The sequence below is a fragment of the Melanerpes formicivorus genome, unplaced genomic scaffold (genome assembly GCF_026170545.1).
Source record: "Melanerpes formicivorus ecotype bairdi unplaced genomic scaffold, bMelFor1.0.p_v2 SCAF_46, whole genome shotgun sequence".
NCBI classification, from domain to species: domain Eukaryota; kingdom Metazoa; phylum Chordata; class Aves; order Piciformes; family Picidae; genus Melanerpes; species Melanerpes formicivorus.
Window position 1 is genome coordinate 2558066 of NW_027142398.1, and position 107469 is coordinate 2665534.

Below are 107469 nucleotides of genomic sequence, written 5' to 3' on the forward strand. Positions count from 1 at the left end.
AGCTCTGCTATCAAACCACTGCCCTTTGTGTCCTTTCACCACCGACCCTTACAAAAAGTCGCTCTCCAGCCTCCCCGTAGCCCCCTTCAGATACCAGAGGCACCTCCGGCACAGGCTGGAGCTCCGGCAGCTCCGGGGAGCTGCTGCCGGTTGCATTCCCCCAGCAAACCCCCTCCCCACCTTTACCACCCGAAGCCCATTTGCTTTGCCCAGCGGGGTTTATTTGCGGCTTCGCTAAGCGGGGCAGAGCAGTCCGGCAGCGCTGCGTGGAGCCGCGGGCTGGTAGGAGCCGGGACGCTGCCGTCATTCCCGGCGTTCCCATCGCCGCCGCCGCCGCCGCCGGCGGAGCACGGCGTGTTCCCGCCGTTATGTAATAACGGCAGGAGGCTGCCCCCCGGCCCCGCTGCTGCAGTGGTCACCAAACATTCCCCCCCCCCCCCCCCCCCCGCCTCATCCTCCGTGTCCCCACGGGTGGGGGGGTGGGGAGGGAAGCAGAAGTGTGGCTGTAATTAGGATTAATCTATTTTTAGGCGGCTGTCTGCTCTGCCCTGTCCCTGGCTCCAGCTGAGAGGTTTGATTCTCTCTCGCTCTCTTTCTCTTTCTCTCTCTCTCCCAGCTGTTGTGCAGCCAGGGTTTGGATAAATATAAATATTTATATATATAAATATATATATTAAAATATATATAAATACATATATATAAATATTTATAAATATAAATATATTTAGTTAGTTAGTGAGTTTGTTTATTTAGTTATTTATTCCTTTTACGACTTGAGTTGGCTGGGGGTTTCTTGGGGGGGGGTTCGTGCACCCAGGGTTTGGATAAATATAAATATAAATATAAATATAAATATAAATATAAATATAAATATAAATATAAATATAAATATAAATATAAATATAAATGTAAATATAAATATAACCACAAATATAAATATTAATATAAATTTAAATATAAATATAAATATAATAACTATAACTATATAACTATAAATATAATAATAATATAAATATAAATATAAAATATAAAGATATTGATATATTTACTTATTAAAATACTTCATTTTCTATAGCTATAAAATTTATTTATTTACTTACTTATTTGGTTATTTAATTATATTTATTTATTCCTTTTATGTCGAGTTTGCTGTGGGTTTGTTGGGTTGGGTTCTTTTTGTGCACTCAGAGTTTGGATAAATATATATATATATAAAAATATATATATATATAGAGAGAGAGAGATAGATATAGGTATAGATATAGATATATTTATTAAAATGCTTATTTTTTATATATATATATTTATATAATTTATTTATTTACTTATTTGCTAATTTAATTATTTATTCCTTGTAAGTCTTGAGTTTGCTGTGGGTTTGTTGGGTTGGGTTCTTTTTGTGCACTCAGGGTTTGGATAAATATATATATATATATAAATATATATATATATATAAAAAAATACATATATATATATATATAGAGAGAGAGAGAGAGAGAGATTTATTAAAATGCTTATTTTTATATATATATAATTTATTTATTTACTTATTTGCTAATTTAACTATTTATTCCTTTTAAGTCTTGAGTTTGCTGTGGGTTTGTTGGGTTGGGTCTTTTTTGTGCACTCAGGGTTTGGATAAATATATATATATATATAGAGAGAGAGAGATATTTATTAAAATGCTTATTTTATATATATAATTTATTTATTTACTTATTTGCTAATTTAACTATTTTTCCTTTTAAGTCTTGAGTTTGCAGTGGGTTTGTTGGGCTGGGTTTTTTTTGTGCACTCAGGGTTTAGAGATATATATATATATATATATATATATAGAGAGAGAGAGAGAGAGAGAGAGATATAGATATATTTATTAAAATGCTTATTTTTTTTATATATATATAATTTATTTATTTACTTATTTGCTAATTTAACTATTTATTCCTTTCAAGTCTTGAGTTTGCAGTGGGTTTGTTGGGTTGGGTTTTTTTTGTGCACCCAGGGTTTGGATAAATAAATAGATAGATAGGTAGGTAGATAGATAGATAGATAGATAGGTCGGTAGGTAGGTAGGTAGGTAGATAGATAGATAGATAGACAGATTTAAACAAATATATTGATATATTTATTCATTAAAATACTTCATATATATATAACTTATTTATTTATTTACTTATTTGCTTATTTAATTATTTATTTATTCCTTTCAAGTCTTGAGTTTGCTGTGGGTTTGTTGAGTTGGGTTTTTTTTTTGTGCAGCCAGGGTTTGGATAAATATTAAATATATATATATAGAGAGAGAGAGAGAGATAGAGAGAGAGAGAAAATAAAAATATCTTTATATGTTTATTTATTAAAATATTCATTTTTTATAAAAATTATGGATTTATTTACTTATTTGTATTTTCATCATACTTATATGTATTTATTTACTTATTTGCTTATTTAATTCTATGTATTAATTTTATTTATTTATTTATTTTATTCCTTTTACCTTGCACAAGGGTTGCACAAATTAACATCTTTCTTTTTATATATACATATAAAAATTATTTCTTTGCTGCTTTAATTATGTTTATTTATTCCTTTTAAGTCTTGAGTTCGCTGTGGGTTTGTTGTTTGGGGTTGGTTTTTTTTGGTGCTCCCAGGGTTTGGATAAATATAATATAAATGGAGAGAGAGAAAGAGAGAGAGAGAGAGAGAGAGAGGGAGATAGATAGGTAGGTAGGTAGGTAGGTAGATAGATAGATAGATAGATAGATAGATAGATAGATAGATAGATGGATAGATAGGTAGGTAGATACGTAGATAGATAGATAAGTAGATAGGTAGACAGGTAGGTAGGTAGGTAGGTAGGTAGGTAGATAGATAGATAGATAGATAGATAGATAGATAGATAGATAGATAGATAGATAGATAGATAGATAGATAGATAGATGATAGATAGATAGATAGGTAAGTAGATAGGTAGGTAGGTAGATAGATAGATAGATAGATAGATAGATAGATAGATAGATAGATAGATAGATAGGTAAGTAGATAGGTAGGTAGATAGATAGATAGATAGATAGATGGATAGATAGATAGATAGATAGATAGATAGATAGATGAATAGATAGATAGGTAGGTAGGTAGATAGATAGATAGATAGATAGATAGATAGATAGATAGATAGATAGATAGATAGATAGATAGATAGATAGATAGATAGATAGGTAGATAGGTAGATAGATAGATAGATAGATAGATAGATAAGTAGACAGATAGATAGATAGATAGATAGATAGATAGATAGATAGATAGATAGATAGATAGATAGGTAGATAGATAGATAGGTAGGTAGGTAGATAGATTGGTTTGGTTTCCTCTTTTTTTGGGTGCTTTTTGTTGGTTTTCTTGGGTTTTGCTTTGGTTTCTCTTTTTTTGGTGCTTTTTATATGTCGTTGGGGTTTGGTTTCTTTTGGTCCTTTGGGGCTTTTTGTTGGGCTTTTGGGGGTGGGTTGGGGTCTTTTGGTTGTTTATTGTGTGCTTTGTTGGTTGGTTTTGTTGTTTGTGTAGGGTTTTTTGGGGGTGGGTTTTGTGTTGTTTGTTGGTTGGGTTGGGTTGGGTTTGTTGGTGTGGGGGTTTTGGTGGGTTTTTGTTTGGGTTCTTTTTGTTGTTGGGTATTTTGCTTTGGTTTGGGCTTTTGCTTTCTTTATTTATTGATTTATATTGGGGGGTTTTGTTTGGTGTTTGGTTTTGTTGGGGTTCTTTGGGGGTTTTTTGTTTGGGTTTTTTTTTTCATGGTGGTTTGGTTTGGTTGGGTTGGGTTTGATTATTTTTTTGTTGGATTTTTTTGGGGGGTTGTGGTTTTTTTGGGGTTTTGAGGTGGTTTTTTTTTTTGGTTCTCTTCCATTTGAATATGAAGGTTTTTTTACCCCCCTCCAAAACACCCTTTTTTCTGTTGGTTTTTTCCCCCCTGTTTGTAGGGGGCCTACAAGAAGGCTGGGGAGGGACTGCTCAGGATCTCAGGGAGTGATAGGACTAGGGGGAATGGAATGAAGCTGGAGGTGGGGAGATTCAGGCTGGAGGTGAGGAGGAAGTTCTTCCCCATGAGAGTGGTGAAGCCCTGGAATGGGTTGTCCAGGGAGGTGGTTGAGGCCCCAGCCCTGGAGGTGTTTAAGCCCAGGCTGGATGAGGCTGTGGCCAGGCTGATGTAGTGTGGGGTGTCCCTGCCCATGGCAGGGGCGTTGGAACTGGATGATCCTTGTGGTCCCTTCCAATCCTGGCAGATACTGTGATACTATACCATGAAAATCCGCCCCCCTCTCATCTCTAACAGCTGGCAAACTCCAGCACTGAAGCAATACAAAGGCTGCCCTAGTAAATAAAAAGCCCCAGCCCAACAGTTGTCCAGCTTTTCCTATCGTTATTATTCCTTTTTGCTCCCGAGTTTGGGATCCTACTCATGGATCAGGAATGTGTTGTACCCTGAGCGGCACAAACAGCATGGAAGGAAAATCGCCTCTTCCAAGCTGTCCTAAGTGGAAACATGAAGTGATACCAACGTGAGGTTTGTTTTGGGGAGGGGGGGAAGGGGGAGGAGGGAAAAGCGTCAGGAGAAGATGTGAGAGGCACCTCCAAGCAGCCAGCTGAGCGCCTTTACAGACCCTGTCTTTAAAGCTCTGCTCCTCGGATGTTTAACCTTTTAGAATCTATTTGTAGAGGGAACTTCCAGGCAGATTAGCAGTTAGGAAAACATCGGCGAGCACAGTTTGGAGCCAGATCAATAGATTCCTACACACACACACACACACCAAGCATACCCCGGGTAATGATGGGCTGTTGCAAATATTGGTGCCCCACGGCAGAGTGGCCCCAGGACGGTGGGAGGAAGGAGCAGGATCAGACCCTCACACACACGCCCAGGGTCGGGACAGGTACCTTTAAGCAGTGCAGGCACATCAGGTGCGGAGTTTGGAGTTTTCCTTGCCCCAGCTGTGCTCTGCGACGGGTGGGAAGCACCAGGGTGGTCCAGAGCCTTGGGATGGGGATGATCCTTTCCTCAGGGCAAAGCTCCTCAGCAAAACGCCCTTCCCCCGGCTCCGTCCCCACCGTGTCCCGGCCGGCCGTGTGTCGTCGTTCTCCCTCCCCCACCTCGAAAATCCAGCAGCCAGCCCGGGGCCATGCCCTGCTCTCCAGGGAGGGGCAGGGTGGATGTTCCTCTCCACCCCACCTGCCGTGCGTCCTCCCCCCGCCGTGCCTTTGAGTGACTCAGGAAGCTCCCAAGAAGCGCCGAGGCTGGAGAGGGCTATTTCTGTGCCTCCCCTGCAATCCCTGCTGCCAGCGCACCTCAGCCATGCACAGCACCCCCGCCACCTCTATTCTTAGCAGCTAATAGCTGGAATAATTACTTTTGTCTCAGCTCTCTTAGCTCCTCAGCCATGGAAGCGCGGCTCCGGGGGGCCTGCCTGCCCCCACTGCCTCTCCCACAGCAGGCAGAGTGGTCAAGGGGGCAGCCAGAGTGGTTTCCAGCGCCTCCAGCAGCGCGGTGGGCAGGGATGCTGCAGGACAGGGAGCAGAGGGGTGGGTGGGGGACGCTGAATGCCTCACACCCAGCTCCACCACAGGGTGCAAGCTCTGCTTTGAAGCAGCCTGTGTGTTACTGTGGTGCCACCTCTTTGGAAAGGATCTCAGCTCTTCCAGCTGGCATTTGCCTAGAGACTTCACAGGGTAAATTCCAGGCTTCTTTCAAAGGCAGGGCCAGGTTGGCACCTGCAGGCTTCCAGCTCCACGCCTGTGTCATTGTGTGGGCAAAGGTTTGCATGCAGGATGCAAGAGGTTCATGCAAATGTGACTACCTGCTGCCAGCACATCCCTGACAGCTCTTGGGAACAAACCCACAGCTTGGCACTTTCTTGATCTCAACACAGCACTTCCACCCAGCTCTCTTGATCCCCCCTTCCTCCCACAAAGAGGATGACAACCCCTCCACCACCCCTGCTCTCCTTCCAGTACCTGAAGGGGCTCCAGCAGAGCTGGGAAGGGGCTGTTTAGAAGGGCTGGAGGTGACAGGTCGAGGGGCAGTGATTTGAAACCAGAGCAGGGTAGATTTGATTGGACATTAGAAGAAGTACTTTGCTGTGAGAGCAGTGAGACACTGGCACAGGTTGCCCAGGGAGGCTGTGGATGTCCCCTCCCTGAAGGTGTTCAAGGCCAGGCTGGATGAGGCCCTGAGTAACCTGGGCTGGTGGGAGGTGTCCCTGCCCATGGCAGGGGGCTTGGAGCTGGGTGATCTTTATTAGAATAAACCTTTATTAGAGTAAACCAAACCAAGATCATCGTGTCCAACCCATCAACCAATCCAACCCACCCAAACAGCTAACCCATGGCACCAAGCACCCCAGCAAGTCTCCTCCTGAACACCTTCAATAACGGCGACTCCACCACCTCCCCAGGCAGCCCATTCCAATGGGCAATCACTCTCTCTGTGTAGAACTTCTTCCTAACATCCAACCTGAACCTCCCCTGGCGCAGCCTGAGACTGTGTCCTCTTGTTCTGGTGCTGGCTGCCTGGGAGAAGAGACCAACATCCGCCTGTCTACAACCTCCCTTCAGGTAGTTGTAGAGAGTGATAAGGTCACCCCTGAGTCTCCTCTTCTCCAGGCTGAGCAACCCCAGCTCCCTCAGCCTCTCCTCACAGGGCTGTGTTCCAAGCCCCTCACCAACTTTGTTGCTCTTCTCTGGACTCGTTCCAGCAAGTCAACCTCCTTCCTAAACTGAGGGGCCCAGAACTGGACACAGGACTCGAGGTGTGGCCTAACCAGTGCAGTATACAGGGGCAGAATGACCTCCCTGCTCCTGCTGGCCACACTGTTCCTGATGCAGGCCAGGATGCCATTGGCTCTCTTGGCTGCCTGGGCACACTGCAGGCTCATGTTCAGCCTACCATCGACCAGTACCCCAGGTCCCTCTCTGCCTGGCTGCTCTCAGCCACTCTGCCCCCAGCCTGTAGCACTGCCTGGGGTTGTTGTGGCCAATGTGCAGAACCCGGCACTTGGATGTGTTCAATCTCATGCCCATTCTGTGTATCTATGACACTGAGGTCGAGGGCTTGTGGATCCACAGCTGCACAGAGCTGCTGCATCTTGGGCAGGAATTTGCTTGGCACCGTCGAGGCCTTCAGCGGATCATTTGATCCGAGCCTTTGCGGCTAAGCAGGACCGTGCCCCGGGTTTAACAATCGCCGCTTCCTGCCGGCCGAGGAAGGTGTGGCTGCTGGTGGCATTTAAACTGAAACCCGAGCCCAGGCAGCGCCAGCAGGAAGCTGGAAGTGCGGGTGGCACCACCGGGGCTGGTTTTTTTTCAGCGCTCATTAAGAAGCCCAAGGACCTGCCGGGGGTGGGCGGCTGAAGTGATTTGCTGACCCACAACACCCACCGTGACGTGCATTGAGGGCTCGATGTTGTAACGTCAGACTCGGTGTGCTCCTGCTGGGAAGGTCACTGTAGCATGACAGCAGGAAACAGCACAGAGAGATGCCAGAGATGGCAACTCCATGATTCTGAACAGCACACAGGGATGCCAGGGATCAGAATGCTGCGATTCCAAACGGCACAAGAGATGCCAGAGCACTGAGGATGCAGCTTCAGCTGCAGCTTGGCCTATTAGCAGTGGCAGTATCAGCAGAACCTCCTCTGCTCCCTGAATTGCTCTCGGAGCCTTTCACGATGCCGAGGCAACAGAGAGAGCAGTGATGGTTCAGTCCCTCAACCTGCCATGTGAGGACAGGCTGAGAGCTGGGTTTGATCAGCCTTGAGAAGGCTCAGGGGAGACCTTATCACCATGGTCCAGAACATAAAGGGTGGCTTGCAGGAGGATGGAGACTCCCTTTGAACAGAGTCCTACGGAAAAGGCAAGGGGTGATGGGGGAAGTCACTGCTGGGGACATTCCCACTGGACTCCAGGAGAAAATGTTGCCCCATGAGAGGAGTCAGACATTGCAAGGGAAGCAGTGCAGTTCCCTAGGCTGGACAGCTTCAAGACTCAGCCTGACAGGTCCAGCTCATTTCAACTCCACCATCACCCAGAACAGTTGAACTGGATGATCCTTGGGGTCCCTTCCAACCTGGCATTCTGTGAACCCCTCCCACCCTCCTGAAGACTTCTTTCCCCCTGAACCATTCCAGTGGTAGGTCCTGGTCTCATTCCATTGTCTGGCAATATCAAACCTTCTTTTCTATGTATGGAAGCACCAAGGCTCAGCTGTAGTCAGCCATCAGGTCAGCCCTGGCTTTGGAAGGACTCTTCCTCCACCATTTGCATGGTGAGGTCGAGCTCATGATGGTTGAGGTTGATCTGATCCAACCACAGCTGGGGATTATTTCCATCTGCCAGCCTTGTTTTCTAGCCTGGGACTTTGCTTCCTCATAGTCAGTGCTTACCAAAGCCAAGTCCTGCCTGGGACTTTGCTTCCTCATAGTCAGTTCTTACCAAAGCCAAGTCCTGCCTCCTGCTTTTATGATGAAAGAAAAAGAGAGGAAGAGGGAAGGGAAGGGAAGGGAAGGGAAGGGAAGGGAAGGGAAGGGAAGGGAAGGGAAGGGAAGGGAAGGGAAGGGAAGGGAAGGGAAGGGAAGGGAAGGGAAGGGAAGGGAAGGGAAGGGAAGGGAAGGGAAGGGAAGGGAAGGGAAGGGAAGGGAAGGGAAGGGAAGGGAAGGGAAGGGAAGGGAAGGGAAGGGAAGGGAAGGGAAGGGAAGGGAAGGGAAGGGGGGAAAGGGAGGAGGGAAAGGGAGGAGGGAAGGGAGGGAAGGAAGGGAGGGAAGGGAGGGAAGGGAGGGAAGGAAGGGAGGGAAGGAAGGGAAGGAAGGAAGGAAGGGAAGGAAGGAAGGAAGGGAAGGAAGGAAGGGAAGGAAGGAAGGGAAGGAAGGAAGGGAGAAAGAGGCCAAAATTCCCCAGCCAGTAACCAAAGAGGCACAGGAGCTCCACTGAAACCAGAACATCAGCCTAGATTTTCACCACAGCTTCTATTTCCTTCCTTCAGCTCACAGAAAATGCCAAATCCTGACTAGCAGCCTGAGATGACTTTATTTTCTTGGGGCCTCATTATCCAGCTGCAAGTGCTGCAGCTTTCCACACTGTCATGTTTTCTTAGTTACACACTCCAGTGTTTCCCAGAGCAGTGCAGCTCAGCCTCCCCAGGAGCCCAAGTGCCACCACGAAGTGAATACTTAGCCAAAGGTGAAACTGTCTCACGGCTGATGATGATTTTCACATGCAAGTAGCCATAAAGGAAATGCTGCCCTGAAAGCAAATCCCCTCCATCCCCCCCAAAAAGGGTCATTTGAAACCAATCAAAGCTCCACTTTGATTTCTTCATATGCCCCAAGACTGACAAAAGCCACCAGGAGCTGAAGGGACCAAACAGCTGTCTCCTTCCTGAGGCTCTGAGTCTTTCCCCTTGCTCCAGTGCTGGGTGCAGCCATGCTCAGAGCGTTGCAGGGCGGCTCCGGCGAGAGGGCCCCTGGCTCGTCGCACAGTGACGTGGAACGTGGGAAACCCACCCTGCCCCAGCTTGTGGGAGCTTCTGAGCTGACTCAGGGGGTAAGTGAAACCAGCAGAGACAGCAAACGCCAACCTGCTCCAGCGAGCATCCCCGTGGGGTGACTCATTTGAGGAGCCACCGCGCTCCCCCCGCCGCGGCGTCGCCAGCTGAAGCAGTTAACGTTGCAGCTTCGGCCACAAAGGCTCTGTGTGAGCCTTGGAGTCCCATGGGTTTGATTGCATAAGAAACCTTGTCTGGTGGCATTTAGTTGATCAAGCACTACTTCTTCTGGTCACATGGAGGGCTGGCTTCCCCTTGCAGCAGCTACAGCAGGCCTCAGATATTTTTTACTGCTGTCTCACCCTTCGGTTCGGCAGGGTCACCCCCAGCACCACACAGCAAGAGGCTGGGCTGCTCTCCCAGGTCCCCAGCTCTTAAGATCCTCTTCATTTATTTTAGCTGGGCTGCTCTCCCAGGTACCCAGCTCACTGGACCCTCTGGGCTGCTCTCCCAGGTACCCAGCTCATAGGACCCTCTGGGCTGCTCTCCCAGGTACCCAGCTCATAGGATCCTCTGGGCTGCTCTCCCTGGTACCCAGCTCATAGGACCCTCTGGGCTGCTCTCCCAGGTACCCAGCTCATAGGATCCTCTGGGCTGCTCTCCCAGGTACCCAGCTCACTGGACCCTCTGGGCTGCTCTCCCAGGTACCCAGCTCTTAAGATCCTCTTCATTTATTTTAGCTGGGCTGCTCTCCCAGGTCCCAAGCTCATAGGACCCTCTGGGCTGCTCTCCCAGGTACCCAACTCATTGGACCCTCTGGGCTGCTCTCCCAGGTACCCAACTCATTGGACCCTCTGGGCTGCTCTCCCAGGTCCCATGCTCACAGGATCCTCTGGGCTGCTCTCCCAGATCCCAAGCTCACAGGATCCTCTGGGCTGCTCTCCCAGGTCCCAAGCTCACAGGATCCTCTGGGCTGCTCTCCCAGGTCCCAAGCTCACAGGATCCTCTGGGCTGCTCTCCCAGGTCTCAAGCTCACAGGATCCTCTGGGCTGCTCTCCCAGGTCCCAAGCTCACAGGATCCTCTGAGCTGCTCTCCCAGGTCCCAAGCTCACAGGATCCTCTGGGCTGCTCTCCCAGGTCCCAAGCTCACAGGATCCTCTGGGCTGCTCTCCCAGGTCTCAAGCTCACAGGATCCTCTGGGCTGCTCTCCCAGGTCCCATGCTCACAGGATCCTCTGGGCTGCTCTCCCAGGTCCCATGCTCACAGGATCCTCTGGGCTGCTCTCCCAGGTCCCAAGCTCACAGGATCCTCTGGGCTGCTCTCCCAGGTCCCAAGCTCACAGGCTCCTCTGGGCTGCTCTCCCAGGTGCCCAGCTCACAGGATCCTCTGGGCTGCTCTCCCAGGTCTCAAGCTCACAGGATCCTCTGAGCTGCTCTCCCAGGTCCCAAGCTCACAGGATCCTCTGGGCTGCTCTCCCAGGTCCCATGCTCACAGGATCCTCTGGGCTGCTCTCCCAGGTCCCATGCTCACAGGATCCTCTGGGCTGCTCTCCCAGGTCCCAAGCTCACAGGATCCTCTGGGCTGCTCTCCCAGGTGCCCAGCTCACAGGATCCTCTGGGCTGCTCTCCCAGGTCTCAAGCTCACAGGATCCTCTGAGCTGCTCTCCCAGGTCCCATGCTCACAGGATCCTCTGGGCTGCTCTCCCAGGTCCCAAGCTCACAGGATCCTCTGGGCTGCTCTCCCAGGTCCCAAGCTCACAGGCTCCTCTGGGCTGCTCTCCCAGGTGCCCAGCTCACAGGATCCTCTTCCTTGCTTTCCCTGCAGGAGCCTATGTGAGAGCAGGAGCCTGCAGTGGCTCTCATGTGCCTGTGTGCAACAGGTGTCATTTTCAGTGTAGTACAGACAAATCCCAAAATAGCTCAGGCTCTTCAGACGCTGCGAAGAGAAGGGAAAAAAAACCAACAGTGGTTACTTCAGCTTTGGTTGTAGTGAAAAAACCCAAAGCTGAGAGGCAGCTCTGAAGTAGGGAATTAAAATGGCAGACGTAGTAGTGAGCTGTCTCTCGGTTCCGTCTTTCAAACGGGCTGCCTGCTCTCTCGCTTGCTCTCTGGTGCATGCAGCCTGACACACAGCTCCTCACACACTGCTGCTTAGCTTCCCTTTGATTCCCAGATGCTGCAGCGGCCACAGATCCTCCTCCACGTTTTCCAGGTTCACAGAGTAGTTTGGGTTGGAAAGGACCTCAGAGATCAGCCAGTTCCAACCCCCCTGCCACGGGCAGGGACACCTCCCACCAGCCCGGGTTGCTCGAGGCCTCATCCAGCCTGGCCTTGAACACCTCCAGGGAGGAGGCATCCAGACCCCCCCACCCCCAGGCAACCTCTTCCAGTGTCTCCCCACACTCACTGGAAAGAATTTCTTCCTCATCTCCAGTCTCTTCCAGCCCAAAGCCATTGTCCCTCATCCTGTCGCTCCAAACCCTTGTAGAAAGTCCCTCCCCAGCTCTCCCTGCAGGTACTGGAAGGCTGCTCCAAGGCCTCCCTGAAGCCCTCCCCAGGCTGAACAGCCCCAACTCTCACAGCCTGTCCCCACAGAGGAGGTGCTGCAGCCCTCTGACCATCCTGGTTGGAGGCTACAGGAGAGGAGAGCACTAAATCCCCTGCCTGGTGCTGGAGCTGGCCGAGGGAGCAGAGGCAAGGGGAGAGCTCTCGTTCATCTGCACTTGCCTGCTGCTTCCTGCTGTGCTGAGCTGCAGAGCTCGCTGTGGGCTCTCTTCTGACAGGGATTATTGGATTCTGGTGACTCCAGGAGTGCAGTTATTAGTTCCCCTGCCTACACTGAGCATTCTGAATCTGTGTGTGTGATAACACTTATTAATACCGTTCAGGTTAAGAGGAGCCTATAGCTTTCCAGCACTTGATCTCACCCCATGCATCTGCCCAGTGGTTGAACCACGGTCAGAGCAGTGTCTTCTGGCCAGCACAGCAGGGTCTTGTGGCTCCAGCAGTAGCCTTGTGCTTTTTTATGCCCAGCAGCAGCTCCTTTAAGTTGCCTTGTGCCCCAGGGTACCTGCCTGCTGGGGCTTTGCAGGATGTAGGCCTCACATCTTTTATTCCAGAGATTCACAGAATGGTTTGGTGTTGGAAAGGACCCTTCAGGATCACCTAGTTGCAAGCCCCCTGCCATGGGCAGGGACCACTCCCACCAGCCCAGGTTGCTCTCCAGGCTTCATCCTGCCTGGCCTCGAACACCTCCAGGGAGGGGGCATCCACACCCTGCTCCAGTGTCTCCCCACCCTCACGCTGTGAAGCATTTCTTCCTTCTCTCCGCTCAGTACCCCAATTGCTCCCTAACATCCAGCAGCAGAGTTGTGGTTCCTGTCACCAAAATGGTTAATCCAAAAGCAGTGACTCTCAACTGGAGCGTGTGTGTCCGTGTCTGTGTGCCTGTGTGTGTTTGTTTTTTAGAGCCAAGAAGATTTGCTTTGGGCTCTTTTTTTTTTCTTTCCTTATTTTTTTTCCTTTCAGAGGCAGAAACCACCACAAAGTTGGCTGTGGTTTCGGCTGAGCTCGTTGGGAGATCTGTACTGCTGCCTCCCCAGCCTAAAAGAGTTAAACCCCAGCCAGCATGACTCAGAAGCAGAGAAGGAGATGCGAGGGCTCAGAGGAAGAAGAGAAACAGAGGTTGAGGAACATAATAATTAGTTCTACTCCCCCCTACCACACACCCCAAAAAAAACCCCAAGGTGCAGAGTCCAGGAGCCACGTTCCCTTCGGTGTGCCTGGCCCTGGCACGGCTGGCACGGGCTCCCTGGAAAGCTGCAGTTCCGCTCTTATAACACAGGGAGCAGGCTGGAGAATTTAGAGCTGCGTCACAGAGCTCAGCGAGAGAGTGAGAGAGAGCAAGCTCCGTCGATAGGTTCTACCAGCAACAGCCCTGCTGCAGCAGGAAGGGGAGAGAGGCAGCAAGAGAGGCAGAGAGGGCTCCGGCGAGAGAAGTCACCCCAAGAGCAGGGGAGCGGGCTGCTGCCAGCATCCAGCCTCAGCGGGAGGTGGGAGCGGGGCTCGCCCGGCGTAGGAGGTTTCACCCATTTGGCGATGCTGGAGACCCGGCGCGTTTAATCCCACGGGGAGGGAGAGTGGGCAGACGCCGCAAGGGTTAACGGCAAGGAAATTTCTGGAAGCTTCTCTTCTGCGGCGCCAGCCGGCGAGCGGAGGGCTGAGGACTGCGCAGCTGGGGCACGGGCAGAGCTCTCCGGTCCGGTTCGGCTTCCCCACGTACGTACCCTTTGCTCAGGACGGGGCTGCAGCCGCAGCCGCGGCTTTGACGCGACCTGCCAGGCTGTCCCCGTCCTCCCCCGGGCTGCCCCCGAGTCGGGATCCCAGAGTGCCTCTCCGGTCGGGATTTTGGCTGGGGCTGGTTGCTGTGTTCTGCGTCAGAGCTGTTTTCTCAATGGAGCGACGGCACAGGTTGTACCGAGGTGGCTCTGGCCGGCACTGCCGTGCTGCAGAGGAGGGCAGCAGCCGTGGGGGAGAGATGACAACTTTGCAAAGACTGCTGTTTGTGTGTTTTGGTTGGGCTTTTTCATCCTGTCCCCCCCCCCACACCCCCTCCTTTCACCAGCACCACCCCCCCTGTCTGCCTGTCTCTCTCCCGAGGCTGGCACGCTGGTGAGGCTCTGGCTGGCAGGGTTAACGGCGGCTCCGGAGCTTTGTCACTGCGTAGTTGGGCAAGTGGCAAACGGTGACGCAGTGATCATTGCAGGGCACCTCGGCCAGTTTTTAAAAGCACTGGGGACAGGTAGATTGGTGCCTTCCAGAGGCTTCCAGCCTAGCTGAAAGGGGTTAAGGATGAGTCGAGACGGGAAGCTAGCATTTAGGGATTAAATGTCATCATTTTGGCGTTGGAAAGTTGTTTACCTTGCTCTCTCCGTGTCTCCATGTTGGCAGCGGTCCAGCTCACATGTGATAGTCTTCCCTGTACTGCTGCATCATTAACTAAGTGGCAGAGCCGGCTCCCCATTGGCCGGGGAGGGCTCTCAGCCCAGAGCTGCCCTCCCATTGGCCGAGGAGAGGATGGCAGGTGAAAAGCCCTCCCGGATTGGTCGAGGGCTGGGTGTCAAATCTCAACGTTGATTTCACTTGCTTCAAAGTGCCGGCAGCTCCCTGCCCGCTGCCAGGGCTTCCCGCGCTCCTCCGTGGCCCCTGGGCAAGGGGCAGCAGGAGGGCAGGGAGCAGTGAACTCCTCGGTCTGGAGCTGGCACCCGTGGGTGCCCCGTGGGGGTGCTGGGGAGGTTTCGTTTTGCTGCGTGGTGGTGCCGATGACGTGTCAGAGCTGCACGCCGTGGGGAAGGGGAAGGCAGAGGGGTCTGGGGCTCCTCTCCTCGCTTCCTTCCTTCTTCCTTCTGAGGTGGTGAAGTGGTGGCAGGACTGGAAACTGCTCGGGGCAGGGACTGCACCTGGAAATTACATTGCAGGAATAATTAGAGAAGTGAAAAACCACTCCTGGCCAAGCTTAGCTGTTGTTAGCACTGAAGTGCGAGTTTGCCACGGGCCCGGTAACATCCGGGAGCGCTCAGAACAGCTCCAGATGATGGAGCCGTAAAGGTTTGCTAAGGAACTACCAGCCTGAGAAAGCTGGGGCTGAAGGACTGGGGGTAAGGATGAATGGGAGAGTGAGGGCCGAGAGCAGCTCTGGAGAGAGAGAGAGAGAGGCTGAGGAAATGACAGGGAGAATATTTTTCTCTCTTGACCATTTACTGTGCTATTTTTTCCACCTCTCTTCTTCAAGCGACCAGCAATGAAGATGGCAGCTCTGCCTGGAAGTGCCGAGGACACAACCAGCTTTGAGCTTGGTCCTTCTTGGCCGAGGAAGTCTCTTCCCGATTAAGCAGTGGAGTGGTAACTTTGCTTTCTCATATGGCTTAGGGAACATGATTCCATAGCCTTTTCATCCTATCGAGGCTTAACCAAGTTGAAGGGGATGGTAGCAGGAGCATTTCATCTGCATTACTCACTCGTTGACATCTCCAGCGTCAGGTCTGGTTGTTTAGCAACAACCACTGGGGTTCAGAACCGGCTCCAACACACTGCGCCCACCGGCTCCATTCCTCCAGCAGTAGCCTGTCCTCTGAGCAGCAGCCTGAGAGAGAGGGAAGAGAGAAGCAGGGTTGGATTTCGTGCACATACCCCCATCCCGACCGAACCGTGGTGCGTCGGTGCCGAAGGCCGAAGGCGCTGCGGTCTGAACCCCGGCTCCGCCGCTTTGCGCAGTGCCGCGGAGGGCAGGACGCCATTTCCAATGGCACTGCGGCGGTAGGGAGAGGGAGGGAAGGAGAAAACAGGCTCTAGGTGCCACTCCCCACTTTTTTGCCCCCCTCTTTCCCATCTCCACCTTTCTTGCCTCCCCTCCTATTCTGCCAGACTCCGTAGGGAATTTCAGACTCTCACTGCAGTCGTCACAACCCCTCCTGACTCACTGAGCCTCGCTGGCTGGAGCTGGCTCCCTTGGAGCATCCTTGCCTCCTGCAGCGCCAGTTCCGCAGAGCAGGGGAACAACAGGAATAGCAGCAACACCGGTGGGCCCTGCAGCAAGATGGACAGGCATAAACACACACACACACAGAGGAACAGTGCAAGGCAGCCATGGAGGTAATGCTGGGGAGCCCGGGCAAAGGAAACGATGCTCGGTTGCGTGCAAGAGGGGTGGGTTGAGTTTGGCTCCGAGTGCTGCCCGAACGGACAACCCTTTGCGTTTCTCCCCATGGCCGTTGCGGGGTGGAGAACCTTGTTAATGACCAAAGATGGTGCTCCTTGGTGGCATTTCTCAGCCCTTTGGAAGGAGGTGCGGTGGAAGGCAGGCAGGCAGTGTTCTTGCTCGGGCAGTGGGGTGCTTTTGGGCGCAGGGCCGCGTTCGGGTTTGCTCCTTTCCGCTCCCACCGCGTTTGCCGCAGCGATGGTTTCACGGCGCCTAAGAGCAGGGAGGGTAAGGAGAGGGAGCTAAGAGAGGAGTTATTTCCATGCTCAACTTTGCCTGCAAATCTCATTAATTGGGAATTGAGGTTACTGTCAGCAGGTGTATCTGTAGGACTGGCAAGAAAGAAGGCTGAGAAGGGGACGTGGCACAGGACGCGGCCGTTTGGCGCATAGGGCTGGGCTGGCTCCGCTGCGTGAGCTGTGCGTGGCTAACTGGTCCGTACTGGTTTGCTGCCTATTGCTGCAAAATAGAGCTTGGGGAAGCCGTGATTTCTCCCTCCCCCTGCCACTGGTGTGTGTGACATTGCGTGAGCTGGTTCATTTGTGGGGTGTTTGGGTCGCCTTCCTTGGGCAAAGGGGGGTCGGTCGTGTCTCTCAGCCTCAGTGCGGCATTATGACGCAGCGTTCGGGAGCGCCCTGGGTCCGAGGGCAGAGCGAGAGCCATTTTCTTGGGAGTTGTGGCTGTTGGGAGGATGGCAAAAACTGGGGGAAAGGGAAGTTAAGGATTGCAAAGGCTCCCAAGATAAATTGCAAAGCCTTACCATGCTGTTCTTAGCGAGGGCAGGCTCCCTGACTGACGAGACAGCCATGATCTCCTCCTGCACTTGTTTTGCCGATGGTCATGTTACATCTGTGACGCAGTCCGATTTTGCTGTTGGTCCCTGCCTCTGCTTTAAGGAGTTGAGCTGATGAGGGCAGAAGCTCGAATATGGTTAGAAAGATGAATTTAATCCTGATGTTAAAAGTTCATTAGCATCCCCAAAGTGGCAGGGGGATCAGCACCCACAGAGGGTGAAGGAATCCGACTGACGCCGACAGCACCTCGAGCCATTTTGTGGCTCAGAGTAGACTCTAAGCCTGCAGCACTGCTGCTGCTGTTGCTGCTGCTCTTCATTTCCATGTCACACAAACACAGCTTTGGGCTCTCTGTCAGGAGCTCGACTGATGCTGTGAGGAGCTCCCAAGTCAGCCAGCAAACGTTTCACCTTTGCTTATTGGGGGAGATTAATTAACGTGTCCAAGCGTTCTGCCCCTCACTCCTCTCACCAACCACTTCCAGACCTACCCAGAAAATCCACTGCTGCCATCTATGATTTTCTGAAACTTCCCCCTGCTGTTTTCTCACCCTTTCACATGGGTGGGGCTGGAGGGGGCAGGCTGAGATTTCAGTCAGTCAAGTGTCTGTATTGCTGACTCTTAATGGACAGAGAAGTAGGCAAGAGACAGGAGCTGCCCATCTCCTCTGTACAGCTGAAAACAGACGTGGATACTCCCAAGCCTGGGCTGTGGAGATGCCAAGAAGTGAGAACTCTGTTCTGGTCTCGCCCACCCAAAAGTTTTGGTGGAAAGGCAGCAGTAGGGGTGGGGTGGGGGAAGAAAAGTCAAGGCAGGAATCTCACAAAATGGTTTCAGCAGCATTCAGAGATGCCAGTGCTGTTTATACTGGCACGGCTCCGAGCGAGGTACCATGAGCTGCCTGCTGCAAGGTCATTCCCCTGACTCATTGTCGGCAACCAGTTGGTTCAGGAACTCCTAATCCACGTTTCTTGCAACTGTGGCAAGTGCTTGGGTCCTGAACCTCTGGAGGTGAGGCTTGACAATGAATGCTGCTGCAGCGATGGGCCACTGAGCCCACAACTGTAGATCCACAGGGCCCTGCCTCCTCTCTCAGGCGTTCTAAAATCCACATCTGTCAGTTGTTGCTTGAGCTAACGGCAAAAACTTTGCACTAGTTCCCTCATCCACCTTCCCCCCACCAAGACTTCCACTGGACTCTTGGGCATCAGGAGCAGCAGGGATTTAAGGACTAGGACTCAACTCCAGGGAAGTAAAGGGAAAACAGTGTCTGCCTGTCCTCGCATTTCTGTCCCGTAGCTGTGACCAGGTGGGGTCTGCAGGCTACTCTCTGCTCACCAGCATCTGCCAAGCTAGGGCTGTCCCTCACCAGCTTTCAGTTCCAGGTACCTCTCAGCTCAGTAGCTGTCCTGTCCCCTCCCAGGATTCCACATCTTCCCCTGCTGTTCCTGTGTGCCCCTGTCATGAGTATTTTCAGTTGACTCAGGGCAACATGGCTGCGTTAGGGCTGGCTCTAGGCTCGGCTTCCCAGGCAGCAGGGGAGTGATTAATGCCAAGGATCTGGAGCAAACTCACTTCTGTCCCCATGGTTGCAAAGTTCAATGTGGGGGCACCTCATCTGTCTCCTTTAGAACAGAGAGGAACGTGGGGACCAGTGCAGGTCAAGCATGGCTGTGAGTGGACCTTTCCTGCTCAGAGGGTTGCTAGTCCACCCCTCCAAACCCCCAGCACTGGGCAGCCTCCTGCCTTGCCCATGCTTAGAGTCAGCCTTAGCCTCCAGCATGGTTATTCTGTAGCTTTCAAAGGGAAAGAACCTGGCTGCTAATCCCTCTGCCAGTGACGACTCCTCGCCTACAGGGAGGCATATGTGAGAGCTTGTCTGCTAAAAACTGAGCCAACACAGTGTGATTCAGACCTGAAGCTTTCCAAGGAAGAGAGCTATTTCTGAGTGAAGCACATCTCTGCAGCTCCCCACACAAACACTCTCTATCCAGTGCAAGTGGTGCATGCTAGGTAGGTGTCCAGCAGCGGCCACTGCTTTGCTGTTTGGATAGAGAGCTCAGCTGCTCCTCAAACACTGAGGAGGGCTCTCAAAGATACAGTGAAGGTACAGGGATGGAAATCAAAGAACAGCTTAGGTTGGAAAGGACCTTAGAGATCATCTATTCCAACCTGCCATCCTGGGAGCAGCTACAAATCAAACAGCTGGAACGATCAGGAGAGTCAGCCAGGAGTTTGGCCCAGCTCTTTTAGCCAGGGCCTTCTGCTGCAGACAGTGGTAACTAATAACTGCACTCCTAGAGTCACCAGAATCCAATAACCCCTGTCAGAAGAGAGCCCACAGCCAGCTCTGCAGCTCGGCACAGCAGGAAGCAGCAGGCAAGTGCAGGTGAACGAGAGCTCTCCCCTTGCCTCTGCTCCCTCGGCCAGCTCCAGCACCAGGCAGGGGATTTAGTGCTCTCCTCTCTTGGAGCCTCCAGCCAGGATGGTCAGAGGGCTGCAGCACCTCCTCTGTGGGGACAGGCTGTGAGAGTTGGGGTTGTAGGAAAGAAGGCTTCAGGGAGACCTGAAAAGGGCCTATGAAAAAGCTAGGAAGGGACTTTTTGCAAAGGCTTGCAGTGAGGGGAAGAGAGGAAAAGGACTGAGGCTGGAAGAGGGCAGACTGAGACTGGAGATTAGGAAGAAATTCTTTCCAGTGAGGCTGATGAGACACTGGAACAGGCTGCCCAGGGAGGTTGTGGCTGCCTCCTCCCTAGAGGTGTTCAAGGCCAGGCTGGATGAGGCCTTGAGCAGCCTGGGCTGGTGGGAGGTGTCCCTGCCCATGGCAGGGGGGGCTGGAACTGGCTGATCTTTAAGGTCCTCTCCAACCCAACCTCATCTGTGACTCTAGGAAGGTTATGTCTACAAAGGGCAGGTTATTCCACAGTGAGCATCTGGCCCTCTGTGCTCCTGTATGCTCTTCAGTGGCACAGGACAGGCTTTGGTCTCTTGAATGCCACAAAGGAAATAAATGTAACCCCCCCTGACCTGAGCTGAAGGAGCTGCAGTGGGGATGTTGGGGGAACATCACCTTCCTGAAGCCACTACACAAATCACAACAATCATCTCCCCCTGCCTGCTTTCAGGACCTGCAATCAATACTTCCTATTCCAAAGGTGAGGCAGAGGGACAGAAGTTAGGAGCAGAAAATGACTTCCCTGCCTTCAGCTGCTTTGGTGGGCAATTTTTTTTCCTGGTTTCACAAAGTGCTGCTCAGCCAAGCTCTGCATGGCCACCTCTGATGAGCCCTCAGTGCTGCCTGGCCCTGCCTTAGGTCATGGAAGTGCAATGCTTTGCTTCCCCTGGGTGTGTTTGCTCAGTTTCACCTCATTGCTCCCTCTGAAATCTGAAATCCTCCACAGGATTCCGTGGTTGAGTAGCTCCTGTGCCCTCCAGAGGGGCTCTGTCTTTGCCTAGCAACTCACAGGGAAGGACACAGAGCAAGACTTGAGCAGGGCCACAAAGATGCTCCAAGGGCTGGAGCAGCTCTGCTGTGAGGACAGGCTGAGGGAGCTGGGGGTTGATCAGCCTGGAGAAGACTCCAGGAGGGCCTTACTGCTGCCTTCCAGTACCTGAAGGGATCCTACAGGAAGGCTGCAGAGAGACTTTTCCTGAGGGTGTCTGGAGACAGGACAAGGGGGAATGGCTTGAAGCTGAGGGAGAGCAGGGTTAGACTGGAGCTGAGGAAGAAGTTCTTCAGTAGGAGAGTGGTGAGACTCTGGAACAGGCTGCCCAGGGAGGTTGTGGGTGCCTCATCCTGAGGCCTTGAGCAGCTGAGTCTAGTTGAGAGGTGTCCCTGCTCATGGCAGGGAGGTTGGAGCAGATGATCTCTGAGGTTCCTTCCAACCTAAACCATTCTACAATAGCAAAGGCAGAAGGAAACTCTCTGCTTCCAAGCAAGTCAAAGCCATTCCAGGTGAGCAGGTAGCAAAGCACAAGGTTAGAGACTGTAGCCCAAATGTCTGTCCCCATGCTGAAGCTGCCCCTCTCAGTTCACAACAGCTGTGAGACAAGCACCAACAAACAGCAAGGCAGTGTTCATGCTCTGGGATTGAAAGCAAAGATCTGTTAACGCTGTCTTGCAGGAGGTTTTTAGCCTCTTTGTTAGACCCCAGCCCCACAGGAAAGGTGGATCAGGATGACAGAAACACAACCTGAAGGCTGATGTGACCCAGATATGATTCATAGAATGGTTTGGGGTGGAAGGGACCTTTTAGAGCATGGGCAGGGAGGTCTCCTATTAGCCCAGGTTGCTCAAGGCCTCATCCAGCCTGGCCTTAAACACCTCCAGGGAGGGAGCAGCCACAACCTCACAGAGCCACCTGGTGCAGTGTCTCACCACCAGTACTGAACTCTTCTGCCCTCAAAATGAGGTTTGCTGCACCCAAACCACTCATTTGCCAGAGGACTGTCCAGGAGAATCCTGGCTGGCATCAGCCCCATGCTGGGAACGAGCTCTATCAAAACCTCACTCAGGGCAGCAAGAGTCAACCACACAGCAGAGTGCCTTCGGGGAGGCCTCCCCACAGAGCAAGGGCTGAGATGCACCTCTCAGACCTCATCACAAGCCAAAGTTCAGCCACCACAGACACCAGCACCACCTGCCCTGCACTGAATTACCTGGAAAAGCAGCTTCTCCCTACCAAACAAGCAGGGCAACCCCTGGCTCTCCTCTCACCCCCAAAGCCTTGGAACAAATGGACCATTTGAGAAGATGGCTCAGGATGACAGGCAGCTTGCTGATGGTTCAGCACAGTTAGACAAATGCTGCTGAGTGCTCTGACAGATTACCCTTAATAGGAATAGAAATTGGTGACTCAAATGTCAGGCAGGCCTGACAGTCCCACTGCTCACAGCCAGCTAAGTGGGACAGGAGGCTCCTCAGGCTTCAGCCCCCAGGGTGCCCCAGGCTGGGGTTCAGCTGGTTTTTGGGGACCTGGGGGTGGGTGGCAGGTAGCACAAGGGCTGGAGACTCAGGGTCTGGCTTTTGACTTTGCTCTTGATGCTGCAATGTAAGGCTGCAGGAGCAGGACTTAAAGAGTAGGGGATGGGGAGCTCAGGAGTGTGACCTGGAGGTTTTATCCTGGCCCTAATCAAGGGGGGAAAAAACCCCAACAAACCACAATACTTTATTATGGTTTAAACTCCTGAGGGAAGTATGGAGGGCTGGAGAATCCCTGCTGTGAAAACAGGCTGACAGAGCTGGGGTTGTTGAGCCTGGAGAAGAGAAGGCTCCAGGGACACCTTAGAGCAGCCTTACAGTACCTGAAGGGGGCTACAAGAGAGCTACAAAGGGACTTGTGACAAAGGCATGGAGTGAGAGGACAAGAGGTAAAAGGCTTCAAGTGCAAGATGCTCAGCTGAGGCTGGTGAGGTGTTGGAACAGGTTGCCAAGAGGAGTTGTGGAGGCTCCAAGCCTGGAAGTGTTTAAAATCAGGCTGGCTGAGGCCTTGAGCAGCCTGGTCTAGTGGGAAGATGTCCCTGCTCATGGCACGGGGGTTGGAACTAGATGATCTTTAAGGTCCACCCCACCCAGCCTGGGACCCTCTGAGCCCTGCTTTTGCTGCCTACAGCATCAGCAGCACCTCCAGAGCTGTCTTCCAGTTGCATGCATCAGCTCCACTGAAGTGCTGCAGCATCTGCCTGACCTTTCCTCAGCCCAGGGCAGCGCTGCTGCCAGCACAGAAACCATCACAGAGCCAGGCCTGGCTCAGGCTGCAAGTTAGGGCACATTTGTCCATACCTGACCTAAGCAGCACCACACAGTAACAGAGCTGCACAACAAACAGATGCAGTTCCACACTCCCTGGGGCTGAGGAAGCTTCTCTTTTTGGTGAAACCTTAGAAGTTCACTCATTTCAATTCCCCTTGCAGGTCACCACTTGCACTGTCACACCCCTCTGCCCTGCACCTGGCCTCACTCTGACTCATTCCTTGACTGGAGGGATGATGCATCAAGCTCAGATCTTCTGCATGTTCAATGTTTTCTCCAGGGGAGAAGGGAGTTTGATGTTTCCCTGCTGGATTGGATGTGGCACTGAGTGCCATGGTTTAGTAGTCAGGAGGTCTGTGGTGCCAGGTTGGACTTGATGATCTCTGAGGTCTTTTCCAGCCTTGGTGATTGTATGATTCTGTGACAACTGATGGGACTTCCACACTGATCATAGTGTCATAGAATCAGTCAGGGTTGGAAGGGACCACAAGGATCAGCTAGTTCCTGCCATGGGCAGGGACACCCCACACTAGATCAGCCTGGCCACAGCCTCAGCCAGCCTGGCCTTAAACACCTCCAGGGCTGGGGCCTCAACCACCTCCCTGGACAACCCATGCCAGGGCTTCACCACTCTCATGGGGAAGAACTTCCTCCTCACCTCCAGCCTCAATCTCCCCACCTCCAGCTTCATTCCATTCCCCCTAGTCCTATCACTCCCTGAGATCCTGAGCAGTCCCTCCCCAGCCTTCTTGGAGCTCCTTTCAGATACTAGAAGGCCACAATGAGGTCACCTCAGAGCCTTCTCTTCTCCAGACTGAACAGCCCCAACTCCTTCAGTCTGTCCTCACAGGAGAGGTGCTCCAGCCCTCTGCTCATCCTCCTGGCCCTGATGGAGGTATTGACTCCATCACTTGAAAATGGAATAGGGGGGAGGGGAAAACCAACCCCAAAGGATGCTGCAGACAGAGCCCTGCAGGGATTTGTTTGGTTCATTGTGGAAGGCCCAGAGATGCCTCAATTTATAAGCTGCAGGTTGTGGAAAATGAGGTCTGTGGCATCCAGGCTTGCCTTGTTCCTGTAGGCTAGATTAAAGGTCCTGGGCTGGGGAAGGAGTTCCCTTTCATGGAAGAGGCAGGGAGTGCTTCCCTTTCTGCCTTTGTCTCATGCAGAATGGAGAGAGCAGTGTGGAGTCCGGGGAAGGCTTTGAGATGTTGCTCTCAAAGCAGCTCCAGAGCAGCACTGCTACTAAAAGGTGTCTGAAAAAGGTGGGAAACCCCCCAAATGATGCTGGAACTTCTGCCATTTGACAGCTCCAGCTGACTCTGCCAAAGCCAAGCCCAGCTGGCAGGGTCTGCTTGCCTCCACACGTGTGTGTGTGTCCATATGTACACATCCAACACACCCAGCAATGGCTGAGGGGCACTGGCTGCCTATTAATAGCTGAGTGCTGTGTGTATCACAGCATCTTCAACTGCTCTCTTTATCTCCTCCCCCTCCCTGCTCTTCCTGCCCAAGCATGCTGCTAGGTTTGGAAAGCACAGTCCTGGATCTGTCCTTTGGAAGAGGTGGACCTGGAGTTTGGCAGAAAGGGCTGAGTCTGGCTGCTCAGGGGGAGCTTAAGGCAACAGGACAGTGGCCTTGAGCAACCTGGACTAGGGGAAAGTGTCCCTGCCAGTGCCACAGGGGTTGGAAGCAGATGATAGAATAGCTTAGGATGGAAGGGACCTCAGAGGTCACCAACCTCTCCCCATGGGCAGGACACCTCCCAGTCAGACTCAGCTGCTCAAGGCCTCATCCAGCCTGGCCTTGTCATCCCCAGGCAGGAGGTATCCACAACCTCCCTGGGCAACATGCTCCAGTGTCTCACCGTCCTCCTACTGAAGAACTTCTTCCTCAGCTCCAGTCTAACCCTGCTCTCCCTCAGCTTCAAACCATTCCTCCTCATCCTATCTCCAGACACCCCCAAGGAAAGTCCCTCTGCAGCCTTCCTGTAGGATCCCTTCAGGTACTTGAAGGCAGCTCTAAGGTCCCACTGGGGTCTTCTCTTCTCCAGGCTGATCAACCCCAGCTCCCTCAGCCCATCCTCACAGCACAGATGATCTTCAAAGTCCCTTGCAACCCTTCAGGCAGCCTGGAGGAGAGGCAGCAGCATCTCCATTATGAAGTCAAAGCTGGTTTTATCAAAATATAAATAATGCAGGAGTCTTTGGTCCTCAACTGCTGCATGGTATTTCTGGGAAGGTTACAGTCTCCTCCAGAGGGCAGAGGGGAAGGCATGCAGAGGTGTTCAGACCCAATTTAACTCTCAGACCTCTAGAGCAGCTCTCATTTCCAGCAGCACAAACAGATTTCCACCAAGGGTGGGGGGAAAGATAAACAACCAAGAAGAAACCAAAAACCAACCCAAAGCAACCCCCACTGGAAGCCTGGTTCTGAAGGCTGCTGCTGTGCTGCTTCATCTGTGCTGCAGCCTGTCAGCAGTAACTCTGGCCCCTGCTTTTCAGGAGTAAATCTTCCACTGCTAATACCTGGTGCCTCAGAAAGAACTGTGCCAGCAAGCCAGACACTGGGGAGGGAACCTGCTTTCCACTTGTCTTTCACCCTGTTGCCCCAGATAATGGATTTAGAAAGTACAGCAAATATCCAGACCCAGTAATCTAGTGCAGCTCTTTCCCCTTCCTTCCATCCCCCTTGCTTGGAAGGGCAGGCTTGCTTTTTCTTCTCTCCTTGCTGAGCTCTTTCCCCTGCAGCCTGTGGGTGTGCATTAGGACGTAGGCACTGAAGCAGATCCTTGGATTTGGTTACAAAACTCATGCAAAGAGTTGCCAAAAAAACCCAGGGCAGCAATAAGTGAAACTCCCCAGCTCCACCTCTGCCACACTTCAGTGCATTTTCCATCAGCTTGTGCAGCAGCAGCAGCAGAGCTTAGCTGCGGTGGCCAGGGGTCGATAGCTGCTGAATTATGCACGTGTGTGGTCACTCACAGGCTTCCAGACACCCCATCTCCTGCCATCACACTGGGACACTTAGACTGTGGGTGAAGAAGCAGGGCTGTGCTGCACTACAGCACTGCTCAGCCCTATTTCCCTTGCCAATAAGCATCAGCCACTCATTTTCACACTCTCCTACTTCCTCGACAACTTTCCTTGAACCACTTACAGTTCCATTTGCAAATGCTCCCTTTTTAGGCTTCCTTCTGACCCACACTCCAAGCAGCTTCCATGCCAGTTGGTCTTCCTTGTCCCTTGCACACTTTAAAACTTGCCTCACCCCAGAGAAATCCTGCACCTCCTTGCTTATTGAAAGCCTGCAATCTTTCCCAGGGGGTGAGACAGCTGACAGAGCAACTTCCATCACGACAGGCAGATTTCCCTGCCGATGCTGAGTGATGGGAAGCCACAACACCCTCTGCCTTGGGCAGAATGAGGTTTAGAGCTTGGTTCCATCTGCCATGACATGGAAAAAATGTGTTCCTGTACCACACAGCCTTCCCCTCCCCCTCTCTCATCATCCTCTGCACTAAAGAGAAGTCACAACCCTGGGTCACTACTCGCTGGTAAGAGCTTCAGGATGTTCCACCTGGCTCAGGGGAGGGAGGGGGGGAGGGCATGGCAGGCAGAGCCAGAGTGCTGGCTTTCTTCATCACACATTTCCATGCCTCCTCCTTATTCCCAACTATTCCCAAGCTGCCAAACCCCAGCTGTGTGTCCATCAAGCAACTAACCCAAAGGTAACTGCCTTGCTTCCCAGTGACGCTCAACAAATGACTTTTTCTCTAGGTACGGTGGAGGTGAAGGATTTTCTCTCCCAGCCTGCAGCCATGCACACAAGATGTGTCTTCCTCTGGAAGCTGGTTTCACATGGTGGCTTAGATTTTCCCACTTTGTATCTAGCACCATTTGAAATCAGTGTTCTAGGAGCAAGAATTACAGCGTGGGAGGAGATCAAGCAGCTGCCAACCTCAGCGATGGCCTCCGCTCCTCACCCCCAGCCCTCTTCCCCCCCCAGTGGTTATTCCTTTGCCAGCCAGCCACTCTGTAAACATCACCTGATTTCTAGACACTTCTACCAAGCACTGTAATCACCCTCTTTCCCAAGCTAGGGCCAGCCACAGGAACAGCTTCTTTCCAATGTATTGCTGCTCAATAAACAATGGATATTGAGTTCAAGGTGTCCAGAGTTAAAGTGATCCGAAAGCTGCACGAGAACCCAACCCTGTGCCTCCTGCCAGGCAGAGGGCACTCAGCATACAGCCACCAGCTTCCCAACACTTCCAAATGAACCACCTGGGAGCAGATCTATTTCTCTCTGGGGGCTCTGTCATCATCACAGAACCACCACCCCACAGCTCCCAGAGATGAGAAGCTGCCCTCCCAACCGCCTCAAGAGAAGTGCCTTCAGCAGTCACCACGAGGTGCCCCCCTGCTCCACACAGACCCCACTCCTCCCCCTGGGGGGACTTCAGTTTCTTTGCTGGTAACTTCTTTAACGTTTCAGGAAGTTCCTCTTCCCTTCTGTGCAAACCCTTGAAGCTGACCTAGTTTTGCTTGAGCTCCCTGTTGTCCAGCAAGCCCTCACGCACAGAGGAGCCGGTCGCTGTGTGGACGAAGCCCTTGGCCAGAGCACTGCATAGTCATCTGTAAAGAATTCCTAGCTGCCATCTACAAGAGGACTCCTCTCTGAGCCAGGACAATGTCTCTTACACAGGCTGACCGATTTCTCCTGGTGTTCAGAGTCTCAGTTTTTGTCTAGCACCATTTGAAATCGGTTATGATGTAGGGGGAAAAGCAACAGTAATGGAAACCTTCCTCCCCCCCACCCCCAACAACCCCCAACCCCACCCCCCACCCCAAAAGTCCTTAACAACCAAACACCATCAGGAGGAGCAGGACCCTGCTTCCCAAACACCTCTGGGATGCTTTGCTGTTCCTCTCACCTGAAGCCACAGCTAGAGGCCGAACGCCCTGCACGACAGGAGGACAGTCAGCATCACCTTCAGCTAGGAGGGATGCTCCAAGAGACAGAGAAGCCCCCTGGGGGAGGCAACAACCACCCAACCTTCTGACCAGCTCTATTCCATGATGCTATTTGTTTGCCTTAACCTGTTCTTTACTCAGATTTTGCTTCATTTGATGATCATTATTCTCTCCTTTGAAATAAAAGTGTGTGCTACTTGGTTTGGGCTCTGTCTCAGGTAGACAGATATCCTCCAGCAGGGGCAAGGGCTGCAAGCTGCTTCATTTCAGCCCCCCAGCTCCACTCCCATCACCCCCACGCTCAGCAGGGGGCATTTACACCCACTGGAGGTGTAACACTCAGAAGCTAACCAGCCCCTGACACTCCACACTCCTTCACCTAATGCCACACTAGGTCCTGCCGGCCCTGTTTTGGTGCAGAACATCACTTGCTTTACCAGCAGATGGCAACAAGGCACTGGAGCTGCCCAGCCTTTTGCTCGGCACAAGGTTGCTGTTTCCCGAGTCAGACTGGTTTGGGTTGGAAGGGACCTTGAGGATCAGCTAGATCCCACCCCCTGCCATGGGAAAGGACACCTCTCGCTACACCCAGGCTCCATCCAAGCCAGCTTCGAACGCTTCCAGGCTTGGAGCCTCCACGACTTGTCTGGCCAGCCTGGGCCAGTGCCTCACCAGCCTCATGGGGAAGAATTTCTTCCCAGTGTCTGACCTCAGACCAGCTTCTGCCAGCCTGAAGCCATCAGCCTTCATCCCATCCCTCCATGCCTTTGCAACAAGCCCCTCTCCAGCTCTCCTGTAGACACCTCTACAACCCTTTAATTATCATTGCCAGATTGCAACATGAAAGAATTCAGGTGGGACTGAGCTTTGGAAGCAGTGCTGCAGAATTCCTGACAGTTAGGACAAATTCCTTTGTGGCATTTAAGTCAAAGTGCCCAGGAGCTGCCTAGGACCTTCCATGCTTACTGCAGCTCCCAAACCTCACAGGCTGTAAAGCTGTGCTGCCTACAACCTGTCAGCATTCTCAGTCCACCCCAACTCAGCTTCAGTGTCACAACCATCAATTAGTGAGAACCAGAGCATCTTATGGCTCTATTCCACACTCTGAAAGGCTTCACTCTGGGGCAGCTGAGTCCACACATTCCTTTGCAGAGAGCACAAAGCACATTTTGAGTGTGACCCTCAGACAATTACAACCCAATCACATTCTGCTTAACACGTTGCTTCAAACCACCCAAGCTGTATTCCCTGAGCACCACACAGCTGTCACACACTGGGTAAAGGCACCAGAACACCCTGGGCTCTGCTCCTGACTTTGTGCTCCCTCACCACAGGCCAACCTGGCCTCTCCTCCATCAAGTTTTTTTCACCAAGTCCTTCAGGAGTCAGCACTGGTTTAGAATAGAATAGAATGAACCAGGATGGAAAAGACCTTTGAGATCATCAAGTCCAACCTCTCACCCAGCACCATCTGATCAACTAAACCATGGCACCAAATGCCACATCCAGGCTCTTCCTAAACACCTCCAGGGATGGGGACTCCACCACCTCCCTGGGCAGCACATCCCAATGGCCAATCTCTCTATGAGGAACTTCTTCCTAACATCCAGCCTAAACCTCCCCTGGCACAGCTTGAGACTGTGTCCTCTTGTTCTGGTGCTGGCTGCCCAGGAGAAGAGACCACCACCTACCAGGCTCCAACCTCCCTTCAGGGAGTTGGAGAGAGCAAGAAGGTCTCCCCTGAGCCTCCTCTTCTCCAGGCTAAGCAACCCCAGCTCCCTCAGCCTCTCCTCACAGGGCTGTGCTCCAGACCCCTCCCCAGCTTTGTTGCCCTTCTCCGGACACCTTGCAGCAACTCAACATCTCTCCTAACCTGAGGGGAAATTCTCTGCACCACCAGCAAAAAACTTCAGCCCATTTTCTACCTCTGCCATTGCAGAATTCTGGCCATGAACTGCAGGCTTTGATCTCAGCATTTACCACCTAATGGTACAGGAGAAAGCCTCTGAGGAGTGCCGGGAAGAGAGCCGCTCGCCCCGTGAGGAATGAGAGACAAACACTTACTGCTAAATAATTTAACACTTTATTTGCAATATTACAAGTCATCACTAGTCTTTACATCCAGGGGGGGAAAAAAAAGAAGTGTAAAAAATAAGGCCTTCTATTTTAACAGTTCTTTCACTTGAGCCTTAAGTGCACTGCAGCAGATTGGAAAGCATTTGAAGGTGCCACACGTCAAGCCCGCTCGCTAGCCGGCGCCGCGCTCCCCGCTCCCAGCGTCTCCCTCACAGTGATTACAGACAATTAGCAAGCCAGAGAGCAGCACAGCATTTCCATGGAGCCTTTTAACAGCCAGACCATCAGGAATTCTGACAATGCAACTGCTGGGGTTGCCCCCAAAAAAGCCCTGTGTCACTCGGATGATCTGCTGGCGACAGCGGGGAGCAGAGCCAGCCCAGCACGGACAAGCAGGCAGAGCTGAACTGCTGCCTCAGCCCTCTGAAGTGAGGCAATTTTGGTCTTTTGGGGAAAAAATAACAGTAGAAAAAGAAGAAGAGTGGTTCTTAGAAGCTGTCTGTGTGTTGACAGCCAACTCAAGATTCACAGAGCCAAGCCCTCTCCTAATTAAGCTCTTGGTTTTAATAAGGAGTTAGAAGCAGCAAGATGCTGTCGACGCGTGGCTGAGTCTCGACTGGGCTGGAGCCACAGTCTTGACTGCAACACTCCATGATGCAAGCAGCTACCTGAAGTGAGACCACATCTCCTACCACTGCCAGCAGACCCATCCCTTCCCTCCCACAACTAAGCTGGTTTGGTCCTCCTTGAACATGAAAGGAGAAGGGAGTCTGACAGGCAAAGGCTTCTGTTTCTCAACAGAGAGCTGCTGCTAAATCCAGCCCTACGAGACAGCTAATTTAGCCTGGGAGCCTGCAGACTGATTGGAAATGCTCTGTGTGGAATCCATGGCTTCAAGGGGGAAAAAAAAAACAGCCAAAGCAGCCAGATCCACACAGCACCCCTGAAAAAAGCAACAAAATCCATCTCCAAAACTGACATCCAAGCTCAGGATAAAATAAGCACACACACATCCCCCCCACCCCCCCCAGGAACTTGGGCTGAGATGGCTACTGCTGATTCCTCAGCAGTTCCTTCAATTAGGTACCTTCTGGCAGCAAATCCATGGGCTGAGGATACCTTTGCTATGGAAACCTTCATGTTTTTTCCAGCCCAACAGATCCACTGTAGTCTTCCTGGGACTATGGGGAAGAGCTAGAAATAGATATGGCTTGCTTTTTAAGTGATTTTTTCCTCCTTCAAGGCAATGGAAAAAGCTACAAAAGGCTGATTCAAAGGCACATTTTAATTGATTAGATGGAAATCAGCTTTGGCAGACAGAAGAGGTAGTGCAAATAAGATCTGGGCTGTGACAGTTTCCAAAGGGCACGGCCTGCAAGGGCCGTGAATCATCTCAGAACACAAGAGGCAAGATCACCATCGGGATCTCCTCAAGCAGAACACCAAACAAGCAGCATGCTTGGGTTGCAGGGAGCAGAGCTAAATACCAGAGAGCCTTCTGTAAAAGGGCAGAGGTAGCACTGGAGGAGGGAGCAGCAGCTGGGGGTGCTGGGCCAGGGCTCCAAGCAGTGCTCCCAGCAACACATCCCTCCATGCCATGTGCCTGGAGGACCATTTCACACACACACACAGAGAGCAAAGACAAAGACAAGTGGCCCATGAAGAAAAGCAGAGACAGAGATACATAAAGAGACACAAAGAGCCTTTTTTTACCCTATTAACAGCCTCCTACTACAGACAATCAGCAGTATAAGACACACAAGAAGATTCTTCATCTAGAGGAACTCAAGCCAAGTGCAGTTCTTGCCCCACTTCTGACTGCAAGCTCCCTCCCCACACCCCCCCAAGCCTCCCCCACCCCCAGGTCAGTCATGCTTTACAGCTCTTATATTCGGCAGTACAGGGAGTGCTGTCACGTTTCCTACAAACAAGAAAACAAAGCAGATCAGAGATTTTTGCATTTGAAAGAGCTTTGTGTGGTTCTTCCTTCTTTACACAGGCCCTGAAAGCACCACCTCAGTGTGAGCATTAAGGCAGCAAAGTCCTGGAAGCAAATCGTTACCAACTCCTCGCTAAGGTTTGGCCTCCTCTCATCCACTGGACTCCTAACAGTGACCCCTGGAGCAGAACAGGGCTTGATCCAAATGGATCATTTCAAGTGGTGAGCAAGCCATGCCTGAGCATTACCAAACCCTGGAGACAGAGCAGTTAGAGGATGGCTGACTCATCTGGAGACTAGACATCAGGAGCAGGCCTTGCAATTGACTTCAAACACACTGCCCAGGAGGTGTTTCATGAACCTTTGGTTCTGAGAACTGGGATTCTGCAGTCCACCAACAGCAGGTTTCCACCATGTAAACACAGGAGGAGTAAAATTCACAGTTACAACCATTGGTCTGTGCTTTCAACCTGAGTTAACTCCTGATTTGCTTTACAGGTTCAAAAAAAGCCAACCCCATACCAAACCTCTGCACTACACTCTAAGGCTCTACTAAGGAGCTCCAGATGCTACAAGGAAACTCAGTGTGTGTACCCAGACCACAGCATTCATTTCTCCTTGTCATGTGCCAGAGGTAAGAATGGAAGCCACAGGTTCATAGAATCACAGAATGGGTTGGGTTGGAAGGGACCTTAAAGGTCATCCAGTTCCAACCCTCCAGCCACAGGCAGGGACACCTCCCACTAGCTCTGCTTGCTCAAGGCCTCATCCAGCCTGGCCTTGAACAGCTCCAGGGAGAGGACATCCACAACCCCCCTGGGCCACCTTTTCCAATGTGTCAGCACCCTTACTGGAAAGAATTTCTTCCTCGTTACTAGTCAGAGAATCCATTTGATTGGAAGAGACATTTAAGAGCATTAAGTCCAACCAGAGCTCTGTGCTGTCCTCTCTCTTGATTCCGTTTCTTCCCCTCCCCAAAAAGCAGCCCAACTCATCCAGAAAACTAATCCTGTCTCAAAGCTTAAAGGTGATAATCCTTGATCCACACAGCCTGGATAATCCAAGCTCCATTTTCATACATGCCAGCTCCCAAACTCAGCAGAGCTACTGAGAAGTCCCTTGCTTAAAAAGTAAACACAAATCAAGGCTGTGCATTTGAAAGAGACCTTGGTGTCACGTGTTGGAGTCACAAGGTTTCAACCATGACCTTCTCAGGAGGTCTGCAGTGGACTAAAAGTGACACCAAGCTAGCAGTTCACCCAAGTATTTGTTGTGCAAGTTCTAACTGTTAAGGTAAAGGAGAACACACTGATAAGGAACAGTCAAACTGAGCTCTCCTGCCTTCAGTCTCTTCTGCTCTGAACAAGGTTTGAAGCAGCAGGTTTTGAAAGAGCTGATCTGCCCTTCCCCAAGTGCAGGAGCAGAATCATTTGGGCTGGAGAAGACCTCCAAGATCATTGAGGCCAATTCTTCTCTACCTCAGCTGGGTCTGGTGCCAAACCATGGCCCTCAGCATCACATCTCCTGCATCTGACTACTGGGACAAGCTCTGGTTTAAAATATAGGAGGGGGAAAGCAGTTCCAACCAAGACAGTCCATTTGGATCCTTTTTAGGGCTCAAGAGCTTTGGATTTGGAAAAGAAATCACTTCCCATCACTGAATCTGGTACAAACCCTCCACAGAGTGCTGTGTCTCACAGAAAGCAATTGTCCCTCCTCTGAGGACAGCCCCAAGCTAAGCTGTGTGATCCAGACTCACTGCAAGCTCTCAGTCATGACACAGAATGCTAATTCCTTACAGAACCACAGAATGGTTTGGGTTGGAAGGGACCTGCAAAGCTCATCCAGTCCAACCCCCTTCCTCCAGTCACAGGGACATCCTCCACTAGGATCAGGCTGCTTGGAGCCTTGTCCAGCCTGGCTTTGAGTACCTCCAGGGATGGGACCTCAACTACCTCCCCCAGGCAACCTGTTGCAGTGTTCCAGCAGCCTCCTGGTGCAGAACTTGTTCCTAACATCCAATCTAAATCTCCTCTCATTCCAAACCACTGCCCTTCATCCTATCACTGCAGGCCTCTGCAAACAGTCCCACTGCAGCCTTCTTGTAGCCCCCTCCAGGTACTGTAAGGCTGCTCTAAGGTCTCCCTGGGGCTTTCTCCCTCACTCTCTCCAGGCTGAAGAACCTCAGCTCCCTCAGCCTGTTCTTGCAGCAGAGGTGCTCCAGCCCCCTGACCCTTTCCATGCCCCTCCTCTGAACCTCCTCCATCAGGTCCATGTGTAACATTCCCCAACATGGATGAGCCCAGAGGGTGGTGGTGAATGGTGCCACCTCCAGCTGGAGGCCAGGCACCAGTGGTGCCCCCCAGGGATCAGTGCTGGGCCCTGTGCTCTTTAACATCTTCACTGATGATCTGGAAGAGGGCATTGAGTCAGTCACCAGCAAATTTGCAGATGACACCAAGCTGGGGGCAGAAGTTGATATGTTAGAGGGCAGAAGGGCTCTGCAGAGGGACCTCAACCCCCTGGGCAGATGGGCAGAGGCCAACAGGATGGCATTCAACAAGTCCAAGTGCCAGGGGCTGCACTTTGGCCACACCAACCCAAGGCAGTGCTACAGGCTGGGGGCAGAGTGGCAGAGAGCTGCCAAACAGAGAGGGACCTGGGGGTGCTGGTTGATTGTAGGCTGAACATGAGGCAGCAGTGTGCCCAGGCAGACAAGAAGGCCAAGGGCATCCTGGCCTGCATCAGGAACAGTGTGGCCAGCAGGAGCAGGGAGGTCATTCTGCCCTGTGCTCAGCACTGCTGAGGCCACACCTTGAGTCCTGTGTCCAGTTCTGGGCTCCCCAGTTTAAGGACATTGAGAGACTTGAAGGTGTCCAGAGAAGGGCAACAAAGCTGGGGAGGGGTCTGGAGCACAGCCCTGTGAGGAGAGGCTGAGGGAGCTGGGGTTGCTTAGCCTGGAGAAGAGGAGGCTCAGGGGAGACCTTCTTGCTCTCTCCAACTCCCTGAAGGGAGGTAGTAGCTAGGAAGGAGTTGGTCTCTTCTCTCTAGCACCCAGCACCAGAACAAGAGGACACAGTCTCAAGCTGCACCAAGGGAAGTTTAGGCTGGAGGTGAGGAGAAAGTTCTTCCCAGAGAGAGTTGTTAGCCATTGGGATGTGCTGCCCAGGGAGGTGGTGGAGTCCCCATCCCTGGAGGTGTTCAGGAGGGGATTGGATGTGGCACTTAGTGCCATGGTTTAGCCATGGGGTCTGTGGTGCCAGGTTGGACTTGCTGATCTCTGAGGTCTCTTCCAACCCTGGTGATTCTGTGATACTGTGAATGGTTGCCAGCAGCTCTGCTGCAGGAAACCAACTCCCAGCTAACTTTGCTTGCACCACTGCTGCCATTCTAAAACAACCCATCCTAAATTACAACCCAAAACCCAACCCAACCCACAGCAAGCCCCAAATGAAGTGGAAAGGGTTGAATACCTTTTGGGTAAAGCCTGCATTAATTCATTTGTGCAGTGTCTTCCATCTCAGCTGGCACATTACTTTTTAAAACACATGTTTCCTTGCAACTCTCATCAACTGTGTATGAGCTGAACAGCAGAAGGGGAGAAAGGGCTGATTGAATGTGCTATGAAACTGGCAGATTAAACACACAAGAAAAGGGAGGGCAAGGAAAGATCATTTCTTTCTTGCTGGCAGCTGAAGGCTAAGCCAGCAAGGAGGCACTGGAAGCACAACAGCTCACAAAGGCTCAGCTGCATCCAGAGTCCAGACAAACTCAACAGGGAGATCCAGGCCTTGATGAAAGAGGAGGAGATCAGGGGGGTCAGACATCAAAAAGAGAGTCAGATGCTCACAGCAAGGAAGCTCAAGGAAAGCATTAGGCACAGGAGGATTTTTCATGGTGTAGAGTTTTTAGGACTAGGACTTCCTTTAATTCCTGATGATGCTGTCTTACATCCCTCCTCCTCCCCACACTCTGAGCAGTCTCTTCACAGATGAAGGCAGAAACTGCTGCCCTAGTACTATGAACTCCCACAGGCTCTATTTTTGGACCATGCAGAGCTTGCAGAGCATCCAAGACCTGGATGAAGAGCAGTTGCTCAGAAGCAGTGAGCTCCCCTGCAGCAGATAACAGAGGCACTGCTCAGAGGGCCACTCTGGCCCTTGGGGTGAGGCTGAGCTGCCCATGGGGGAGATGGCCAGGCTGAAGTCTCACTGGATGTAAGGCTCCCCCAGGTAGCACTGTCTGTACTTCATTACAAACACAGAACCACAGGCTGGCTTGGGTTGGAAGGGACCTTACAGATCATCTCATTCCAACCCCCTGCCATGGGCAGGGACACCTCCCAGCAGAGCAGGTTGCTCAAGACCCCATCCAGCCTGGCCTTGAACACTTCCAGGCTGGGAGCCTCCACAGCTTCTCTGGCCAACCTGTTCCAGTGCCTCACCAGCCTCAGGGAGAACTTCTTCCTGATGTCTGATCCCAATCCAGCCTCTTCCAGACTGAAGCCATTCCCCCTCATCCTGGCACTCCATGCCTTTGTCACAAGTCCTTGCCCAGCTCTCCTGCAGCCCCTTTCAAATCCTGGAAGGCTGCTCCAAAGTCTCCCTGGAGCCTTCTCCAGGCTGAACAGCCCTAATTCTCTCAGCCTTTCTTCACAGCAGAGGTTCTCCAGCCCTCACATCATCTTTGGGGCCTCCTCTGGACCTACTCTAACAGCTCCACCTCCTCCTTGTGCTGGGGACATGAACCACAGCAACATTTCCCCTGGTTAAGTGGATTTACAGCACCCCTTCCCTTGCTTCCCACATCCAGATGCACTTCAGGAGACTTGTTAGAAGCTGAGTCAGTGTGGATGAGCTGCTTACCAGAACACTGCCTGCACCACCTGACTTGCTCTGAGTTGCCAGCAGTTTGCACACTCCAGACTACTTCCCCACCAAAAAAAGGCTCTTGTGTTTTCTATCTCCTCTCCCAGAGAATCAAGGTAGGACTGCAAGCAGCAATGCACACCCAGGGACTGAAACCTGCCACCCCTCCAGCCAAGAGCACCAAGCAGCTGTTTGGAAGAGTAACATCCAGAGGGCCCTGGGGGGCTCATCACAAAGAGAATTGTCACCACTCACATTGGACAGCTCCTCATTAACAGAGGGACCCCAATCAGTGCTGCTGCAGGAGGTAAGGACTGGAGAGCTCCACACATCAAGCACTGCAGCAGCAGAGCTGACCAGCTGCCCTGATCAGCCAGCCAGGAGCCCCACTTTAGGCCAAATCCTTTTGTTTTCCTCAGAACTAAGCTCCTGTTTAGTCAAGGTGCTTCTGGTCCAGCCCACAACACACAGTGGCTCTCCAGTAGCCCCTCAGGACCCCTCAGTACATCCTGCATGGAGGAGAGGAAGCTCCTCAGCTCTCCTCCCCAGCTTTCAGTTCATGGCTCTTAAAACCCCTGTGAGACCTGCTGCTGGCAGAGGGTAACTCAAGCCAGCAAATACCTCAATCCCACACAAGCTACCACTGCTTTCAGGGGGTAAACTGACATCTTTCAGAGCAGATGCAAAGAGCCCTGCCCTCCCTAAGTGTACCTGTGCCAAACACAAGCCTAAGAACAGGCTTCTCCCATCCTAGCAGTCAGTGCAAGTGTTAATTGAGCAGCTTATGTGAATAGCAGACACAGTCAAGGGTACTGTTAGACACTTCAGCTTCCCATCAGCTGCTGGGAGAAGCTCACACTTCATCACCAGGCATTGAAATAAGACAAAAAGAGAGGGCAGGTGAAGCCACACAGACTTCCACAGGGGTTAGCTCTGCTTTGGCTCAGCTGTGTAGAACTTTGCAGCTAAGAGTGACAATCAGAAGCAGGTTGACTCACCCATTCTGGGAGAAGAACTTCTTGTAGATCCAGAAGGCTGCCAGGATCACCACAACTGCCACAATCACTTCAGGAAGAATGAAAGCAAGCCTCAGAGCGATGGATTCAAATCCCAAGCACCCCAAGGAGCCCCCACACCCCCATGCAAACCCCACCCTCACCCCACACTGGCAGGATGTAAGTCACCAAGCTGGATTTGCTGCTTCCCTCCAGAGAGTTCAGCTCAAGGGCAGAGATCACCACAAGAGCAAAGCTGCAGCAGCTGTGCAGCAGTCAGTGCTCAGATACAGTGGTGGGCTTCCAGAAGTGGGTAATAAAGCATAGAATGCCTTGGGTTGGAAGGGACCTTCAAGATCATCTAGAGCCCAAGCCTCCTGCCATGGACAGCTCCACCAGCCCAGGTTGCTCAGGACTCCACCCAGCCTGTTCTGCAACACCTCCAGGGAGAGGGCATCCACAGCCTCCCTAATCTCCAGTCTCAATCTCCCCTCTTCCAGCTCAAAGCCACTGCCCCTCCTCCTAGCACTACAATGGATGGGCAGAAGAGGGACTGAGCACTTCTGTTCACTGGCAGTTACTTCCTTCTGCTTCCATGCTGCCCCATGCCTGGCACCACTGTAGGGCCTGGCAGAGGAGGAGGAGTGATGGAGCTGCTCCTGGGAAAGCCTAATCACCATGCCCTGCACCACTGTAGGGCCTGGCCGGGGAGGAGGAGTGATGGAGCTGCTCCTGGGAAAGCCTGATCACCATGCCCTGCACCACTGTAGGGCCTGGCAGAGGAGGAGGAGTGATGGAGCTGCTCCTGGGAAAGCCTGAGCACCATGCCTGGCACCACTGTAGGGCCTGGCAGGGAAGGAGTGATGGAGCTGCTCCTGGGAAAGCCTGATCACCATGCCCTGCACCACTGTAGGGCCTGGCAGAGCTGCTCCTGGAAAAGCCTGATCACCATGCCCTGCACCACTGCAGGGCCTGGCATGGGAGGAGGAGTGATGGAGCTGCTCCTGGGAAAGCCTGATCACCATGCTCTGCACCACTGTAGGGCCTGGCATGGGAGGAGGAGTGATGGAGCTGCTCCTGGGAAAGCCTGATCACCATGCCTGGCACCACTGTAGGGCCTGGCAGAGCTGCTCCTGGGAAAGCCTGATCTCACTGGACAGGAAAAATGGTGCTGGAGAAGGTTCAGGTTGGATATCAGGAAAAAGTTCTTCCCAGAAAGGGCTCCCAGGCACTGAAACAGGCTGCCCAGGGGGCTGGTGGAGTCCTCATGCCTGGAGGGGTCTCAAAGAGGTGTGGATGTGGTGCTGAGGGACATGGGTTAGTGGCAGTGGCAGGACTGCGAGCTCTAGGTGAGTGCTTGGACTTGCCAACCTCAAAGGCCTCTTCCAACTTCAACAGTTCTATGGCTCCAGGAAGCCCAATTTCAGAAGAGTTTATTCAAGTGATTGAGTTATGGAAGCCTGCCTTTGGAACCTGGTGCCTCACATGAATGAGTCTTAAAAGACACAGTTCACATCAGTAATGATGGCCTAAACTAATCAATCTTAGCTTTCCTTGACCCCCTGACAGGTTGGACCTGATCTCAAAGGGCTTTTCTAACCTGGTTTATTCTATTCTATTCATTCTCTGCAGCTTCAGCAGTGGGAAAAGCACTTTTAAAACAACCAAATCAGCAGCCAGAGGGGAGGAGCAGCTAAGCAATTCCACATAAACAACCCCCCTCAACCCCCAAACCCCACAGCCAACCTTGTTCAGGTCTGATACTTACCACAGATGATGGCTATGATATATCCACCTGAAAACAGAGGGAACCAGCATCACAAGAGGAACCAAAAGTGCTTCTGATTTCAACACTGCTATTAAACCACTCACTGATGGCAAAGCAATCAGGCACTCAGGTGACTGAGCAGGTGACTGCCTGGTGGCTGTGGGGCAGGCTGTGGATGTGGTCTGCCTGGCCTTCAGCAAGGCCTCTGACACCATCCCCCACAGCAAACTCCTGGCCAAGCTGTCAGCCCCTGGCTGGGACAGCAGCTCTCTGAGCTGGGTGAGGAACTGGCTGGAGGCTGAGCCCAGAGGGTGGTGGTGAATGGTGCCACAGCCAGCTGGCAGCCAGGCACCAGTGGTGTGCCCCAGGGAGCAGTGCTGGGCCCCATGCTCTTTAACATCTTCACTGATGATCTGCAGGAAGGCATTGAGTCAGTCATCAGCAAGTTTGCAGAAGACACCAAGCTGGGGCAGGAGTTAACCTGTTAGAGGGTAGGAGAGCTCTGCAGAGGGACCTCAACCAACTGGACAGATGGGCAGAGTCCAACAGGATGGCATTCAACAAGTCCAAGTGCCAGGGGCTGCACTTTGGCCACAGCAACCCCAGGCAGTGCTACAGGCTGGAGTCAGAGTGGCTGAGAGCTGCCAGACAGAGAGGGACCTGGGGGTGCTGATTGACAGCCACCTAAACATGAGGCAGCAGTGTGCCCAGGTGGCCAAGAAGGCCAAGGGCATCCTGGCCTGCATCAGGAAGAGTGTGGCCAGCAGGAGCAGGGAAGTCTTTGTGCCCCTGGACTCTGCACTGGTTAGGCTACACCTTGAGTCCTGTGTCCAGTTCTGGGCCCCTCAGTTTAAGAAGGACATTGAGAGACTTGAAGGTGTCCAGAGAAGGGCAACAAAGCTGGGGAGGGGTTTGGAGCACAGCCCTGGGAGGAGAGGCTGAGGGAGCTGGGGTTGCTTAGCCTGAAGAAGAGGAGGCTCAGGGGAGACCTCATTGCTCTCCCCAGCTCCCTGAAGGGAGGTTGTAGCCAGCAAGGAGTTGGTTTCTTCTCTCTAGCAACCAGCACCAGAACAAGAGGACACAGTCTCAAGCTGTGCCAGGGGAAGTTTAGGTTGGAGGTGAGGAGAAAGTTCTTCCCAGAGAGAGTTGTTAGCCATTGGGATGTGCTGCCCAGGGAGGTGGTGGAGTCCCCATCCCTGGAGGTGTTCAAGAGGGGATTGGATGTGGCACTTGGAGCCATAGTTTAGTCATGAGGTCTGTGGTGCCAGGTTGGACTCAATGATCTTTGAGGTCTCTCCCAGCCTTGGTGACACTGTGATACACTCCTGCCACCACATCCTTTGCACCCTAAGATCTTCATTCAGCCTCAAGCACTCCTGGGGCTTGAACTCCTTTGCCCAAATGCCTTTTGGCTTCCGCCCTCATAAAGAGGGGAGCTGGCATTCACTGATTTGTCCTGAGTTCTGAAAGGAAGGTCCCCAAGAAATCCAGCCTCAAGTTGCTTCAGTTCTAGTGGGCAATCCTGCAGTTAAGATACTTACTTAAGTGGCAAGTTGGCACTCCAGGAGTCCACTGGTTCTCCCCAGCGTACTGGATGCGAGCGGCGCCGTGCAAGGTGTAGCCGGCGTAACACTCGATGGTGATGAAGTCCCCTGCCATGTAGGAAGGCTTCTGGCCATCAACTACCCTACCATGATGTATGTGAGGAGTAGAACCAGAACCTTCAGACTGACCTAGGAGGAGAAAGGGGGGGAAATGGAAACAACATAACTAAAAGAAATCAAATCTAAGCACACAATCAGAGAGCCACAGAAGGGCTGCGGTCGGAAGGAAGCTTTAGACATCAGAGGGTCATAGAATCAGCCAGGGTTGGAAGGGACCACAAGGATCAGCCAGTTCCAACCCCCCTGCCATGGGCAGGGACACCCCACACTAGATCAGCCTGGCCACAGCCTCAGCCAGCCTGGCCTTAAACACCTCCAGGGACAAGGCCCCAACCACCTCCCTGGACAACCCATTCCAGGGCTTCACCACTCTCATGGGGAAGAACTTCCTCCCCACCTCCAGCTTCATTCCATTCCCCCTAGTCCTATCACTACCTGAGATCCTGAGCAGTCCCTCCCCAGCCTTCCTGGACCCCCCTTCAGATCCTGGAAGGCCACAATGAGGTCACCTCAGAGCCTTCTCTTCTGCAGACTGAACAGCCCCAACTCCTTCAGTCTGTCCTCACAGCAGAGCAGCTCCAGCCCTCTGCTCATCCTCCTGGCCCTGCTCTGGACACCTTCCAGCACCTCCACATCCCTCTTGCCATAGGGGCTCCAGAACTGGAGGCAGTACTGCAGGTGGGGTCTCCCCAGGGCTGAGCAGAGGGGGAGAATCACCTCCCTTGCCCTGCTGGCCACACTTCTCCTGCTGCAGCCCAGGCTCTGGTTGGCTTTCTGGGCTGCAAGTGCACACTGAGAGCTCCTGGTGAGCTTCTCCTCCCCCAGCACCCCCAAGTCTCTCTCCTCAGGGCTGCTTTCCAGCCAGTCCCTGCCCAGCCTGGATTTGTGCCTGGGATCACCTTGGCACATCTACTCCAACCTCTCAACTAGACTTGGCTGCTCAAGGTCTCATCCAGCCTGGCCTTGAACATCAGAAAGTTGTTGGCCATTGGAATGTGCTGCCCAGGGAGTCACCACCCCTGGAGGTGATCAAAAAGGGACTGGATGTGGCACTTGGAGCCATGGTTTAGTTGTCAGGAGGTGCTGGGTGTCAGGTTGGACTTGATGATCTCTGAGCTCTTTTCCAACCTTAGTGATTCTATTATTCCATGATCTCCAGGGAAGAGACACCCACAGCCTCCCTGGGCAACCACTCCCAGAGTCTCACTACCCTTGTACTGAAGGACTTCGTCCTCAGCTCCGGTCTAACCCTGCTCCCCCTCAGCTTCAAACCATTCCCCCTTGTCCTGTCTCTAGACACCCTCAGGAAAAGTCCCTCTGCAGCCTTCCTGCAGAAGGGTTTGGGCTGGAAGGGACCTTATGATCATCCAGCTCCAACCCCCTGCCATGGGCAGGGCCACCACCCACTGGCCCAGGTTGCTCAAGACCTCATCCAGCCTGGCTTTGAACATCTCCAGGGAGGAGGCAGCCACAACCTCCCTGGGCAACCTTTCCCACTAGCTTCTGATGTTTGCCAATTTCCATTAACAAAACTTAGCCTGAAGAAAGGCTCCAAGACTGCCAAGAACTTTCCTCAGCTGCTGGAACTCCCCCACTGCCACACTCACAACCCCTACAGCCACAACCTGTTGGTGCCCTGCTGGCAGCCCTCTGACCTTCATGCTCTGCACATTACTACACCAGACCTTTGGAAGATGTCAGCCTGCCTTTGGTTGTAGTTGTTGGGAGGTGGACTCACATGCACAGTCTTGTAAAGGATTCCATGTGTTCTGTCCTTGACAAGTGGCTGTCATCTCTTCAGCACCACCAGGAAAGGTACAGGGAGCAGTGCACCTGATCTGAACAGACTCTCCTACAGCATACAGAGGTTTCTCTGGAGTCACTACTCCATGGGTGATCTTTGGGGCACCACAGCCACTCTCAGTCACTGAGACAGGGATGTAAGAGGAAGCTTCATGAGTTCATTCATTCACTCCTTGCATTTGTATGACAAGAACAGATCAGCATAGCTGAGGAGCTGAACTTCAAACTGTCTTTCCTGGAGAAGACTTAAAAGCAGCAGCACTGTAGGTGGTCATCAAGGTAACATCTGATATGGTAGCTAAGAAGTTACTATTCAGAGCTTCACAGAATGGGTTGGGAGGTAGCTTAAAGCTCATCCAGTTCCAATCCCCCTGCCACGGGCAGGGACACCTCCCACCAGCCCAGCTTGCTCAAGGCCTCATCCAACCTGGCCTTGAACACCTCCAGGGAGGGAGGCATCCACAACCTCCCTGGGCACCCTGTCCAAGTGTCTCCCCACCCTCACTGGAGAGAGTTTCTTCCTCATTTCCAGTCTAAAACTCCTGTTGGTTGGACATTCCTCCCCACACTGCCCTGCACATCTTTATCACTGTGAACGAGGTCACCCCTCAGGCTCCTCTGCTCCAGGCTGAAGACCCCCAGCTCCCTCAGCCTGGCCTCAGCAGCAGTTAAGATTCTTATTAAAAGGCTTACCTTTCTCACAGCTTGGCACTGGGGGAAGCCAGGTGTTATCTTCTCCACAGGTAATGACATTTGATCCCACCAGGAAATAGCCTGGATTACACTCAAACACCACCGAGTCTCTGTAGGTGTAGGAAGGTCCCAATCCAGTTTTTTTCCACCCATTTTCCACTCTTGGGTTAGCACATTTGACCACTGAAACCAGAGAGCAGATAAAAACAGGAGCTCTCTGAAACATCTGTTGCCAGGGTTTTTGCAAGCCTCTTTGCTAGAGGGAAGCCCATCCCCCATCCCCCCCCACCCCCCATCCCCTCCAAACCAAACCAGGGCAGGAGCGGAGGTTCTGGAGGCATACATTAAAAACCATCCCAACAACCTTTACACACTGGAGGTGGTCCACTCCAAACTCCATCCAAATTGTCATTGGATATGCAGGAAATAGTAGCTGGGCCAATCAGTGAGAAGGGATCTGAGCCTCTGGGCACATCATTGCAGGTGTAGGTCACTGCAGTCTGGTACACGTACTCGGGAGCCTCGGTGTGGTGCCCGTTCTCTATCTTGGGAGGTGGCTCACAAGGGATTTCTACAAAGAAAGCACAAGTTGGCACAGGGTTTTGCTGTTACCTTGCTCAGCTCAGGAACAGAATAGAACCAACCAGGTTGGCAAAGACCTTTGAGATCATCAAGTCCAACCTATCACCCAGCACCATCTGATCAACTCAACCATGGCACCAAGTGCCTCATCCAGGCTCTTCCTAAACACCTCCAGGGATGGGGACTCCACCACCTCCCTGGGCAGCACATCCTAATGGCCAATCTCTCTTGCTGGGAAGAACTTCTTCCTAACATCCAGCCTAAACCTCCCCTGGCACAGCTTGAGACTGTGTCCTCTTGTTCTGGTGCTGCTTGCCTGGGAGAAGAGACCAACCCCCACCTGGCTCCAGCCTCACTTCAGGGAGTTGTAGAGAGCAAGAAGGTCTCCCCTGAGCCTCCTCTTCTCCAGGCTAAGCAACCCCAGCTCCCTCAGCCTCTCCTCCCAGGGCTGTGCTCCAGACCCCTCCCCAGCTTTGTTGCCCTTCTCTGGACACCTTCCAGCATCTCAACCTCTTTCCTGACCTGAGGAGCCCAGAACTGGCCACAGGACTCTAGGTGTGGCCTAACCAGTGCTGCCCACCTTGCTGGGGTCCAGTCCAGGGCAGAGGGGCAGAATCCCCTCCCTTCTCCTGCTGCCCACCTTGCTGGAGATCAGCCCAGATGCTCTCTCATGATGAGCTCCTCATCATCCAGCAACCCCAAGCCCTTCTCCTCAGGACTTTAATTAACATGAGCCAATTACCACAACAACTGATTCCAGTGATCATTCCTCAGGCACTTTGCCAGCAGTTAGCAACTAAAGACAGACAAATCAATCTTATCTTACTATCACTTTTCACACTGGAGCATTTCTGGCCCAGCTGGGTCTAACTGACCTCCCAACCACCTGAACACAGACTTACAACCAGGGGAGCAATTTACTTACTTTCACAGAAAGGAAGACCTCTGTTCCAATCCACACCTTTATCCACAAGCACACAGGAAATTGTAGCAGTTCCAATTAACCTGAATCTAAACAGGTAAAGACATGAAGAACTCTCTCATTTCTCCAACAGGCAGCAACTTTGGTTTGATAATTCAGGTCTGTGATGGTGATGAGGGTGAGGCACAGCAAGTTTTTGTTGTAGAGGGAGGAGCAGCAGGGAGGAGCAGCAGGGAGGAGCAGCAGGGAGGAGCAGCAGGGAGGAGCAGCAGGGAGGAGCAGCAGGGAGGAGCAGCAGGGAGGAGCAGCAGGGAGGAGCAGCAGGGAGGAGCAGCAGGGAGGAGCAGCAGGGAGGAGCAGCAGGGAGGAGCAGCAGGGAGGAGCAGCAGGGAGGAGCAGCAGGGAGGAGCAGCAGGGAGGAGCAGCAGGGAGGAGCAGCAGGGAGGAGCAGCAGGGAGGAGCAGCAGGGAGGAGCAGCAGGGAGGAGCAGCAGGGAGGAGCAGCAGGGAGGAGCAGCAGGGAGGAGCAGCAGGGAGGAGCAGCAGGGAGGAGCAGCAGGGAGGAGCAGCAGGGAGGAGCAGCAGGGAGGAGCAGCAGGGAGGAGCAGCAGGGAGGAGCAGCAGGGAGGAGCAGCAGGGAGGAGCAGGTTGAAAATGTCCTCATTTCTTATTTTCTGAATCAGTTTTGAAACAGCTTCAACTCTGGACACACCAAGAGAAGCAAATGAGACACCACAAAAGGCAGTGATGGATGTCCTGCCACTTGCAGGTGTGCTCTCTCTGAGGTTAGTAACTTCAGAGCATTGATACTGAAGAAATAAGCAGTTAAAAATGAATGAGAGGAGGGGAAAAAACCCCTTGCAAAAGGTCAGGGCTTCTGACTTCATCTCCTAGACACAGACAGGTGGGCCTCTGCTCAATACAGCCATGAAGGGGAATGAACAGATACATTTATTTCTTCTCCCACAGGCACATTAAAAGACATCACTAGCAGAAACAGTTGGTCACTCTCCAGGGCCCTGACTAAAAAGCTTAAGCCTTGCTTGATGAGCTAAACCCAAGGAATCAAATCACACTGGGCTGACACTTCACTTGCTCCAGGTAGAATTCAGGAGACACTGCAAGTCAGAAGGGGAATGGAGCCTGCCTAAGAAAATGTGAGGTTGGTTCAACTCTGGTCTAAGCAATAAACTCCCCCAGGATTAATTAACTCCCCCCCAAAACACTCACCCTTCTTTACAGGAAAAAGTGGCTTCTGAACCAAATGTGAGGTCTGTCACATGAGTAAAACCATTCTCTAATTCTCCTGGATGGCTGCATTTTCTCTCTAGGGGGAAAGAAAAGGGGGGGAAAAAAACAAAACCAAACCAAATCCACACCTCTGCAGTTATACACAAAGACAGTGAGGAGAGAATAGAATTAACCAGGTTGGAAGAGACCTTTGAGATCATCCAGTCCAACCTCTCACCCAACACCATCTGATCAACTCAACCATGGCACCAAGCACCCCAGCCAGGCTCTTCCTAAACATCTCCAGGGATGGGGACTCCCCCACCTCCCTGGGCAGCACATTCCAATGGCCAATCTCTCTTTCTATGAAGAACTTCTTCCTAAACCTCCCCTGGCACAGCTTGAGACTGTGTCCTCTTGTTCTGGTGCTGCTTGCCTGGGAGAAGAGACCAACCCCCACCTGGCTCTAACATCCCTTCAGGGAGTTGCAGAGAGCAAGAAGGTCTCCCCTGAGCCTCCTCTTCTGCAGGCTAAGCAACCCCAGCTCCCTCAGCCTCTCCTCACAGGGCTGTGCTCCAGACCCCTCCCCAGCCTCATTGCCCTTCTCCAGACACCTTGCAGCAACTCAACATCTTTCTTAAACTGAGAAGCCCAGAACTGGACACAGGACTCCAGGTGTGGCCTAAGCAGTGCTGAGCACAGGGCACAATGACCTCCCTGCACAGTTAGGTACATCCTGCACTTCCAGTTTCCAAGGGACATGTGAATCATCCCAGGGTACTAATTCTCACTTGAAAAAATCCACAACTGTTAGATATCAAAGGGGAGAAGGAAGGGGGAAGCAAAGGAGGCATTACCTGTACAGAACTGCTCTATGGGTGTCCACTGCATGTCCTCACCACAGGTACGAGAGGAGGGTTTGCCAAGGATTTTCCTGTAGCCTGGCCTGCAGGTGTAGGACACGCTGCTTCCAACAGGAAAGCTCTTCATGGTGTTGTAAGGCTCCTCAAGCTCTGCATAATGCAGCCTTTCTGGAGGCACACAGCTGTCTGCTGGAGTCAAAGAGGGGCGGGAAAAGCAAATTCATGATCCTGGCAGTGTGAGGAGCTACAAGTTGAGGTGTAACAGCAGAGCAGCCAGGCTCACTCAGGAGGGTTTAAAGAGGAGGGTTTAAGGAGGAGGTTCTTCACCATGAGAGTGGTAAGACCCTGGAATGGGTTGTCCAGGGACGTGGTCAAGGCCCCGTCCCTGGGGTGTTTAAGCCCAGGCTGGATGAGGCTCTGGCCAGGCTGATCTAGTGTAGGGTGTCCCTGCCCATGGCAGGGGGGTTGGAACTAGATGATCCTTGTGGTCCCTTCCAACCCTGAATGAAACTATGAAACTTCTCAGGAAACCAAAGAGCTGACATTCTGAGCTGGATGTTAGCTAGGTGCCAGGTTTTTAATGCTGCTTCACATGGAAAAGACAAGGGGTGACAGAAACAAGTTACTCCTGGGGAGACTCCCAAAGGAATCCAGACAAGGTTTTCCCCACAAGAACAGTCAGAGACTGGAATAATCTCCCAAGGGAAGCAATGGATCCCTCTGCATGGGGCAGCTTTAAGACTCAAGTTTGACAGGGTGCTGGGGCCAGCTCAACCCAAATACACCACCCCCTAGCAAGGATGATCCTCGGGGGTCCCCTCCTGACCTGGCATTCTAGGAGCCTGTAATTCACCTTTTGATTACAGCTGTATCCCAGCACAAGTTACTTAGCCACTTGTTTCCTCAGCTGCTTCTTCAGCAGACAACGCTAAACCCAGGCAATGCATCTTGTCCCTGTGCATACTTTCTGTGCTTGCCTCATTCCTGTGCTCAAACACAATACTTAAGCCACTGGACACAGGAAGATGTTTCTCGAGCTCCTTGCCGAAGGGACAAACAAACCAGCCACACTCCCATAGGCGATTTCCCTTCCCATAACAAAAGGCTGGGTGGATCATGAGAGGAGGTTGGGGTAAGGTGGGTGTTGGTCTTTTCTCCCGTAGAATGAGAGGAAATGGCCTCAAGCTGCAGCGGGGTAGGGCTTAGGTTGGATACCGGGGAAAATTTCTTCCCTTACAGCATGGTCAGGGACTGGAACAGGCTGCCCAGGGGGGTGGGGGAGCCCCCAACCCTGGAGGGGTTCGAGAAACGCGAGCACATGGCACTTGGGGACGGGGTTCAGTGGCCATGGGGGTGTTGGGTTGAGGGTTGAGGACGCGAGAGATCTCCAACCTTAACGACTCCGTGATCGTGAAGGGGCAGGGGGGTGCGTGTGTGTGTGTGTGCGTGTGTGTGTGGTGTGTGTGGTGTGTGTGTGTATGTGTGTATGTGTGTGTGTGTGTGTGTGTTAAAACCAGCCACACAACCCCACACGGACCTACGGACCCGAGGACGCTTTGAGGTCTGCCTAATGCTGAAGCTACTTAACTCCTCCATGCTGAAGGACCGACAGAAACTCACTGAAGCCCTCAGGACAGCGATGCAAGGGGCAGACCCTCCCCAGCCCGAGCAAACCCTCCGCACCGAGAGGCCACCACCACCACCCCTCCCAGGTTACCTACCCGCTTCCTTCCCGATCCGTTTGTTTATAGTTACCAAAGCAGGAGCGGAGCCGCCAGCAGAAGCTGGGGGCCAGTCCCAGCGCCCATCGGCAAAGCCTTTTTCTCACTTTCTCGTCCCAAACCCCCACCGAAAGCTCCCCGAACGCCCTCGCTGCTTCCGCCGGCGCCTGGAGCCATTTCCTTCCCCCCTCCTCATCGCCTCTGGAGGCCCCGGGAGAGCCCCCTCAGCCCAGCAAGCCCCCGGGGGGGCAGGGCAGGGCAGGGCAGGACGAGCCGCCCGCCTTGCTGCCTCGCTGCCCCCGGCCGCTCCCCAGGCCGAGCGCCCGCGGGGGTCGCCGTGCCCGGCCGAGCCGCTCAGCTCGCCAGCCGGCCCGGGCCGCTCCCCCGCCAGGGCGGGCAGCGAGGAGCGAGCCCAAGCCCTTTCCTCACCCTGAGCCCGCGTCCCGCCGAGCCAGGGAAGCAGCAGCAGCAGCGTCAGGAGGGGCGCACGGCGGCGGGGCGGGCGGCTGGGCGGCCGCATGGCCCCAGCGGGAGCGGCGGCTCCGCGCCCCTGGCTCCGGCTCGGGCTCCGGCGCCGGCCGAGACGCAGCGCGGGGCTCAGGCGCCTGCGCGGAGCGCGGCCCTCCCCTTCCCTCGGCGGGGCAGCCGCCGCGGCCAGGCCTTCCTGCCAGGGGAGGGGTAAGGGAGCTGCCCGTTATATGGCCCCCGCCGCCGCCGTGCTGAGGCTGAGCCCGGCCTGAGGAAGCCAGCCCCGTTCCGGGGCAGGGCGCCCAGAGAGCCGCCCGCGGGTCCTGCGCGGAGGAAGCTTCCGAGCGCCTGGAGCTGTGCGGCTGCTGCGCTGCGAGCGCCCGCAGAGGCGCAGCGGAATAGAATAGAAATAGAAATAGAATAGAAATAGAAATAGAAATAGAAATAGAAATAGAATAGAAATAGAATAGAAATAGAATAGAAATAGAATAGAAATAGAATAGAAATAGAATAGAATAGAAATAGAAATAGAATAGAATAGAAATAGAAATAGAATAGAATAGAATAGAAATAGAATAGGAATAGAATAGAATAGGAATAGAATGAAATAGAAATAGAATAGACCAGACCAGGTTGGAAGAGACCTTCAAGATCATCGCGTCCAACCTATCATCCAACACCACCCAATCAACTAACCCATGGCACCAAGCACCCTGTCAAGTCTCCTCCTGAACACCTCCAGTGACGGCGACTCCACCACCTCCCCGGGCAGTCCATTCCAATGGGCAATCACTCTCTCTGTGTAAAACTTCCTCCTGACCTCCAGCCTGAACCTCCCCTGGCGCAGCCTGAGACTGTGTCCTCTTGTTCTGGTGCTGGCTGCCTGGGAGAAGAGACCAAACTCTGCCTGTTTACAACCCTCCTTCAGGTAGTTGTAGAGACCAATAAGGTCACCCTTGAGTCTCCTCCTCTCCAGGCTAAGCAGCCCCTCAGCCCCTCAGTCTCTCCTCATAGGGCTGTGTTCCAAGCAAGGCAGGGAAGGCAGCGAGGGGCTGGAGCGGGTCAGAGAAACAGAGAGTCAGTAAGGTTGGAAAAGACGTCAGGGATCATCAAGTCCAACCTGTCACCCAGCACCTCCTGAGGACTAAACCAAGGCTCCAAGTGCCACATCCAATCCCCTCTTGAACACCTCCAGGGATGGGGACTCCACCACCTCCCTGGGCAGCACATTCCAATAGCAAATTACTCCTTCTGGGAAGAACTTTCTCCTCAGCTCCAGCCTAAACTTCCCCTGGCACAGCTTGAGACTGTGTCCTCTTGTTCTGGTGCTGCTTGCCTGGTAGAAGAGACCACCCCCCACCTGGCTACAACCTCCCTTCAGGGAGTTGTAGGCAGCAATAAGGTCTCCCCTGAGCCTCCTCTTCTCCAGGAGAAGGGAAACGAAGCTGGGGAATGGTCAGGGGAACAGGGCTGGGGAGGAGCAGGTGAAGGAGCTGGGGGTGTTGAGCCTGGAGAAAAGGAGGCTCAGGGTGAGACCTCATTGCTCTCTGCAGCTCCCCAAAAGGAGGTTTTGGCCAGGTGGGGGTTGGTTGCTTCTGCCCAGTGACAAGAGGAAATGGCCTCAAGTTATGCTGGGGGAGGTTTAGTTTGGACATTAGAAGAAACTTCACTGAAAGGGCTCTCACACCCTGGAACAAGCTGCCCTGGGCAGTGGTCGAATCTCCATCCCTGAAGGCATTTAAAAGCCACGAAGATGTGGTGCTGAGGGCTATGGTTTAGCCCCAGCCTTGGTAGAGTGAGAGAATAGTTGGGCTCGCTGGTCTGAAAAGGGCTTTTCCAACCTAAATGATTCTGTAAATCAAGGCTCCTGTGTGCCAGCCTAGGGCTGCAGCTCCTTTGGCCGATAAAATCTGTCTGTTGCTGAGCAGTACTCAAAAAAATGATCATAAACCACTTCCACATCTCGATGTGCAGAGAGACAGAACCAAAAGCATTTGTTGAGCCACATTCAGCTTTTTATTTGGTGAAGCGTTGGTAGAGGAGCACTGCAGGGAAGTGTTCCTGGAAGAAAATGCAGAGCAGCATCCGTTGCAGCTGCACAGATCAATGTAGTCACGAAGAGAGTCTTTTGTTTAATGATTGTGACTTTCACACAGGAATCAGCACAGATTTTTGCAGGAAGAGAAAGGCAATGGTTTGCATCAGACAGCAGCGGCACACCGAAGTCCCTCTGAGCCAGCGTCTGTCCTGTGTGCAGCTGGAGCTTTGTTACATCCTTACAGTAATTAACAGGAGCAGAAGAAGCGTTAATGTGCCTCTTTTCACCCCGGAATGCCAGCCTCAACGGGAGCGATGCTTCCATGCAACCTGCAGCCTCTCTCTGTATGGAGGAGGAATGGAATGAGGGATAGCAGCAGCAGCATGGGTGCCCAGCCTAGGACAGAGATGACATCTGGTGTTAAAAATAGACTTTTCCTGTTTGCACGCTGCGTAGAGCTTCCATCTCATAACTCAGGGAGGGAGGAGGAGAGGATTTCTGGGAAACAATGCATTGTTTCAGGGGGGGAATGATCTTGAACCAGCCTTTGCAGAGAAAAACAAATAAAAGAGTTTGTTTACAGCAGGCCTCTTTCTTTTTGTGGTTAAAGCTGAGGATGTTCAGAGTGCTCCTGACTGGAAAGGAACGATCTGGAATAGATTCAGCACAGAAAGGAGAATAATTCATAAGTTGAATTCCAGTTCTGGTGTCCCCATCATGAGAAGGACACAGAGATGTTGGAGTGGGTCCAGAGAGCACTACCAAAGATGATCCAAGGTCTGGAGCACCTCTGCTTATAAGGACAGGCTGAGGGAGCTGGGAGTGTTCAAGCTAGAGAAGGGAAGACTCCAGAGGGACCTTAGAGCTGCCTTCCAGTACCTGAAGGGATCCTGCAGGAAGGCTGTAGAAGGACTTTACATAATGGTGTCTAGAGACAGGACAAAGAGGAATGGTTTGAAGCTGAGGCAGAGCAGGGTTAGACTGGAGCTGAGGAAGGAGGTCTTCAATAGGAGGGTGATGAGACTCTGGATGGCACAGGGAGGCTGTGGATGCCTCCTCCCTGGGGTGTTGAAGGCCAGGTTGGATGAGGTCTTGAGCAGCTGAGTCTAGTTGAGAGGTGTCCTTGCCCATGGCAGGGAGGTTGCAGCAGATGATCTCTGAGGTCCTTTCCAAGCTAAGCCATTCTGTGATTCTATGACAGGTCTAAAAGCAAGCAAAAAAAACCCCAAACAACCCAAAGGCCAAATTTCTTACAGTAGTGCTGTTAAAGGCACTTTATTACAGAGCAAGCTCTCCCACATCCCTCACCAGAAAAAGCAAGTTCATGTCAGAAGCAAGGCATAGCCTGAAAGTTTGACCTGAAAGTGGCCTTATTCAGGTTGCAGAAACCAATGCCAACACGTGGAGGGCAGTGCCAGAAAGAAAAGCAGTGTTTAAAAGCCACTGTGTTTAAAACAGTGGTTTGTGTAAGGAAAGGAAGCATCTTACCAGAGGCTTGAAGTGAAGTTTGAATGACTGTGTTGGAACAACTCAGGGTTGCAGCTCTAGCTGATTATTTTATGTTGAGGAACACAAATCCATACCTTCTATGGAAGACAGCCAGATTTCTGGTCAGGTATCTGGGTCAGAGGGGTTTGGTGGCTGTGGTTTTCGTATGTGTGGTAAGAGCTGAGTGACAAAGGAGAAAACACTCTGTGGGGTTGCAAAAAGCCACTCAGCTTGGCTTCCATGGAGGAAGAGAGCCTTGAAATAAACCACCACAACCACACCAGCAGTTCCAGGCTGCTGTGCCTTCTACACTGTGAGCTGAAGAGACAAACATTAGCAGCCCCAGGAATGCTCAGGCAAAGGTTTCAGTCCTATGAAGTGTATAAAACTAGGAACATGGCAACAGAGGACATGAATGAACAGCCAGAAAAACCACCTTACCCTTCCTTCTGCTTCAAGAGAATTTTCCAGACAATGCCAGCCCCCAGGAGAAGCAGGACTCCAGCAGCTGCAGCTCCTGAGGAAGAGGAGTCTGTAATCCTCACTGTGTGTTTCAGAGCACATCAGCACATAAGGACACACAGCTCTTGGAGTGAGTCTGGAGGAGGGCCACAAAGCTGAGGGCTGCAGCACTTCTGCTCTGAGGGCAGGCTGAGGGAGCTGGGGGTGTTCAGCCTAGAGGGAAGACTCCAGGGGAACCTTAGAGCTGCCTTCCAGTACCTGAAGGGATCCCACAGGAAGGCTGCAGAGGGATTTTCATGAGGGTGTCTGGAGACAGCACAAGAGGGAATGGTTTGAAGCTGAGGGAGAGCAGGGTTAGAGTGGAGCTGAGGAAGAAGCTCTTTAGTAGGAGGGTGGTGAGACTCTGGAACAGGTTGCCCAGGGAGGCTGTGGATGCCTCATCCAACCTTGAGCAGCTGAGCCTAGCTGGGAGGTGTCCCTGCCCGGGGTGGGGAGGTTGAAGTAGACGATCTCTGAGCTCCCTCCCGACCTGAGCCATGCTGTGATTCTATGAAAGTGAGCAGAGGAAACGGTGCCACCGAGGCCCCTGCACAGAGATCTGGCCACAAGAGTGGCTCTGGGTTGCTCACCTAGGGCTGCTGAACCGGACTTGGGTGACACTGAAGGGGGAAAAGAAAGAAACATCAGCAAACCCTCGCGTGACAATGGGGTGTTTCTGAGCTGTTAATCACCACAGTAATTAGAAAGTGAATCACTTTCTCACCAAAGCTTTTGCAGCTCAGACCTACAATCCAGGGGATCTTAAACCCTCACCATTCTAGGCTTATTTCCCCCTCACACACACACTTGCTTGTTTAAAAGGCATTTTCATGCTTGAGGTATTTTCCAACCTTACTGATTCTATGATTCTTTAAAGGTGTTTCTGGTTTGGCCTTTGCTTCATTCACATTCCACTCACTCAATTTACAGGCTGGTACAGGAGGGTCCCAGCTGAAGTCCTCTTGGCACCGAATCTGACTGTTGCCTTCCAACCTGTAACCATCATCGCATTCCAGGGTGATGTTAGTCCCAAAGAGATAAGTGCTTCCTTTCATGGCTTCCTTAACCCCTTCAGCTTCTGGGAACACACATCTGATCTCTGAAATTGAAAGTAACACCAACAATGAAAACACATTCAATGGGAAGGAGGAGAAAAGAGGAGAATGCAGCTGTGGGTTAGCTGAGACATTGTTCTTGAGCTCCTGGATGGAACCAGGAATCAATTCTTCCTCCACAGGGCAATTCCTTCCTTTGTGGGCAGAGTAGGGGGTGGGTGTCTCACTCCCACGTGTGAATATTTCATGGGTTCATAGAATGGGTTGGGTTGGAAGGGACCTTAAAGTTCATCCAGTTCCAACCCCCCTGCCATGGGCAGGGACACCTCCCACCAGCCCAGGTTGGATGAGGCCTTGAGCACCTCCAGGGAGGAGGCAGCCACAGCCTCCCTGGGCAACCTGTGCCAGTGTCTCCCCACCCTCACTGGAAAGAATTTCTCCCTAATCTCCAGTCTCAGTCTGGCCTCTTCCAGCTCAAAGCCTAAATCTGCCCTCCTCAAACTTCAGTTAGTTGCTTCAGCTTTAAGCATCTAATCACCTTTAACAGTCCAGTCCAAGAATTGTTGAGCAGGTTCTGAGTGGAGAGCAAAGGGGTGATGTCAACAGGTGACTTTTATCCTTTGTGTTACATCTTTCTTTTTGTTTCCTTAATGTTTGTTTTTACTTTCACTCATAGTAGTTCCTAAGGGCACTTAGAATCATACAATCAATAAGGTTGGGAAAGACCTCAAAGATCATCAAGTCCAACCTGTCACCCAAGACCTCATGACTACTAGAGCATGGCCCCAAGTGCCACATCCAATCCCTTCTTGAACACCTCCAGGGATGGGGACTCCACCACCTCCCTGGGCAGCACATCCCAATGGCTAACAGCTCTCTCTGGGAAGAACTTTCTCCTCACCTCCAGCCTAAACCTCCCCTGGCACAGCTTGAGACTGTGTCCTCTTGTTCTGGTGCTGGGTGCCTGGGAGAAGAGACCAACCCCCACCCGGCTACAACCTCCCTTCAGGGAGTTGGAGAGAGCAAGAAGGTCTCCTCTGAGCCTCCTCCTCTCCAGGCTAAGCAACCCCAGCTCCCTCAGCCTCTCCTCACAGGGCTGTGCTCGAGGCCTCTCCCCAGCTTTGTTTCCCTTCTCTGGACACCTTCAAGAGTCTTGATGTCCTTCTTAAATTGAGGAGCCCAGAACTGGACACAGGACTCAAGGTGTGGCCTGAGCAGTGCTGAGTACTACTTGCAGACCATGAGAATGTGGACTGGGCAGGGAGAATTTTTTTCTGTGTGACTCCTTCCTTTAGAGAGCCTCTGACTCATTTACATAGCTGCTGGGTACTCTCTTTCTTCTCATTGTTATCTGAGCCCACATTTCCTCTCCTGAGTCACTGAGGTGGGTACAGCTTCCTGAAGGAAGCACCCCGAGTTTCTTCTGGTGAATGGCCTGACCTCCCTGCAGGAACACCCATGGCAGGAATCTTGTGACGCCGCTGGAATTGCCTTGGGTTTGCCTGGTGGCCTTCAGAGCCAGCTGCACACCAGTGCCAAGTCCCAGCAAATGAGGCATTTGCTGAGAAGGCAGTGGTCAGGCTCACGTTATCTACAAAGCATCCAGCAGGGAGAACTTCCCTGATGCAATCGCTCCCTTTGTTTCCTGGTAACACCCTTGTGAGACCCCCGCCTCCAATCCTGCCTCCAGTTCAGTGTGTCCCCAGCAGAAGAAGGACACAGAGCTGTTGGAATGAGCCCAGAGGAGGGCCACAAAGATGACTCAAGGGCTGGAGCATCTCAGCTCTGAGGGAGTCTGGTTCTGCCCCCAGGAATTTCAAGCCACCTGAGCAAACTAATGACAAACACACCTTTGCACTGAGGAGGAGGCTGGCTCCAAGTTCCTGACCCCATGCAGCTGATGAAGGCATTCCCAACAAGTGAATAACCAGGATTGCAGCTGTAGGATATGGATGCTCCATGGGGAAAAGTGTCAGAGATGTTGCCTTTGAGCTTCCCATTGGTGATGGCTGGAGGATGGGGACACATCACAACTGGGAGAGACAAGCAGCAGTGTGACCATGAGGATCTTGATGGCCTCCCACATCAAAAGTGTCTGAGAAATGATTGTTGTGTGCCCCATGAGCAGTGCTTGGAGGAGAAAGACACTTCACTAATGAGAGGGGAGGGGGACAGAAGGAGAAAGAGGATGAAAGGGACAAGAGGAGAAAGGATGAAAGGGAAAAGAGAAGAAGAAGAGGGGGAAAAGGAGAGGAAGAGGAGGAGAGAGAGGGGAGGAGAGAGAGGGGAGGAGAGAGAGGGGAGGAGAGAGAGGGGAGGAGAGAGAGGGGAGGAGAGAGAGGGGAGGAGAGAGAGGGGAGGAGAGAGAGGGGAGGAGAGAGAGGGGAGGAGAGAGAGGGGAGGAGAGAGAGGGGAGGAGAGAGAGGGGAGGAGAGAGAGGGGAGGAGAGAGAGGGGAGGAGAGAGAGGGGAGGAGAGAGAGGGGAGGAGAGAGAGGGGAGGAGAGAGAGGGGAGGAGAGAGAGGGGAGGAGAGAGGAGCAAGGATAAGAGGGAGAAGAGAAGAAAGGGGCGAAGAAAGAGGAGGAGAGGGAGAAGAAGGTAGCAATATTCACTTGCTAAAAAGGTGCTAACAGGAGAGTGCAATTCCCCCTCTTCCCTGCAAAGAGCAGGATGGGTTGGTTAGGAGTGAGTGTTGAGTAACTCTTCTTCTGCTAACAGACCTACCTGGCTTTGTTGTGGTGTCAGGATGCTGGTAACGTTCTGCCATTCCACCTGGAGGCCACACTAGGAGTTAAAAACCCACATCTGGTTGAGCAAACACAATGCACACACTACTCACCTCCAGTCCTCATCACCCTGCCTTGACAGCTCCAGCAAAAATATCACTCATCCCTGAGAGTGACCTGCCAACAAGCTCCCCAAGCTCTCACTTTCAGGAAAGGTGGATCAGGGATTGCAAGAAGCAGGGGGAGAGAAGTGCAAATCACTTCTGTACTTACAGCGTCACCCAAAACCTGGCTCCCCCCCTGTGTGAGAAGGAAGGCATCAGTAAAAGGAACAATTTCTGCTTTCTCCTTACAAGCACTTGGAGCCCACAGGGAAAATAAAGGCAACTTTGGCTTCAGGGCATGGGTTGGAGCTGTTGAGGAGGAACCTGCCATGCTGCCAAGTCCAAGTGCTGACACTTACCCTGCTCACAGACTGGGATGGGTGGATCCCAGGTCTTGTTGGCTTGGCACTGGGCTGTGTGGTGGCCTCTCAAGATGAAACCTCTGTGGCACTTAAAACTAACAGTGGCTTTGTAGGTGTAGGGATATTTAATAGGAGACACTCTCCCATTCTTGATCTTTGGGGCTGGGCAGGTCACCTCTGAAAAACAAAGCCATTATCTCAGAGGGAGCCATATGTAGGCTGTCGTGGGTGCAGGTAGAAAGTCCATCCTCAGCGTGGCACTGCTCAGAGGAGCTTCACAGGTAGCACTTGGAGACTCACATAGAAATAACTTCAAGAATTAAGGTGTTTTGAGCACCTTTGGGTTCCTTTAGCTCCTGGGGTTACCACATTGCTGTGTGTGCAAGCATAGTGTTGTGCCTGTAGCCAATAATGTGGATACACAGCATAAGAATGGGTTGGAAGGGACCTTAAGGATCATCCAGTTCCAACCCCCTGCCATGGGCAGGGTCACCTCCCACCAGCCCAGCTTGCTCAGGTTGCATCCAGCCTGGCCTTGAACACCTCCAGGGAGGGGACATCCACAACCTCCCTGGGCACTTTTTAAGGGCTGGCTCCAGTGGTGACCTACTTTGACAAATGGGGAGAGCACCACTCCATGTGATATTGGGTCCAAAAACCTCACATCTCCTGTGAGACTGTCCAACCAGTCGGTGCCTGGAGTGAGAGAGACAGAAAGAGCAGTTGATACCAAGTCATTCAGCTTGGATTTTGCCCTCCCACTCTGACAGTAGCCCCAGAGGTTTTCCTTCTGCAGCCTTCTCATTCTGGCTGGTCACCGAGGTGTTTCTGTTGCTTTGAGACAACTAAGTTCCTTCTTCCAGGGTCCAAGAGGAACAGCAATGATCCCAAAGTACTCTGAGTTAGATTGGTCAGGTGCTAAATCAAGAGCCAGACCCAAGTGATTTCCAAGCTGCTGGAGCCTCCTTGCAGCACATGCTCAGGTCCTGCTGGGTGGCCATCTGAGAAGACAGACTGAAACTCAGGCTTTGCAAGATAATGCATTGAGCAGAGGCAGGGGGAAATGAGAGACACTCCTTCCTATCTTGAGCAGGCAGCTGTGGCAGGACTGGAACCAAAAGAGCAGCTCTGGGAGGATGGCCCCACAGGGGAGTGGGCTCTGAGCCTTGAAGCACCAGCAGCAAGCTTAGAGTCAGCATGGGAGCCAGCACAGACAGCGTGGGACTCACCCTTCTTCACACATGTAGCTCACCACTGACCCAAGAAGGAGATCTGTCAGAACAACAACTCTGCCATTCTGTGGTGTCTCTGGGAATTTACATTTCCTCCCTGGGAAAGAACAAGGCTGAGTTTAAACTCTTCTCTCACAGTTGTGCTACTCACTACGGGAAGGCATCGAAAGGATCTGTTCCACCTTCAAGCGAGGTGTGATTTGGGAAGTGCCCAATAGGTGCCCAAAGGATGTGACTGGTGAAGCCATGTATGAGTTCTTTTGCTAAAGAACTGCTCTAGGAAACCCACAAACGTAGCTCAGACAACTCTCAGAACAACCAACGGCAAAGGGAGGGAGCTATTCACTTTGACAGAACGCTTGTGCTTCAGACCACTTGCGGTTCGGCAGGCAGGTCAGAGCTGGGCTCATGCCAGGCTGCCTCACATATCCTGCCTGGCAGCTGTATCTCACATTGGCCCCAACGAGAAACTTGGTCAGGTTTCTGTATTTCTCAGTTGGCACAGCAAAGGTCAGGTTTGGAGGGGCACCGCAGACACCTATCGGGAGAGAAAACACAGAGAATGAACGGAATGGAACAGAGCAGAATGGAGCAGAGCAGAGCAGAGCAGAGCAGAGCAGAGCAGAGCAGAGCAGAGCAGAGCAGAGCAGAACAGAACAGAACAGAACAGAATAGAATAGAATAGAATAGAATAGAATAGAGCAGAACCGAACCAGACCAGACCAGGTTGGAAGAGACCTTCAAGATCATCAAGCCCAACCCATCACCCAACACCACCTAATCAACTAAACCATGGCACCAAGCACCCTATCAAGTCTCCTGAACATCTCCAATGATGGTGTTTAGGTTGGAAGGGACCTCCAACATCCCTGCCATGGGCAAGGACACCCCTCAACTAGGCTCAGCTGCTCATCCACAACCTCCCTGGGCAGCCTATTCCAGAGTCTCACCACCCTGCTACTGCAGAACTTCTTCCTCAGCTCCAGTCTAACCCTGCTCTCCCTCAGCTTCAAACCATTCCCCCTTGTCCTGTCTCTAGACATCCTCATGACAAGTCCCTCTGCAGCCTTCCTGCAGGATCCCTTCAGGTACTGGAAGGCAGCTCTAAGGTGCCCCTGGAGTCTTCTGTTCTCTAGGCAGAACACCCCCAGCTCCCTCAGCCTGTCCTCATAGCAGAGATTTGGGTATCAACTGGGCAGAGCTGGTTTTAAATCTATGTTAAGGATGCACAGATCAAAGCTCACAACAAAACTGAAAACAAAGAGGGAGGACTGAAGGATTCCACATTTTGGGAAGACTAATGGAAAAGCTGAGTCCTACAGGCTTCCCAGCCTACCCATAACTCCCATCCTGCAAGCACAGCCTACCTGCACAGTGAGGAAGGGGGAGGCTCCAGTTTCCAGAGTCCGTGCACTGAATGGATGCCTCTCCCAGGAGGCTGTACCCAGGCTCACAGCTGTAATTCACAACCATCCCAACAGTGAAAACCTCCAAGTCCTGGCTGTTGTGATTTCCATTGTCAATATTTGGAGGTGAAGGGCATTGCAGCACTGAAGAGAGAGGACAACACACAGTGAAAAGTGGCATGGGCAGGGTAAGAGGCAGGGAAGATCCCTGCACAGAGCCAGCCAAGTGAGCACAGCTCCTGCAGGTGCTGGCAGCAGGCTTAGACCCATGGCTGTCACTGGATGTGCAGTTCATCCCCCTCCCCATGCCACTTCATAGATTTGTAGAATCATGGAATGGTTTGGGTTGGAAGGGACCTTAAAGTTCATCAACCCCCCTGCCATGGGCCTCCTCCAGCCTGGCCTTGAACGCCTCCAGGAAGGAGGCAGCCGCAGCCTCCCTGGGCAGTCTGTGCCAGTGGCTCCCCACCCTCACTCTGAAGAATGCCTTCCTCATCTCCAGTCTAAATCTGCCCTCCTCGAGCTTCAATCCATTCCCCCTCACCCTATCACCACAAGTTCCTGTAAAAAGTCCCTTCCCAGCTTCCTTGCAGGCCCCTTTTAGGTACTGAAAGAGGTGCTGCAGGTGGTCTCCAGGTTTGCCCACTCCAGGCTCGTGCAAGCCCAGGATGGGTGCTCAGCCAGCCCCACCTGCACAGCGTGGGTATGGGAGGCTCCAGTTCCCTGAGGCCAGGCAGAGGACAGAAGGGTCTCCGAGGAGGGTGAAGCCAGGCTGGCAGCTGTAGCTCACAGACATGCCACTGGTGAAGTTGGTGCCAGGCTCTGCGCCGTGCGTGGCGTTGGCGACGATGGGAGGCGGAGGACAGGGCAGCGCTGGAGGGCAGGAGCAGAGAGTGGCCTCAGTGATTGTTCCCAGGGGAGGAGCACAGGGAACACAACAAGAGACTGTCACACCTGAGGTGGCAGGAGTGAGGCAGAGAACACAGCTCCAGGGCCCCTCCAGCACAAGGAGCATAGTATCATAGTATCACAGAATCAGTCAGGGTTGGAAGGGACCACAAGGATCATCCAGTGCCAACCCCCTGCCATGGGCAGGGACACCCCACACTAGATCAGCCTGGCCAGAGCCTCATCCAGCCTGGGCTTAAACACCTCCAGGGCTGGGGCCTCAACCACCTCCCTGGACAACCCATTCCAGGGCTTCACCACTCTCATGGGGAAGAACTTCCTCCTCCCCTCCAGCCTGAATCTCCCCACCTCCAGCTTCATTCCATTCCCCTCAGTCCTATAATTCCCTGAGATCCTGAGCAGTCCCTCCCCAGCCTTCTTGGAGCCCCCTTCAGATCCTGGAAGGCCACAATGAGGTCACCTCAGAGCCTTCTCTTCTCCAGACTGAACAGCCCCAACTCCTTCAGTCTGTCCTCACAGGAGAGGTGCTCCAGCCCTCTGCTCATCCTCCTGGCCTGGGGGATGATCCTAACTGTCCTCCTTCCCATCCCCCGTGTGCCTCACTGACCTGGCTCGCAGGTGGGGACAGCAGGCACCCAGTGGCCATCAGGCTGGCACTTGGCTTCATGGCTGCCCCGCAGCAGGTAGCCTGGGTGGCACTGGAAGGTGATGTTGGCCCCAGGATGGTGCACAGTGCCCTGTCCTCCAGCCACATCTCCGTTCTGGATGGTGGGGCTCGTGCAGGTGTTCACTGGAAGGGGCAAGCAGCAGAGTGGGGGCTGGGGAAGCAGCAGCTGCAGCTGGGGCTTGTCCCTTTGATTTTCCATGCAGCCTTCCCTTCACTGTGGGCAAGAGCATCCCCAGCATCCCCAGCTCACCTTCACAGCGGGGGTAAGGGGTGCTCCAGGTTGCAGATGGCAGGCAGGATACTGTTGTTTTCCCAGTGAGGACATAGCCCAGGTCACAGTAGTACTTCACTGACATCCCAGGGAGGAACACTCTCACATCCTTGCTCTCGTGGTGGCCGTTGGTGATATTTGGAGGGGAAGGACATTGCAGCACTACAAGGAGGAGGAAAAGTCATAGCTGGTGAAGAGCTGGTACCACACACCCCCACTGCAGGGTGCAGGCAGCCTTTCCATTTGCTTCTTTCCTGTTAACCTCTCCCAGATCACCAAGGCTGTCCCTGAATTATGTTTCCATCCTCCCCTCACTTACCTTCCAGCCCCCCTGGGTTTTGAGCTAACTGACATCAAGAATGATCATTTCTCACTACTTAGACATTCCCAGTGGTCAGTTGCCATCTGTGGCCCTCACAGCCTTGCTCTGAGCCTGTGGTGCTTGTGAGCAAGGTGAGCCTCCAGCCTGGGTTGTGATTTAGTAGGGATGGGAAGGCTGCAGCCAGGGATGTGCCTGAGCCATCTGTGGCCCTCACAACCTTGCTCTGAGCTTGTGGTGGTTGTGAGCAAGGTGAGCCTCCAGCCTGGGTTGTGATTGAATAGGGATGGGAAGGCTGCAGCCAGGGATGTGCCTGAGCCATCTGTGGCCCTCACAGCCTTGCTCTGAGCTTGTGGTGGTTGTGAGCAAGGTGAGCCTCCAGCCTGGGTTGTGATTGAATAGGGATGGGAAGGCTGCAGCCAGGGATGTGCCTGAGCCATCTGTGGCCCTCACAGCCTTGCTCTGAGCTTGTGGTGGTTGTGAGCAGGGTGAGCCTCCAGCCTTGCTCTGAGCTTGTGGTGGTTGTGAGCAGGGTGAGCCTCCAGCCTGGCTCTGAGCTTGTGGTGGTTGTGAGCAGGGTGAGCCTCCAGCCTTGCTCTGAGCTTGTGGTGGTTGTGAGCAGGGTGAGCTTCCAGCCTTGCTCTGAGCCTGTGGTGCTTGTGAGCAAGGTGAGCCTCCAGCATGGGTTGTGATTGAGTAGGGATGGGAAGGCTGCAGCCAGGGATGTGCCTGAGCCATCTGTGGCCCTCACAGCCTTGCTCTGAGCTTGTGGTGGTTGTGAGCAGGGTGAGCCTCCAGCCTGGGCTGCGATCCAGTCGGGATGGGAAGGCTGCAGCCAGGGACGTGCCTGAGCACGCCCAGCCCTACCTCCGCAGCGCGGCGGGGGCCCGCTCCAGACTCCGTTCTCCCCATCCAGGGTGGTGCAGTGGATGGAGGCCTCTCCATGGAGGGGGTAGCCAGGGTTGCAGGTGTATGTCACAGAGATGCCAAAGTAGAAGTCGTTCAGCAGCCTGCCTGTGTGCCGCCCGTTGGCAATGTCTGGAGGTGGCTCACAAGGGATACCTGCAGAGGTGCAGAACAAGGCTTCCAGATTCAACAGCAGCACCACAGGAGTTGAAATCCTCCCGTTTTGGGGGGCACAAACACGTGCCCTAGAGGTGGAGGAGCTGCAGTGAGGTAACCTTCTAGGTGAGGCCCTGCAGGCAGCAGGATCTCAGCTCCCTGGCCAGCAATTTCTGTGACAGAAAGCAGAGCAGCAGGACAAACCTCTGTGGAGGAACCACCTCCATAGAACCACAGAATGCACTGGCTTGGGAGGGACCTTGGAAGCTGATCTAGTGCAACCCTCCTGCAGCCAGCAGGGACATCCCCAACTAGAGCAGGTTGCAGCTCCTTGATCTTTGCTGCTGCTCTCTGGGAAATCAAGCAGCAAAATGCCATTTCCATCACTTGTGCAGGCTGCTGGTTGTGACATCAGGACTCTCTGGACCTTGTTTTTCATGCCCACACGAGAGCTTTGACTGGAGACATTTGGCAGCCTCTGCTGGAAAGTGTTCACCAAATCCATGCAGAGCCCTGGAGCTGGAAGCTACTTACGCTGACAGATGGGGACATCCCCACTCCATGCCACACGTGCACCAGAGATCTCACAGCGTCTCCTGGGATGCCCAACCAACCTGTACCTGGTGGCAAAAGAAGGGCACATTCCTCCCAGGTCCTTGCAGGTTGAGTTACTACCTCCTCCTGGCCACCTCGGGTGCTGTGATCAGCCCTGCCAACCCCAGAGCTGTGAGCCTGACGAAGTTCCCTTCCTGGCTCCCCTCCCCCCAACCAGTTTCACAGTGCAGAGAATCCCAGGGTTGGTTTGGTTGGAAAAGACCTCCAGGATCATCAAATCCCAGCATGAACCCAGCACTGCCAGGTCCCCACTGACCCATGGCCCTCAGCACCACGTCTAGACCCGCTTTGAACACTTCCCTGGGTGGTGACTCCACCACATCCCTCAGCAGCCTGGGTCAGGACTTGACTGCATTGATGGAGAAGAAATCTTTCCTAATACCCAAACTAAACCTCCCCTGCTGCAACCTGAGGCTGTTTCCTCTCCTCCTGTCACTTGTTACTGGGGAGAAGAGACCAACCCCAACCTGGCTCCAGCCTCCTTTCAGGGAGCTGTAGAGAGCCACAAGGTCTCCCCTCAGCCTCCATTTCTCCAGGCTCAACAACCCCAATTCCCTCAGCTGCTCCTCCCCAGCCCTGTCCTCTAGACCCTTCCCCAGCTTCCTTGCCCTTCTCTGGACACACTCCAGCACCTCAGTGTCCTTCTTGGAGTGAGTGGCCCAAAACTGACCCCCAGTATCCAGCCTCAGTAGTACCCAGTACAGGGGGAAAATCACTTCCCTGGTGCTGGCCACACTATTGCTGGTCCAGGCCAGGATGCTGGGCACCCTGCTGCCAGCTGTCCACTCCTTGTATGTGTTAGATAGGTACAGAAGTGCTTGGAGTGGCTTCTGCATAAAATCCATGGATTGGGGTTGAATGTGTAGGAGGGGGAAAGGGAGACTGCACACACACACACACACACACAGAGCTCTCCTCACTGCTTTAGGCAGCAGCCAAGCCCAGCACTTACCCTTCCTCACATCCATAGACCACTGTTGAGCCAAAGAAGAGGTCTGCTAGGGAAATGATTTTCCCATTCATAGGCTCCTCGGGGGGGCTGCATTTTTGCCCTGAGGGAGGAAGGAGAAACAACCAACAAACCCTTACTGTAGGCTTCTACCTCCACCATGGTTCAAGAGCTGCAGTTATTACTCCAGTTATCTGTTCACATTTCCAGTTCCTCCCCCTCTCCCCCCCTCCCCCAAAGTGGGTTTCCAACAGCACTAAGATACATGGCTTCACCAGTCACATTGTCTCTGAGCACCAGGGAAACATTGAAGGGCTTTTGAACGTGGCACCAATCCCCTCCTGAGCACCAGACAGCAAATCAAGGAGCTATTCACTTGTACAGAACTCTAGGGCTGCTGACCACACTCCACTCTCAAGGCATGTGACAGTAGGTGACCTTCCTGGGTGTTTGGCATAGCCTGGTCGACAAATGTACCGCACAGTCTGGCCCACAGAGAACTCAACCAGCTCATGATGATGCTCCTGATTTAGCTCAGCAAAGTGGAGCCTGGGAGGAGCACCACAACCACCTAGTGAGGAAGGGGAAGAAAGAAAAAACACAGAGATGAGACTCAGGCAAGGAGAGGAAGCCTGCTGGGTGCAGAGCACCAGGAGGAGGAAGAGTGATTGGTGTGGGGAAAGTACCCAAATAAACTATTGGCTAGAAGAGTTTCTTTGCATTTTTAGCATAGCCATTAGAGAATAGAATAGAACTAACCAGCTTGGAAAAGACCTCAGAGATCATCAAGTCCAACCTATCACCCAGCACCATCTGATCAAATCAACCATGGCACCAAGCACCCCAGCCAGGCTCTTCCTATCCTTCCAACCTATCACCTAATACCTAACACCTCCTGACAACCAAACCATGGCTCCAAGTGCCACATCCAATCCCCTCCTGAACACCTCCAGGGATGGGGACTCCACCACCTCCCTGGGCAGCACATCCCAAGGGCCAATCTCTCTTTCTATGAAGAACTTCTTCCTCACCTCCAGCCTAAACCTCCCCTGGCACAGCTTGAGACTGTGTCCTCTTGTTCTGGTGCTGCTTGCCTGGGAGGAGAGACCAACCCCCACCTGGCTACAACCTCCCTTCAGGGAGTTGCAGAGAGCAAGAAGGTCTCCCCTGAGCCTCCTCTTCTCCAGGCTAAGCAACCCCAGCTCCCTCAGCCTCTCCTCCCAGGGCTGTGCTCCAGACCCCTCCCCAGCTTTCTTGCCCTTCTCTGGACACCTTCCAGCATCTCAACATCTTTCCTAACCTGAGGAGCCCAGAACTGGACACAGGACTCAAGGTGTGGCCTGACCAGTGCTGAGCACAGGGCAGAATGACCTCCCTGCTCCTGCTGGCCACACTGCTCCTGCTGCAGGCCAGGATGCCATTGGCCTTCATGGCCACCTGGGCACACTGCTGGCTCATGTTCAGCCTACTGTCAACCACTACCCCCAGGTCCCTCTCTGCCTGGCTGCTCTCAGCCACTCTGCCCCCAGCCTGTAGCACTGCCTGGGGTTGCTGTGGCCAAAGTGCAGCCCCTGGCACTTGGATGTGTTCAATCTCCTGCCCTTGGCCTCTGCCCATCTGCCCAGCCTGCCCAGGTCCCTCTGCAGAGCTCTCCAAACCCTCTAACAGCTCAACTCCTGCCCCCAGCTTGCTGTCATCTGCAATTTTACTACTGATGGACTCAATCTCCTCCTCCAGATCATCAATAAAGATATTGAACCAAAAGGGAAGAGAATTGCCCAAAGGATTCTGGAGGATCAGGTTCGTAGTCCCTAAGTCCTCCACGTGATTGCTCCACATCATTTCCGCAGGGTTAGAGGCCACAAGTCGGTGTCAGGGGCCATAAATCAGTTAGTGGTGGGGATTTACCTGGCTGTGGAAGCCTGTTGGAGAGCTGCTGGCCATGGTGCTGCCTGACACAGATGGGAACCGCAGGGCGCCAGCTGCCGTCCTCCTGGCAGGAGATTTCAGCACTGCCTTGCAGGCTGTAGCCACGCTGACACTGAAACGTCACCGTCTGCCCAGGTGCAGAGAGGAGCCCTTGACCATCAATTTGCCAGCCATTCTCTAGGTCTGGGGTTATGCAGACAGTCACTGGAAAGGGGCATCGTGGAATCAGTAAGGTTGGAAGGGGCCTTTTGAGATCCTCAGTGGACAGAGAAATGTGCAAAAGGAGTCAAAACAAAGCCAAACAAACCCCAGCAGGGTGTTAATATTGGAACAACCAGTCCCAACAGCTCCAGAAACCTCCTTAACGTCACCAGAAACCTCCCCAGCACCTCCAGAAACCTCCCCAGCACCTCCAGAAACAATCCCAGCACCTCCAGAAACAATCCCAGCATCACCAGAACCCCCCCAAACCTCCAGAAACCTCCTTGGCAACTCCAGATACCTCCTCAAAACCTCCAGAAACCTCCTCAAAACCTCCAGAAACCTCCTCAACACCTCCAGACAGCGCCCCAACACCTCCAGAAACCTCCCCAGCATCTCCAGAAACCTCCTCAAAACCTCCAGAAACCTCCCCAGCATCTCCAGAGACCCCCCCCCCCCCCAAAAAAAAAACCTTCAGACAACTCCAGCACCTCCAGACACCTCCCCAACTCCACCACCACAACAGGAGGCCTTGGAATTAATCCCTGCTCTGCAGCATTTCAGGTGGGATTAACCTTCTCTGAGGATCTGGTTGTAGTGGTCAAGCTCTCCCCTGGGCTCACAGCCACCCCAGGGCACAGCCCAGGGACAAACCTTCACAGCGAGGGCCAGGCTGGCTCCAGTTCCCTGAGGCTTTACAGAACACAGTAGGGTTTCCAACCAGGTAGTGGCCAGGGTCACAGGAGTAGCTCACAGCCATCCCCAGGGTGAACCAGGCTCGGCCCCGGCCGTCGTGGCTGCCGTTGGGGACCGCTGGGGGCGCGGGGCAGGGTCGCACTGCAGCAGGGAGACAAAGCCCAGGTCAGCAGGAGGGGAGCCAGGGGCAGGCAGGGAGCTGCTGCTGCCTGCCAGGAGCAGCCAGCAGGCACAAGCTGCCCTCGGGGTCCCCTGGGGGCACCCACACTCACCCTTCTCACAGGCAGGCAGCGGGGGGTGCCAGCGGCCCCCCGGCTGGCACTGGCTCTCGTAGGTGTCCCCTTCCGTGGCGTAGCCAGCGTTGCAGCTGAAGCCAAGAGTCTCCCCGGCTCGGTAGCTGCTCTGCAGCCAATGGACCTTCCCATTCTGCACCTCGGGGGCCTCACAGCCGATGGCTGCAGGGCACATGGACAGCGGCCTTTGAGCTTCAGTGCAGGGGCAGCTCCTGCACACACAGCCCCCTGTACACACAGCCCCCTGCACACACAGCCCCCTGCACACACAGCCCCCTGCCTCCTGCCCCCTACCCCCTGCACACACAGCCCCCTGCCTCCTGCCCCCTGCACACACAACCCCCTGCCTCCTGCCCCCTCCACTCTCAGCCCCCTCCCTCCTGCCCCCTGCCTCCTGCCCCCTGCACACACAGTTCCCTGCACACACAGCCCCCTGCCCCCTGCACACACTGCCCCCTGCACACACAGCCCCTTGCACATACAGCCCCTGCCTCCTGCCCCCTGCACACACAGCCCCCTGCACACACAGCCCCCTGCCTCCTGCCCCTGCACACACAGCCCCCTGCACACACAGCCCCCTGCCTCCTGCCCCCTGCCTCCTGCCCCCTGCACACTCAGCCCCCTCCCGCCTGCCCCCTGCCACAAGCACTCTGCCTGCAGCACTCTTCCTGCAGGACAGGAGCAACCTGGGCTAGGGGGAGGTGTCCCTGTGGCAGGGGGTTTGGAACTAGCTGATCTTTAAGGTTGCTTCCAACCCATTCTCTGGCATCCAGCATCCCTCCCCCAGCCTCACACCATGCAGGGAAGCTTCCACTCACCCTCACAGCGGGGCAGGGGCCTGCTCCAGAGCCCAGTCTCTGTGCAGCTGATGGACACATTCCCCAGCAGCTGGTAGCCTTCCTTGCAGCTGTAGTGCACAGCCACCCCCTGGGCAAACCTCTCCAAGGAGTGTGCAGTGTGCAGCCCGTTGGCAATGTTGGGTGGCTGAGGACACCTCACCTCTGCAGAGGGAGAGGGAAAAAGCCCATGAGAGCTGGGAGAGGTGATCCTGAGAGAGCTCAGCTCCAACCTCCTGCATGTCAGGCATGGGGAAAGGCAAAGGAGAGGACAGAGGCTCCCCAGGTGCTGCCAGCTCTGTCCTGCCAGCCAGCCTTTGGGTGCCCTGTCCCTTTGCTGACTTTTCTGGACAGGGAAGGTTGAATTGTTCACAGAAGTCCATCTGGTCTCACCCCAGAGGCTGTGGCATGCCCCATGCCCATGTCTGGTCCCCAGCACCCTCACAGGCCAGCTCTCCATGCCACGGTGCAGCTTGGCTGTCACCAGAGCACCAGGAGGAGAGTGCTGGCTGCAGGGACCTCTTCCCACTTGGTCTGCCAGGCAGTGATGTGCCAGCTCCTGGGCACCCCCTGTGGGGTCACCAGCAGCCAGCCCCAGCAGCAGGGATGCTGCACTTGCAGCCAGCTCTGGACTGATGGGTGGCAGCTTGTTCTTTACATGACACAGAACCGCAGACTGCACTGAAGGGGAATTTAATCCCCCACGGAAGGTCCCAGTGGGAACGGTCAGGGACTCCCCAGTGCTCAGAGGCACACTGGGAAGCCCTCCCCACAGGGCACAGCCCAGGGACAAACCTTCACAGCGAGGGCCAGGCTGGCTCCAGTTCCCTGAGGCTTTACAGAACACAGTAGGGTTTCCAACCAGGTGGTGGCCAGGGTCACAGGAGTAGCTCACAGCCATCCCCAGGGTGAACCAGGCTCGGCCCCGGCCGTCGTGGCTGCCGTTGGGGACCGCTGGGGGCGCGGGGCAGGGTCGCACTGCAGCAGGGAGACAAAGCCCAGGTCAGCAGGAGGGGAGCCAGGGGCAGGCAGGGAGCTGCTGCTGCCTGCCAGGAGCAGCCAGCAGGCACAAGCTGCCCTCGGGGTCCCCTGGGGGCACCCACACTCACCCTTCTCACAGGCAGGCAGCGGGGGGTGCCAGCGGCCCCCCGGCTGGCACTGGCTCTCGTAGGTGTCCCCTTCCGTGGCGTAGCCAGCGTTGCAGCTGAAGCCAAGAGTCTCCCCGGCTCGGTAGCTGCTCTGCAGCCAATGGACCTTCCCGTTCTGCACCTCGGGGGCCTCACAGCCGATGGCTGCAGGGCACATGGACAGCGGCCTTTGAGCTTCAGTGCAGGGGCAGCTCCTGCACACACAGCCCCCTGCCTCCTGCCCCCAGCACACACACCCCCCTGCCCCCTACCCCCTGCACACACAGCCCCCTCCCTCCTATCCCCTGCACACACTGCCCCCTGCACACACTGCCCCCTGTACACACAGCCCCGTGCCTCCTGCCCCCAGCACACACAGCCCCCTGCCTCCTGCCCCCAGCACACACAGCCCCCTGCCTCCTGCCCCCAGCACATACAGCCCCCTGCCTCCTGCCCCCTGCACACACAGTCCCCAGCACACACAGCCCCCTGCCTCCTGCCCCCTGCACACACAGCCCCCTGCCTCCTGCCCCCAGCACACACAGTCCCCTGCACACTCAGCCCCCTGCCCCCTGCACACACTGCCCCCTGCACACACAGCCCCCTGTACACACAGCCCCTGCCCTCTGCACACACAGCCCCCTCCCTCCTGCCCTCTGCCACAAGCACTCAGCCTGAGCTAGGGGAAGGTGTCCCTGTGGCAGGGAAGTTGGAACAAGGTGGTTTTTAAGGTTGCTTCCAACCCATTCTGTGCATCCAGCATCCCTCCCCCAGCCTCACACCATGCAGGGAAGCTTCCACTCACCCTCACAGCGGGGCAGGGGCCTGCTCCAGAGCCCAGTCTCTGTGCAGCTGATGGACACATTCCCCAGCAGCTGGTAGCCTTCCTTGCAGCTGTAGTGCACAGTCACCCCCTGGGCAAACCTCTCCGAGGACTGTGCAGTGTGCAGCCCGTTGGCAATGTTGGGTGGCTGATGACACCTCACCTCTGGAGAGGGAAAAGGAATTGCCCTGGGGGTCAATTGTTTGGGGTTTTGTGTGCTCCTAGGACAGGTTGGGTGGTCTGGGGGTTCTAGCCTGAATTCTGCTCAGGTTTGGATCCATTTGCACAGCGATTGCACTTGGATTGTGGCCAGAGGAGATGAGTGGTAACAGTGAGAGGGGAAGATGAGGGTGAGAAATGGAGGAGAAGAGGAGAAGTGAGAGAGAGGGGAAAAGGAGAGGGGAAAAGGAGAGGGGAAAAGGAGAGGGGAAAAGGAGAGGGGAAAAGGAGAGGGGAAAAGGAGAGGGGAAAAGGAGAGGGGAAAAGGAGAGGGGAAAAGGAGAGGGGAAAAGGAGAGGGGGAAAAGGAGAGGGGAAAAGGAGAGGGGAAAAGGAGAGGGCAAAAGGAGAGGGGAAAAGGAGAGGGGAAAAGGAGAGGGGAAAAGGAGAGGGGAAAAGGAGAGGGGAAAAGGAGAGGGGAAAAGGAGAGGGGAAAAGGAGAGGGGAAAAGGAGAGGGGAAAAGGAGGGGGGAAAAGGAGGGGGGAAAAGGAGGGGGGAAAAGGAGGGGGGAAAAGGAGGGGGGAAAAGGAGGGGGGAAAAGGAGAGGGGAAAAGGAGAGGGGAAAAGGAGGAGGGAAAGGAGGGGGGAAAGGGAAGGGAATGGAGAAGGGCAGAGTCAGGGCAGAATCAGGGCAGAGCCGGGGCAGAGCCAAGGCAGAGCCGGGGCAGAGCCGGGGCAGAGCCAAGGCAGAGCCGGGGCAGAGCCGGGGCAGAGCCGGGGCAGAGCCAAGGCAGAGCCGGGGCAGAGCCAAGGCAGAGCCGGGGCAGAGCCGGGGCAGAGCCAAGGCAGAGCCGGGGCAGAGCCGGGGCAGAGCCAAGGCAGAGACGGGGCAGAGACGGGGCAGAGACGGGGCAGAGCCAAGGCAGAGCCAAGGCAGAGCCAAGGCAGAGCCGGGGCAGAGCCAAGGCAGAGACGGGGCAGAGACGGGGCAGAGCCAAGGCAGAGCCAAGGCAGAGCCAAGGCAGAGCCAAGGCAGAGCCGGGGCAGAGCCAAGGCAGAGCCGGGGCAGAGCCAAGGCTGAGCCGGGGCAGAGCCAAGGCAGAGCCGGGGCAGAGCCAAGGCTGAGCCGGGGCAGAGCCAAGGCTGAGCCGGGGCAGAGCCAAGGCTGAGCCGGGGCAGAGCCGGGGCAGAGCCGGGGCAGAGCCAAGGCAGAGCCGGGGCAGAGCCGGGGCAGAGCCAAGGCAGAGCCGGGGCAGAGCCGGGGCAGAGCCAAGGCAGAGCCGGGGCAGAGCCAAGGCTGAGCCGGGGCAGAGCCGGGGCAGAGCCGAGGCAGAGCCGGGGCAGAGCCAAGGCAGAGCCGGGGCAGAGCCGGGGCAGAGCCGAGGCAGAGCCGGGGCAGCCTGATCCCTGCTTTGCTTTCCCCGCGAGTTGGAGAGGCCTCCAGAGGAAGCTTTCCCCGCGGCTGTCAGCAGGACACTTGCCCCTCTTGCAGACTGGCAGCGGGGGGCTCCAGGTGAGGTCAGCCTGGCACCTGCTGGTGCGGGAGCCCTGCAGGGTGAAGCCCAGGTTGCAGGCGAAGCTCACGGAGTCCCCTGCCCGGTAGGAGAAGCGAGCGGCGGAGACTCTCCTCCCATGGCGGACGTGCGGGAACCGGCACTGCGGAGCTGGGGAGAGGAGACGAAGAACCCATGAGCCTCCGAGCTCTCGGGGTGCCCCTGCCCGTGCCAGCTGCTGTGGGACACCTCGGGCTACCTGCCAGGCTTTCATGCCCTGCAGGTTTCCAGCCTGGCCCCGGCAAACAGCAGCTCTTCTTTGCCACTCCTCTCCCCTGCCTCCCCCCAGTGCGTTTTGGTTTCTCGCAGTCACTTCCAACCCCAGGGAGCTCAAACCCCAGCCCGCACCGAGCCAGGCTCCTCATCTCACTGCTGCAAGCTGCTGCATCCCATAACCACTTGTACTTTGGCAGCCTGAGCCTGCCCTTGTTGTAAGAGGCTGGGCAGGTTGTGCAAGAGGCTCCACAGCCTCCTGTAGCGAGGTCCTACCTCCCTTCCCAGCTGCTGCAGGGCCGAGGGTGGCCCTGGTGCTGACCCAGGAGGTCTCTCACTAGCAGAGCAGCTCCGAGGCTATGTGATGCTTAGGGACTAAGCTGCTGTGGTCCGCCTGGGACCAGCACAGGGCCCCCAGTGGCCTCCAGAAAGAAAAGCAAAAGGACCAGAAAGGAGAGGAGCAGAGATGGTGAAGAGAAGGGCTGTGGGAGGAAGGCCCCAGGGGTGCAGACCTGCTTGGTCTCCCTTACCTTGAGCCCCAGCCACGGTGGCCAGGAGCAAAGCAGAGCTGCCCAGGAGGCAGAGGGTGAAGGTGAGCAGCATGCTCTGGTCCCTGGCACAGACTGCAGCTCCTGGGGGGCTGCTGGAAGATATGGACACCCCAGTTCCCCCCATATGCAGAAGGAGCCACAGCTGTGGGGCTTCCCAGGGCCACAGGAGGGGAAGCTGTGGGCTCTGCAGCACAGGGAGGGTGCAGCCTCCACCCCCCCAGGGAGGCTGCAGGTCCCACAGGCTGTAGCCACCACCCCCCCAGGGAGGCTGCAGGTCCCACAGGCTGCTTCTGCTGCTGCTTTGGGCAGGAGAGGATGGGACCCTGGGCCCCAGGGGTGTCAGTGAGGGAGGGGTGGGTGCAGGCACAGAGGTGCTGGCAGCCAAACTGTGCCCTCAGAGCAGAGCATCCTTGGTTAGGGAGGTGGCCCAGGTCAGCAGGTAGTGATGACAGCTGAAGGAGCACAGGAAGGGCAGAGCAGGGCATTCTCTCCCCCTGCACCCCCTGTGCAATGGGTGGCAGCTGGGAACACATCTGTCCCTCAGGACCATTGGGTGCTCAGGCCAGGAGGTGCAGTGCACAGCCCAAGCTTGCTGTGGATCCCAACCCTCCTGACTCATCATTGGCTGCTCTGGGCCTCATCCAGCCAGCATCCTCCCTTGCCCCTGGCTGAAAGAATGACAACCCACAGGCAGGACAAATCAAAACCCAAGGACAGGACCTTAGGCTGTGGGAGCACAGTGCAGAAGGTGCTTTCTGAGCCCAACCCCAGCAGCAGGACACGCTGTGACTCAAGGCTTTTAATCCCTTTTATTGACAAAGAGCTTCAAATATTTACAGAGTCAACATTCACAGCTCAGAACTGCACTTGGCTGGTTCCACTCAGGTGAAAAAATGTGGGATTGTGGGAGCCAAATTCATCTGAGTGGTGTCCAGTGGCAGGACAAGGGGCAACAGACACAAACTGGAACCCAGGAGGTTCCCTGTAAACATAAGGAATAGGAATTCTTCATTTTGAAGATGGCAGAGCCCTGGAGCAGGCTGCCCAGAGAGGCTGTGGAGTCTCCTTCTCTGGAGATACCAAACCCACCTGGATGTGTTCCTGGGAGGTGTTCAAGGCCAGGTTGGATGAGGCCTTGAGCAGCCTGGGCTGGTGGGAGGTGTCCCTGCCAATAACCAGGGGGGTTGGAAGTGGATGATCTCCAAGGACCCTTCCAACCCAAACCATTCTATGAAGCTCTGCACCCTGCTCACACAGGAGGGCTGGACTGGCTGATCTCCAGAGGTTCCTTCCAACCCAAACTGTTTTCTGAGGACACAACTCAACTGAGTCCTTCATCCACCTCCAGCAGTGCCTTCTGGTGACCGTACCCACAAGCTATGTCTCAGCAGCCACAGCTCCTTCCACTTGGTTGCAGGGACATCAGTCCCAAGCTGATCCTTAAAGCAAGTGTTAAATCCTTGGGGAAAAGCCACTCTGGGCTCCCCAGTGGGGAGAGCTGTGCTGGGATGAAAGTGACAAAGCAGGACACAGCCTGAAGCTTTACATCTGGCTTGTCCTCATCTGCTCACTCACGTGGCTTATGGCAAGGGAGAAGCAAATCTGCAGCCACCTGCTGGGTCTGCAAAGTCTGGCTTCCCAAAACAGGGCCTCAGGGGGGCCCCAGTGACAGCAGAAGAGGGCAGTGCTCTGCTGGGAAGGGAGAACTTTGTGGGTCTGCCTGGAAGAAGAGCAGATGGAAAGGGCTGGTGGTGTTCTTCACCCCTGGGAGATGCAGGTTCCTGTTAGCAGGAAAGCTCTGGTGAGAATGCAGAAGCAAAAAGCCTGTAGCAGACACATTTCAAGCACTTCTCCTTCCCAGCCATGCATCCTGAGGAGCTCAGATGGGGCATTTATCTCTGCCCCAGACAAGACCCTGAACCTCAAACCCTTGCTTTACCAGCAAGCTGAAAGTCCCAAAGTGCCTCAAGCTGGCCTCAGGCTTAACAAGGTTCCATCCCATCGCAGTTTGGTTTCCCTCATGAAGAGGGTTCACAGGAAACCTTCAGATCTTCATTGTAGGAGATGCTACAAGATCTCTCTGACTTAGCATTTAGGGAGGCTGAGTTAAAAGCAGCACCAAGAAGCAGTCAGCACCAACACCAACAAGCAGTCAGCACCAACACCCCAACGTGGGCTTTCTAGCAGCCAGACAAATCAAGGGCAGGTCTGCCTGGGTCCTTAGACAAGGTGACTAAGGTTCTATCATCCAAGTTGTCCTCATGGCACTGCCAAAGCCTCCTGGGGACAGCAGGTTTCCTCACTCACCTCTGCCCACCCTCATAAGCCACCCTCAACACAGCTGATCAGGTGAGACAGGGTGAAAACCAAGCACACACAGGTGAGGTTTGTGTCCTCCACACAGGAATAAATTCAGACTATGGCTGGATGTGCATCTGCAGCTGCTTTGAGTGCTGGAGACTGTGTCCTCTTGTTCTGGTGCTGCTTGCCTGGGAGAAGAGACCAACCCCCACCTGGCTACAACCTCCCTTCAGGGAGTTGGAGAGAGCAAGAAGGTCTCCCCTGAGCCTCCTCTCCTCCAGGCTATGCAACCCCAGCTCCCTCAGCCTCTCCTCCCAGGGCTGTGCTCCAGACTCCTCTCACCAGCCTTGCTGCCCTTCTCTGGACACCTTCCAGAAGCTCAACCTCTTTCCTAACCTGAGGAGCCCAGAACTGGACACAGGACTCAAGGTGTGACCTGACCAGGGCTGAGCACAGGGCACAATGACCTCCCTGCTCCTGCTGGCCACACTGTTCCTGATGCAGGCCAGGATGCCATTGACCTTCAACCCCTGATGGGAGCCAGCATGGTCTCCAGGTGTACAGCACCACCTGAAAAAGCCTTTGAAGCCCAAGTGCAGCCAGCAGTTCCCTGCCTCAGTCGCTCCAGGCAGCAGCATTTGAGCAGCAAGGGCAAAGGTTCAAAGGTTCCCAGGCAGCAGCGTTGGGATGCTTGGTGGCACCTGCCAGGACACCTGCAAGTGGGGCTGGACACCACCTGCCTGCAGATGAGCTCCACTGCCCCCAAGCACCCACCCAGCTGGGCTCCTCCTGCAGCTGGGAGCTTGCTGAAAGCTGCAGCACTTGAAGAGAAGCAGCAGAGGCTCTGCAGGGAGCGGAAGGAAGTGCTCGCTGCAGAGCTCCGACACGCTGCGGGGACTGGGGCAGGGCAGAGACCTTCAGCTGCAGCTCCCAACTGAATTTGAGGGCAGGCAGGAAGAGGCAGAATAACAACAGCAGCAGCTCTTTGTCATGTGGCAGTTACATGATTCCTGCAGAAGTGACTGCTCTGTGGCCCTGCTGCTGGGGCAAGGCTCAGGCTCACCTCCAGGCAGCAGCTGCAGCTGTGTTTTCACAGCAACCTTTGCAGGGCTTTCACTGCCAGGCTCACCCCCACCCCCAGCCCTTTTCCCCCCGTTTCTATCAACTTTTTGATCACTCACACAAAGACAGTCACCATGAATCCTCTCCAGCTCAGCACACTTAAGAACACCCTGAATCCTGATCAGATCCAGGCACCCAGGTGACCTCGGTGGGGCTGAGAAACTGAACCCCTGGAGGTATCCCCCAAGTGCAGGATTTCCTTGAGCCTACTCTGAGTCTTTGGCATTGTTGTGATGGTAACATGGGGAGAACTGCTCCTGATTGCATAGAATCAACCAGCTTGGAAAACACCTCAGACATCATCAAGTCCAAGCTGTCACCCAACACCTCCTGACAACTGAACCATGGCACCAAGTGCCACATCCAATCCCTTCCTAAACACCTCCAGGGATGGGGACTCCACCACCTCCCTGGGCAGCACATTCTAGTGGCCAATTACTCCTTCTGGGAAGAACTTTCTCCTCACCTCCAGCCTAAACCTCCCCTGGCACAGCTTGAGACTGTGTCCTCTTGTTCTGGTGCTGCTTGCCTGGGAGAAGAGACCAACCCCCACCTGGCCACAACCTCCTTTCAGGTAGTTGTAGGCAGCAATAAGGTCTCCCCTGAGCCTCCTCTTCTCCAGGCTGCTCTTCTGAAGAGCATTCTCAGCTGGGTGGTGGAGACCTCCCAAGCCCAGCCCAGCCCTGTGCATGAGCTGCTGTGTGCAGTGCAGGGCAGTGCAAGCAAAAGTGCCAAAGTGCTTCCTGGGCTGCAGCTGGGAGCAGCAGGGCTTTGTCACCCAAGGTCTCTTCTTTCACAGGAGGGAAAAGAAGAGCACTGGGAGAAGTGGCACCAAGTCCAGCAGGTCTCCAGGTGCCTCTCTGCTGTGTCCATTCCCTCCTCTAGATGCTCATCACCAGCAGTGCCAGGAGGAGGGGGAAGATTCCTACAAGAGACAAATGAGAAGCTTCAGACTTAAACACACAGAATTGTTTGGCTGGAAAAGACCTTGCCTAAAGCCCTCTGAGACCACCCACTCCAACCACCAACCCACCACCACCATCACCACTAAGCCATGCCATCTCCACAGGCTCTTTGAACCCCTCCAGGCATGAGGACTCCACCACCTCCCTGGGCAGCCTGTGCCAGTGCCTGACAACTCTTCTAGTGAAGAATTGTTTCCTAATACCCAATTTAAAGCTGCCCTGGTCCAACCTGAGGCTATTTCCACTTGACACTAGATATTTAACTCTCTTTCCCCTCCCTGGTCCTCTTTACCTTCTCCCCCATCCCTTTTCACAGCATGATCTTAAAGCAACACCACCACAAACGTGCTCTGGGTCATGCCTAGAGGCTTTTAAGGCTGTTTCCCAAGCAAAACACAGAGGAGACAACCCCACAGAGACAGACAAGAGGGTGACACAAGGGGTCAGGAAGAGATGTCACTTACCAACAATGATGATGTTTGCTCCACCTGGAAAGGAAGGAAGCCAAAAAGTGAGACCCAGCAGGGAAATTCATCAGGGTCACAGCAGGAGCAGCTGACATCAGAGCCAGGGCATGCTGGCAACCAGAAGAGAGTGAGAGCCCTGCACAGCCCAGCTCCAGAGCCCTGTTAAAACCCAGCTGCACTGACCAGGAGGCATTTCCAACAGCCTGCAGCCCCAGGTTGCAGCCAATCATGCTCTGATGGCTTCCAGATAGTAACTGAAGCTGCTGCAGGAAGCAGCAATGGTTTAGCCCTTAGCAGAATTAGCATGGAAACACAGAGCTGTTGTGGTCTCTAAGGTCCTCAAGTCCAACCAGCAACACAATGGCCACGAAATCATCTCCAAAAGAGCTATGTCCACACATTTCTTCACACCTCCAGGGATGCTGACTCCACCACCTCCAGGGATGGTGACTCCACCACCTCCAGGGATGCTGACCCCACCCTGGGCAGCCTGTTCCGGTGCCTGACCACCCTTCCAGCAAAGAAATTGTTCCTCATCTCCAACCTAACCCTCCCCTGGCACAGTTTCAGGCCATTTCCTCTCATCCTCTCACCTGCTACTAGGGAGAGGAGACCAACCCCCACCTCACTCCAGCCTCCTTTCATTCAGGGGCTTGTAGACAGCAATGAGGTCTCCCCTCAGCCTCCAGGCTCAACACCCCCAGCTCCCTCAGCTGCTCCTCCCCACCTCTGTTCTCCAGACCCTTCCCCAGCCTGGTTGCCCTTCTAATCCTTCTGATTTGAGGATTGCCAGAGGAAGGGGAACAAAGCCTCCAGATGTTATCAAAACAGAGGGGAGGCAGCAAGACAGCCCCAGGAGATGATAGATAGACAGACAGACAGACAGACTGAGAGAGTCACCTCTGCATTGAGGAGCAGGCCTGCTCCAGACTCCCTGCTCTCCATCTCCTGCAAGGCACTGAAGAAAGGCTGCTCCAGCAAGGCTGAAGCCATCCTTGCACTTATAAACTACCTTGGAGCCATAGAGGAAGGCTGTGCCCTTGGTGCCATTGTGCAGCCCATTGGCAATGCTGGGAGGCTCTCCACACTGCTGTCCTGCAGGAGGGACATCAGCAAGAGGGTCTGAGATCTCCTTCCAACTGGAAAGGTGAAGAGGGGGTGTGGGGAGGGGGTGCAGCCACAGCTCATGCATCTAGCAGCAGCTGCAACTACTCTGAGCTCTCTTGCCTGGTCCTAGAGCTCAGCTGCTGCCTGTTGGCCCCAGCCCCAGCATCTCCCCCATGAAGAAGCCACTGAAGTGCCTGAGCAGGCTGGAAGAAATGTTTCAGCCATTTCTGGCTGCAGGCAGCACTGTCCCCTGACTTCCAGCACTGGCCCAAGGTGAGTGGATGGACTTCTAACATCCCATGGATCCTCACCCTTGCCTGGTAACTGGGGAAAGAAAACTTGTCCCCAGGGATTGGCTTTTTCTACCCTTCCCTTGCTCCTTCCACTTTGCCAACATTGCACTGAAGCAGTGAGGTTGGAAGAGACCTCCAAGTGCAACCCAACACCACCATGGCCACTAAACCCTGTCCCAGAGTGCCACCTCCAGGGGTGGTGACTCCAGCACCTCCAGGGATGCTGACTCCACCACCTGCAGGGATGCTGACTCCACCACCTCCAGGGATGCTGACCCCACCCTGGGCAGCCTGTTCCAGTGCCTGACCACCCTTCCAGCAAAGAAATTGTTCCTCATCTCCAACCTAACCCTAACCCTCCCCTGGCACAGTTTCAGGCCATTTCCTCTCATCCTCTCACCTGCTACTAGGGAGAAGACACCAACCCCCACCTCTCTCCAGCCTCCTTTCATTCAGGGGCTTGCAGACAGCAATGAGGTCTCCCCTCAGCCTCCAGGCTCAACACCCCCAGCTCCCTCAGCTGCTCCTCCCCACCTCTGTTCTCCAGACCCTTCCCCAGCCTGGTTGCCCTTCTAATCCTTCTGATTTGAGGATTGCCAGGGGAAGGGGAACAAAGCCTCCAGATGTTATCAAAACAGAGTGGAGGCAGCAAGACAGCCCCAGGAGATGATAGATAGACAGACAGAGAGAGAGTCACCTCTGCATTGAGGAGCAGGCCTGCTCCAGACTCCCTGCTCTCCATCTCCTGCAAGGCACTGAAGAAAGGCTGCTCCAGCAAGGCTGAAGCCATCCTTGCACTTATAAACTACCTTGGAGCCATAGAGGAAGGCTGTGCCCTTGGTGCCATTGTGCAGCCCATTGGCAATGCTGGGAGGCTCTCCACACTGCTGTCCTGCAGGAGGGACATCAGCAAGAGGGTCTGAGATCTCCTTCCAAGTGGAAAGGTGAAGAGGGGGTGTGGGGAGGGGGTGCAGCCACAGCTCATGCATCTAGCAGCAGCTGACACTACTCTGAGCTCTCTTGCCTGGTCCTAGAGCTCAGCTGCTGCCTGTTGGCCCCAGCCCCAGCATCTCCCCCATGAAGAAGCCACTGAAGTGCCTGAGCAGGCTGGAGGAAATGTTTCAGCCATTTCTGGCTGCAGGCAGCACTGTCCCCTGACTTCCAGCACTAGCCCAAGGTGAGTGGATGGACTTCTAACATCCCATGGATCCTCACCCTTGCCTGGTAACTGGGGAAAGAAAACTTGTCCCCAGGGATTGGCTTTTTCTTCCCTTCCCTTGCTCCTTCCACTTTGCCAACATTGCACTGAAGCAGTGAGGTTGGAAGAGACCTCCAAGTGCAACCCAACACCACCATGGCCACTAAACCCTGTCCCAGAGTGCCACCTCCAGGGATGGTGAGTCCACCACCTCCAGGGATGCTGACTCCACCACCTCCAGGGATGCTGACCCCACCCTGGGCAGCCTGTTCCGGTGCCTGACCACCCTTCCAGCAAAGAAATTGTTCCTCATCTCCAACCTAACCCTCCCCTGGCACAGTTTCAGGCCATTTCCTCTCATCCTCTCACCTGCTACTAGGGAGAGGAGACCAACCCCCACCTCACTCCAGCCTCCTTTCATTCAGGGGCTTGCAGACAGCAATGAGGTCTCCCCTCAGCCTCCAGGCTCAACACCCCCAGCTCCCTCAGCTGCTCCTCCCCACCTCTGTTCTCCAGACCCTTCCCCAGCCTGGTTGCCCTTCTAATCCTTCTGATTTGAGGATTGCCAGAGGAAGGGGAACAAAGCCTCCAGATGTTATCAAAACAGAGTGGAGGCAGCAAGACAGCCCCAGGAGATGATAGATAGACAGACAGAGAGAGAGTCACCTCTGCATTGAGGAGCAGGCCTGCTCCAGACTCCCTGCTCTCCATCTCCTGCAAGGCACTGAAGAAAGGCTGCTCCAGCAAGGCTGAAGCCATCCTTGCACTTATAAACTACCTTGGAGCCATAGAGGAAGGCTGTGCCCTTGGTGCCATTGTGCAGCCCATTGGCAATGCTGGGAGGCTCTCCACACTGCTGTCCTGCAGGAGGGACATCAGCAAGAGGGTCTGAGATCTCTTTCCAACTGGAAAGGTGAAGAGGGGGTGTGGGGAGGGGGTGCAGCCACAGCTCATGCATCTAGCAGCAGCTGCAACTACTCTGAGCTCTCTTGCCTGGTCCTAGAGCTCAGCTGCTGCCTGTTGGCCCCAGCCCCAGCATCTCCCCCCATGAAGAAGCCACTGAAGTGCCTGAGCAGGCTGGAAGAAATGTTTCAGCCATTTCTGGCTGCAGGCAGCACTGTCCCCTGACTTCCAGCACTAGCCCAAGTTGAGTGGATGGAGTTCTAGCATCCCATGGATCCTCACCCTTGCCTGGTAACTGGGGAAAGAAAACTTGGCCCCAGGGATTGGCTTTTTCTACCCTTCCCTTGCTCCTTCCACTTTGCCAACATTGCACTGAAGCAGTGAGGTTGGAAGAGACCTCCAAGTGCAACCCAACACCACCATGGCCACTAAACCCTGTCCCAGAGTGCCACCTCCAGGGATGCTGACTCCAGCACCTCCAGGGATGCTGACTCCACCACCTCCAGGGATGCTGACTCCACCACCTCCAGGGATGCTGACTCCACCACCTCCCTGGGCAGGCTGTTGGCCAAGAAAACTGCACCTAGGGCCTCACAGCACTGAAATCCTGGGTTTCATGGCTGAATGAAGCAGCACAAGCCCAGCAGCCAGGCAGCCCCCAGTCCAGCAGCCAGGCAGTCCCCAGCAGCCAGGCAGCCCCCAGCCCAGCAGCCAGGCAGCCCCCAGCAGCCAGGCAGCCCCCAGTCCAGCAGCCAGGCAGCCCCCAGCCCAGCAGCCAGGCAGCCCCCAGCCCAGCAGCCAGGCAGCCCCCAGCCCAGCAGCCAGGCAGCCCCCAGCCCAGCAGCCAGGCAGCCCCCAGCAGCCAGGCAGCCCCCAGCCCAGCAGCCAGGCAGTCCCCAGCAGCCAGGCAGCCCCCAGCCCAGCAGCCAGGCAGCCCCCAGCCCGGCAGCCAGGCAGCCCCCAGCAGCCACCCCAGCTCTTATCTCAGTGTCTCTGTGCAGGGTTTTCCCCTCTTACTTTCACAGGATGGAGGTGCTGCATCCCAGGCCACTCCACCTCCTGACACCACACATTTGGCAGCAGAGGAGCCCTGCAATTTGTACCTGAGGAAAGAGAAGGTTTAGTCTTTCTCAGAAGACAGCCCAGCAAGGGTCCTTGCCCTGCTCTTCACCACTGCAGGCTGGCAAGTGAGTAACTAGGTGTTGTCCCTGCTGTGAAATGGGATCTGGCCACATCCAAGCCACCAAATCAGGGGCGCTAATGAGAGCTGCACTCAAGCAGGTCCCTGAGAGGCCAAGCCCATGTGGGTTGCTGCTTGCTCACCTCACTGAGGACATTACAGCTTCACTGGGCACTTGCACTGGGAAACCCTCCTCACTCTGAGGCTGCTGGAGCCCTGGAGCTGCCCAGAGAGGTTGTGGAGTCTCCTTCTCTGCAGAGCTTCCAACCCCCCCTGGCCATCGTGCTCCTGGGCAAGCTGCTGTGGGAGCCCTGCTGGAGCAGGGGGTTGGACTGGATGATCCCCAGAGGTCCCTTCCAAGCCCCAGCATGCTGGGATTCTGTGAAACCAGGGGGGGAGTGGGGGTGGATGTCACCACCTGTGACCTGTGTCTGCTGCCCCCCAGGCTGGTCCCTTGGAAGCAGCGATGCACTCACCCAGGACGGCAGGTGAACAGCACGACTGACTCAAAGGGGAACTCCTGGGCATTCACCTCCCCATGGGCTATGGTGGGAGCAGGACAGTGCTGCCCTAGAGGGATGGCAAGCAGCACAGGAATGAGTTCAGAGCCAGAGGTGAGCAGGTCTGGGGGCAGCCCCTCAAGCACAGAGGGGGGAGGGGCAGAGAGGGCAGGAACAGAGCTACTCACGGGTACAGAAGTCTGGGTGTGCAGACCAGGTTGTGTCATCCAGACAAGTGACATCAGAGGACTTTCCTCTTGCTGCAGCATAACCTGGCTTGCACTGATACCTCAGCACAGTTCCAGCAGGAGAGCTCTCACCAGCAGCCAGCAGCAGCTCGGCAAAGGGGAAGTGTGGAGCAGGACCGCAGTAGACTAACGGTGGGAGGCAACAGCAAGGTTGGCTTAGGGGAGAGCAGCCAAGGGGGCTGAGGAACTCCAGCAAGCAGCACATCTTGCAGCACACAACCTGCTTGGGATTCAGGGTCTGGCATAGAGTCTGCATCCAACCCAGTCAGCCAACAGCAGCACATCTCACACCTCCCAACCAAACTGGGCCTCTAAGATCATCCAGCCCAGCCACCCACCCAACCCCACCACCCAACCCTGTCCCCAGGAGCCATGGCCACCCCTTTCTTCAACCCCTCCAGGGATGAGGGCCTCCCTGGGCAGCCTGTGCCAATCCCTGACCACTCTTGCAGTCCAAATGGTTTTCCAGATATCCAACATGGTCAATTCCAAACCAGTTGGCACCAGGGGCAGAGCAAAGAAACTGCTCCTGGTATCCAACCCACCCCTCCCCTGGTGCACCTTGAGGCTATTTCCTCTTGATCTAGCACTTGGGAGAAGGAGCTGACCCCCACACCTCACTCCAACCTCCTCTCAGGGAGCTGTGGAGAGCAGTGAGGTCTCCCCTCAGCCTCTTCTGCAGACTAAACCACCTCAGTTCCTTTGCTTAATCAGAGAGAGGATGGAGCTGGGGCAGCAGCTCTGCCTCACAGAGGCTCCTTCCCTGAGCACAACTCAACCTGCAGCAGCCTGATTCAGCAGAGCTCAAAAGCCAAACCCCCCCAGGCAGGTCTGGGATCTGGTGCAGCAAGTCTGGCAGGTGCAGAAGGAAGCTTCAGCCTCTCCTTTCAGTGCATTTCTGGATCGTTTGCTCTTCACAAATAAACAGCTTCAGGTCTAAACAATTCACTGGGCTGGGGCTGGCTTGCTGAGCACACAACCTTCTTGTGGCCTTCCTGCCTGCAGGGGGCTCCAGGAAAGCTGGGGAGGGACTTTGGAGGGTGTCAGGGAGGGGTAGGACTGGGGGGATGGAACAAAACGAGAAAGGGGGAGATTCAGGTTGGAGGTTAGGAAGAAGTTCTTCCCCAGGAGGGTGGTGAGAGCCTGGCACAGGTTGCCCAGGGAGGTGGTGGAGTCCCCATCCCTGGAGGGGTTCAGGAAAGGGGTGGCCATGGCACTTGGGGACAGGGTTTGGTGGCCATGGTGGGGTTGGGTTGATGTTGGACTGGGTGATCCTAGAGCTCTTGTCCAGCTTCAGTGATTCAGTAGATTCAGATTGGATGTCAGGAAGAAGTTCTTCCCCATGAGGGTGGTGAGAGCCTGGCACAGGCTGCCCAGGGAGGTGGTGGAAGCCTCCTGCCTGGAGGTGTTTGCAGCCAGGCTGGAGGTGGCTGTGAGCAACCTGCTGTGGGGTGAGGTGTCCCTGCCCATGGCAGGGGGGTTGGAGCTGGCTGAGCCTTGAGCTCCCTTCCAACCCTCTCAATTCTCTGGTTCTGAGCAAGGCCATGGCTGCAGGTGCTCAGGGGCTGGCTGCTGACCTGCTCAGCAGCTCCCTGAGATGCTTCACTGCAATTGCTGAGGGAAGTAAGTTGCTACTCACTTGGGTCACACGTTGGCAGAGGTGGATTCCAGTTGCTGTCTGCCTCACAAGTGACTACACTGCTGCCTCTCAGCAGGTGGTGAGGGTGGCACCCAAAGGTCACTGTGTTTTTGTAGGTGTGCCTGATGCCAAAGCCAGACAGCCTCATCCCATTGGGCACTTCTGGGTTCTCACAGCTGACCACTGGAAATGGAGAGAGTAAGAACATTACGAGGAGGAGCAGCCCAGCAGAGGCACTGCACTCTGTGAGGAGCTCACAAAGAGCTCTGGGCTGCCTCCTGAGCTCTGGAACCATCTCCCTGGGCAGCCTTGTTCCAGTGCCTGACCACTCAGGGATGAAACTTGTCATCATGTCCAACCTAAACCTCCCCTGGTGCAACCTGAGGCCATTTCTTCTTGTCCTATCTCTGGTTGCTGGGGAAAAGAGACCACTCCCCACCTGGCTCCAGCTGTAGTGCTCCAGGGAGCTGCAGAGAGCAAGGAGGTCTCCCCTCAGCCTCCTCTTCTCCAGACTAAACACCCCCAGGTCCCTCAGCTGCTCTTCACCAGCCCTGTTCCCCAGACCCTTCCCCAGCTTTGTTGTCCTTCCCTAGGCTCACTCCAGCCCCTCCAGCATCTTTACTGACACTGTGATCTTTACTCCCTCCAGCCCCTCCATGTCCTTCTCGGAGTGAGGAGCCCCAAACTGAAGCCAGTGTTCAAGCTGCAGCCTCACCAGTGCCCAGGCCAGGGGCACAATCACTTCCCTCCTCCTGCTGGCCACACTATTGCTGGTCCAGGCCAGGATGCTGTTGGCCTTCCTGGCCATCTGGACACACACTGGCTCCTGTCCATCTGGCTCTCCACCAGCATCCCCAGCATCCCAGGAGGGATAAGCAATCAAGCCAACAGAATAAGGAGAGGAAGCATTTACCTCTGCATTCAGGGGCTGGAGCACTCCACACTCCCTCCAGGTTCTCATCCACTGTGCAGTGAATTGTGGCCTCTCCAATAAGAGCAAAATCTTTGTCACAGCTGTAGGTTGCAGTCATGCCAAAGGTGAAGTCTCTGTCCCCATCAGGCACCTGCCCATTCTCTATCTTGGGAGGTGGCAAACAGGGAATAACTGCATGGCAAAGCAACAGCAAGAACATGAAGGACATTTCCATTGAATCATAGAAGGGTAGGGGGTGGAAGGCACCACTGGAGGTCATCCAGGGCACCCACAGCAGCTTGCCCAGGAGCACAGTGGCCAACTGAGTTTGGAATCTCTGCAGAGAAGAAGACTCCACTCTGGGCAGCCTGCTCCAGGGCTCCAGCACCCCCACAGCAAAGAAGTTTCTCCTCTTGTTGAGGTGAAACTTCCTGAGCTCCATTTTGTGTCCATTGCCCCTTGTCCTGTCACAGGACCCCACTGGAAAGAGCCTGGCCCCATCTTCCTGACAGCCACCCATCAGGACATGGCTCAGATCCCCTCTGGGGCTGCTCTTCTCCAGGCTCCACAGCCCCAGGGCTCTCAGCCTATCATAGAATCAGTCAGGGTTGGAAGGGACCCCAAGGATCATCCAGTTCCAACCCCCCTGCCGTGGGCAGGGACATCCCACACTAGATCAGGCTGGCCACAGCCTCATCCAGCCTGGGCTTAAACACCTCCAGGGACAGGGCCTCAACCACCTCCCTGGACAACCCATTCCAGGGCTTCACCACTCTCATGGGGAAGAACTTCCTCCTCCCCTCCAGCCTGAATCTCCCCACCTCCAGCTTCATTCCATTCCCCCTAGTCCTATCACTCCCTGAGATCCTGAGCAGTCCCTCCCCAGCATTCTTGTTTCCTCCTCCCAGAGATGCTCCAAGCCCCTCAGCATCCTTGTAACCTCCCCTGAACTCTCTCCAGTATTTCCCTGTCCCTCTGGCACTGGGGAGCCCAGGGCATGCATCCTGCTGTTGCTCCACACTAGCAGCCCTGTGGGCATGGTGCTGAGGCAGAGCTGCACCCAAAGCATTGCTTACTGGTGCAGTAGGGAAGGTTGTCCCAGGAAACTTGAGAGCCTTCCAGCACACAGGTGGCAGTTGGCTTCCCCACCAGTCGGTACCTGGGAGAAGGAAAGGTTGAGTTTCTTGGAAAATAGGGGGGAAAAAAAACCCAACCCTAAGGGAATTCAGAAAGCTGGAGTCACTCATGGCCTTCTCCAGAGGAGCTGAACCCCAGGGGGAAAGCAGCCCTCCTGTGAGATTCAATCCACAGACTGAGAGGGAATGGAGAGGACCTCTGGACACCCTCCAGTCCAACCCCCCCTGCTCCAGCAGGGCACCCACAGCAGCTTGCCCAGGAGCACAGTGAGCAGGGTGCAGAGGGGGAGACTCCTCCACCTCTCTGAGCAGCCTGCTCCAGGCCTCCAGCACCCCCAGAGTGAAGAGGCAAAGAAGTTTCTCCTCATGTCTCATGTTTAGATGGAACCTCTTACATTTACAGGCCCATGGAGAAGATGCCTTCCCCATCCTCAGTCTGCTCAGCCCCATGGCAGATCCAAAAAGCAGCCTCTGGTCTGAGCAGAGCTGGGTGACACCCAGGCACCACAACCTCTCCCTTTCCCTCTCACCCACTCCTGGCATCCCCCAGGACCTCCCAACCCTCTTTTCCTGCGACCCTTTAGGTAAGATGTGGAGAACCAGACCCACCACACAACAGCAAACCTTGAATCATTAGCAACCACCAGCAGGAAAGGCACAAAGTCTGCCAGATTTGCAGTCTGCAGAGGCCATGCTCTCAGGAGCAGGAGAGAATCTGACCTGCCAGCAAGAGCAGGAAGGAGCCTGACCCCCACAACTCCAAACACCTCCCCCCAGCACTCTGTTTGCCAAGGGAACAGCCCTCAGCTGTTCAAAGCCTCTGAGACCCCCAAGGGTGCTGTCACCCAGCCTCAGCTCCACCAAGCAGCCAATGCTTACCCATAGTTACAGGTGTAGGTTATTGTTGACCCAAACAGGAGGTTGGTTGTGAAGTCAAAGTTGCCATTTGGGAGCTCTGGTGGTCCACAAGACCTTCCTGCAAGGGGCAAGTGATCAGCATCAGCTTTGAGTCCTGTGTCCAGTTCTGGGCCCCTCAGTTGAAGAAGGACATTGAGAGACTTGAAGGTGTCCAGAGAAGGGCAACAAAGCTGGGGAGGGGTCTGGAGCACAGCCCTGGGAGGAGAGGCTGAGGGAGCTGGGGTTGCTTAGCCTGCAGAAGAGGAGGCTCAGGGGAGACCTTCTTGCTCTCTCCAGCTCCCTGAAGGGAGGTTGGAGCCAGGTGGGGGTTGGGCTCTTCTCCTGGGCAGCCAGCACCAGAACAAGAGGACACAGTCTCAAGCTGTGCCAGGGGAGGTTCAGGCTGGATGTTAGGAAGAAATTCTTCCCAGAAGGAGAGATTGGCCATTGGAATGTGCTGCCCAGGGAGGTGATGGAGTCCCCATCCCTGGAGGTGTTTAGGAAGAGCCTGGATGAGGCATTTGGAGCCATGGTCCAGTTGATCAGATGGTGCTGGGTGACAGGTTGGACTTGATGATCTCTGAGTTCTTGTCCAACCTTACTGATTCTATGATTTTTTTAATCTATCTTTATGTTACAGCATGATGGGGAAGAGCAGCTGGCAGTGTGCTCAGTACCTTGGGGCAGGCACCTCACTCCCCTCATGAGCAAGCACCAGATGGCAAAGGAATTACAAAGGGCAGAGATCAACGTCTCCAAGTGAGAAAGGCAACCCCAGGAAGGAAGAGTGAGCATGCCCTAAGATGAGCAGCTGGGGACCATTCCCATTCCCCATGCCCCACTCTCAGCTGCCCTAAGATGAGCAGCTGGGGACCATTCCCATTCCCCATGCCCCACACTCAGCTGCCCTAAGATGAGCAGCTGGGGACCATTCCCATTCCCCATGCCCCATTCCCAGCTGCCCTAAGATGAGCAGCTGGGGACCATTCCCATTCCCCATGCCCCACTCTCAGCTGCCCTAAGATGAGCAGCTGGGGACCATTTCCATTCCCATGCCCCATTCCCAGCTGCCCTAAGATGAGCAGCTAGGGACCATCCATCCCAACTGTCCTGAACCACGATTGGGGCCCAGGATGCAGAAGAGACTCTCTGGCTCCCTCCCTGGTCCCTCGAAGGGAGAACTCACCGATGCAGAAGTCAGGCTGGGCAGCCCAGGTGGAGTTGGTGTCACAGGTGACCACGGGCAGCTTGTCCCTGGCCACCGTGTACCCCGGGCGGCACCGGTACCTCAGCCTGGCCCCCACGGCGTAGGAGGGCTGCAGGGGCAGGGGAGGCTCGGCAAAGATAAACCTCGGGGGCTGCTGGCAGTCACCTGCAAGCAGGAAGAGGATGGATGATGCAGGGGGGGCTTCTTCTCAACCCTTCCCCACCCGGGCCCAGCCCCACGCCTCCCAGATTCCATCCCTATGGATACCCAGCCCCACCCAGCCCTATCTCCAACCCCACACATCCCAGCCGCATCCCCATCCCAGCCGCATCCCCATCCCCACCCCGCGCAGCCCCAGCCCCGCTCACCTCCGGCGCCAGGCAGCAGCAGCCCCACGCAGAGCCAGCGCAGAGCCATGGCCAGGCCTTCTCCGGCTGGCTGTGCCTTTCCCGGTGTCGCTCCCGGTCTCATTCCTTCTCCTGGTCTCGGTGCCAGTCCCTTTCCCGGTCCTGGTCGTAGCTCCTCTCCCGGTGTCGGTGCCTTTCCCGGCGCCGCTCCCGGTGCTGGTCCTTATCCCAGCGTCGGCCCCTTTCCCGGGGCTGCACCGGGTCCCGATCTTCCTTGTCCCGGTGCCGGTCCTGGTCCTTTTTCCTCTCCCGGAGCGATGCGCAGCGCAGCGCTGGGCACAGCCCTTGGTACAGCCCTTGGCACAGCCCTTTCCGGGGCGGGCAGGGGCCGGGCCAGCGCCGGGCTGCCGGTACCGCTGCAGCCCCTTGGGATTTAGGGTCTATTTTGGGGGCTCTTAAGGGAAATGGGGGCGTGGGCTCTGCCGGGCCCCCGAGGCTCCCCCGTGGAGCTGCTGCCTCCTCCTTCTCCGCGGCCGAATGCGAGTGGCGCCGCTTAACAACCGAGCAGCGGCGGAACCGGAGCTGCCGCTGGGCTCGGCGCACCCTCCCCAGTGCTCTCTGCCCCCGTTCCTCCCCAGCAAGGTGCGGCCGAGCTCCGGCCATACGGGGAGGGTTTAACCGAGGGCGAGTAGCCAACCCACAGCCTGCCTGACCTGAGCAGGTCCAAGGATCTTTGCTCTCCCGGGGGCTATCCCTTGGCCTTGCCCTTGGGTCCTCCGTTCAGGCTCTCCCTTGGAGGGCACTTGTCCTTCACTGCACCTCTCCTTCCACGTCGGCAAGGTGAGGTTTAGGGCACGATTGGGGGTACCACTGGGCGCCCCCTGGAACAGCCCCCGCCGCCTCCCTGTCTAAAGGCACGATGGAAAGGGCAGAGGGAGGGATGGCAGCAGGACGTGGGACAGCTCAGCTGCTTGGGTGGCTGCTGCCTCTTCCTCTCCCCAGAGCACAGAATCAGAGAAGGCACTGGGTTGGAAAGGACCTCTGGAGGTCATCCAGTCCACCCCCCTGCAGTCAGCAGGGACATCCCCAACTAGATCAGGTTGCTCAGGGCCCCATCAAGCCTGACTTTAAATGTAATATGGGGATGGCAGCCACCAGCAGGAGCCCATGGAAAGGTGTTGTGTGTCCCAGTTCAACAGCAAGCACAGCAGCAGGATCAGGAAACTGAGCTGCACCTCCCTGTCCTGCCCAGGGCACTGCTCCTCTCCTGCCAGAACACCACAAATCCCAGCCTGGAGAGGGTTGGAAGGGACCTCAGGGAATCATCCACTCCAACCCTCCTGCTAGAGCAGGATCACCTGGGCTAAACCAAAGAGTGAAGCAGAAAAGCACTTTCCCAGCCCCTGCCTCAGCACTGTTAATTTTGTCCCCATGCCAAGACAAAACTAAGAGCCCAAGCCACCAAACATAGAACCACAGAACTGTCAGGGTTGGAAGGGACCTCAAGGAGCAGCCAGTTCCAACCCCCCTGCCATGGCCACACCAGAGCAGGTTGCTCAGAGCCAAGCAGGGAGCACTTAGTGCAACCCCCTGAGCTCCTTGCTGGAGCTGCAGCCTGGGTATTGGGTAGAGGATAGGAGCAGTGCAGGAGGACTTGGGTTGAGGCATGGGAAGGTCACACCTGGGGCAGAGCACACACGTTCCAAACACCACCCTGGTGCTGCCTGGGGTGGAAATGGGCTCTGCTCCAGCACTGCTGCCTCACTTCTGTCGTCAGAATTGCCAGGAAGGGCTGGGCACTGCTGTGGAGAGCAGCACAGCCCCAGCAGCAATTATCTGAGCAGGGCAATTAACCTGAGCAGAGCAATTAACCTGAGAGCAGCCAGCAAAGAGTGGAGCTGCAAAATCATTCCCAGGGCTCTCTATCTGCCGACAGCTCCCTGAAGGGAGGTTGCAGCGAGGTGGGGCTTGGTCTCTTCCCCCTAGTATCAGGTGAGAGGATGAGAGGAAATGGCCTGGAATTGTGCCAGGGGAGGGTTAGGTTGGAGATGAGGAAACATTTGTTTGCTGCAGGAGCGGTCAGGGGTTGGCACAGGCTGCCCAGGGGGGTGGTGGAGTGCCCATCCCTGCAGGTGTTCAGGAAATGTGTGGCCATGGCACCTGGGGCCATGGTTTAGTGGCCATGGTGGTGGTGGGTTGAGAGTTGGACTCAGTGATCTTAGAAGTCTCTTCCACCAAAACCAATTCTATGGTTAGAATCACAGAATTGTCAGGGTTGGAAGGGACCTCAAGGCTCAGCCAGGTCCAACCCCCCTGCCATGGGCAGGGACACCTCACACCACAGCAGGTTGCTCACAGCCACCTCCAGCCTGGCTGCAAACACCTCCAGGGATGAGGCTTCCACCACCTCCCTGGGCAACCTGTGCCAGGCTCTCACCACCCTCATGGGGAAGAACTTCTTCCTAACATCCAATCTCAATCTCCCCATTTCTAGTTTTGCTTCATCCCCCCCCAGTCCTATCCCTCCCTGACACCCTCAAAAGTCCCTCCCCAGCTTTCTTGGAGCCCCCTTCAGATCCTGGAAGGCCACAATGAGGTCTCCTGGGAGCCTTCTCTTCTCCAGACTGAGCAGCCCCAACTCCCTCAGTCTGTCCTCATGGGAGAGCAGCTCCAGCCCTCTGCTCATCCTCCTGGCCCTGCTCTGGACACCTTCCATGAGAAGGTTTGATTAGTAAAGATGACAATAAAGCCAGCCCCAACCCCAGGCAGGACACCAGCACTGCTGCTTTGCTCTTCCTTTTATTTTACTTACAGACCTGCTGGCTAATCAATCCTGGCACTGTCCCACTCCTTGCTGCACAGCAGTGAAGGGACCCCAGTGAATGAAACAAACCCCAAGGAGGTTGAAGGCATGCCAGGAAACCTTGCAGGGCTGTGCAAAGGAGGTAGGAAATGGTTTTCCTGCTGGAAAGAAACGTTCAGTGACCTTTAGGAGAGGCTGCCCAGGGAGCTGGTGGAGTCCCCAGCCTTGGAGGGGTTCAAGAAACCTGTGGCCATGGCACTTGGGGGGCCATGGTTTAGTGGCCATGGAGGTGTTGGGCTGATGGTTGGACTCAGTGACCCTAGAGGTCTTTTCCAGCCAGAGCAATTCTATGGTTCTGGGGTTTCAAAGCCTCACTTAGAGAGTTGCAGAAGTAGTTGTTTCATATTAAAACAAACAAACAGACAGACAAACAAGTAGGCATTGGACCACAATGGAGCTGGCTTTGAGTGTGTTTGACCTTCCTGCTTCTTTAGCATGAAATCCTGGCCTGTGAAGTCAGCCACTTGACCTCAGGTTGCCTTATTACCCTTAGAGCTTGAGTGCTGACGTCAGGGCTTAGTGTGGTAACTCCCCCTGCCCTCCAACAGCTTCCTGCTGCTAAGGATGCTTCAGCCCTCAGCAGGCACCCTGCAGGAGGGAAAGGAGCAGTCAATGGGGGTTAGCTGCTGCATGCTGCATCCCCTCACCTTTGGCAGGGCTGAACTTTGCAGCTTCTGCTTTGGGACACCTTGGCCCCAGCCATGGTGACCAGAAGGGTCCTTTGGGTGCTCCCCAGGCAGGTCCTTACCTTGGGTTCCTTACACAGGTGGGAGTGGAAGGGCACCTTGCAGATGGGGCAGATGTGGCAGCTGGGGCTGAGGGGGGAAACGAGGTGGCCTGGGGTCCCCTCCCTGGCCAGGGGACACACAAGGCTGCTGCCTGTGCCGCTGTGGACGTGGGAGAGGAGCACCTGGTCAGCGCAGGGAGAGCAGATGGGAGGCTGTGGGCTGTGGGGAGAGAACCAAGGGTGAGTCCTGATGGCTTGAGTCAGAAAGTGCTGCTCCAGCGCAGGCTCCAGCACCCAGGGAGCTCCTTCGATGAGCAGCCTCAAAGAGCTTCACCTCTTAAACCCAAACAAGCAGCAACTGAAGAGCACAGAACCGAAAGAGCTGCTCCAGGCTTGGGTCCAACACCAAGCAAAGGGTGGCTGAGGAGCACAGGTTGGTTGACAGACACCCAAGGAAACCACACAAGTGTTGTCCAGATAAGCCTCACCCCAGGGTCCCCTCCCTTTGCTTGCACCATGCTTTGCTCCTGGCAGAAGAACCAACGCTCCCCCCCCACTGGTTTTGAGGGGTTGACTCAGTTTTTGGGGGTGCTCAGCACACACCAGAGTTCTTCATACTCACCCCTGCTCCTGCTGCTGCTGGGGCAACCCTGGCTGCTCCCTGGGTGCCACAGGGTTGCTGTCAGCCTGGCCAAAGTGGGCCTGGAGCCACCTCTCACAGATGGGGCAGGTGTGGTGGCTGCAGAGGAGAAGCACTGTTGAGGGCATGCACAGAGTCTCTCTAGGGAGTTCAGCACCTCCACCTTCCCTGGTACTGAGGAACCATCCAGAGCAGGATGAAACCCTGGAATTAGCTACCACAACCCTCCCTTGCTTTGCTAAAATGCAGGAGATCTTTCTAGGTTTCCTCCTGAGTGCACCTTGAGTCCAGTTCTGTGCCCCTCAGTTTAAGAAGGACATTGAGCTGCTGGAAGGTGTCCAGAGAAGGGCAAGGAGGCTGGGGAGGGGTCTGGAGCACAGCCCTGGGAGGAGAGGCTGAGGGAGCTGGGGTTGCTTAGCCTGCAGAAGAGGAGGCTCAGGGGAGACCTTCTTGCTCTCTCCAAATCCCTGAAGGGAGGCTGTAGCCAGGTGGGGGTTGGGCTCTTCTCCCAGGCAAGCAGCAGCAGAACAAGAGGACACAGTCTCAAGCTGTGCCAGGGGAGGTTCAGGCTGGATGTTAGGAAGAAATTCTTCCCAGAAGGAGAGATTGGCCACTGGGATGTGCTGCCCAGGGAGGTGGTGGAGTCCCCATCCCTGGAGATGTTTAGGAAGAGCCTGGATGAGGCATTTGGAGCCATGGCTTAATTGATCAGATGGTGCTGGAGGATAGGTTGGACTTTGATGATCTCTGAGGTCTTTTCCAACCTTGGTGATTCTGTGATTCTGAAACACCACAAAACCCAAATCCTCCTTACAGCCTGACCCACCCCTGGTGCCCAACCTCACCTCATCAAACCCAACAAAGCTTCAGCTTGGAGCTGCCCCCAGAGCAGAGCAGAGCAGAGCAGGGGTGGGAGGGGCAGCTGCAGGTGTTGCAGGGCACAGCACCCCACAGGGACAGGAAGAGGAGAAAAATGTGCTGAATGCCTTTTGAAAGCACTGAGAGAACAGAGCACCCCAAAACTGCTCAGAGCTGCTTTGGTTTGGGGGGGGGGAAGTAGAGATGAGTGTTCTAAAGGTGATGAAATGCTGCCAAACTCAGCACCCAGTACAGACAGGACAAGAGTAGGAATGAACAAGGGGGAGTGGAATTAGGTTCAGCTCTGCTCTGCAGTGAGTTTTGTTCCAGCCCACCCTGGCAGCTGCATCTTTAAGTGGCAGACAGACCTGCTGTTGTCCATGGGCTGGTTTACTTCATCTTGTCCTGGAGGAGCTTCTCCTGTGTCCTCATCCCTCTCCACATCTGCAGCTTGGGCAGGAGTGCTGAAGGCAGAGAGAGAGGAGTTGGGGGTTGGTCAGCCTGGAGAAGAGAAGGCTCCAGGGGGACTTTAGAACAGCATTCCAGGGGGGAAGGAAGGGAAGGGAAGGGAAGGGAAGGGAAGGGAAGGGAAGGGAAGGGAAGGGAAGGGGAAGGGAAGGGAAGGGAAGGGAAGGGAAGGGAAGGAAGGGAAGGGAAGGGAAGGGAAGGGAAGGGGAGGGGAGGGGAGGGGAGGGGAGGGGAGGGGAGGGGAGGGGAGGGGAGGGGAGGGGAGGGGAGGGGAGGGGAGGGGAGGGGAGGGGAGGGGAGGGGAGGGGAGGGGAGGGGAGGGGAGGGGAGGGGAGGGGAGGGGAGGGGAGGGGAGGGGAGGGGAGGGGAGGGGAGGGGAGGGGAGGGGGAGGGGAGGGGAGGGGAGGGGAGGGGAGGGGAGGGGAGGGGAGGGGAGGGGAGGGGAGGGGAGGGGAGGGGAGGGGGAGGGGAGGGGAGGGGAGGGGAGGGGAGGGGAGGGGAGGGGAGGGGAGGGGGAGGGGAGGGGAGGGAAGGGGAGGGGAGGGGAGGGGAGGGGAGGGGAGGGGAGGGGAGGGGAGGGGAGGGGAGGGGAGGGGAGGGGAGGGGAGGGGAGGGGAGGGGAGGGGAGGGGAGGGGAGGGGAGGGGAGGGGAGGGGAGGGGAGGGGAGGGGAGGGGAGGGGAGGGGAGGGAGGGGAGGGGAGGGGAGGGGAGGGGAGGGGAGGGGAGGGGAGGGGAGGGGGAGGGGAGGGGAGGGGAGGGGAGGGGAGGGAGGGGAGGGTGAGGGGGGAGGGGAGGGGAGGGAGAGGAGGGGAGGGAGAGGAGAGGGAGAGGAGAGGGAGAGGAGAGGGAGAGGAGAGGGAGAGGAGAGGAGATACCCAAGGGGGAAAGAATGGAAAAGGAGGGAGTGAAAGAAACTGAAAAAAGAAGGGGGAAAGAAGAGAGCTTAGAGCAACCTTCCAGTGCTCAAATTGGGTGAGGGAAAAGCTGGGGACAGCCATTGAGCAGGGTCTGTTGCGACAGGACAAGGGGTGATGGATTTAAACCAAGAGAGGGACACTTAGACTGGATAGAAGAAAGGTTTTTAATGCTGCCCCAGGCTGCCCAGAGAGCTGGGAGCTGCCCCATCCCTGGCACCAACCCAGGGCAGGCTGTGGGGCTCTGAGCAACCTGCTCTAGTTGCAGATGTCCCTGCTGAGTGCAGGGGGTTGAACTGGATGAACTTTCAAGTTTCCTTTCCCACCCAAACCTTTCTGTGATTCTAAGCCAGCCTGAAGCCCCCCCAAAGGCCTGGCTTCCCCTGCAAGACTACTGCCCTCAGAACTCCTTCCTAAACCAGCAAATACTTTCCACTGCCAAAACCAGACTGAACCCAAAGCCATTCAAACTGCAAGCCCTGCTCTCTCCATCTGCAGACACTCTCTCCCTGCAAGTCTTCCCTTTCTCTCCTTTCTCCCTGGTTTGTTTTACATGGACCCATGCAAGAGGAACAGGACTCCCCTCCCTGGAGGTGTTGAAGGCCAGTTTGGATGAGGCTTTGAGCAGCCTGGGCTGGTGGGAGGTGTCCCTGCCCATGGCAGGGGGGTTGGAACTGGATGAGCTTTCAGGTCCCAAGGCATTCCATGAATCTCTGAGTGCCTGCTCAGCTGCAGTACCTTGTGGCTGTGAGGCTCCAGCTCTCCTTGTCACCAATGCTGGTGACTGAGTAGATGAGTGGTGAGCCAGGCAGAGCAATCACAGACTCCTCACAGATGACACAGCCCTGGCCCCCAGGAGCCAGGTCGGCGTGCAGCTTCTGCTTAACCATGGTGGACACGTGGCAACTCGTGGTGTAGCTGTGGATGAGAAAGATGAGGAGGATCCCTCCTGCCCAGCACTGAGAGCAGCTGGGGGACACCAAACCATCCCAGGAAGCAGCCAGCACCCACTTCAGTGGCCACCAGCTCAGAGGTGTTGGCATCTGAGAGCCCAAAGCTGCAGGAGGATGTGCCACAGGGCTGTGGTCAGGCACGGCAAGGGGCTTGTGGCTAGCAATAACACCAGGGGGTACAGCCAAGCAGCTTTGGGGGCAGGAAACCTACCCCAAATAGGACTGCCAGGGCATGAGCTGCTTCTCAGCATTCACCACTGCTAGGTGCATCGGTGGATCCCTTCTGTTCACCTCCTGAATTTCTAAAGACATGTTGTGAGAGCTGGGGAGACAGAAAGGGGGAAAGCCAGGGGACAAAGAGCCTTAGCAAGATGGACAACCAGTATGCATTGTGCAGGTATCCACTGGGGGGGATGACTGGCAGGGGTGGAAAGGGAGCACTCAGTTATCCTTCAGGACTGTCATGCTTCAGGCTCACTTACTGAGCTCTCTTGCCTCTCTTTCTCAGGATGATCCAAGCTAGAAGTCCAAGGGCTGTTAGGAGAACTAAGAAACAGACAAGTCAGAAAACAGACAAACCAACCCTGGTCTCCCCCTGGAGGTGTTCAAGGCCAGGTTGGATGAGGCCTTGAGCAGCCTGGCTGGTGGGAGGTGTCCTTGCCCATGGCAGGGGGGTTGGAAGTGGATGATCTTTGAGGTCCCTTCCAACCCATCCTAAGATTTTCAGTTTCAAACTACTTACCAATGCCACATGGGATGATGACAGCTGCTGGAGAAGAAAATAAACTGATGTTAAAACCATGAAGCCAACAGTGCTGGGGAGTAAACAGAGAAGTTCCTTAACCTTTGTCCACAGAACAATCTTGGCCAAACCCTGGTGACCATAACACTGCTGAGGAGACAAAATGCTACAAGCCAAGCTGCCACTAAGTGCTACCCACAGCAGCAGGCTCTTCCTGAGGCCCTCACCCTGCCTCTCTCCTCTGATGGAGCTGAGGTCTGCAGCTGCATCTTCCTGAGTCCCTCACCCTGCCTCTCTCCTCTGATGGAGCTGAGGTCTATAGATTCATCTTCCTGAGTCCCTCACCCTGCCTCTCTCCTCTGATGGAGCTGAGGTCTGTAGCTGCATCTTCCTGAGTCCCTCACCCTGCCTCTCTCCTCTGATGGAACTGAGGTCTGTAGCTGCATCTTCCTGAGTCCCTCACCCTGCCTCTCTCCTCTGATGGAGCTGAGGTCTATAGATTCATCTTCCTGAGTCCCTCACCCTGCCTCTCTCCTCTGATGGAGCTGAGGTCTGTAGCTGCATCTTCCTGAGTCCCTCACCCTGCCTCTCTCCTCTGATGGAGCTGAGGTCTGTAGCTGCATCTTCCTGAGTCCCTCACCCTGCCTCTCTCCTCTGATGGAGCTGAGGTCTGTAGCTGCATCTTCCTGAGTCCTTCACCCTGCCTCTCTCCTCTGATGGAGCTGAGGTCTGTAGCTGCATCTTCCTGAGTCCTTCACCCTGCCTCTCTCCTCTGATGGAGCTGAGGTCTGTAGCTGCATCTTCCTGAGTCCTTCACCCTGCCTCTCTCCTCTGATGGAGCTGAGGTCTCTAGCTGCATCTTCCTGAGTCCTTCACCCTGCCTCTCTCCTCTGATGGAGCTGAGGTCTCTAGCTGCATCTTCCTGAGTCCCTCACCCTCCCTCTCTCCACTGATGGAGCTGAGGTTCATAGATCCATCTAATTCCACCCTCAGCAATGTCCAAATGCAGCTAAGATGACATCATGGCCTCTACTGAAGTGCTTGGCTGCACAGAAGGAGATTCAAGCATCAAAATGCCACCTTGTGTCATGTCAGCCAAGGAGTGCCCCAGCTGGGAGCAGAGAGGAAAGGGCATTAGAGCAGGGAAAAAGCCTCTGAGATCCCCTTAGAAACTGGGAGATGGACCCAGAGAAATGAATGCAGGTGGCACAGTGAGAGCAGAAAACCAAAGGCAGGTGAGGCCATGGGGGCCCAACACAGGGACAGTTAAGCACAATTAAGCCTCCCTTGGCTCCTTACCTAGCCAAGAAGGATTCCCTGCTCCCTTCTCCTGCGAGGCTGCTGTGATGAGAGAACAAAGACAGGAAAACCACTGCAAATGTTATGCATTCTCCATCTTTCCATGACCTTTAGGAGTGCCCAGTGAGGAGCACATGCAGCATGGGCTCTCATGGAAGAGTCACACAGGGACCTCTTGGCCACCACAAGCCTCATGGATAGAAGGAAGCTGCTGTCCCACTTGGCTGTGTTGCCCAGGTCTTGCTGCCCATTAAATACAAACCCATTGGAACCAGAGAACCATGGAATGGTTTGGGCTGGAAAAGGCCTTTAGGGTCCTTGAGTCCAACCATTCTCTAACTCTACCAAGTCTGGTGCTAAGCCATGGCCCTCAGCACCACATCTCTGTGTCTTTTACACACCTCCAGGGATGGTGACTTCACCACCTCCCTGGGCAGCCTGCCCCAGTCTTTGAGAACCCTTCCAAGTCAAGAAGTTTCTCCCCAAATCCAACCTAAACCTCCCCTGATGCAGCTTGAGGTCATTTCCTCTCCTCCTCTCACTTGTGAGAAGAGACCAACCCCCAACCTGGCTCCAAGCTCCTTCCAGGGGGTTGCAGAGAGCCAGAAGGTTTTCCCTCTGCATCTTCACCAGAGAGGTTTAGGCCACCAGCTTAGGCAGTCACTGACACTTCCCCCTGGTTATTACCACTCTGACTGTTCCCCTTGAAGGGAGCAGTGTCAAACTGTGCACAGCTGTGCTCAGGGTATCATAGTATCACAGAATCAGTCAGGGTTGGAAGGGACCACAAGGATCATCCAGTTCCAACCCCTCTGCCATGGGCAGGGACACCCCACACTAGATCAGCCTGGCCACAGCCTCAGCCAGCCTGGGCTTAAACACCTCCAGGGATGGGGCCTCAACCACCTCCCTGGACAACCCATTCCAGGGCTTCACCACTCTCATGGGGAAGAGCTTCCTCCTCACCTCCAGCCTGAATCTCCCCACCTCCAGCTTCATTCCATTCCCCCTAGTCCTATCACTGCCTGAGATCCTGAGCAGTCCCTCCCCAGCAGGGTCTCCTGCAGCAGAGCCTGACACCTTGCAAAGCAGAGCCTGGCACCTTGCAAAGCAGAGCCCTGCTCCCCATCACTGCTGGAAGAAGATGCTGCACCCCTGGAAGCTGCTCCCTGCCTGCCCAGTCTGGGCTCCCTCCCTTTCTGGAAGCAGGGATTTAGGAGTGCAAGACTGCTGGAGAGCAGGATAGGGCCCCAGCACTGCTCACCTCTGCATTCAGGAGGAGACCCACTCCAGGAGCCATCAATCCCGTTCTCCATCACACACTGAAGAGTTCCATGTCCCAGGAGCTGCAGCCCAGGCTCACAGGTGTACATCACCACCGAATTGTGGGTGAACTCCACCAAGCTGCTGCCATTGTGATGCCCATTGGGAATAATTGGAGGTGGAGGGCAAGAAATGGCTGGGGGAGAAAAAGAATTCATGAGGTGACCCCTGGGATGCTCCTCTCAAGAGGGGAAGATCCAAGGGCTGCTCACGTTGCACCAGTGGCAGGAGCAGAGGCTGGATGGGAGCATTTGCCACCCTCTTGGCACACAATGACTTGTTTGGAGCACAGCCCTGGGAGGAGAGGCTGAGGGAGCTGGGGTTGCTTAGCCTGGAGAAGAGGAGGCTCAGGGGAGACCTTCTTGCTCTCTGCCCCTCCCTGAAGGGAGGTTGGAGCCAGGCAGGGGTTGGTCTCTTCTCCCAGGCACCCAGCACCAGAGCAAGAGGACACAGTCTCAAGCTGTGCCAGGGAAGGTTCAGGCTGGATGTTAGGAAGAAGTTCTATACAGAGAGAGTGATTGCCCATTGGAATGGGCTGCCCAGGGAGGTGGTGGAGTCCCCATCATTGGAGGTGTTTAGGAGGAGACAGGATGGGGTGCTTGGTTGCATGGTTGAGTTGATTGGATGGTGTTGGATGATAGGTTGGACTTGATGATCTCAAAGGTCTCTTCCAACCTGCTTTATTCTACTCTACTCCTTCTCTATTCCTACTCTACTCTATTCTATCCTGCATGCCCAGGGGCAGGACACTGCCACACCAGGAGCACTGGCTGCTCAATTGTGTCAGTCTCTCAGTGGTGCTGCTGGGCACTCCCTGCTTCCAGCACAGCAACATCTCCTTCCCAGGGATCCCCAGCTGCACTTAGTGCAATCACAGAATCAATAAGGTTGGAAAAGACCTCAGAGATCATCAAGCCCAACCTAACACCTCATGACCTAATCACCCCACCATCCAAGGCTTGGAAGATTTGGTGTTGCCAGCCAAGTGCTGGACACCTTCACTCACCCCAACACGTTGGAATGTCACTCCAGGCAACTTCATCTCCCTTTAGGGAGCACCAGACATGAGGTGAAACTCCCTTTAATGTGTACCTGCAGGGGTGAAAGCACATCAACAGATCAGCTGCCCCCTCCCTGGAGGTGCTCAAAGCCAAGCTGGATGAGGCTTGAGCAACCTGGGCTGGTGGGAGGTGTCCCTGCCCATGGCAGGGGGGGTTGGCACTGCATGATCTCTAAGGTCTCTTCCAACCCAACCCATTCAATGATTTGTTGTTGTCACCACCCAAGACCACATCACCCCACAGAGGTGCTGAGGACTTGACAAGCAAAGTCCTTTGTCCCATCTCACACCCCAGTGACCCTGGCCAGGAGACTGGGAGGCATTGGGCAGCTGGCTTCACACTCACCCAGGGTCACAAACCACCTGTGCCTCTGCATGGAGCAGATGACCCATTGCAATGACTCTGCCATGCTGTGGATTTGCTGGAACACCACAAGACTTCCCTGGAAAAGATCATAGGACACTGCAAGGGTGGGGAAAAGCTGAGAGATGTACTTTCCATGAGGGCATGGTGAGGCTACACCAGCATGGAGATGCCACACCAGCATGGAGATGCCACACCAGCATGGAGATGTGCCAAGGGCTTGCAGTAATAGGACAAGGGGCAAAGGCTTTGACCTAGAAGAGGAGAGATTGAGACTGGGGATGAGGAAGAAATTCTTTCCAGTGAGGGTGGGGAGACACTGGCACATGTTGCCCAGGGAGGTTGTGGATGTTCCCTCCCTAGAGGTGTTCAAAGCCAGACTGAGCAACTTGGTCTAGAGGAAGGTGTCCCTGCCTGTTGCAGGGGGACTGGAACTGGTTGATCTTCAAGGACCCTTCCAACCCAAACCATTCAAAGGATCCTAAATTCATTGAGCCCAGCCATTAGCCAACCCTGCCAAGACTGCTGCTACATCACCTTTACAGGGTGAGAATTCAGGTGTGGAGAATCACAGAACGGTAGAGGCTGGAGGAGGCCTTGAGCAACCTGGGCTGGGGGGAGAGGTGTCCCTGCCCATGGCGGGGTGGGGGGGGGATTGGATGATCTTTAAGGTCCTTTCCAACCCAAAGCAGTCCATGAATCTATGCAGCACCGTGGAGGCACTCACTGTAACACAGCTCAGGAACTTCTGACCAGGTCAGATTGTCCAGGCAGGTGCTGGTGGGCAGCTGGGCTGTGGTGCTCTCGTAGCCTGGACGACAAACGTAGCTCACTGTGGTGTCCACGGGGTGAAAGTTCTTCAGTTCATCTTCTTCCTTGATTCTAGCAAAGAACACCCGGGGGGGGCTGGGGCAGCTGCCTGCAGAGGCAAGCAGAGCATGTGCTTAGCCAGGGCAAGGGCTGGGTCCTGCACCAGCACCACAACAACCTCATGCAACGCTACAGGCGTGGGGAAGGGGCCAGCAGTATCACAGTATCACTCAGGTTGGAAAGGACCTCGAGGATCATCGAGTCCAACCTATCAACACAGACCCCATGACTAGACCATGGCACCAAGTGCCACGTCCAATCTCCCCTTGAACGCCTCCAGGGTCGATGACTCAACCACCTCCCTGGGCAACCCGTTCCAATGCCGAATGACTCGCTCGGTGAAGAACTTCCTCCTCACCTCGAGTCTAAACCTCCCCTGGCGCAGCCTGAGACTGTGTCCTCTTGTTCTGGTGCTGGTTGCCTGGGAGAAGAGGCCAACCCCTTCCTGGCCACAACCACCTTTCAGGTAGTTGTAGAGGGCAATGAGGTCTCCCCTGAGCCTCCTCTTCTCCAGGCTAAACAATCCCAGCTCCCTCAGCCTCTCCTCCCAGGGCTGTGCTCCAGACCCCTCCCCAGCTTTGTTGCCCTTCTCTGGACACCTTCAAGTCTCTCAATGTCCTTCTTAAACTGAGGGGCCCAGAACTGGACACAGGACTCAAGGTGTGGACTAACCAAAGCAGAGTACAGGGGCACTATGACCTCCCTGCTCCTGCTGGCCACACTGTTCCTAATGCAGGCCAGGATGCTATTGGCCCTCCTGGCCACCTGGGCACACTGCTGGCTCATATTCAGGTGGCTGTCAATCAGCACCCCCAGGTCCCTCTCTGTTTGGGAGCTCTCAGCCACTCCGACCCCAGCCTGTAGCTGTGCATGGGATTGCCGTAGCCAAAGTGCAGCCCCTGGCACTTAGACTTGTTGAATGCCATCCCATTGGCCTCTGCCCATCTGTCCAGTCGGTCGAGGTCCCTCTGCAGAGCCTTTCTACCCTCTAACTGACTAACATCTGCCCCTAACTTGGTGTCATCTGCAAACTTGCTGATGACTGACTCTACCCCTTCATCCAGATCATCGATGAATATGTTAAAGAGCACAGGGCCCAGCACTGATCCCTGGGGGACACCACTGGTGCCTGGCCTCCAGCTGGATGTGGCACCATTCACGACCACTCTCTGGGCCCGGCCCTCCAGCCAGTTCCTAACCCAGCACAGAGTGCAGTGGTCCAATCCACGGGCTGACAGCTTAGCCAGCAGCTTGCTGTGGGGGACGGTGGCAAAGGCCTTGCTGAAGTCCAGGCAGACCACATCCACAGCCTGCCCCACATCCACAGCCTGCCCCACATCCACAGCCTGCCCCACATCCACCAGACAGGTCACCTGATCATAGAAAGAGATCAGGTTGGAGAGGCAGGATCTGCCCTTCCTGAATCCATGTTGGCTGGACCTGAGCCCTTGGCCATCCTTCAGGTGTGCAGTGATTGCTGCCAGGAGAATCTGCTCCATCACTTTCCCTGGCACTGAGGTCAGGCTGACAGAAACGGACCGAGGGGTGCTGGGCACCAGCCACCAGCGTGCCGGCCTGGAGCAGCGATGGTGTGGCCAGCAGGACCAGGGAAGTGATGGTGCCCCTGGACTGGGCGCTGGTGAGGCCACTCCTGGAGTCCTGGGATCAGTTTGGGGCCCCTCACTCCAAGAAGGACATTGCAGGGCTGGAGCAGGACCAGAGAAGGGCAACAAAGCTGAGGAAGGGGCTGGAGAACAGGGCTGGGGAGGAGCAGCTGAGGTTGCTGGAGAGGAGGAGGCTGAGGGGAAACCTTGTGGCTCTCTACACCTCCCTGAAAGGAGGCTGCAGCGAGGTGGGGATTGTTCTCTTCGCCCAAGTGACAGGATGAGAGGAAATGGCCTCAAATTGCACTAGGGGAGGATAAGGTTGGAAATTAGGAACAATTCCTCCACTGTAAGAGTGGTCAGGGACTGGCACAGGCTGCCCAGGGAGGTGGTGGAGTCCCCATCCCTGGAAGTGTCCAAAACCCCTGTGGCCATGGCACTTGGGGACAGGGCTTAGTAGCCATGGTGGTGGCATGGAGTTGAAGGTTGGGCTGGATGACCTCAAAGGGCTTTTCCAACCAAAACCATTCTATGACTCTATTGTTTATCAACCCATTGGGCTCCAACAGACTGAGCAGAGTCATGCAAAAGGAGCAGGAAGAGACACTGTGACCAGCAGCTCCATCATGAGCCACAGCTGGGTGAGGAAACCCTTGGGGCAGGGATTGCTAAAGCAGCAAAGGCTTTCACAAGCCAAGGGCATCACTAAGCAACTGCTCAGGGGACAGGGAGGTACTGACGGCCACAGAAGGCAGGGAGGTTGGACCACTGGGAGTTTGGCAGGCACTGGATGGTGTCTGAGAGCGAGGGGCGCTTCTTGTAGCCCTTCCTGCAGCTGTAGGTCACCCTGGAGCCCACGCTGAAGGTTTCCTGCTGCTCAGTGCCTTCCGGAGGCTCTGCGTGGCTTATGTTGGGCAATCGCCCACAGTCACCTGCAGGAAAGGCAAATGGCATTCAATGGGGCTCCTGCTGAAGCCCCCTGGGCAGGGCACAGCACAGCCCCCCAGGATGTGCACACAGCTAAGCAGAGCATGCAGGGAGCACACAGAGGACACCCCCAGGGAGCACACAGCCCCCAGGACGTGCACACAGCTAAGCAGAGCATCCAGGGAGCACACAGAGGACACCCCTAGGGAGCACACAGAGGACACCCCTAGGGAGCACACAGAGGACACCCCTAGGGAGCACACAGCCCCCAGGCCATGCACACAGCAAAGCAGAGCATCCATGGAGCACACAGAGGACACCCCCAGGAAGCACACAGCCCCCAGGCCATGCACATCAAAGCAGAGCATCCATGGAGCACACCCACACAGAGCACACAGCCCAACACGGAGCACACCCCCATGGAGCACAGCCATCTACAATGGAGCACATGGACCCATATGGAGCACACCCCCAGGGGGACAGGAAAGTCCCCCCCCTCCCCTCCCCTCCCTCTCTACTCTCCCCCTCCCCCCACAGTCTCCCCCAGCCCTGCTGCCCGGCGCTCACCCCACGCCTCAGGGAGCAGCAGCGGCAGCAGCGCGGCCAGGAGCAAGCGGCGGTGCCCGGAGCCCATCGCTGCTGCCCATCGGGTGTGGTGCGGGAACCGGAGCACCGGGCAGTCCAGCACGAACCGGAGCGGAGCACGGAGAGGAGCACGAACCGGAGCACCGGGCAGTCCAGCACGAACCGGAGCACCGGGCAGTCCAGCACCGAGTAGCCGAGCGAGAACCGGAGTAGGAACCAGACAGCGGAGCACCAGGCAGCCCAGCACCGGTAAACAGAGCACTGGGCAACGGAACAGGAATCGGTCTAGAAACCGGGCAGCCGAGCAGGAACCAGCGGAGGAAGCGGACTAGGAACCGGTCAGCGGAGAGCCGGGCAGCCCAGCACCGGCCACAGCAGTCCCGAGCACCGGGCAGCCCAGCACCGGCCGCAGCAGTCCCGAGCACCGGGCAGCCCAGCACCGGCCGCAGCAGTCCCGAGCACCGGGCAGCCCAGCTCCGGCCGCAGCAGTCCCGAGCACCGGGCAGCCCAGCACCGGCCGCAGCAGTCCCGAGCACCGGGCAGCCCAGCCTCGAGCACCGCCCGGCTCCGCTCCGCTCCGCTCGGCTCTGGGCGGGGAGCGCAGGGGCGCAGCGGAGCCCTTCCCGGAGCCCAGGAAGGTGTTGCTCAAGAGCAGCCGTGGGTGCTGCTGTTGCTGCTGCCAGGCACGGGCAGCACCCCGCACTGTGAGACCGGCAGCCAAAAGCAGAGCCGAGGGCTCACCCTCCCCCGGCCCCTCCCCCGGCTCCCCGGTCCCTTCCTACCGTCTCGGTTCCGGGAAGAGTCCTGTTGGAAGTGTCCTGCTGGAAGGGTCACCTGCAGCTGGAGGAGGACTCGGGCTGAAGGACACGGTTCTGCTCCTGTCTGCTCCAAGAGGCACACTCCAGCATCCCAAGGAACACGGTGGGGCTCTCCAGGCTCCCACCGCTTCAGCTTCTCCCCCAGACCTTCCCTCCACACCTGCCAGGAAAGTATCCCCACTTCCCGAAGCTGTCAAACCCCAAACGAAAAGGAAACGAAATAACCCCAAGAAGGGCAGCGTGAGGGTCTTGCCAACTTCAGGCTGGCAGCCCTGCAGCTCACCCCGGAGCCAGGAGGGGTGGAAAAGGTCTCATTTGTCCTCCCCGTTTAGTTCTGCTGCCTGTGGGGACAAGAACTGCGTCTCCATTGGTGCCTCCATCCCTCTATGGCAGTGTCTGGCCCAGGGAGCACAGCCTGGGCTGGAGGCAGCAGCTCTCTGCCAGAGCCCCCACCCCCACCCCCCCCAAGGACCTTCAAACATCCTCTTCCCCTCCCTAGGAACAGACCTTTGTGAAGAGAGGGAGAGGAGGAGAGGGAGAGGAGGAGAGGGAGAGG

At 55.0% G+C, this 107469-nt stretch overlaps 3 protein-coding genes and 1 long non-coding RNA gene across 9 annotated transcripts; 1 reads left to right on the forward strand and 3 right to left on the reverse strand.

Moving 5' to 3' along the window:
• Positions 1–13708: 13708 nt before the first annotated feature.
• On the forward strand, positions 13709–27999 carry LOC137451818 (uncharacterized). Its single transcript, XR_010989907.1, has 3 exons — positions 13709–13797; positions 15311–16170; positions 26602–27999. It is a non-coding gene; the product is annotated as an uncharacterized lncRNA (long non-coding RNA).
• Positions 17082–49568, reverse strand: LOC137451817 (membrane cofactor protein-like). 6 transcript variants are annotated; one of them, XM_068159607.1, is made up of 12 exons: positions 49351–49567; positions 47195–47386; positions 46338–46434; positions 45112–45197; positions 43969–44175; positions 43605–43787; positions 42847–43035; positions 40986–41177; positions 39445–39471; positions 37680–37746; positions 35287–35396; positions 29859–31795 (listed from the first exon to the last, which is right to left on the reverse strand). In XM_068159607.1, the coding sequence occupies exons 1-11, from the start codon at positions 49439–49441 to the stop codon at positions 35306–35308; spliced, it is 1422 nt and encodes a 473-aa protein (XP_068015708.1). In that variant the 5' UTR covers positions 49442–49567; the 3' UTR covers positions 29859–31795; positions 35287–35305. The 6 variants fall into 6 exon arrangements, with proteins under 6 accessions (XP_068015712.1, XP_068015708.1, XP_068015706.1 ...); XM_068159605.1 differs by having other exon boundaries at positions 47195–47389; XM_068159606.1 differs by lacking the exon at positions 29859–31795 and adding an exon at positions 31802–32197 and having other exon boundaries at positions 47195–47389.
• A 1814-nt stretch (positions 49569–51382) lies between these two features.
• On the reverse strand, positions 51383–73526 carry CR2 (complement C3d receptor 2). Its single transcript, XM_068159612.1, is given in 28 exon segments — positions 51383–52630; positions 53011–53095; positions 53357–53432; positions 54007–54036; positions 54336–54515; positions 56322–56504; positions 57196–57255; positions 57661–57840; positions 58274–58359; positions 58893–58992; positions 59242–59433; positions 60263–60445; positions 60992–61174; positions 61818–62000; positions 62128–62310; positions 63335–63529; positions 64064–64149; positions 65097–65196; positions 65470–65664; positions 67002–67226; positions 67878–68060; positions 68192–68374; positions 69031–69213; positions 69844–70026; positions 70158–70340; positions 70981–71163; positions 72633–72813; positions 73440–73526. Coding segments are annotated over 27 exon segments (4068 nt in total). The 3' UTR covers positions 51383–52630; positions 53011–53013.
• Positions 73527–74268: 742 nt separating this feature from the next.
• On the reverse strand, positions 74269–106734 carry LOC137451712 (complement receptor type 1-like). Its single transcript, XM_068159413.1, has 29 exons — positions 106078–106734; positions 105324–105515; positions 102837–103028; positions 102092–102188; positions 101692–101777; positions 100627–100821; positions 99363–99404; positions 98064–98090; positions 97804–97867; positions 97533–97643; positions 97107–97286; positions 95354–95449; positions 94110–94226; positions 93509–93707; positions 90712–90805; positions 89919–90113; positions 89530–89715; positions 88326–88422; positions 87387–87469; positions 86311–86502; positions 85398–85580; positions 83699–83884; positions 83487–83580; positions 82848–82933; positions 81594–81788; positions 80427–80621; positions 79230–79424; positions 78327–78350; positions 74269–77822 (listed from the first exon to the last, which is right to left on the reverse strand). The coding sequence occupies exons 1-29, from the start codon at positions 106142–106144 to the stop codon at positions 77779–77781; spliced, it is 3714 nt and encodes a 1237-aa protein (XP_068015514.1). The 5' UTR covers positions 106145–106734; the 3' UTR covers positions 74269–77778.
• Between the last annotated feature and the right edge of the window lie 735 nt (positions 106735–107469).

Bases quoted from the DNA above. Each gene is read 5' to 3' on its own strand.
- LOC137451817 (XM_068159605.1), bottom strand. From the start codon at position 49,441: ATGCGGCCGCCCAGCCGCCCGCCCCGCCGCCGTGCGCCCCTCCTGACG. The intron at 47,390-49,350 runs GTGAGGAAAGGG...CTTTGACTCCAG, and splicing joins CGGCGGGACGCGGGCTCAGG to CAGACAGCTGTGTGCCTCCA. The intron at 43,036-43,604 runs GTAAGCCTTTTA...TCCCTGTCTCAG, and splicing joins AGTGCCAAGCTGTGAGAAAG to TGACTGAGAGTGGCTGTGGT.
- LOC137451712 (XM_068159413.1), bottom strand. From the start codon at position 106,144: ATGGGCTCCGGGCACCGCCGCTTGCTCCTGGCCGCGCTGCTGCCGCTG. The intron at 103,029-105,323 runs GTCAGTACCTCC...TTGCCTCTGCAG, and splicing joins CCTCCCTGCCTTCTGTGGCC to GCAGCTGCCCCAGCCCCCCC. The intron at 90,806-93,508 runs GTAAGGACCTGC...TCGTGCCTTTAG, and splicing joins ACCTGTGTAAGGAACCCAAG to ACAGGGAGGCGGCGGGGGCT.